The 144,179-nt window shown below is 38.6% G+C and overlaps 1 protein-coding gene across 4 annotated transcripts; it reads left to right on the top strand.

The window, feature by feature from the left end:
- Positions 1-23,342: 23,342 nt before the first annotated feature.
- On the top strand, positions 23,343-134,692 carry LYPD6 (LY6/PLAUR domain containing 6). Of its 4 annotated transcripts, none has more exons than XM_016151129.2 (5): positions 23,343-23,487; positions 106,456-106,644; positions 113,896-113,994; positions 129,713-129,868; positions 131,750-131,860. In XM_016151129.2, the coding sequence occupies exons 2-5, from the start codon at positions 106,527-106,529 to the stop codon at positions 131,767-131,769; spliced, it is 393 nt and encodes a 130-aa protein (XP_016006615.2). In that variant the 5' UTR covers positions 23,343-23,487; positions 106,456-106,526; the 3' UTR covers positions 131,770-131,860. The 4 variants fall into 4 exon arrangements, with proteins under 4 accessions (XP_016006615.2, XP_016006614.2, XP_016006610.2 ...); XM_016151124.2 differs by having other exon boundaries at positions 23,347-23,487; positions 129,713-129,843; positions 131,750-134,687; XM_016151125.2 differs by lacking the exon at positions 23,343-23,487 and adding an exon at positions 94,072-94,389 and having other exon boundaries at positions 129,713-129,843; positions 131,750-134,687.
- The last annotated feature ends 9,487 nt before the right edge of the window (positions 134,693-144,179 follow it).

Here is a 144,179-nt window from a genome sequence, read left to right as displayed (position 1 = left end):
TTATTATTATTATTATTACTACTACTACTACCCTTATTTATACCTTTTAATGACTAGACAATGCCTTTGACATGAAAGACACTCAATAAACATCTGTTGAAACGTCTTTTGCAGGAAAGCAGATGAAGCAGTTAGATGGTAAGTGACAAGTCTTGTGGTATCTGTTAAAAATGACATTACTTTTTAGTCCAGGAAACCAGAGTGAATAATAAACTGTGTGTGACTATGTTAGGAAGAATGTCTTCTTGTTCTCTAACTTAGATGATAGCTTTCTGTGTTCAGAGCAGCTAAATTCTTGTGTTGCCACTTGCTGGGTCACTAAAACCCTCCGGAGTGCCGACTTTCACGCCTGGCCCCCTAGACCTGCTTGGAGGCTGTAATGGCTGCTATCATGCAGAGAGGAAGCCCTGCCGATGAGGTTCTAACTCAGCCAGTGCAGCTCCGCTGTTAGTTACTTTATGTATTGTGGTTTCATGGCTTTAAATGGCCTTTTAAAAAAAAGTCAGTATACTAGATGAATCAAGAAAAGAGACTATGCAGCTCCTTTTTAGAATTTCTAGTTCAGCTGACCTAGACCCCATGCCATTTCCTGGTAGTTCTGATGAAAGTGAGGTGTCAATTGCTCTCTGAGTTGAAAACCAAGCAAACAACACATTTTTCTAAAGACCTTTCTTACTGCCCTGTCCGCACTTTTTATTTCTTACCTTCCTTTTGTGCACGAGTTATGCTGTGTATTTTCTTTTTGTGTTTGTATGGCTGCTGGGGTTGCTTTCAGGGGGATACCATAAGACAGCAGAGAAATTAATGCATCAAAGGACCTCAAGCAGAAAAACCCATCTGACCTGGTGACGGTCGGTAAGCAGTAGAGAAAATCTCATTTACTTGAAAACCGTAAGTTTGGCAATTTCATTTCGGCTTAACTTCCTTGCCCCTCCCAAAGCTCTGGGTTCAATCAAAAAGAGGAGAAAAAAAGCAACTTCACCGAATTTGGTCAGGCAGAAAACTTTGAGGCCCTCAGCAAGGTTGTTCAGAGAAAAGGAACTGTAAGAAAAATATCCCTTTGTTGGTTCAAATCCGACTTCCTGAAGCCCTGTTGCATTCTAATGAAAACTTTAAGCCATGCCCCAGATTTTCCTTTTCAGCTGATGGATGGGGAGTATTGCTCCATAAGAAGGCACACATTTTCATTGCCTTTGCCTACTTCCAGCTGCTTTATCTCAACCACTTACAATTGTTTTATGATGAAGGCTACATTCCAGCTCATCTTGAAGTGAAATGTGCTCTTCACATGGGCAGGGCCCAGGAAGAATATCTTTCTCAAGAGAGAAAAAGTGAAATTTGTCAGTGATGCAAACCATACAGGAAGAGAAGGAAGGGAACTGGTTATTCGCAAAAAGATACTAAGACAAAGAGACGTGAGCCTGACAGATTCAGTCAGCAACTCAGGTCATCTGCCTGCAGTTCAGTGATCTTGTCTCTAATCACAGGGCAGATAGGGCCAGGGTCCTGTGCTGGTCTTTGAAGGTAGTGACAGACAGTAAGGGTTTCATCAGGCAGAGTGGTGACACCTCTTTCCTGGGAAGACCTTTGACCTGGGTCGTGTTCTTTGTACCTTTAGTCTCCCGCCCGTCCTCAAATTTAACTCTTTTGAACAGTCCTGAGAAATGATTCTATTCTTCTTAATCCAATAAATTCAACTTAAGAACTTAAATTAAAATTAAAATAATTCCATTTCTGTGAGAAAGTCCATTTTAGCTTTGCTTTCCTATGATGTCACTGTCTCTTGGGGGTATTGTGCTTCCCTGAGCAGTGTTTTCTAAAAGGATTTTTGAAAGAAGACAAAAGTAGATGTCTAACAAATGATCTAATATTTAACAATACCTCTGAGGCTATATCTAATTTGGAGGGGAGGAAAAAAAACTAAGAAATAACCCAGTTTCTTTTATTTTTGATGCGTGGTTTAAGCCTGAAAGTCAATTAATTATCGATTATATAATTGTGTAGCTATTAGGTTCTTAAGCCTATTTTAGTTATTATGATATGCCAAAGAGTTTTAATAATCTTTGTTCACAAGAAGTTTAAAATTTAGCTGAAGAAACAAAATAATCTCAAGTGACAATTAATGAGAAGACAACGTGATAATTAAGTATATTTTATACTGACAAAATAAAGTACTAAAGAGTCAAGTACTATAGAGGACAGAGTTGGGGTAAAATGAGGTGTTAATTGCATAGTATAGATTAAAAAGTAAAAGCAATTACAGAGAGACCACTATAGTGCAGCTTTGTTGGGGAACTACCAAGGAAGCAGCTCTTAGGCAGCATTTAAAAAAAATCTTTTTCTTGGTTGTATTGTATTGCTCCAAGAGTAATTTACGATTCTTGATATTAGATCCTATTGGTAATCCTAATGTCTGGAAGAAAAATATATACTCATACTTCATCGATGTGTTAGGCTGAATTTGAGTGTTACCAGGAAGGTTTTCTGCGGGCAAAGGAATGCTAATTTAAGCTTTTACCAGATAGCTTTTATCCCACTAACTACATTAATTCTTCTCTCTTAAAAATGTTTCCTAGCATTTACTGTCTAACGATGTTCAAGAGGACTAGTGACAGGGATCTTTTAAAAAAAGTAGATTATTGCATGATTTCCTCTATCATCAACCATGTTTCTAATTTAAGCTGCACAATGCTAGGCTCTTCATCTCACATATTCAAAGCCCGAGATGTGTTAACATTTCATTTTGAATAATAAGGATTCTTCGTCAGCTGTTTTGCACTCTATTTCTTGGGGGAAGTTGAAGAAAACAAAGATAACAATCTGAGTGACAGCGCTTCAGGAGATCTTCCAGACCTTTAGAAGGTTCTCATTAGTCAATGCTCCATGCTACCAACAAGATCACCAAGAACTGATCACTTATACTAGTCTTTTCTTAAGACTATGTCATTCCCTTTGTCACCTCTTTGATCAGGGGCTTCTTGGTAAGCTTGGGTTTGTTACAAAGCATCAAATGGGATTTCTGTAAAAGTCGTAATTAATCTTACTCTTCCAATTTGAGAGCTGGATAGGAACAAAGTTGCTTGGATGCTTTTTTTCATCTGAAATTGTTAAAGCATGTGCAGATTATTTGATTGGCTACCAGGGACTGCCAGCGTTCTTTGGATCACACTATGTGAAACACTGCTCCAGGTTCATCAAAGAAATGGGCTGCCTTGTCTGAAAGAACAAGATGGGAAACTGGCATTCGTGGATAGAAGCAAATGAAACCTGCCCACTGATATGTAGATTTCTCTGATCTTGTTTGATCAGGCAAAGCAAATTGAACAAACAAAAATGCAAGCCAGTTAGGAATTACCTAGGCCATAGCCCCATTTAGTAACATGGAAAAATTAAAACCTTAACTCAACATGTATTTAGTGGAATTCATCAATATTTCTAAGCAAAGGTGACCAGCAGCACTACTTCTCTGGAATTTCTATAACAGAATATGGGCATTTTAAAGACCTTTAATGGATCTGAGCACTCACCTCATATCAAGCATATTAAAATAAACTGACAAGCCGCATTTAATTAAGTGCATATAGAAATAAGAGAGTTGTATTACAGTCACAGTTTCTCAGGTTGCATTTTTAAAAACAGTAGTTTTAATTTTGTGATTTTTCTTTTCTATATTTGGAACCAATTTCTTTTCCACATCTCAGATATTTCCACAGGCTCTTGGAAGCCTTGATGAGTCTAAGTGATTATACCTGTGACACCTAATGGATTTAAGGACCTGCCCAGATGAAGAACTAGTGATCTGAGATATGCTTTCTGTGGCAACTGACTTGTCCTCCTGCTCCTCATAAATGCAGCAGAGTTCATAAGGGGAGGTGACCTTAAGCCAGTGTCAGATTCTATTACTTAACATGACACAGCCCTTTCCTTTCCAGATGAACTATAAACATATTTTATTTCAGTGAAAAGAATGTGAGCAATTTTGTTCCTAAAGTATCTATAAGAGATTGAAAAAAAAATTATAATGGAACAAATAAATCAAGACAGTGATTATTTTTTATGGCTTTCAAATGCAAAGGCATTATTATACGATCAGGTATATTTTATAAGAATATAAAATTTTTTCTTTTTAATTGACAGATCTAGGGTAGCTTGAAACAGTAAAATATTGGCATAAGTACTGGACATTGTGACAGGGAAATTAAATTTTGTTTTACTTCTCACACTAAGAAATTGGTAAGCTTCACTGCATTGCTTGCTCCATGTAGGCCTCAGTTACTTCTGTTTTGGAGTAAACAGATGTTTTCTAAACTTCGGTCATTTCCAAAGCGTTTTCAAGACATTGAACATCAGTCAATGAAGGGCAGTGATACCTGAGTAAGAAAGCAAATGAGGTGAACCCAACAATTGCCCTAGCTTATTGCCTAGAGAAGTGTTTTCAGATTTGGCACAGGGACGGAGAACACTGGAAGACCTTGGCAGTCTTCCTGAGTTGAGTCAGGAGAGGCCAGGGTACTGGAGCGGAAACGGCTGTACAGAGAGTAAACCAGAGATCTGAAATTTTCTGTCCAGTATTCAGCTCAGTAATAATCAATGGGTGCATGTGAGAAAACTACTTGAGGCAAGGGAAAGAATCATCTGAAAGTATTAGAGGGAATGAATAATCAGTAAGAATCATACAAGGCTGGGAATAGTGCCTATTCCCACCAGTCAGGCCTCATAATTCACAGAGAATAAGGTATTTAGAAGGGTGTTGCCTTGTGGGAAAAGTTAGCCCTAGACCAAACCCCACTTTGGTCTCACCTAACAAAGCTCAAAAGTAAAACCTTATATGATCAGACTGTTCCCAGGTAACTTAATTGCATCCCAGAGCAAAGTTCAAGAATATTTGTTTAAAAAACAAAATATCTGGCACAAACAAAATGAAATTCCAATTTCTTGTACCAAATAAAAAATGACCAGAATGCAAATAAGCACAATAGGGAAGGAAAAAAATCTATCAAAACAATCCAGAACTGACATGGATTTTAGAATTTGCAGATAAAGACATTAAATCAGTTATTATAACTATAATCCACATGTTCAAAATGCTAGAGAAAAAACTATGGATTGTTAAAGAAGTGAAAGATATGAAGAAGATGCAAATGGAACGTCTAGAGATAAAAACAATGTCTGAAGTGAAAAATACACTGGGTAGAACTAATGTCAGCTCAGATATTACAGAAGAAAAGACTAATGAGTCTGAGGACATAGGAATAGAAACTATCCTAAATGAAACATAGAGAAGCAAAAGAAAGAATTAAAGTAATGAACAGAGTTTCAGTGTGTTATGAAAAAACTTTAGTCAAATATGTGTGTAATCGTAGTCCCTGTAGGGGCAGAAGAAGGAGACAGCAAAAATATATGAAGGATATTAACTGAAATTTTTTTCAAATTTCATGAAAATTATAAAGCCACAAGTGCAAGGAGTTCAGAGAATTGAAAGCATGAGAAACAGAAACAGAAATAGAAACACTAAGGCACATAATAATCAAAATGCTCAAGACTGGTGAAAAAGATAAAATCCTAGAAATAGCCAAGGAATAATGACACATTATATACAGAGGAACACGAAGGATAACAACAGATTTCTCATGGGAAACATGCGAATGAAAAAAAAACAGCGGAGAAATATCCTAAAAGTACTAAAAGAAAAATTATCCACCTAAAATTCTATACATGATAAAAAATATCTTTCAAAAATAAAGAATTTCCCCTCACATATAAAAAGGTAGAAAGAAGTTAGTTGTAGACTACGAGTAGACTTGCAGTATAAAAAAGTCCATTTTATAACAATAAAAGTGTCAATTCAACAAGAGAATATATCAATCCTAAGCATTTATACACCTAATAATAGAGCTTCAAAATATATGAAGCCAAAACTGATAAAACTACAAGAAGAAATAGACAAATCCACAAAATAGTTGCAGATTTCACCACGCTTCTCTCAATAATTGATAGATCAAGTAAACTTTACTACCACTCCAAATCCACTCAACCTGATTGGTACTTATAGAATATTTCATCCATCTATAGCAGAATACACATTCTTTTCAAGGGCACACAGGGCATTTGCCAAGAAGAGACCATATTTAGGGCTATAAAACAAGTCTCAGTAAATTAAAAAGGATTCAAATCATACACAGTGTGTTATTTGACCACAGAGGAATTATAATAAAAATCAATACGATCATAATCTGGACCATCTCCAAATATTTGGAAAATAAGTAACATGCTTCTACATTACTCATAGGCCAAAGAAGAATTCCAAAGGGAAATTAGAAAGTATTTGGACCTGAATGAAAATAAAAACAGAAAATATTAGAATTTGTGGAATTCTACTAAAGCAGTATTTGGGAGGAAATTTATAGCACCAAACCCCTGTATTAGAATTAAAAAAAAAATCTAAGATCTTGAATTAATGACTTCAGCTTCTACTTAAGAAACTAGAAAAGGAAGAGGGAATTAAACCCAAAATAAGCAGAAGAAAAGATTAGATTTTATTCTGGCAACAGTTAGCTGTGTGACCTTGAGAAGCATTGTCCTCTCTGGTCCTTCCTGGTTTCATCACCTGAAAAATGAGGACTGTAAACAATATCAGCGTTTACAAAATGCTGGGTCTGCAGCACAGGAATCACAAGGGAGCTTGTTAGAAACACTAATTTCTAAGCCCTGACCCAGACCTAGGGAATCAAAATTTCTGGATAGAGCCTGAGAACCTGTGAATTTCAACTTGGGGTGACAGGACTGTTCTGAGAGTGATGTAGGACCAGTGCCCTCCTCCTTGGTGTCCTGCTGTTCAGTAACAAGACTTCTGAGGGGATGGAAGTTAGGAAGGCTCAGCCTTTAGACAGGAGGGCTCTCAGCTTCAGCATGATCCCTGACCCCTGTAAGTCAAGTAACCAAGTCATCATGGGAACTGCAGGACCTGGACAATGAGCATATTAGCTATGACTAGGACGTATTGATGATAGAGATCTTCCATTCGTCTTATAACGTTACAGAAGCCTCAGGGATTTTTGGTTGCTTTTTTTGTAGGTGAAGGAGTCTGATCGTTACCAATGTTGGATTCCCAGCCCTTCCAGGAAAGTGGGAACTCAGAAACTGATTTAATTTGTTTCATTTTCATTTTATTTCTGCCTATTTCTGTTGTATAATTTACTTCTTTAATCATAAATGTCTTTATGTAGCTCTTTGAACAACCTCAAAAGCTTTATGCTCATATCTTTTCATTTGGAGTATTCTTCCAAGTTTTTTGTTTCTTGGCTGTCCTTCCAGAAATTAGTCCTTCTTCCTATGTTTTGAAATCTTGGTTTGCAGGCTAATTTGACTACCCCTTCCAAACATTTCCATCCCTCACAGTTTGGTGTTCTCTCTACCCAGGCCAGTCCATCCACTACTCTTAAACCAGAACCAGGTTTTACAATTGAACTTGGGATGTACTGCCCCTAGAGGCCATTAAGGAGTATGCCAGTTCCATTTACAGAGTGTAGGCAGTTGGCTCAGTTCCTGGTAATAACACTTTTGTCTTTGCCCTTTGTCTCCCCAGGCTCACAGCTTCATCTGAGCCATAGTCCCAGTAGAGTGAAGAGCCCTTTCTGCCTCTGGCATCAAGCAGGAAGCCTGGCTCTGCTCCAAGTCTCATTCACATTTAGAACTCCTTGTCCCACAGCGACCAAGCTCCCAGTCACCAGTGGCTACCCCAGAGCCCAGACAACTGACGGTTTATGTCTTCCTTTTGTGTCTGGTCTATAGAGATTTTATCTTGTACCAGAGCCTGGTTGGGTATTCCTAGTTTTCTTTCCTAACTTTCTTCTTCATTCCCTCCCTCTCTTCTTGCCTTTTAAGTATTTAATCTCTCATTGCCAAGTGTTCAGAGCAGAAAGGTGACCTCGCTGCTTTTGATCATTATAAAAGTTTGAATTAATTCATTTGGAATGGTAAATAAATCACATTTCTTGCAACCACAAGTCTCAGATGTAAGACCCACATCCTCTACCATGATTGACTTCTATTATTCCTCTATTTGACAGAGCCTGAGCGTTTAGTCTTCTATTAACATTTGTGGTATGTTATACAAGTACTTATTGATTTGTTGGAAATGTTATGTGTGTGCATGTCCTGTTCTCCACGATAATTTGCTAACTGCTCAAAAGCCGGGACCATGATGTATCATTAAATTATTCCCCAAACGACACATTCTCTGCTAGCCAAACTCGGAAAGCCTTAATAAATATCAATTACCAGATTGATTAACTCCAACCACCTCAAATTTCCTTAATTCCTCCATTAAGTGCACTATGACACTTAATAAAAATACTTATATATATTCAAATGTAATGTTGAAATATAAAAATGGACAGCTATACACAATTTACAAAAATGTGCATACTTGACAATTTCAGGTTTTTTCTTTTCCTATTACATGTTTTGAGCGTTAGTGTCTACTGACTTTTCAACCTGAAAGGCATTGTACAATTGTCTACTATCCATTTCCCAGTGATATAGGAAGAGAGACATTCTCCCTGCAAAGGGTCTGCAACCTTGCTTATCTGAGAGTCAGCTGCTACCTGTGACCAGAGAGCTGGTACATTCTTTCTGCAGCAGGTGTTAACCCAGCCCAGCTAGTTAAGAGCCTGCAGGGCCTCTACTTTCGGGAGATAAAGAGGCAGCCTGTGTGGGGTCCCTTCTCCTCTCCACGGAGCCATTTGTTACTGGGGATACACACCCTCCAGGAATCTTTCAATGCTCTTAAAAGCCTTGGGCACGCACAATACACTTGACCTTGTTCAAAGAAAGGGGCTGCACTGCCCCAGGCAGAGAGTGAAGGAATATAGAAAATTATATCTTTCTCCAGGCTTTTTTACTCCATTTAATAGAAAAGCTCCTGTATCTGTCGACCAAAACATATTATTTCTCTCTTTTTTTCTTTTCACTCCAGTAGATTAACTAACGAACACCATCAGTTAATGATTCAGCAGTAAGAATCTTTGCTTTGATAAGAGGCAGCCAGTAGGGGGGAAAAATGCAAAACTTTGTATTCTCTGCACTTTAGCTCATTTATTTACCTCTGAGAAGAATGTTCTTCATGTGTCCCCTCATTGAAACAGGAATGAACTTTGTGAGAAACATGTTTTATCCTGTAGAAAGGCTCTTTGGAGAGTGGCATTTACTCAAAGGGAACAAGTGCCTGCAGAGTTTTCTCACCAAGATGGGGGTGGGAGGTGGGGGCTGGTGACAAGGTGTGACATCTGCAGAAGAAATATAGTCAAGCACTTCAGCCACCCAGTACTTCCCAATAGACACAGGCTCTCACTCATGACACGATAGTAGAAATTTGGCTCATATTTGAAAGGCTATTTACTCATACCTCTACCTACCCAATGGTACCTGAATTTTAATTAAAAAATGGAGAGAAGGATGTGAAATCTGTGTGAGGTTACTACTGCCACCATACACATGCAATTCTTGGCCTAGAGTGGCAAAGACTATCATTAAAGAAATTCATGACAGGATGTGTGCCCATATATCTGTGTGAGAAAAAGAGGGATAGTTAACAAAAATATAATTTGCTAAGTGATTGAAGTGTTATCTTATACTCTAGGTTTCCTTTCACGTTTCAGCTCCGGCTTATAAAGACAAATTAGAAAGTTACTACATTCCTTAATCCCTATAAAATAGACTTAAAACTAATTGGCAGATTTTAAAAACTTGTGTGAGTTGGGGGTGGAGCACTAGGAAATGCTCTAATATTTTTTTCCAAGTGAATACTCAAAGGTGAAATATATTAATGTGTGTGAGTAGAGTCACAGGAAACAGTACTGTTGAACAACTTTACTGGAAGATTTAGATTCTAAAAAGGGAAAACTTGAAAGATAGGGGGCCAATGTGACTTGGGAGAAAAAAAGGCCTTGGAGGAGTTCAGTGAAGCCCACTGCCCAGTCTCCTACAACAGGCAGTGTTAGGGGTTGAATTGTGTCCTGAAAAAAAAAAATACGTTGAAGTTCTGACCATCGTGGTCCCAGTATGTGACCTTATTTGGAAACAAAGTCTTTGTAGTTAGTTACGATGAAGCAATACTAGATTAGGGTGAATCCAAATCCAGTGTCCTGTCTTTCTAAAAGAGAAAACAGAGGAAATAGAAGACACACAGGCACAACGCCATGTGACCATGGAGGCGGAGATTGGACTGACAAATCTACGTGCCAAGGAATGGCAAGGATTGCTGGCAACCACCGGAAGTTAGAAGAGAAGCAGGGAACAATCACTTCCTCAGAGCCCTCCAGAAGGATGTCTTGATTTTGGACTTCAACTCTCTGTGAGAGAGAATAAGTTTCTGTTGTTTTAAGCCAACTAATTTGGGAAACTTTGTTATGGAAGCCCTAGGAAACCCATATAGAGTAACCTGTCTACTAGGCTTCTGATTTCTGAACAGGAAAAAAGGGCTGATATCTCAGCTTAAGAACATAGATTTTCAGCATGACAGTTTTTGCTTTTGCTTACCTTTTAGTGCTTTGGAGAAGGGAGGCGATGAGTACATGGGGGAGGGGGCGACCGTCATATTATTCTAAGTGTATATAATGAATTTTTTAATAACACACTTGAACATGATCAAGGGACATTTCACTGCCATAAAACAATAAGGCAGGAAAGGGATTCTAAAATACAGCAGGATAAACTCCTACACCCTACAAGTTAAATTAATAGATATCCTTAGAGAAATGAAAAATATTGTTTTTGTGTAACAAAAACAGGCTACCATAAAATCAGAACAGAGGATTAAAAAGAGCTCTTAGAAATGAAAAATAGATTAGCAGAAATTTTAAAATATGAGAAAAGAATTGGAAAATAAAGCTGAAGAAATTTCTCTGAACCTAGAACAAAGATAGAAATTGAAAATTGGAGAAAGAGATATGAAAATCAGAGGATAGATTTAGAAGGTCCAAAATCTAGTAGGCATAACATAAAAAATAACAGAAAATAGATGATGGGAAAATTCCAAATCAATTATATTTTCTCAAACTGAAAAATATGAGTTTCAGATTGAGTTCTTAGCACTACCACTATTTGTTAGAAAATAGTATAGTAAATGAAAAAGATTAAGAATAAGACATCATTGTCATGGTTTTAAAACACGTTGTCAAATTCTTTGACACTTTTTTCATCAAATAGTGGAATTTAGTGATAGCACTTGAACCAGTAAATTTTGGCAAAAGTGATGCTGCGTGACTCCCGAAGCTAAGACACAAAAGGCGGTGTGCCACAAAAGGCTTCCCTCTGGCTCTTTTGGGGCACTCGCCTCTGGTAACCAGCCACCAGCCTATGAGGAAGCCAAGCAGCCCCTCAGGGGCAGGTGCTATAGACCCAGCTGAGGTCACAGAGGGTAGTCATCGAGTGGACATGTGAGTGAGCGGGCCTTCAGATGATTCCACCTGCCAGCCCTCCCCTTAGCTGTCCCTGCTGATGCCAAGAGGAGCAGAGACAAGCTGTCACTGCTTTGCCCAGCTCTGTTTTCAATTTACTTTTGCATATATTGTCATTTTTTAAATTTATTTATTTTTTTATTTTTATTGTATATCATCACTCCTTTATTATACTGATCTGGAAAAAAGGTTTAGTAGTTATGCTCAAAATGTATACTTGGCCCAAGTAACAGGGCCAAGCAATTGGGACATGATTCAGAAATCAGACAGTGAGAAACACACTTGAACATGATCAAGGGACATTTCACTGCCATAAAACAATAAGGCAGGAAAGGGATTCTAAAATACAGCAGGATAAACTCCTACACCCTACAAGTCAAGGAGCTTATCCCACACTGATGTGAGGAATGGCTTATTCTGTGATGACCACATGTGGAAATCTGCCACTTTAATAGTTTTTAGTATCTCCTTAGAATGTGAATTATTTTCTTCATTTTAAGGCCATTAGAGTTTTCATTTAGGTTTGTAAAAATAATTTGTTTAATTCTTTGAGTGACTTAGGCAAATTGATGAAATAAGCATCGATTTTCTCTATATTCCCCCCAACTTATAATTTTTAAAACACATTCAACCACAAGTTTCTTGGCTTCCACCTGTCCCTTGGATTTAGGCAAAACTTGGTCTAAACTCTGCTTCTAAGAATATACTATTTCTGAGAAAAGCTAACTTCACCTTGGTGAGTTGTATTGACTGAGGAAGCCAGCCACAACCCTTTCTGGTAGGAGAACTGGACTGCATCAAAATATCCATTTTCCCACTGCTTACAGGACTGCTGTACATCTCCTCCTAAGACATATCACAAAAATTATCTAAAACTTGGAAATAAGGGGAAAAGATGGGCGGCATATCCTTTTAGTGCCACACGGGGGTAAAGCCACCCAAAGATTTTCTAGGGAAATGTACTTAGTTGCATTTAGTGTTTATTATTGGTTAAAATCTCATGTTATCTTATAGATTTTTGTTTGGTAGAAACATGAAAATTTGCTGTCCAGTGGAATAGAGAACCCTTAAGTTTATGTTTTACAGTTCATGAACCAGTATTTTACTGAGCAACCTTATCCTAACATTTCTTTATTAAATTGTGCACGCACACACACATGCCCACTGCTCAAATGATGTTTGGGTTACTTTTCATACCTATTTCTTCCTTATGAACTAATGAGTTGAATAAGATATTAGACACATATTCACTTTATATTTCCATTGGAGTCATTTTTTTTTTTTTTTTAACCTTTTGAGAATTGTACTTTAACAGGAACCTGCAATAAGTGAACCAAAGGGAGCTTCAATTAACTACCTTCAGAAGGCCAAGGTGACTAAGTTTTCTGGATACAATGAGGATTTTATAAACTGAATATTTTTTTCCTAAGGGGCTTCAGAGAAAGAATGATATTAAAGAGAAAGATAAAGAAGCCATCCATCGGGTTGCTGTCATTTGAAAGGCTAAATCTTAAAGTACTCCATGTGTGAGATTAGGAACTGATTAAGCGAAATTTCCAACTTCCCATACTAACTCACTTGTGAGCTACCTAATCCTTGAGTAGGGAATTTAAATATAACTATCAAAACCTTACGATTGTTTTCTGGGAGTTACTGGTTTTATAGTGGCCGTATCCATACCCTCACCCTGACAAACATACAGATTTTGGGAGCTCTAGAAGAGACAAGGCTAGAGGCACAACTCTACCCTCATATTGATAGCTGGAGATATGCCTGACTATTATTAAACAGTGTGGAACCCATGAACCGGCAATAGCAGAGAAGATGCACCCCATCCCAAGTACCCCGAGACCGTTAAGTTAAGTTCCCTGGTCATCATCAAAGTGAGCAAGGATGGGATGACTTGTTTCACCTGGTGGAGATTTGGAAGTGGCACAGGAGAGCTCACATCGCACACAGCCCAGTCTTCTATCATCTCATAGGCCCTGCTCTTCGATCTCTCCCACTTGCCAAGCCTCACGCATAACCCTTCCTGGTACATATTTTCTGGAAAAAGGGGCCTAGCTCCTCACCTCTACAGACTCTTCCACAGAGTAGCAATAGCTCCTGGCATGTCCCTCTAAAAATGTGGCAGATAACTTTTTCTTAATTTCACCAAACCTTATGACGCTCCATGGAGTTGAGATAGAAGGTTTCTATCGAAGACAGAGAAAGGCATTTGAGATGAAAGGGCAAGAAACAAATGGTAGGGCAAGAAGCCAGTGAGACAGAGAAAAGGATTGCAGAGATGTAAGAATCAGAGGAGGGAGAAGGCACCCTGCTTGTCCCTTGAGTGTTGGGCATTTGACGAGCATTTCCCAGTCCTGGGAGTGGGGTGGGGGTGGTCGGGTGGGGGGCACCTGTACCTCTGAGGCCTGAAGTGGGATCCAGCCCTTCCTATGCACTGCCTAAGGATCTCTTATTGTTATCTCCTCCAAGGAACAGAAACATCTATAATATTTTCCATTTGGGGAATGTTTATGTGAACACTTTATGTAGTTTCTCCTCCTCTATTTTCCTAATAAATTTTAAAGTAAATGTTAGTATAGGGGTTGTAAATATAAAGGAGCTTGATTGTACACTTTCTTTGTGTTTCTTAATATCAAAAAAAAAATGATGTTAGCTGCAGGATAGAGGTCATCCTTTTGAACTGATTAGGAGAGAAATGTGACAAATGTTATTTTGAAGACGACACTTCACATCTATTTACCTTGTTTGGTCTCTGCAGGAAAAGGCTTCATAGCTGCCATCTCTTTAGGATAATTTAGCTCATTCTCCTAAAGTACCATTATGTAGGTTGGATATGAAGTTTATAGGTTGGAATGTGGTTTACAAAATTAACCACAGTTAACAACGCTTGCATGTTAATTACTGAATGAGCATGTTCTTAATTTGCTCTTAACTTTCAGCTTTCAGAGCCACTGCCTGAAAAGCCCTGGGCAGAGTCTCAGGGCTTTCCATTATGCTTGTTGCTTTAGGAGCGTGGCAATTTCCGATGCCCTGTCCACCTGCACACAGGCACACTGTCCCACCCCTCTTTCTAGGGCTGTGGTGAAGTATTCCAGCAGCAGCCCGCTTGCAGAATTGTCTTCTTAGCACACTATTATAAACAAGGACATTGCATACAAATGCTAGGAATAACATGTAAATATGTATTTAGGTGCTTTGGTTCCAAAGTACTTCTCACATTTATTATCTCATTTAATTCTTACAACCATTCTAATGGTATAGGTACTATTTTAAGCACTGGTTTATAGGAGAAGAAATTAAAGTTCAGAGCAGTTAAATGACTTGCCTAATTGGAGGTGAGAGAGATGGAGGTTTGAACAAAGACTTTCTTACTTATTTTTATTTATTATTTTATTATTTATACAAACATATCTATTATTACTTATTATTTATTCTTATTTTAATCAACAGGTTATATCATCTTTTGCTGTTGTTATTTATATTCATGTTCAAATTGTCCCAGGTTTGACCAGTGGCAGCCTCTGTAAGCTGGCTCTTGTGTCCTTTTGACATGTCTTGCTTATTCTTTGAGACTTTTTGTACCTTCTGTCACAATAGGCTCATCTAGTACTTTCCATGTCCCAGCCCAGAAATCAGCCATTTTTTTTCAAGGAGCCCTGGCCACTTTGTGCAGAATGGAATTTAGAAACCGAGATCTGGGACTAGGGGTGCTCATTGTACTGGGATGTGATTGCTTCCAGGCCCTCTCAGTGAACAGAATTGGGGGGAAAGTCTATATCTATGTTGATATTTATATCTGTATCTATGTCTATATGTAAAATAACCATGTATATGTACCTTTTCTATATCTAAATTTAAAAACGAGTTCATATTAATATTTCGGAGTCTATTCTGTGGTTCCTTTCTTCCACATTTGTAACTCCCATTCCCAACAGTAGGGAACCTGGCAAATAAATATGTTGTGGTTAATGTTTTCTGTCCCTCAAGAATCACTCTTTTGTTGTCTGTTTTTCAGTATTTTGCAAATTATTATTTCATACAGTTATTGTATATTTTTTGGTTGTTTCTAGTGGGAGGAGAAATTCAGTCCCTGTTGTTCTAGTTTAGCTGGAAACAGAGACCTACTAATGCTTTTTTGCTGAGTTTTTAAATGTCTTGTTATAAATATATTCTGCATGGACAAATTATATGATAAAGTAAGTTTAGTGTTTAATCCCTCAGGCATACCTTCTGAGACCTCCCAGATTCCCCTGTTAACACTCTCATATTTCATATTTGTGTGTTCAATTATTTGATCAATGACTTGGTCCCTTGCTAGACTGAAAGCTCAATGAGACATGGCATCAGCTATGTTTTTGTTTTGCACATCATTGTCTTTCTAGCTTCTAGTGTATACCTTTTGTTCAACAGATATTTAGTAAATGGATAAATCTGCTCTGTCAGCTATTTCTTTAACACAGAATTCCAGGGAACTTTAACACTTCCAGATCTGATTATTCTATGTACTTTCACAGTGTCAGTCCTATGACACATCTACATTTACCTAATCTGTCAGACATGCAGAATGTTGGCAAAGGGGCCCTTTATGTTAGACTTGCAAGACTGTACCTTATGCCTTCCCAAAGAGGAAGGACTTGCTCCTGGGATCCTGGCAGCTGGGCCCCAAGAGCCTGTGACATTCAAGGATCTCCCAAGGTGGAACAGTCAGACCCTGCACAGAGGGCACTGAGCAAACATATGTTGCTAGAGAATTATAAGATCTTCTTAGAAAATCTTGTTTTTTTTCTTGGAAGTAATCTCTCATTGGGAAAAATAGATAGATGGGTAGTGATGACATCATCCAGAATGTAGTACTAGGTATGAACTGTTCACTGTTGACTCTTCAAAAGACCATCAGCAAACCTGTAGGTCAAGCAAATCTAAATTTATTTGCTCTACTGCAATACAGACAACGCCTCCTGGACAGAGTCTCAGTAGAGACTCAAAATTGGAAAGTTAGGAAAGGAATGAGAGACTGAACTTGCAAATGAACAATGGACAGACCATATGTAACAATAGAAGCTGACTCACAGCCTCTGCAGCACCCAGCCCAGGAAGCCAAACCACAACCTCTGTGCCAACTGGCCCCAAACGGTCAGGACTGGTCCATGACTGACAGCTCCCCTAATTTTTACCCTTTCTCCCAACTTTGAGCCAAACAGAGTAAGCCAAATACGCCCCTAAAACTGATCACATTGGATGCCTTGCTTCTGGCAGCCCTCCAGCTTCTGCATGACAACAGCTTCCAATCAGAGCATTCCTGAAGCCCTCCTTTAAAAGTTTTTATTTATTTTTAACTGTAAGCTTTATTACTCTTCTACCTATGCTTACTCTGCCAAATGTAGCTGACGACTCACTCCCTTGTTATGTAGCAAGCTCTAAATAAATAGCCTCTGTTCTCATCTGGGTTCCCCTCATTTATTTCTACAGGTGTGTATGAATTTTTTAAAGCCCGGGCTGGGATTTCAAGGCAAGTCTTTAAAATCAGGTACTAGTCTGAATGAGCAGAGTTTATAACATAAACTTTTGGAAGGCACGGTGAGAGTCTTAAAGTTAGAGTGGATGAAAAGTTAGACTCAAAATGCAAAAGCAGTTTAATAGGCTCATCGTCTTGTTTTCCAGGAGCAAGTATTCCCTGGAGCAAAGAGCTAGGCTATTTTTGTTTGGCCTTGGTAATATTTAACATAGGAAGAGAAAAGTATGCCTGGTACCAGAATTGGTGAACACAAGGGCAGGGAATTATGTTGGTCTCAATTCTTGGGATTGATGAGGAAAAAACTATTTTAAAATCCATCCTTGATTTTTTCTTTCTACCCAACCTAGATCACAAGGTTTATTAGTTGAATAGATAAAAACTTCTTTAGCTACTGTTCTGTTGTATTATCCCACAGAGTGCTAAACCAGGATTAATCCTACAATTTCTAATGAAATTGTTTTTCATCTTTTCTTCCAATGACTATCTGTTGGTTGGTAGCTCTGAGGAGAAGTGAACTCATAAGGGTGTTGAGGCCAAGTTAGGGCTCAGAAGGAACAAGCACATGACTGGTTCACAATGTCAGCTATGCGCACAAGTGGAGGGTGATGGAAGTTTAACCTGTATACTTAAACCTTAAAAATATATCTCTCTATTGAGCTTTGGACCCGTATATACAACCACCCATTGTATAATTTATCTGAATGTTATAACCACCTCGTCTGCACATTTCTGAAACTGAAATTTTTGCCTCCTTCACTGATGTTTGCTAACTGATCCACCAGATCAGCCTCATGATCCTCGTCAGCAGTGTTCTAGGCAGCATGACCGTGGTTCAGATTAGCACTGGGTTCCAGATTAAACCTCATTGCCATCTGTCTGAAGAAATTTGTTGATTGTATTATAGGTATCAGCAATGGGAATGAGGGATGTTGATAGGATTATGGAAATACAACCTCTTGGAATCGTATCTATTTCACCTTTCTTGAATGAATACAGAACTGAATTCAGAGGCAAAAATTTAACCGATATGTGATTATCTCAGGTAGAGTGATAGAAACTGAGGGAAAAAGATAATGAAACTTTTAGAACTTTCAGATTGATTTTTTTACAGTATCTTATTTATCTTACATATATCTGCCCATGTTCCTCGACGTTCTCTCCTTAACCTCATTTTCACTGTCAGATGGTTATTAAGAGATAGCCTTATTTATATGAAGAATTACAGTGTCAATTCCAAGTAAGATGGTATTTGTGTTTATGCAAAAAGTGCTCCCTGGTCAAAACAACGTATAAAGCTGAATGATGTCTTAACACAGCTGAGGGGGTGCTCTCTGCTGGCATGCAGGATTACTGTTTCCTAGTACACAAACTGGTAGAGAAAATTGAGTTCTTATAATAAATTCCATAAGAACAGCTTAGCTGTAAATGATTTTTTAAAAGTTACTTGACTGTGCAAACTGGTTAGAGCAGAAATATTTTAATGATATTTCAAGAGCTTAATGTCAACCATCAGTGTCCAATAAATGAAAATTACTTTTAGTGATACATCTGGAAATGTGATGGTTTTTGAGCCAAAATCTCTAAAGCTTTGCATGCAATCTGAATTTTTATTTTTACCACATGCCCCTTATATAAATTTCTGGTATTTTGATAGAGGAAATGAAGATAAATTAAGTATTATGTGGGATATTGAAAAATGAGTAAAATGTTAAAACATGTTAAATTTATTTTTTCCTCATTGAGGGAAAATAAATAATTTATGCAAAGAAAACAATTTTACTTAAAGAAAGGGCAATATTTTAATAAGCAGAAAGGGGAAAGGGAATATATGTTGAAATAGGAGCAGCATCACTGGAATGAAAAATGTAATGTGCCAAAGTAGCTACTTTGAAGGGGAAAACACTCATCTAAATAGAAAATTTTGTTACATTCCTGTAAAATCTTCATTCTTATGTTTATTCATTTAACTGTTATTTATTGAGCACCCACTCTGTGTACTGCATTGTGTGAGGTACTGGCGATATTTCAGTAAATAAGACAGTCACAGCTGCTTCTTCTATGAAGACTACATTTAGTCGAATTTTCATTAATTGATTAAGTCACGCACTCATTATATTGGGTAAAATGAGGTTTAGCTATGCATTACAGGAAACTTGAAATAACAAGGGTTTAAACAATTGCATCATGTAAATATAGATCATCCAGATCTCAAATTGTGGCTCGCTTATCATAAAAAACCTTGAATTCTTTCATTGTACTGCTCTGCCATTCTTAACCACTATATGCATTTGGCTTTTTAAGTCTGTTTCCTTTCACTTAGCATAATACATTCATTGAGATACATAATGTTTTTATCAACAGTCCATTTCTTTTACGGATAGTATTTTATTCTATGGATATACTCAGTTTGTTTACTTTTTGTTCAGTTAAGAGATTTTTGGGCTGTTTCAAGATTTTAGCTATTAAATTGCTATAAATATTTGTTAATATTTTTATTATTAGTGAACATAGATCTTTAATTTCACTCGGGCAAATATCTAGAAGTGGGAATAATGGGTCACATGGTTAAGTGTTTTTTTGAACTTTATAAAAGCTGTGAAACTATTTTTATAGTGTCTATTCCATTTTGCATTCCCACCAACAATGTATGCGAGTTCCAGCTGCTCTGCATTCTCATCAGCATTTGGTATTATCATTTTCTTTTAGCCATTCTATTAAGTGTACAGTAGGATCTCATTGTGGTTTTATCAGCATTTCATTTTTTTTATGTGCTATTTGTCACCTGTATATCTTCTTTGGTAAAATGTTCAAATATTTTGTTCATTTAAAAATTTTTGTTGTTTATTTTCTTATTGAGTTTTGAGAGTTCTTTAAATATATTGGCTACAAGTCTTGTGTTAGATATATGATTTGAATATTTTCTCTCAGTCTTTTTATGTTTTCATTCTCTCAACAGTGTTGTTTGCAGAGCAAACATTTTGAATTTTGATAAAGTCCATTATATATATTCTTTTATGGATTATGCTTTGTATCTTTCAGCTTTGTATCTAAAAGTTGGATTTTTATATGTTAAAAGCCAAATTTATAAAAAACAAAGGAATAATTTCCCCTACCAACAACAAATTATTGACAAATTGTACATTAGCTATAGTTTCTAAATATGATATCAAACAAAAGAAATTAGGTAATTTATGCTGGAAAAACCTAATTAGAGTTTTGAAAGATGAGACAAGGATCTAATGATACTAATTTTCAAAACATAGAACTAAAGTGTTTTATATTTTGTACAATAGTAGCATGTAAATACATGAAATAAAATGCTTCATGAATGTTTCAAATACTCATTTATTTATTCATCTATTTATTTCTTTTAAAAGTTTTACTGAGCACCTGATATGAATCAGATACTGTATTCTAGACAGGGGCACACAGAAGAGTGTGATCAGAGACAGAACTTTGAACAAATAAATCAATGGATTATATGTAACATGGAAAGACTATGGTTGGCCTATATTCAAAGTAAATCATGCTTCTTTTTGCACGTGTAGTGGTTTCATCACACTTATCTGTTTACAATTATTTATTTGTATGACTCCATTTAATGTTTGTCTCTTTTGTGGTGTGCTCCAGGAATATAAATACTAAATGTTTTCTTTATTTTGGTTGGCACATAATAGAAGTTGGATTAATAGTTGTTGAATAAATAAAGTGCTTGTTATTGGAGTAGAGAGGAAGAGTTGCTAATTTTGCCTCTGTTGATTTTGAAGACTTCATAGAAAAAGGTAATATCTGGCTGAATCTTGAAGCAGAGGTAGAGACTTGCTGTTAAAGCTAGTGAAGAAGGTGGCATTCCAGTGCTGTGCAGTCTTAACCGTGGACATGTGAAGTCACACAACATGTGTAAGAAGAACAAAAAGCTGTAGTGGGGCACGATTGTCCTGCTGCAGGGCAGTGTAAAAGCAGGAAATGAGGCCAACATGAAGGCTGTGGTCAGGCTGGGAAGAAAAGGCCTTGCCAACTGGGCTAGGTTTGAATTTCATAGCAGTGAAGCTGAGGGGACTGAAAGATTTTAAGCTTTTAAGTGACATGTTCACCTTTGCCATTCATTTTTTAAAAAATTAAATTTATTAAATTTATTGGGGTGGCATCGGTTAATAAAATTATGTAAGTTTCAGGTGTACAATTCAGCAATACATCATATGTATATTGCATTGTGTGTTCACCACCCAAAGTTAAACATTTTAGTGGTTACAAGAGGAAAAGAGGTGAGGGGGAGATAGAAAAGGGTAAAAGGGGTCAAATAAATGGTAAAGGAATGAAATTTAATCTTTGTCAGTCTTAAAGAGATACGGCAGCATGGTGGTGACTGGGTAGTAGAATAGTTAAGGTGGTTGCTGAAGCCTGGGTAAGAAATGATAAATATGTGGCAGCAATTGTATAGATGCTGGGGAGGGACAGATCTGAAAGCTATTCTAGAAGACAGAATTCAAGGGATTTGGTGATTGATAAGATGTGAAAGGTAAAGTATAAGGAGGATTTAATATTTTAGCTCTTCCGATGCCTGAAGAGTATTGTACCTTTGGAGAGAACTTATTTAATAACTGTTTTTTCCTGATTAAGTGTTTCATATTCTTTAGAAAATACAGTAAAGAAGAAAATAACAAAAAAAAAATCTATTATCCCAAAACACAGAGATAACCATTGCTGACATTTCCAGTGCATTCTTTGTATCATCTTTAAAAAATTTGTTTTTGAAAACATATCCTAAGGATTCCGTCTACACTGGGAACTCAGAGTCTCATGAATTCCATTAATATATTGAACTTCGCTTTGAACCCAAATATTAAATTTTGACTAAACTATGAGCTGAGTCAATTAAAAAAAAAATGAAGTGAGCTAGGTACATGGATAGGAATTTCAGAAGAAGGAATTTCTTCCCTGGAAACTAAATAAGTGACAACCAGGATATGCCTTCATTAGTACCATATTCTAATTCGTAGTCACTGAGGGCTAGTTCCAGGTTCAGTTTGATTAATTCATGTTCAAGTTATTCAACGTGCCAAACCCTGCAGGGAGACAGCACGGCAGTGATCACCTCGCATGTCCTAAGGTTCTAAAGGAGTGCTGATTATTTTTGCCCACTTGAGCCCTTAGCTTGTGTAAACTTGTGCACATAAACTAAGAGAAAACTTTCTGAGGCCAGAAGCTGTTAATCAAAAATACGTTATCCGAAGCCCTTCTAAACAGAATGGAAGTTATAAAAAGAAAACAAAGATATCTTTATGTTGAGAGGAAGTCGATTATGGGGAAGAGCAGAAGCAGGAAGATTTAGAGGAGGCCTGCCTGAAAAGAAGTTCGAAGAAAGAAAGTCTAAGAAGGATCTCACAGGAACACCACTGGGGCGTTCTCGAGCTCCCGAATCCCGGGCGGACCCGCGAAATTCTTCCTCCAGACCTTCGCTGGTCCTCCCATTTCCTGCCAGCCCCTGGTGGAGCTCAGGATGGAGGAGAGTAGGGTCATGCTCCGCTTCTGATACTCTGTATTGAAAAGTCCAGGAGAGTCCAACATAATTGACAACGGGAAGAGAAAAATCAATACCTCCTGAGAGGCAGCCGGGGGTGGGGGCTTTTACTTGGGGAAAATGTTGGCAGAGGTAGTAGAATGATGCCCACCAAAACCCTCAACCGGATTCTTAATTCCTCACAAAGACCTTCCTCGCAGACTCTCTCCCCCCTCCCTCGTCCGGCCCGCAGTGTGGATCCTCTATTGCAAAGGTCTAGGTCTGCCTTGCGTTCGGAGCTCGACTCGCTTTTCAGTCCCGTTTCTTAAGTGCAACGGGTCTCGCGCGGCCCTCGGGGTGGCGGGGAGTAAGATTTGGCTGGAGCCATTTCCCACTGCCAGGCTTTCCATCACTCGGCTGCTAGCTAGAGTGAGACGAGAGGCGCAAAGGGTCGCTCACAGGAAGGAATCGCTGCAGCCTGAGCAAACATTGCTCTTTTTGAACGCTTACTGGGAACGGGCTTCACCTGCAAGGTCTCAAATTCCGCCCGCGGGACTCGACTCACTCACTCAGTGAGCCAGGGCAGGAGAGCCGGGCTGTGGGCTCCCGAGGCCGGGAGTTTGCAGACTTGGCACTCAGGCCGCCCCTCTCGGAGTTCGGTCTGCGCGCCCGGCCAATGAGCGCATCCCGCGGAGGGCTCGGCCCCCCCGCGCGCGCTGATTGGTCCCGCGGCCGGCGAGGTCGGGCTGGCCGCGGCAGGCAGCAGGCGGCAGCGAGCGCCCGGCGCGAGTGGGAGTGGCGCGTGCGCCCCCCGCCGCCCCCTCCCTTCTCCGCTGCCTTCTCTCGCTCCCTCTTTTCCTCCCCCCTCCCTCGCTCCCTCCCCGCGTCCCCGGCTCCGGCCGCGCGCTGGCGGGGCTCCGCATTGCACACTCTGGGGGCGCCGCAGTGTTCGTGGGATGGGGCAGCGGGCTGCCGCTGGCGGCCGGAATCCGCGCGCAGCCGGGGTGAGTAGAGGCGGGCTTCCCGGGAGAGCACAAAAGGAGACTGAATTGGTGCCAGCGGCCCGAACTAAAGCGCGGCCAGGGCCAACCCAGTCGTGGGCTTAGTCCTTGGAGCTACCCCAGTGCTAGGATAGCACTACCTCCATCCCCAGGGGCCAGCGGAGGTGGGATCCTAGCCTCTTCATCCAGCTCCGGTGTTTTGTCCCGGAGTGGGCAATCAGCGCTGCGCGCAGCCTGGGCAGGTCCAGAGGGGCGTGCGTGTGTGTAGTGCTGGCGCTCAGAGGGTGGGATTTCGGAAATGTCAGGAGCTGCCAAGTTCAACGCGGGAGGAATCTTTCCCAAGAGTAATTCAGCATCTTTCCTGGGCCAAGCGTGTGTCCACCAGGAACTCCAGCCAGAGGGAGTTCCCGGGCGACGGAGTGGCAGCGCCCCACATGTTGCTGCGGGGCGGACGGGGGCGAGGGCTGGGCGGCGGCCGTGGCCTGGCTGAGCCCACCCGGAGCCGCTGCCCAAGGTGCAGTGAGCTGGGGCGCCTCCAGTCTTTGCGAGAACGCGCCAGGCCCTCCGACCACCCACCCCCGCGACTGACTGAGGCGCCGTACACCCACGGAGCTAGGGCTTCGCCTGGGCTTGACTTGGATACTTGCTTTTCTCTCCGGTAACAGCAGTTCGGTTGATTTACATTTGGCTAAACAGTTTTAGCTTAAAGCTCTGTCTTGTCTTTCTGACTCGCTTTGACCCCCACCACAGGTTCACCAGCTCTCCTCTCCTCCCCATTGCCTGCCCTCAGTATCGACCCTGTTCCTCAATGCGATTCAAAACTTGATGTTTGAACGTGATTGTATCCGGCGTGGTCCATGACATCCTAAGTGTCACAATCATTTTCCATTTCCTAGGGGACTACAAGCATTTGTTATAATTTTTGGGTGGAGGGGGGAGCAGATCTTTGGTAGCGATTTGTTGGTAGGATAGCATTGACCTCCCTGAGCTTATGACAAGAATGTTAAGCTTCTCCCTCTGGTAACCTACCCAAGGTGTGACCTCCAAAATTCAATTTTCTTTGTGGGAGGCTAGGGAGTTTAGATTCTCCAGGGGGAAGCTTATTTCTTGTTAAATTGACTTATGGTGACATATACTCAGTTCTGCTCTGCTCTGGCCAGCCATTGCAGATGCCATGATATTATTAGAGCAATTCCCTTAAAGCCATTACATTTTATTTCCAGTGAGAGGACTCGAGGTAGCTGCTTAAAATTTTGGTCTGCACCTTATTTCTCTGGAAGACATTAATGGTTACTGTATATGTGCTCACGTGTACCAAGTTTGCAAAGAATATTTGTGCAATCGTCCATGAAATGGTTTAATACACATTTATGTTAAACCCTTTAAATGTAACACATCTATCTGTTTTCACTTTTAGTTTCTACCTTGACTAAAGGCACTAGACTGAAACAGGACTTAAAAGAGGCTTCCTTATTTAAACAGAGGTTTTACAGAATTCTAGTCCATAGAGCACACAGTAAGCTTTCTGAGCTTGCAGGCACACAAAGGCTTTTAAAAATTGTGAATTGGTTCCTTGGGTTGAAATATCAGAATGCTTCCAGATGAAAAAGGTAGCTATGATTCATGGATCTATATTTTGAAGCTGCTGACAGTCTTTGTAAATGAATGTTTATATCATAGAATACACAAATGGGCTGATTACAGGCAAATAATGCCAAGTAAAACATCATGCCATATATTGCATCATGCTGTACAGTTTACATGGCATATTGAGATCTATTAAAGTGTCTGTGAGGAAGTCATTTTTATCACCCCCATTTTAGAGGTGGAACAACTGAGGTTCTCGGAGATTAAGAACCTTTTCTGAGGTGAATAGCAGAGTGCTAGTCAAGTTTTTCTTTTTTTTTTCTTTTTCTTTTTCTTTCTTTCTTTCTTTCTTTCTTTCTTTCTTTCTTTCTTTCTTTTCTTTTTCTTTCTTTCTTTCTTTTCTTTTTCTTTCTTTCTTTTCTTTCTTTCTTTCCCTCCATGTGGGGCTACACCTTTGGTGTTTCTGTTTCTAATTTCTTCATCTTCTTTGTATACCATTCAAACATGGTTTTGGAACCATTGTGTACCAGTCCCAAAAGGCTTTGCTCTTTTCTAAATATCACTTAGCTCCCACTAGGGTGTAGGCTGATAAAGATTTAAGGAGACAGCTAATATTGGTTTTAAGGAACTGTCCTTTTCAAAGGGGTATATTATTTTTATTAATGAGGTGTTAAATATACAAGTAATCAAAACCCTAAAGAATGACATACTAATGGTAATGTTTCAAGAAAACGAAGTGGCAGAGATATTTGAGAAACATGTAAGTCTCCTTCTTTATAAGCAGAATCTTTATAAACTCTATGGACAATTATAATTAAGCCCTAATAAATGATTATTAGTGCCATTCTTATTTTAAAAAGAATCGACAAAACAGACTACTTAAACCCAGAAGCACTCTGGAAAATAAAAAGCACCCACTTATCAAAAGTACTGAAATCTACATTAACTATTTTGTACAAATACAATAGAAGACATTGATTAAAGGGAAATCATGTTTTTACTTACATAGGCAGTGAGGAACTTAAATGATTACAGTAGTCCCCCCTTATCCACAGGGTATACGTTCCAAGGCCCCCAGTGGATTCCCGAAACCATGGATAGTACTGAACCTTATATGTGAATGGCTTTGGGGCCACTATTAAGTAAAATAAGAGTTACTGAGTACAAGTACTGCAATATGGAGACAGTCCATCTGATAATTGAGCCGACTACTAAGTGACTAATGGGCAGGGAGTATATACAGCATGGGTAGACTGGACAAAGGGATGATTCTTGTCCTGGGCGGAAACAGGGCAGGACTGTGAGAGATTTCATCATGCTACTCAAAATGGTGCACAATTTAAAACTTATGAATTGTTTATTTATGGAATTTTCCATTTAACATTTTTAAATTGCGGTTGACTGTGGATAACTGAAACTAAGGAAAGTGGAACTGTGGATAAGGAGCAGGAGCACTACTATATTTATTAAAAACCCATCATTTCACATCTTTTCTTGGAAAATTATTGCTCACAATATTTATTTGTGACATTGCATACTATTTATTAAGATATATAGAATTAATTTTGTTTGCATTAATGTAGGTAGGTATTGAGTTTATTAGTGATGAATCCTGGTTACATATGTTCAAGTCCTGGCTTCACATATACTAACTGTGGGACTTCAGAAAGTGATTGAACCTTTCTGTGCTTCAGTTTCCTTATGAGTAAAGCATGAGTAATAACAATGGGACCTACCTGATGAAGTTTTTCACTTTATCTATGCGACAGTATTTGGTGAGCACCTACTGTGTGCTATTACTACTCTAGGTGCTAGGGATGCATAGATAAACTCCTTGCCAATGAAATTGACAGTCTAGTGCCTAAGAGTTAATAATATGACGCAAATAAAGTGCTTAGTGTAGAACATAACACCTAGTAAATGCTAACTGTTGGTATCATACGTTTATTCAGGAAATCTTCACTGAGTGCCTAGCAGATGCAATGTAGATTGGAACATATAATGACAAATGATATATATTTCAATTCAGTTCAATTCAGTTTAATTCAGTTCAATATCTAATTCAATTCAATATCTAACAGGAGAGGGGACTCTGAAGAAAGACCTACCTAATGAGATACCTAATCTGTTCTCAAAAAGAGAATTCAATGAAGACATATAAGGGGAGAAAAAAGAAAGAATTACTTAAATCAAATTGCCCATAAGAAAGTGGGAACTATATGAAATTCTGCATGGGAACTTTTGATAAGAAAAATAAAGTTCTTATATTCAAACTCTTTGAAAAACGCTTAATACAGAGGAGAAAAGAAAGGAAATAGAAAGAATGCTTAGATATATGCAATGAATAAGGAATATTTGAAGGGTCAGTTTATTAAATTGAGCCCATGAAGGGTGACAGATCCCAGACACACAAAAAATGAGATAGCCAAAAATGAATTTGAAAAAATCCTTGCAATGGTTTTCTAAAACAATAATGAAAGACTCTTAAATATTGTGAAATGAGAATTGTAGAAGCACTTGGCTTATGTCATACCAAACATACTCGGAGATAAGAATATACAATGTAAATGAATTCTGTGCTTCTACTTTTGCTGAGTAATATTTCTACACTCAGACTTTCTCAAGCAATAAACACATTGGAGATAATCAGGAAATGGGAAGTGCTCAGGATATTCCAGACCTAATCAACAGACTAGATGCAGATAAATCACGAAGACTAGACAGCCATTGTGAAGTGTGTTGAAGAAACTTGGTGTGTAAGTGACAGCTCTGGGGCATTAGCTGGCATCTTTGGAGGGCTCCTGTCAAGAGAAGGGTTTCAGGCAGGACCCTGGAGCCATCGAACAAGATCCCGTCTCAGTGGACAATTGAGAGATAAGTATTCAAAGCAAACACAGATTATAGCAAATGCATCTTATTTTGTAGAAAGGAGGAATAATGTATGAGAGTTAAAGGAGGAAATGTTTGCGGCTGCAGAAAATGTGACATATTTAAACTTTCAAAAATGCTGATCAGGTTTTAAATCCAAGTTCTTTCTTTATTCGTGACCTTTCGTTGGACCAAGAAAGAAGAAACAGAGAGTAGAGGTAAATAGATACTTCTTTGAGCAGACAAATAGGCTCTTCCATGAAGTAGTTTAGGGGCAGTTTAATTTTATAAATGTTTACACATGGTGCACAGTTCTTTTGCATAAGTGAAAACCAAGATGGTAAAGTTGAACCATAGGAATAACTTAAAAGACAGCCTAAGTGGGAAGACACATAATAGAAGATTAAAGTCAAAATGGAATATTGAAGATAAATGTACTTGGGAAAAGCAATGCCAACCACATTTATAAGAGATGGTTTTAAATTCTATTGCCATCAGCAGTTAACAAAACTGGATAATATTCTCTCAGCTCTTTAAAAAAAGTGTGCCCACCAAGTTGAAGTCAATATTCAGAAGAGTAAGATATAAAATTAAATATTAATTAGTATGATACTATTTTTAAAAATGCATAGAATAATAAGTTTATATAAATCTTCTCTACTTATCTGTTAATCTACATAGAAATGTATCAACATATTAACAATGACTATCTAGGTATTATGGAGTTGCAAATGTTTTTGTCGTCTTCTTTTACTACAATATTTTTCAGATTTTCTACAATAAACATGTATTGCTCTAATAAGAAAAAGGATGAAAATAAGATGTAGTGTCATAACCTCAAATTTCATATGGTCTAATTATAAGAAACGCTCATTCGATGATTACTTCTATGTCTTCTGCAAATCTGTAGTTGGAGATTTTGCCTGTGTTTCCCCCCAAATAACCTGTATATAAAAGGCAGCATGTTTAAATATCATATATACATAAGTATATATGTGTATATGTATATATATATATATTTTGGTATTAGGAAAAAGTGTACTTTCCTTAGATAGTGAGAACTGAGAAATTGAAGGAGGTTCCATTTTTGCCATTACTATGAGGAAATGAAGAACCAAGTGAATGAAAGCCTTGTTGAGTCACTTTTAGTATGTAAGTCCCATGAGATCAAGGACCAAGTTTATTTCTTTCCTTTTTAACTCCATAATGCTTGCCTTGGTGCTTGGCATGTAGCAGTCTCCCAGTACATACTGTTAAATGTTTTGAATTGAATGAAAGAGCTGAAAGCTCCCATAGACACACAGAGATGTGAAATAAGAAGAGATCTTAGGGTCCATTTTATCCTCCGAAGTCCTACGACTCAAGTCTTCATTTAAATGTGATCTGTAAGTCATCCTGACATTCCTTGTACTTCTGGGCCATGAAACTGCCTTACCTTGGCCATCTAGGATCCTCTAGCTTATTCTTGAGTTTTGATTCGGATCCTGCCACTTGCTTCCATCTCTTACATCACTTTGTTTTGTGTTTGTTGTACTGGGGTTTTGTTTCTTTCCTTGGCTCTGGATTTTACTTTTCTCTCAGGCCTGGGCTTGTGTGCACTACCTTCCTTCCCCGCTTTGGACCCCAGTGCATATGATCCTGTGAGCTCTGGCCCCTTCAGGTAAGTAGGATCTTTGCAGGCTAGAAATATGAACCACAAATTATTAAATATTAACAATTGAATATTAACACCAGATCCCTAGGAGAAACCTGGGAGTCACTGCATATTGTTCTCCAATATCAGCTTAATAAGGTGCTGTGGTTAAAATATTCAATAACATACTTGGTATTGTTAGAAAGAACCTTAGCAGAAGGACAGATGATTTTATCTTGTTATTATATAAAATCTGGTATGTATGTTACTGCATGCAACTCTTACTGTCATTCCTCAAATAAGACAGACATGAAGGAACCAGATAAGAGCACTCGAATGATTAAGTCAGTGCCCAAGATTTTGAATGAGGACTTCAGAGAGGTAGCTGTTATCTGATGACAATACAAAAGAAAGAACTCTGGCTCGGAAAAATAAAGGTTCATGGGATAGGACCCTTATCTATACATTATGAAAGGTACTGCAAACTTCTTATATTCAACTAATTTGACTCCAAGGCATACATTGGTCACTCATGGCACCAGTGTAACCAGAGGCTATAAGACAGGAACCACTGCTTGCCATCAGGCATTCTTTTGTAGGAGTACTTAGCAGTCCTAGCAGTCCATCATGTGTCACAGCTCAGGTGTGAAGAGACGAGATCTATTTTGGACAGGTGTGTGAACCATCCTGGCTTAGACGCCTCATGCCCTGAGGCTTCATAGACAAAAGCTTCCAAAATCTCATTAGCTATGTGTCCCATTTCCAGAATCATGGCCCTCAGAAATGGCTCAAGTATGATGTCCTTATCAGGTAATTTTAGTTTTCTCTCAGTTTACCAATTAGGGGTCATAGTTATAACTAGCGATTACTTACCATACTAGTAACCTAGTTGACATTTATACCTATGGAGAGCCGGATATATACAAGAAGTCAAATTCTCATCTACATGGTGGCAAATAGAGAAAACTTGGATTATTTTTCATGAAAATAAAAAACTGAATACTTCTGTTAATATTTGAAAGCAAGTGATTTTAGACAGAAAGCAATATGCCCAAAGATTATGTAATAATACCCTTTTTTCTATCCTGCATTCCTACCTATTCATCCTTACTCTCTCTTTTGACAAGAGGGGATGCAGGCTAAAATTAAAAATAGGTTCAAAAAGCATCTTGGTATATGCATGAATGATTACCATATTAATGGGTTTTTAAGTGAAATGAAAGTATTGGGTGTGAAATCTTCATCTTTGATAGACCTTTTAGAAACCATAGCTGTAAGAGTTTATAAACCCCAGATTATCTACTATCTATGCCATTTTTTAAAAAAATTATGATCATTACTTGGATTATCAAAACAAATATCTTTAAGCATTCTAAATGATTAATAACAATACTGTTATGTGTCTGAGTGGGAAAATTTTGGGTGAACACTTTCAAAATATATTTCTTAATATTTTTATGTCCTAAAAAGCAGGAGAAATAAAGATTGTATTATTCTCTTCTCATTTTTTCTTTTTTCAGTACCAAACAGTATAACAAATTAGCAAATATATACATTATTTAAGTTTCCATCAAGACACCTAGAAATACTAGTTTCTTTACACCATTAAAGCAGTTTAAGTAATTCATACACTTACTTGCACTTATAATAGTAGCATTTATTACCCTCTACTTTTTTATTTGTATGGCTCTTTATCTATGGTACTCTACCAGCTTGTGAGGGAATGTGTTAATTTTTCATTGGCAGAGAGGCAGTATAGAGTAAAACCTGTTATCTCCTGTGTTACAGTTCTTGTCCCATCAGTTGCCAGCCCTGTGACCTTGGGCAACTTATTTAGTTTTCTCCAGTTTAACTGGTTACCATTAACTAGCTGGCTGACCGTTAGCAAATTAGTCACCCATCATCTGGGCTTCGTTTACTTGAACTATAAAATCAAGAGTCTGCACTAATTAAATTTTAGAATCCTGTCATTAATGCTGATCTAATAAAATAGTTTTGAGTAACTGAAAGTGTGTCATAATATTGGTATTTAGACAAAACTAAGTTAGGTGGACAGAGTTCTTGGCTTCTAAGAGCACAAGATCAATAATAATTTAAAATATCTAACACCTCTCCCTTGAATTTGTTTTCTTGCTATACTTTTCTTTGACTTGACTCTCCATGCAGAATGTTTAACTTAGAAGATTTTCATCTTGAAGTTACAAAACTTACTTTCAAGTGTTATAAAAATATTACAGCTTAAAAATACCTACTTTAATACAAAGTAATATTCTCTATTTATGTAGTGTCTTTCCATACAAGATCAAAGGAATAGTATTAGAAGTGCACAGTTTTTCTTTTAAGTATAACTTCATAGAAGAATTTTCTTTTATGGAATTCTTTTAATTCATATTTCAAGTTACCCGACCAAATGAATTCACAGAAACATTTGCAGCAATTCTGACTTGTTCTTTGTCAGACTGTCTGTCTTTGGCAAGAAGTATCCTTCCATTCATTATTTCTCAATTGACCATCTTTTTATTCTTCAAGGCCTAGTTCAAATGTCGTTTTTCCAAAGAAGAAGCCTTTTATCCTGATTCCCTCATTAGTATAAATTTTACTCTTTTATTTATATCTGTATTTTATACTGACATACTATTTTTAAAATATTTTAGATTATTATGTATATGGCATCTTATTTCTCTTGAATGCCAGCATGAACATATTGTCTTGCACAGAGTAACCCTTCAATAAATGTATTGAATGGAGTTATGAATCTCAGAGAGAAAAAGCTGTAAAGTTCAGAGAATATGGTGGGTGAGTGGGAATCACAAAAGACGGGTTTTGGTGGAAGGAATAGGTTTTGTATTTTACGACGACTGTCACTTGATTTGAGTCTCTGGATATCCACTAAGAACAAATACCACAAGCTGTAACCTTCTCAGAGACACTTCCCTGCTTTCATTTCCTAGGAGTACCGTCTAGGTAAGCCATTAATCACCATGACCCAGGACTTGGGAAAGTTAGCAATGCCATCTTCACAGGTGCAAATAAAAAGCTGGCTGCTTTATACTTTCATACTAAGCTGTACTGTGCTTTTAAAAGTGTATAGATAATTTCTATTAAAAAACAAACAGAAAAAGTTTCAGGAAAAAAAATTATTTCTTGTCCCGTCATCCAGGTTTAGGTATTCATATGTCATTTCTTAGTACTTTAACTGTATTAAGTTTCTCTAGGTTACATAGTGGCTACCTAGCTAGGTATATAGCATATGTTCCATGTGTTTGATCTTTATTCTATTGGAATAAAATGGAGGATGATGTATCAAAGTTGGTATGTATAGGTGCTATGCTATTGAAAAACTTTCTGAACTATCTCATAGAAGAGTCTACCACATGTAGTTAGGGCTGGCACTTTTTAAACAGAACCACACAAAGCTGGACCTGTTTAATCTCTAATATCCAGTGTTCTTCTTCCTGTTCCATTGTCATAGATTGGAATCACAGCCAGCTGCCTTCAAATGTTGTTTTAAGGAGCACCAGGTGAGATGTGGTTGGCTCAGCACCAACTCCACCCAATTCTGAGAAACAACTCAGGGTTCGTCTTCTACTGCTGCCAACGTTGTTATTCTTTGGTGTAGGCAAGCCAGACACATGGAAATTAACAGGATACAAAAGGTATTTTTCCCCCCAGAGTTATTCAGAGGCTCTAAGTTCTAAATGAAGGGCAGTACATAGTGCATAATGGAATAGCACTTTAAAGAAAAGTACTCTTTGTAATGGTATTTTCTTCTTGGCTTGGGAACTATATAGGAGAGACCTTTGCTACATAGGTAATTTTCAGGTATACCATTCAAACCGAAGAAATATGGAGTGCTGTAGCACCCAGAAGACATTGCACAGAAGCAGGTAAACTCATTTTCTATAGCTTCTGGGCAGTTCTGACAGTGCGTGAGGATTTCAGATCTCTCCAGGAGAAGCAGTGTACTGAGTGAGGTTAAACATGGAAAATGGACAGGAAAAGGGTGCAGAAAAACAGCTAAAGGACTTAAAATAAGAAAATGATCACCACTTTATAATTGGTTTAAGAAAACTTTCTGATCCTGTTCAATTCTGATCTTGTCTGGAGACCCCCTAAAATAAGCAGACATAAATTTGAGGAGAACCATAAGGCTCTACCTGCCCCGAATTATCAGCTTTGTGCCTTCCATGCCTCCATTAAAGCCACTTCCTTGGTAAGCCTTTGTCTCATTCTAGAGTCTGAAAGATTCTGTTAAAAGGCCTCACTGATGGGGAGGGCTTGCTTGCTAGTGAATGAATCCAAACTGATTAACAGTAGATTATTGGTCAAGCAGGCAAGTGAAAGTTGAGGCGATATAAGAATCCAAGGGGATTGAGACAGACACAGAGAGGCAACTGCATTGTGGTGAGGTGTGGATGGAATGGAAACATGGTGGGATCTTTGCTGTTTTTATTTCCCACTTTTAACCTAAACTCTCATCATTGCTATTTGCTGACTTATCATCTACTAATTAATCATCAGATTTTGGCCAACCTGGTTAACTTCTTTGAATGTCGGTTTCCTCATTCATTAAATGATTGTACAAGATCAGCATTTCTAGAGCAGGATCTGCAAGAAGAGACACTGTTCTTCGAGCTTAGGAAGGAAATAAAAAAGTCAAATATATTTGGGCAACAGTGGGTTAAATAGTATTTTTTAATTGCAAGACTTTTCAGGACTTGTAGTGCCTGAATGCTCAATCTAAATATCTGGGAGGAGGTGTACTATTCAGCAAATCCCAAATCTGTTTGACAATGGAACCCATTTTGAAGGCTTATTCTGAGGTCAAGAGTCCAGTGTGAAATATTGGACTTGCTGATGTCCGAGGTCCTTCTGGGTTTTAAGTTCTGTGACTCTGCAATTAGACAGTTCACCTCTCTTCTTGAATATTTTCTAGCTAGCTTTTTACCTCTTATAGAGTTTTTTTGTGTGTGTGTTGTACATAAACCTTTTGATCAAAATGTGCTCTGTTAGAAAATTTCTGCATCTACTTGAAGAGCACCTTGAAGCAGTGCAAACCTGCAAGCTCTGCATTTCTCCCTTTACTTTTATATTTAGACTACCAAAAGTCACAGACAGTCGAACCACAAATAATGAAGCCCCCAAATACACACACACCCTAACAAAAATATTGAAACGTTTATATTAAAAGAGGGGATAATTTCAGAAAAGAACAATTTATAAAGTACCCAGATTTTATTCTGACAGGTATTTCTGAGCAAAGCAGTAAAATTAATCACAGAGCTGTAACATAAAGATGAAAAGATGAATGCTAAATATATATAAAATGTGCTCTATTCTTCCCTTCATTCCTAGGATTACAGAAGATGTTTATTACACCTCGCCCCACCAATACCAATTTTGAATTTTCTATTTGGCTCCTGCCAGATTCACCCTTTGCTTAATCAGGAGGTGGTAAAATCTGGGGAGTTCTGAGGAGGGAGTGGAGGCAATTATAGAGAGGTCCAGGGCACAACATGGCTAGGGCTCGATTTCATCTCTTACTAAACTAAACTTCCAGAAGTCATACGGGATGGTCATCTGTCATCTCCTGAGTTTGAAAGAAAGAGTAAGGATTCACACTGGCTGTTTTTCATATGTAATCATTACACTTTGTGAATTCTCTAAAATCAGAGTACTCCCAATCTCTATAGGTAACCTACAGGTAATCTAAAATAGATAATTTATAGTGGGATATGAATTTGGCTTCCTTCATATGTTCTAAAAAATAATCTATTAGGTAATATTAGAATTCAAAAGCCAACATCAGATACTAATTTCCCTTTACAATTAAATTTACATGTTGCTCCATTTCTAAGGTTTGGTTGTCTATCCTTCACCCTTATTTAAAATTTTTAAGAATCTTTATCAAAAGTTCTGTTATTTGAATTCAAGCTTATCTCTGATGAGACATCAGTATTCCTATTTAGTTTTTTTTTGTCTTGTTAAAGAAATCAGAATTAGCTGTATATATTTAATTATATTTTTAAACTCTAAATTGAATTTTGAAATTTGGTGAACAAGTAAGTGATAACTTTTTAATATAATATAATATAATTTTGGCTTGATCAGAGATCTTGTGGTTCCTCACTTCATTGAATTGTCTTGGCAATTTTTCCAAACCATGATGTGCTCCAGTTTTTGAATTCATCTCTCCCATTTTTAGAGGCTCCCTTTTCTATTCCCTTAAACATATGAAGAGTGCATTAATTCATAAACCCTGTCACAGAATAGATGCCCAGTAGATATTTGATGAGCAAGGACTCTCCCTAGTCAATCAGTGTTTGCTGAATAAATGAACAGATTAGTTAAGGAGTGGTGCTTCCTGTAATTGTTACCACTGCGTTGCCAGCAATGTAGCCGTTACCTGGCATACAACACTATTGTTAACAATTAAAAGTAAATTTTTTATAAGTTATAAACATGATGTTAATTAGCATTTAATGTTTCTTTTACTGTTTTTATAAAGATACCCAGACAAAAGAATTCTACGTAGAAATTTTTGTACAGATTTCACAAAGCAGAGCAGATGTAGCCATAGTTGGTTTTGTACTGCAGCAGCTCAGGGAACTTTGAAAGCGGCCTGAGTCCTCTCACGGAGGAATGAGCTGCTGTCTGTGGGAATGAACTATGGGAATCATGGGACTACGTGCCGCAAAACCACTAGGTAGGGTTTGTTTTGGTGTATTACAGCCTTCCTTCTTTGGACTGCTCAGTAATTTATGGACGCAGGATTTCCATAAAGCTTTCTGTGTAACCTTTTCCTGTGAAAAAAGAGTCTAGTTTGCATTTGGTCTTTACTTCATTGTTTATGTTTTATAGGGAATGCTCTGGGTGTGTAGAAAGACTGAGACTTCTCAGCTACTTCTCAGACTTATTGACTGGTAGTTCTTCCTTGTCGAAGACTAGTTATTTGGGAGATGACAGTGTACACAGCCTTGTCCTTTCAGAGAGGGGAGGGGAAGGCTCCTTCCTCCTCTGTTGCAGTTCCCTGATTTCCGTAATTCCCTAACGAGTTGTCTCGGTCATCACCAACATTACCACTTGGCAAAGTGGAGCTGATTTATTAAAAACACTTGTCCATTTTAATAATCACCCTATTGGCGCAAGAACCCAAATGACTTGTTTTGTGACTTGGCATTGACATTGATTTTATTTGCTGTCATTTACCCAATACATGACAGTACTTAAGTTTCCTTTCCCATCTCTTTTGGGTATATATTTGTGTCATTTTTTTGGCAGCACTTAAGAAACTGTCTCTGGAGATTTTGAGAATTGTTCATACTTGAATAGAGATTATGAGCTTAAGTTTGAATAGCTTTGAAACGTTTTAAAAATAGTTATATCCTTTAATATCGTATCAACACTATCTACATTTAATATGTCCAGCCATTTGAATGACCCAATATTTTACATTTGTCAATGCAAATATGACAATAATCAGGCACCAAGTACTTTTTTCTGAGCCCTACCCAGGGATATAAAAAGGAAGGGTAAGACATGGCAACTGTCTTTATGAAACTTGGAATTGGCTTCTCTGTCTCTCTCTTTAAATATTTGAGGGCCAACTTGTGCCAATTTCAGTTCAAGGAGGAAACACAATAGTGAATGAAATAGGCAAAAGCCTCTGGAGATAAAGCAGTGAATAAGGCTCACGATAAGCCCTGCTCTCACAGAGTTTACGTTCTACAGGGATGGGGGCAGAAACTAAGGGAGCAAATAAAGAAATATGCAGTATGTTAGACGGTGATATATGCTATGGAGAAACTGAAGTGGGGAAGAGGGAGACGGAATGTCAGAGCTGGGTGGGAGGCAGTTGGTAACTTTAAATGTGGTGGTCTTGGAAGACTCCACTGAGAAGGTGTCATGTGAGCACCTGGACCAGGTAAGGGAGAGTGCCATGGGGACGGACCTCTGCAGTTAAAGCCTTCTAGGCAGAAATACAAAGGTACTGCAATGGCTCTCAAAAGAGCAAGGAGACCAGTGGCAGGAGCAGAATAAGCCAGGAGAGAGTAGTAAAAGGTCAACGTCATAAGGAGACAGGCTATTCATCACACTGGGCCTTAGAGGCTATTGCAAAGCTATTGGTTTCTTTCATTTCTTCCTTCCTTCCTTCCTTCCTTCCTTCCTTCCTTCCTTCCTTCCTTCCTTCCCTTCCCTTCCCTTCCCTTCCCTTCCCTTCCCTTCCCTTTCCTCTTCCTTCCTTTCCCTCCTCCCCACTTCCTTCCTTTCTTTCTTCCTCTTGAGTGAGCTTGGGAGCCATTGAAAGAATTTGTACTGAGGAATGATCTGTTAAAACATATGATTAAAAAGATCACTGGATACTGTGAGAATAAATAATAGGAAGGAGGGGGCAAAGTTGGAAGAGGCTGTTGCAATAATCCAGATGATGTTGGTTTAGATCCAGGTGGTTGCAGTGGAAGTGGTGGAAAGGGGCACTTCTTGTCTATTTGGAAAAGAGTGGAGGAGATAGGATTTACCAGAGGGCAAGAGGTGGGGCATGAATGAGAAGGTGGAATCAAAGATGGTTCCCATTGTTGGGGTCTGATAAGTGGATGAGTGAGGTTATCATTCACTGAGATGGGAATGCTGAGTAGGGACATATTTGGAAGAGGATCTGATCAGCTTCAGACACCTAACATTTGAGATGCCTATTAGGCTTCCAAGTGGAGATATGGAGTCGGTGATTGGGAACATGAATATGAGTTCAGGGGAGAGGTCTGGACTAAAGATATAATTTGGGGAGCTTTATTATCTCTGTAAAAGCCAGGAAGCAGGAGCAGATCCACAGCCTGGCAGAGCAGGCTGAAGACAAGTTGCAGTTGTGTGGTCCTTTATTATTTGCTGTAGGCACAGAGAGAAATCGGGATTTGTAGGCTAGAAGAGACGAAGCAACTTTCACGGCAAGTGTGAGAATTGAACTGGTCCTTGCAGATGGGAACTGTTTGGAGTGGTACCAATAATGAGGGGAGGACATTTTGGTCAAAAGGTACCAGAATTAAACATAGCACAGCCCCTTACTAGGAAGGTAGTAAGGGAAAACACATCGAAATCACAGTAGAATTTTTTGACGCATGGAAGAGGATGGATTTCCAGTCTCTGTTCAGTCTATTTCCTAGGATCATTATGCGCAAATGGTAGTGAGACTTGGGTCCCATTAAAATCTTGAACATTTTCTGACACTTTGCTAACAGCTTTTTCTCCAAATTCCTGTAGCTGGTGGCGTCTTATATTTTGTAGTAACTTGAAACTGACATGAGGAATTTTAAGTACATATGTTATCAAAACAGATGTTTTACAGACTTTATAGACTAACAGGAGGTCATCTCATGTTTCAGAAGACAGCCTGGAATTTGAATTTGGTTCTCATTATTTTATGTTCTCCAAATAACTATGTTGGAAATTTAAAAATTTATTAGCAACTTTCCCTTGTTTTTGGATTTTAGAGAAATGGCAATTTCAGTAAACCTGAGAAAAAAATGATATGCAGTGTTACCTAGAAGCAGATTGTTGAATAACTTTACTTGCCTGATGATAAATTTAAAGCACATAAGTATGCTTGCCCTGGAACTTTGGGGTCATATTTTATATAGGAATAAAACAAACAAACCAACCCTGTATCCTTTTTTTAATTTTTTGAGGCAAAGTGATATTAAGAGAAAAATGAACTTCACAGAATAATGCAAGGGATGCCAACTTCTGAATAAATGATTAAAGAAATTTGCCTCTTGTTCCCTCTCCCCCTACTTTTTACTAGAATCTAGAGGAGAATCCAGTTTTGTTCTTTTTCTGTGTAAAAGTTGTTCTTGGAGTTGCAAAAGCTGTGAACTTTGGCAGAACTCCCTGAGTTAAGAGCAAATTATGTTTTTATTTGTTCATTTTACTTTAAGAACACCTTTAAAACAATATGATGTTAATTGTTTGGCATAACCAGGTGTGACACTTCCATATCTGCATTTTTCTTCTGGTTTCAAGAGGGTACAGAGTACAGATCCAGCAGGCCTCATTGGTTTATGGGTCAAGCCCACTGGGTGTTGGCTGGAGAGCAGCAATCAGTGAGTAGAATGGCGAGGCCTCAAGCACTGTCCAGTAGAACATTCTAGCCTCTTCTATGGTGACAGAAATATTCTATATCTGCATGGCCAATATAGTAGGCACTAGCCACATGTGGCTACTGAGTTCTTGAAATGTGGCTCATAAAGTCGAGGAACTGGATTTTTGTTTTATTTACTTAAATTTAAATAGCCACACGGAACTAGTGTCTACTGTATTAGATAGCATAGCTTGAGCTGACAGCTCATCTTGGTTTTCTGAAGCACTTGGGCCAGTATCAAGGGGATTAAATCAGTGTTTCTTGGATGCAGTATACAGACTCATTCTAACATTCATTCATTCATTCATTCATTCATTATTTATGCCTTCAACATATTGTTGACCAATGTATACAGTAATCTAAAACACTTCTCTGCCTGCTCTTGGTAAAGCACAGACTCTGGCATGAGCCTTTGGCATTTTGATAATAACTTTGCTAGGATGGAAATGCTCATTAAGTTCAATGTTTATAATTGAGTTTTATGGAGTTATTTTAAGTATAATGGTCTCACCTAGACACAACTTAGAATTTATTCACATGTTTGGCTTCATTGTAGTATGTAAGAAATGATTGTTCCAAAATGAAAACCTCACTGCTTGCCGGAGATGCAGCATGCAATGTTAAGGATGGGACGCACATTACTATTCATGCCTTTTTAATTGATTAGCCTTTAAGGCTTCTGAAAGCCTTTAAAAGTTGTTTTGTCAACATTAGACCAGCTGCTGTGTAATTATGGTAGCTCTTCTTGCAGTTAAATTCTTTTAATAACGTGTTCAATCTGCCGATGCCAAAGTGCTTTGAACCTGTGATATATACTATCGAGAGCTTTTGTTTTTACTTACAGATGGTTGGTGCCATTTTCTGGGCAACTCTGTAGAATTTTCACAGAAATTTTAAAGATGAATTACTTCAAAATGGGAGGCAAATGAATTTGAACATCAGGTTACTCCTCCCCCTATAAAAATTGTTTATATGTGACTTGAATTTTGAACTTGACTTGTAACAACCTAAATATGCTCATTAAAAAAAGAAATCCCCACCTTGAAACCTCTTTAAGGCTCTTTTCTTTGACTATCCAGCTTGTAAATCAAACATTTCGGTACCTGTCGGATGATAGTGAGAGCCATGGGGCTTGTGATAGACACTGCTGCTTAGTGAGGAGCCAGGCTTGGTGGTGCTGCCTCCCGTGCAGGGGCAAAAGCTGCCCTTAGCAGTGTACTTTGCTATTTTTTAAAAATGATTTATCCTGAAGTCTGGCGTGAGAAGCTGTAACTAAGGATTGGGGCTGGTGTCAGAAAGAGGCACACACAAGACCCTGAGCTTCTTTCCTCCTGGTCCTCACCATCCCCTTCGTCCTCCACACTCAGTGCAGCATTTCTGTGGACAGGTTACACTGGTGCTTAAGGCAGTTACGAAGCGGGCAGTGATGATGGTGACTATGGAGGCTGCTTATGGTAGCTCAGGCCATTTAGGTAACTTCTTTCCTATAGCATTTTAAGAAAGAAAGACAAAGCCATTGAAACTAGAGGCACCTGGTGGAACAAGAGACTAGACGGAGCTACGGCTGGCTCTTTCTGGCTACTTTGTTCAGTTTAAGAGATGAATCTATGTTATTGGGAAACCATAAAGTGGGTTCTTCAACCACCTGTGCTCACCTTTTCTGTCCGCTTTGTGGTGTAAGGAGGCTGGGATAGAAATTGACCTTTAATTGTATGAAAAAAGCCAATCTGCTTCAAGTTTGAATAAAAGTTCAGGAATATTAATGATCTGCAGAATCTGGAGAAGAAGCCGTCCTTGACAGTATTGCCTTATATCATGGCAGGGCCAGCCAAAAATTGTGCCTCTGTGCTCACTCACTCGGGATGTACAGAGTTCTTTGCCTTGGAAGCTCTTGAGCCCTGCAGCATTTGGGAGGTTTGAGGAGCCATGGACATGTGGCAGGTATAGAGTACTTGTGGGTTATGAAGTAGTTGTTGAGATGCTGCTGTGAAGAGAACTAGAATTTATTTAATTAAAAGTTGCCTAAATTAATTATATTTTTTCCTCTGGGGCAAAAATCATTTATGGTAATTGGCTTAATCTTTTTGAAGTTATATTAAATGTTAATTCAGAATGTTTTTAAGATTTTAGGCTGGTAGCATAATCTATCTACATGTAACCAAGAAAACTAGCATGAATCTCAGTGTTCTATCTCTAAATATAAAAACTTGTTAATATCATTATACATTTTTTGGTGACATCACTTTTGCTAGAGACATAGTTTACATTGATATGATCAGAATTAAATATGCCTTAAAGTGTCAATTCTAGTTGCTTGCATGAGGCCTGGTCTCATCGATCATACCATGTAAACACTTTATATGCTTTTGTATATAATGTTTATCACATTAGCATTTTATGTGCTTTCTAAAAGACTCATATTTAGTTTTAGAAAATTATAAACTTTCAAAAGTATTCTGAGGGCTGAAAATTTGTTTTTGTTATTCTCCCATAACAATTTCACAATATCTTGAGATTGCACTGAACCAGGGAGGCGAGATGTTGACTTTAACCTCTGGTGGTAAGAAAAGTCCTGGCAGTCATAAACCTGCATACATATTTACATGCTTACATCCAAACATATGAGTTATCAGTTCCCAAAGAACTCTACTATAAGCAAGGGAATGGATTTGTGCACACTGAGATGGCGGAATGTCATGGAGACCTTTGCTTCTCTAACTAGTCTTCCCTTTAAGTCTTTTATAATTTTCAAAGATACTCAGGCATAATTTTTTCTTTATCAAGTATTTAGATTCTTGTTTCAAAGCAGCAAAAATCCAACTCAAATTCACTTAGAAAAATTTATTTTTAAAGGATTATCATGCATGGAGCAGAATGGATTTTTTTCATGTCCCTAAGTTATTTTCTCTGGACTCTGTAAGGTTTGGATTTTGCACTCTGGGTCTATGTGCTTAACTCATAGTAAATTTTTATGGTGATGGTCTGTGCCACCCCTCCCTTGCATGATTAAGTATGAAATAATTAAAGGAAGAGTCAGGCAATAAAACTGCTGGAAGACCAGGACCACAGCTGGGCCTCACTAGCAGAGACTTGGGTTAATCATATTCGCTCCTCATCTCTTGGTTTCTTTCAGCGTATTGTTTCATTCTTTCTCACTGCAGACCATGTACAGAGAAGGTGGGAAAGGTGACCTCAAATGATTCTGAGATGCAACACCTTTCATAGTTTATGCCACCATGTAGGACTGCCTAATGCTCTCTTTGGTCCCAGAGTCAACAGTCCTGGGAATGAGAGCCGATTGGCTCAGCCTTAGGCAGATGTCAACTTGGAGCTATCAGCTGTGGCTAGGGGTAGGACCACATTATACTTGTCATTGGCAGCCTCTTTCCTGTGTATAAAGAAAAGGAGAATCAATGTGGGCTGAAGAAGCCTGATTCATTTGGGACGTCCTCCTCCCGCATACGTGTATACATCACTTCTCTCTTTCCAACCATGCCTATGTGGCCTCTTCCAGATACTTTTTCCCCCTTCTCTTCTGCTTTGCACGCCAGTACTTTCCATGGTTTGCTAAAGAATGTGGGACAAGACATAGTGTAGATAGGAGGAGAGTTCCCGGGTCAGTGATTTAGAGCAGCTCTTTTCTGGTCTTTTCCCTTGAGCCTCAGTGATACTCATCTTCCTTTGCATAATGCAAGGAGAAGTGGCCACTCGGGAGAAGGCAAATGAAAAGGTCAAATGACGAAGCTCAAATCTGCCTTTGGCTCAGGAGATAATGCCCTTTTCTAAAGGCTAAATGTTTTCTCAGGATGAATGGATCAGTCATGAGTCTAAAATTTCATGACTACCTTAGGAGATATTAGATTCTTTATGGATGTATAGCATGGATAATAGTTGGAGAAAAGGTACTTTTGATTGTTCTTCATTTCCCAATTTGTTTTCATTATCCAAATTCATTTGCAGATACTGTTTAGTATAATAAACTTTTCCAAACCCATTTAAAATGTAACTTCAAAAATATACTCGTTTCTATGTGTGTTCGCTTCGATAGGAGTCATTCTTTTCCCCCCAAGTTAATGGTGCTAACTCACTTACGTTCTGCTTTTGACAGCCATTCAGCAGTGATGCATTCCCAAAGGAGTTGCAGTTGCTTTCTAAATCGTGTATTTTCAGCTGCTGCCTACTTATCCCACCTTGATTGGCATATAACCATTGAATTAGATTTCTCTCCTATTGAAGAGAGCTTTATGAGCTTTAACTTTAAGTGCCTTGATCACAGTCTGATGCTGGCATTATAATCGACACCGAGTAAGCACTTTTTGCTGGAAAAGGCATTGTCTCCTCGGATTGAGGGAGGATTTGGATACGCAGTTGCCAGACAGTCTTTCCCAGGGTTCATTTTAGTGTGCTTCTGGGTGGCTCCGTAGGTGAACACATTATTAATAATCTCACCTGGCACATGTTAATGTGTTTATTTTATTTCTGCTGTGAATGCTGATCATATTCTCTGAGAGCTGTTTCTCTGGGGTTCTTGACTCATATGGTCATAAATGTATCCCTGAAGGGTACGTAGCTATTTTAGACAGAACAAAAATAAATGCCCCACTGTTTTGATATTACCAATTATAATCCCAGTGCAGCATGAAATTTAAGGTGGTGATAGTTCAATTTCTACTCTTTTTGACATGATGGCAAACTAAATAGAATGTTAAGCATTTTAATCAAACAGGTTTTGCTGACCATGTTGTGTGCTTGGTTCATTCTCCCCTAAATCATAGAGTACATCACATTTCAAAAACAGCACTACCTTTAGAAGTTCTTACCTTTTAGTCATTGATAGTAGATAAACAAAAACTGTTTTCTGGATCTATACATGGATTTTGAAGAAAGGAATATATCTTTGCCTTGGAGAGACCAAACAATGCACTTGATATTTCTTCTTCTTCTGTTATCATATCCATTCATTCAATTAACGAACATCAATTATGGCTTGTTCTACCTCTGGAAAGTTGAAACTTAGTAGGGAGATATAGACATATAACAAATGTACAATAAATAATTACAGAAATCATGAGAGAAGACATAATAAAGAATTATAGAAATCACCTTAGAAGGTACAGGGGACACAAAGGAGGGAGTGGTCAATTCTGATCAGGGAAGGCTTTAACGAGAAGATGACAGCTGATGCGGGCCTTCTGAGCAAGATAAGTATACCTCAGGAGGACAAGAATAAAGGGGGAAGAAGGTGATCCAAGACATAGAGCATAAAGCAGCATGGGCAATTGCAGGAAGCCACATGTTTGAATAAGATTAAGGTGAAGGCTAGAAGGGTATGTGTAGCTAGAATGGGATACAAGAAGGTAGAAGCCTAACCATATATATGTGCCATATATATTTAAGTTAGACACACATGTATATGTATATATATGCTTATATATGCGTGCATACATGTACTGTATACACATATGCATATATATGTGTATATATGTATGTGTATGTATTGTGTACCCAACTAAGGAATATGGATTTTATTTTGGATATTAATATTTTTTAATCTTTTTGTTATCTGTTCCTTAATTTAAGAGGAAGGTGAATACTCCTGTGATTCAACCTGGGGAAGTATAAGAATCTTGAGGGGGTGAAGGAAAGGGGTACATTAATAATTTGAAAAACCCAAAAGATGATTGTGCTAAGTCCCTAAATCCACTGAGAATTACAAGTAAACCTAGTGGAAGTGACTGAACACTTTTAAGTGGGGGCTTATATTGTCTTTTAATATTGGGGACTTCATTAGAGTACTATCTCAATTTATTATTTTCTAAATAAAATATTTTAAAAATTACTTATGTGCCTCCTCCATCGCTAGGCTCTCATGATTCTCCATGTAATTTTTTGATACCCAACAAGAAAAGTCATTCATTGCCCTGTTGGCACAAATACATTTTAAAAGCTAATGAGAGAGTAGTATTTGGGGACAGAACACAAAACAGAAGTTGAAACAAAATGGAAGCTATTATTTGTGGCTTCATACTTTTGATTTTTATGATGCAGGTCACTTCTAGGACTGCATAGGGGTGTCCAGGCCAAGTGGGAGAACAATGGAAGGGAAGTATGGCTGGCATACTACCTGGTACATAGCAGGCGTGCAATGGTTATTAGTGCACTTGCCCTCTGGTTTCAAGCTCTAGCCTCCACTTTTTTCTTAAAAAAAAAAATATCAGTACCCATTGGATTTTCTGTCTGTAGCTAATGTCAGGAGTGGCTGGGAGAAGTGGTTGAAACTGGGGAGAAAATAATGATTCAGATATTTCACCCATATAATGTTAGACTGAGAAGGAAATTTATTGATTTTCTAATACCTACCACCTTTCTCTCACTTCACAGATGGGGAAACCAAGGCCCTGAGGGATTGAGCTACTTGTCTAAAAGTCATAAATCTAATAAATATCAGACAAGGACCAGAGTCCAGGTATTCTGACTCCAAAATTAGATCTTTCCAGATTACCAGACATGTTGATGTCATTTCTGCATGCTTTCCTTTTTGGCAAAACAATCAAAGTTAGCCCCATTAGAGGTCCTCATCAGTGCATGTGAAACATGTCCCTCCATGAACTACTTACCCCCTCTCTCTGTTTTTTGGATCACTTAGTGGCATCAGTGTTCACCAGTTGCCTGAGCTAGTCATTTCAGTATCACTTTTCTCTCCCTTTCGTATTCGCTTGGTCACTTGGTCCTTTTGATTTCACTTGGGAAATGAGTCTGAAATCCATCTTTGCTTTTGTTTCCTGCATTCCTTCCTTTGTTTACTCTTACTTCCTTTTTTTCCCCCTCTAGACTATTGAAGTAGTTTTTAAATTAGGTTCTGCCTTCTGCAATTCACTCTCCTCACTGCCCCAGGAGTTTTCCTTGTAAAACATAAATCCGAAAAACAGGTTCAACAGCCTTCAATGACTTCTTTCGGTAAAGTTCCCCTGCTCTGCTGTGGCCCTTCAAATATGACCTTAATGTCCCTCTTCAACATTTTCTTCTTTCCATTTTTTCCTCCTTTGTCCCCTAGACTCTAATCATACCAGCCCATTCAATATTCCTAACTTTTTCCATGTGCTTTTCTGGGAACCCTTCAACCACAAGTTTAAATACATATCATTGCCCAGTTCCATTTATGTGTCACCTTCGTCATGAGGCCTTTTCTTTTCTTGGTTGAGTTAAATGGATCCATCCTGCTACCTCAGAGCACTTCATTTATACTTCTCTAATAGCCCTGAGTCTGTAGACTAATGCACACTAGACTTTGTTTTCTTTTTTTATATGTGTTTTATTCAATAGTGTGTGAACTCCTTAAACTCAGCATTTGTATCGGATATGTTCTTGTGTTTTTGGCATCTGTGGCAGACTGAATAATGGTCCCTCCAAAGAGGTCCATGCCCTAATCCCTAGAGCCTGTGAATGTTACTTTATATGGCAAAAGAGATTTTGTAGCTGTGGTTAGTTGAGGATCCTGAGATGGGTGATTATCCTGATTATCCTGGTGAGCCCAGTGCAATCACAGGGTCCTTTTAGGGGGAGACAGAAGGGTCAGGGTAGAGAACACGATATGATGAGGGAAATGGGGAGAGAGGAGATAATCAACAGAAGCAGAGGTTGGAATGATGCTCTTTGCAGATGGAGAAAGGGGCCACAAGCCAAGGAATGCAGGTGGCCACTAGGAGCTAGAAAAGACAAGGAAATGGATTCTTTCTTAAAGCCTCCAGAAGGAACACAGCTCTGCTGACACTTGATTTTAGCCCAGTAAGACCCATTTCAGACTTCTGACTTCCATAACTGTGTCATTTTAAGCCACTCAGTTTGTGGTAATTTGTTGTAGTAGCAATAGGAAACTAATACAGCACCTAAAACACACCCGACAGGGCGGACTTAGTATATTTGCATCATATCTTGATTGAGCGGAGAGTTGTTCCTGACTCTCAGTCAGCAATCCTCATTATTATGGTAGCTAACATTTATTGAACCTTTTGCTATGTACCCGTCACTGGGCTCAGCACTTTATACATGATCCTCATAATCACTCTATGGGTAAATGCTATTATTATCCTCACTTGGCAGGTGAGGAAACTGATACACAGACGGTTTTAATAATTTGCCCCAAATTACACTACCTATAGGTGATGGCACTGAGACTTGAGGTAAGCAGTGTGGCTTCTAGGTCTTGGTTCTACCACTCTATCTTGTCTGTTCATTTACTCATATCACATATGTAGAATTTACATCTCCTCTCCTATTGTGATATGGTAAGAAGAGAACTGGAAGACCTAGATTTGAAACTTGATGTCTTCAATAATCAATTGGCTCTAAGTGTGGGCCAGTCAACTAACCTAGATCTGTGTGCCAGTCAAATCTTTCCTTTTCTGCTTACCTTATGGAGTCAATGTGTGGATCAAATGATAAATCATGTGTGAAAAGTGCTTTGAGAAGTATCAGGCACTGCATATATGCTATTTACCCTTTAAATTTGGTTGCTTGTATGTCGTCTACAGATTCCCCTGTACCAGGGTTATCTGGCTGATTAGCTATGATGTCTGACTCATTTGGTAAGCAGATGCCTAATAGTACTTGAGGAAAGCATTTGATTAAAAAAAAAAGCTCTTTTACTCTCTTGGTTATCATTCTCATATTTTGGATCATTGCTACTAAAAACCTGAGAGCTCACCATTTAGTCTCCTGTGTAGAACTTTATTTTTTTTTTCTTTTTAAAGCGAATCCTTCGTGTTGCACTCCTGGGACAATATTTGTATTTTGTAGCCCATAGGAAGGTAGGACTTAAAGTGATCTGTGCAGCTTTTCAGTGGGGTTTTTCTGGATAAGCAAACAATTAATCCCTAGAAAATGCTCGTCGTTTGTGGTGGAGAATCTTCAGCTGGTGATGAGTTGCAAATCCTGGGCAGTCCTGACTCAAGAAAATTGGGGGTTTAAAAAGAAAGCCAGTGAAGTGAATTTTATTCTCTTTTTCCCTGTGCTGCCTTAGCTAGCAACATTACTTGTTCCTTTAAGATGCTTCAGTTGCTAATTGTCTTCCATTTTTTTTTTGAGATTAGTGGAGATCACCAGGATGGTGGAAGGCTAAGGCTTGACCCTATGAGACCTGAACTGATTGGCAGGTTCTCAACTTTTTGAAATATTAATGAGCTGCAGGGTGGCTGATTTTGTTTGAGATGATACCTAATTTTTTTTGCAGCAACTCGTTTTGGTTTATTGTTCCTTTTGTTTATCTGTAAATATTCCCACCCATAACATCGGGTCTACAGAGCATCAGTGTTTTATTCAGGTTCAAAGTAAGTCTAGCTATCCTCAGTGGTATAACATACAAACATGAAATCATCCTTATGTTTACATTTTCATTCTGTTTGATAATTTCCTTGGGATGAGTTCTTAGACATAGAATCATTCGACTAAGGGTATGAACTTAAAACAAAAACAAAACCGAACTAAACAAACAAACAAAAATTTGATACTTATTTAACACATTGCTTTCTCTAAAGATCAGACTAATTTACTCTCCCACCGGTAATGTATGAGGGTGCTTAGCTCACTGAAACTTTAGCAGTGCTCACTTATTCAGTAAATATTTATGGAGTTTTCACAATATTCCAGGTCCACACATTTCCAGACATTTTCAAAAGTGCCCCAGGTGATTCAAGAACCACTGGTTTAATTGATGGGAGAAAGATGGAGGGGTTTTTCCTCATCACTTCTCTGTGGTTGGAATATCTCCCACTATCTCCTTAAAATAGGATCGATCAGTCTCATTAAGTCAGTCTTGTTCTGTTTTGTTGTGTTTTTTGCATAGGATGTGCTGCTCCTAATGAGAAGCCCCTTCACACTCCAGCCTACCACCACCTTGAAACAATTATTCACAGTAGTGTCAGCTATAGGCTCATTAATACAACCCTCTGTCCATGCAGCGCCTTCCAGCGTTCAAGTAATTCTGCATGGTGTTGCCTTTCAGCTGAACAGCAAAGTACTTTACTAATACTATCTCATTTAACTATTGCAAACCTCGCAACTCTGACATTTTCATTCTTTTTACATAAAAGGAAAAAGAATGCAAACAGTAAGTAGCATTTCTCCAAGGTAGCACAACCAGTAATGAGGTGTTAGGAACTGACTCAGCAAAGGACTTCTGACTTCGAGGTCAGGGTTTCTAATGCTGTGTTATAACATGCCTTTGAGATTTTTCTAGTTCCGCTCCTGTTTTAAAACAAATAGATGCAATTATTAGATCGTTCTTTGGGTTATTTCATTGAGCGACTACAGGTTTTACCCTGCCCTTCTTATGCTCATTTTCTTCCCTATATGCTCATCTAGAATTCTAAGCATCTACAGTAGTGTTTCTCAACTTTTTTTATTGTCTCCCACTCACCTAGGAAAAAAATAATTAGACTTAATTTACATTCTTTCTAATTTAGAGAAACTAAACACTAAAGAATAATACCTTGCTGAGTAGGATTGAGTTTTGGAGGGCCACAAACTATTGTTATGTGTAAGATTTTTTTTTCTTGCCTCCTACCAACCAACTTTTGTCTTCTCGAGGGGCTCAAAAATGCCATTAATGGACAAACCAACTTAGATGACCTTAATTCTGGTTATCAGGGCAGAGAGAAGGGTTGTAGGACTTACAGATGTAACTGGCATATATGTACAGCTAGTGGGACACATATAAAACTGACATTAGTTTTTAGCTGAAGGCTGTTTAGACAGCTACAAACCAACTAATTACTTGCAAAGACTCAGTGTTTTAGTGTGAATTACTAATTATTTAAACACATTCTACAGGATCGAACTGCCTGAAATTTCAAACTTGCCTTTGTTTTTCATATATGTATAGGTGGTCATATGGATTATGTTTCCCCCTTCACCCACTGGTTGCTTTAAAAAAAAATTTTTTTTTTTTTTTACATGAGTTTTGTATGGGCTCTTGTCTGCTTGTTGTCACAGCTCTGGGCTGAACTTTTAGGTTTATTGGTTTCAGATTTGTGGCTGTTACATGTGTTGCCATTTATAATTTTAGAGAAAGTAATGCTGGCATGTTCAGAGGCAGAAAAACACTGCATTGGTAGATAAGGGCTGCCTAATGCTGAGCTTGACTGGCTGCCACCGGCTCTGACATCCTCTGACCCTTGGCATGGAAAGAATGTAAATGAGTGGGAATCAAAGGCCCCAGGTAGCTTCTGTTTGTTTTTGCAAGAGAACCAGATCTAAGTGATTTGAGCAGAAGCCAGATTTATAAAGCTGAGCCAAAGGAAAGAACAGGGATGGGGGATGGGGTGCAGGAATTGGGGGAGGTGTGCTTGCAGGGAGCAGAGGATGGTGGCAAATGAGGCTTTCATTCATTGCTAAGGGTAGAATTTTTAAGATTAACATGCTAATTTCTTTATAGAAGTCAAGCAAGATTTTAAGTCATTTATCAGGGCTCATAGAGTGCCTATTTATAGAAGTCAGAATAAAAGTAAATGAACCGTGAATGCTAACATGCATCTAGCAAATTTAATAAGATTTAAAAGTTAAATAAACCAATAGAGCCTTCACTTTCTCCAGGGCCCCTTTACAAACTTTAACCTTGTCTCCTTTTTTGTTTTATCCTTCATGTTACACAGTGTCTTGTGGTGTGGATTCTTTTAGACTTAGATTTTAGAATACTAAAATGATTTGAAGACTCGTTTTTAAAAGGCATGTCATCTTTAGTTAAACATTTAGTTGATGGCTTTCTTCTTCAACCTGCTGAAAAATAGATGTTGTTTTGTTTTGTTTCTGGGTAGCTAGCCTTCCAATAGGAATGGAGGAGATTGTATTATCTTTTGTTGTAACATATTGCTCCAAGGAGGCAGCTTAAAACAACAAATATCTCACATTGTCTCTGGTGTATGGCTTGAATGGGTTTTTGTTTCAGGGTATCTTACAAGGCTGCAATCAATTGTTAGCCAGGGCTGGGATCTTATGTGATGGTTCAGCTGGGGAAGGATCCACTTCTAAGCTCAGGTGGTGGTTGCATAATTCAGTTTTTTGAGGACTTTTGGACTGAGGGCCTCGGTTCCTAGCTGCTTTGAAGGCTGTCCTCAGTTCTATTACGTGGGCCTCCCCAACTTTGCAATTTGCTTCGTTAAAGTCAGCAAGAGATACAGGTCTGCTATAAAGACATCTTATCACCTTTGCCATATTCTGTTGGTTAGAAATAAGTTTTGTGGCCAGCTCGCACTAAAGAAGACGAGATTGCTCAGGGCATTGATCCAGAAGGGGACACCTTAGACTTCTATACGAAAGAGATATAGGGCTCCATTCCAAGGGACCGTGTTTATTCTGAGTTTAACTATTTACAGAGCCTTCGCTAGGTGATAGCCAGTACTTTCTACTGAACCAGGTTCTGCAACCCTGAGCCAGCACTGTGCAGGGCATGACAAGGCCACTCTTTAAGTAAATATAGTTTGAGAACCACCTCCTCCAGGTATCTTAAGCAAGAGAAAGCAAAAGCCTCAGAGCTCTATCAAAACAATGGCAGAAAACACACCCTCATCTTTTCCTTTTCCTTTTCCACACTCTAACAAGAACGAGAATGTGTTCTGGAGTGTTGCTCTTTTTTTCTAGGTGCTCTAGGACAAGATATCCAGAAAGCTTGTTTTGAATGGCAGGCCCTGTGAATACAAATATAAGAAAGACACCATTTCTTCCCTTAAGGAACTAAGAGTCATGGAAGAAACACAGATGGAAGTGAACGATTATGAAATGGCATCAAAGGCCTGTGAAAAAGTTATGTAGAAGGGACTGTGGGAGCACAGAGACTGCAAACCTAGCTTAAGGTGCAGGTGGCTGGATATTAGGTGACATTCAAGGAAGGCTTCCTGGAAGAGGTGATGCTGAGCCAAATGAGTTAACCTTTGAAGAAATGTGGGAGGGTTTTGCAGAGAAGGTAGGGCATCAGATGTGAAGGTTCACATGCAGGGGAGAGTTTGGGACCTAGGAAACTACAAGTTGTTCAGTGTGGACGGAGTTTAGGGGTCCACTGGGAGAGGGCAAAAGATGTGGCTGGCAAGGTAGTCAGGAGTCTACTCATCATCACAGGTTTTGGATGTTCCCAAGGAGTTTGGACTTTACTATGAAAGAATCAGAGGGTAATTCAACCAGATTTATATTTTAGAAATAGAGGAGGGTTGGAGGGGGGCTAGGAGATAAGGCCAAATAGAATGAAAGGATGGCAGTCTAAAATACAATGAAGTCAGAATGGAGAGGAGAGGATGTATTCAAGAAATCCTAAGGGTGCAGAATTATGAAGACACAGAGACAGAACTGACGGGGAAAGGTGAGGCATAGGGAGAAAGGAAGCTTGCCTTAGATTTTGACTTAGGTGGCTGTGTGTATGGTAGGGTGATTCATCAATCTAGAAAGTGTTGTAAAAGCAGTAGGTTTGATTTCAGTTTTATCGTTATTTATTTTAAGGGGCTCGTGGGTCATCCATGTGGAAATGAGCAGTGTTCCAGGGTATACAGGTCAGTAGCTTCGAAAAGAGTTCTGGCCCCGTGATTTAAACTTTAGAGTTATCAGCCCAGAGGTGGTAGTTAAAGCTGAGTGGAGGAGAAGGATGGGGTGTGGCAAACAAACTTCCTGTGGTTGTAGGTCACAGATACCCACACGAGTTAGCTCAAACAGGAAAATAAGTTTTTAGAATCTATTTGAAGGCTAAGGAGGTATCAGAGGCACTCAGGGTTCTGAACCGGGGACCACAGAGTCACTAGGAGCACAGCAGGACTCTGTCTCTCTTAGTGTCTCACGTCCCAGCAAGACTGTTTCTTTTTTTTTTTTTTGTATCTAAACACCATCTTTCTCTGCTGCTCTGTGCAAGTGACAAATACACAGCTCCCAAGTTTAAACCTTTCTCAGTAGAGAGATCACCAGTCTGATTGGCTGCCTCTCAACCCAAGGTAGTTTCCTGGGAGAGCTAATTTAGTTTTTCTGTCTTTGGAAGGTGCCTGTGAGGCCATGCAGTACAGATATGGCTAACAAGGACCCTCTCCTGCTGGGGTTAGCCTTTAGAGAAAGTGGGGTGCGGTAAGAATCATATATACTGTCATCTGCCCCAAAGATGGAAAGACGACTAGTAGAGGGAGGGCCAGACAAGGAGGGAGTTTCAGGGAGGAGGAAGGGGTCTATGCTGTTAGGTGCCAGTGACCCCAGAGAGCTGAGGAAGAGGACAGTGAGATGATGATTGAGTAGCTAAATCTGCAGAAGTATGACGGCAATCTTTTGCTGGTTGGTTGGTTTATATTTAGGTGGGAAAGGCATAAATATTTTTCTAAGTGAGGGAAGAGGAAGAAAGCCATTAAATTGGAATTGAGAAGATACAGCTCAAAGAGGGTATTTAGGGATGAGGTTCTTGAGGAAGAGGGAGGGGTGATGGTGGAGGGATGGGCCCAGACGGGAAGGGGTCCATCGCTCCTGCCAAGGTAGGAGGGAAAGAGGGGTTGATGTAGATAATTTAGATAGTGGCGGGGGGGGGGGGGTGGAGGTGGGGGGAGAGAATGATCTGCCAAGAAATTAAGTGTAGGTCCTTGTACCAGGAATTATTTATATTCTACAAACCCCCAGCTTCTTCTCGCACTCCTTAAATGTGGTGAATATCTTCATTGATAAAAGAATTTGGAATTCCATACATCATGGACTAACTTGGGGAGCCGCAGCCAGGACTCAAGAACACCAGTTGAACCCAGTGTCCCTGTTCAGTGCTAACGTCCCTACATTCCTAAGTAAGCCCAAGGGCGTTCCGTGAGGAGCAAACTTAAAAATGTGAGTGCAACTAACAGAAATATGGGTCAAGGTCTGGTTACAACTGTACAAGTTAAAAAACCTAGTTTGTCTTTCTCCTGTCTCTTCGCTACTGGTTTCCTCTTCAGCAGGCTGCCTCTTGGCCGTAGGAGGACAGGGCAGGGCTGGGATCCTGTCTTCAGTGGGCTTATGGGCTTATGCAGGTTCCACAACAGTCACCGCTGAAGAACATAGCAGGTGAGACTGTCTGACCCTCCTTGGGACTTGCTCCCCAAGTCATTGATTTATTTACCAGAAGATCTGGAATGTTTTTCCATGCATCTTAAGCCAGGGTAAGTGAAATTTGCTACCATAGAGGTTCGAGGGAAATTTTAATACAGAAAGGAAGAGAAAGTAGATTTATGTTATATCACTCCATAGTCTAAAGAAACATGTATTTTTTTTTCCTCTAGGAAGTGTTCTGGTTTAGCTCATCAAAAAGAGGATGAGTGATGGTGATTTTACCCAAATTACTTTCTTACCCTCTACTTTCCTCCACTCTCACACCTCTTTGAACGGAAGGAAGGACAATCCTTTTCCTCCTTCATGTTTAGGAAGCGAAACTGTGGTTTGTGGGAATTCCTTCACTTTGGTGAACACTCGCCAATGTTTTATGAGCACCTTCCATGTGCCAGGAATCATGCCATCAAAGCCCATGCCTGCCACTTCGCTGGCATCAGCAGGTCTCATCATGTGATACGCTCAGCAGATGTATTTCTATGGTGCCAAAGGCGCAGAGTGCGAGGTCCTCTAGTAGCAGGAATGCTTGGCAAGACTTATTTTGTCAATTCTTCCAAACTTTGGTCAAGTCTCTAAAATACTCCCTCAGTATATATGAGTCTCTGAGCCTCTGTTTCTGCTCCCCACCTGCCAAAGGCTTCAGAAATGTCAAACCCTGGGGAGAGGTTTCTTTGGATTTTAGGTGGCAGAATAAGCTCTCAGAAGAGGTTGCTGCATTCCAGGGGCTTGTTGTTCCCGGTGTTGTTCATTGGAATTGGCCCTTATTCTGGACAGAGGGACAAAATTAGGGACTGTGCCTTGAAAATGGAGATTTGATAGCCTTCCTCCGGGGTAAAGTGATGATGGTGAATGGGGGCAGGTGAGATTTTGTCTGGCTTTAAGCTGCCTGACCCCAACTAGTCCTCATTAATTCCTAACACTGTATCACAACTCCCCATAGTAAGACCGCAAGCCTGATAAAGTCCTTGTCCTCTATTAAGACTGTAACTGTACACTTTGCTCATGCTGTCACATTTTTGTCACTTGTAGTCTTTGAATCAAAAGACTACTCTGACTGAATTTGCTAGGAGGTTTGTTATCCAGACTGGCTCAAAGGCCATGAGTAGGCATAGCAATCCCTGTGTCATCTTAAATACTGAGGGACGATTCATGGGGACAACTTAATCTGGAGGGCTAGTGTTGATTTCATTCTCACTTGTTAATTAACGAACTCTTTGGGGGAATTGAGACTCTAAAGCTGAACTCTTGGCTTCAGGTAACTTCAGGATGTTATTGTCTTAAAACTGGTCTGATCATTAATTTTCAGAAACATTTGATGTTCAAGGACAGGCAAAATGAATCCATTGTAATAAAGGCCAGAATCATGGTTACCTCTGGAGGGGGCGGGGCAGGACAGGGGCATGAGTTTTCTGGCGTGCTGGAAATGTTCTATATCTTGCTCTGAGTGGGAGTTACACAGGGTCATACAAGATTTAAAAATTCATCAGTGAAAAAGAAATATATTCACTTCTAAAAGTTTATACCATCATTCTCCAAGGTTATGGACTTTGTCTTAGATCCTCAGTGTAAACCTTTGGAAGGTTTTAATGTGTAGGGAGTTACACAATCAGATTTGTTCTTTGAAGAGCTCGCTCTTGTTGTTTCTGGAGAAAGAAAGAAAGGAACAAAAGTGAAAGCAGTAACAATGGCTTGGGAAGCTAATGCAGAGCAGCAAGGGGCGGTGAGGCCTTCGATAGATGGTGGTAGGGGAGAGAAGAAGATTGAGGGATGAGTGAGCTGTGGGAGAAGGAGATGTTGAGGATGACTCCCAAGATTCGAGAGCAGTAGTGTGGATGGAGGGCCACTGCCTGGAGATCAAGAATTCAGCTGGAGACATGTTAAGTTTCAGATGCCTGTGAGCCAGCCCTTATAGAGATGACAAGTAGGTAATTAAATGAGTCTGTATTGAATGTCAGCTATAATTGAAAAATTTTAAAAAGGAAGGTGGTGAAGGTGAAGGGGAATAAGAGGTTCAGATTTTCAGGTATAAAACAAATACGTCATAGGAATGTAATGTACAGCACAGGGAATACAGGTAGCATTATATGGTGTCACATGGTTGCTAGACTTATGGTGATCACTTCTTTAGGTATATAAATGTTGAAAAGCTATGGTATACACCTGAAACTAATATAATATTGTTGTTAGGTGTGCTTTAATAAAAATCTTTGAAAAAATTAAATAAATGAGTCTGGAGTCAGAAAATAGGTCTGGGCTGAACTTACAAATTTGAGAGTTCTTGGTGTGGTAGAGCAATGGGAATGGATGAGATCACTGCAGACAGCATAGAATTGGAAGACCAGAGATTCCGGGACTCTGCCCTGGGGAATTGTGTAGAAGTCAAGCAGGGGAGGAGTCAGACCCAGAGGCTGAAAAAGCGTGTAGGAGAGGTGGACGGATAGTAAGGAAACTGCGCATGCTGTGGCATCCAGGAGAAGAGTGTCTAGAAGCAGAGAGAGGTCAACAGAATGGTGCTGAAAGTCAAGTAAGCTGAGGACTGAAACCCTCAATTGGATTTAGTCACATGGAAGCCACTGGTGACCTCAGCAAGAATGATTTGTGTGGAGGTGTGGTGGTAGAAGCCACACCAGAATGAGGCAAAGATGGATTTTTTTTCCTTGCAGTGTATTTGTTGCTTTATCTGTATGTTCAAAACATCAATCCTTTATGTAACATTTAATTGTGCAATAACATTTCAATTGAAGTTTAATTCTACAGCACAGTGTAATAGGGATTAATTGGGGTCCCAATTTCTTTGCTGCTTTAGTCAGAGAAATTGAATTTAGAAAATACTGTGGGAAATTATTTTCAAGTCCACATATTTTACTCAGTAGGATTTAAAGAGAGCATTTTCACATTCCGTTCTTATTCCCATGCAGAAATGAACTGCGTGATACTTGATTAATGTTGCTTTAGTGGGCAACGTACTGAATGAACTTTCTTGAAAAATTTAGAATTTCTCTAACTGATATTGAGGCTAAGTATCCGCCTGACCTAAATGACTAGTATCTTTTCTTACACCTTTTCCAGAAATCCCGATAATGGAAAGAAACCAGAGCAGTCACTGTTCATATCACATTATTTTAGAAGTCAAATATACCATTTTGTTGACCTAAATGCACAAGTTGAACAAAAAAGAAGAAAAAGGAAAAAAAAATTGTAATGTTCAAGTCTTCAGTGTAGAAAGTGTTTTGTGAATGTGAGGTGTTATATTGCTTTGGTCAATACCATTGAAAAGTATGGAGTAGACGTGTGACTCTGACATTCTGGAGCATTATGGTGACACCTGGCCTTAGACTTGCGTGCTCCAAAGCCTTGGAAATGAAGATAACAATTTGAATATTACTGAGAGCCAGCAAGTAGTGGATGCCCAAGGGATATTAAACATTGAATAATATTATACTGAATGGAAAATCTGTCCCTGATAATCTCCTTTCTCTTGCCTTCTTTCTGAGTCTCAGGCTCTTAAGAGAAGTGATCTGTATTAAATTTCATATTTTCATTCCACTTAGGAGGTTCTGCTGAGAATTGCAAGGATAAATCTATAGTGAGGTTCTTGATATACTGGTGTCAAGAGGGAAAGAATTAACACCCTGCTAAATGGAAAGGTGGCACTTATTTGGCTTTTACTATAGGTAGCTAATATTTTTAAGATGAAATTTGATTTCACAGAAGTCATATCAGAAATCATATACATATGTATGTATATATGCATATATACATACATATATATGTGTGTGTATATATGTATACATATATACATATATACATATATATGTGTGTGTATATATATGTATATATGTGTATATATGCATATATATATATATATAGTTTGCTTGTTTCTTTTCCGTACATAAGAGAAATGTGCTGGGATGACCTAGGAGAGAAAGTTGTGAAGGAAACCATCTCACTCACACTATTTACAGAGCTTAATTGGTTCTGGCACTGCGCCAAAGTTATCTTGGTCCAGGTGAACTTGTGTCTTCAAAGATCTAGAGAGACTTAGGGGCGTGTCCATGATCCATCAGAAAGGCTGTTCCACAGACCTCTGGGTTTACTTTAAATTAGAATCACAGGACCTTTGCACGTCCTTCTTAGGTGGGGTGTAGATTTATTTTGAGGGGGCTAAAAAAAGACTTGCCTTGATTTCTTGAGGATTTTTCATCAGCACATAAGAACCTTGTAAGTAAGTACCATGTGTATGGCACTATGAATTTTGACATACAGGTGGCATGAAACTAAATTGTTCTAGGAATTGGTGAGACTGAGTCATGGAGCTGTTTGAAGTACATATGGGTGTGAGTGTGGAGAAACTTGAGCAAGAGGTTTTTACACCTCTGAAGGTGAGTTGATAGTGAGAAAGAAGCCTACTACTTTTTGATCACCTGCTGAAGATGTGGTTCTGCTTTCTATCTTGTCATGATGAAAGTAAAAATAAAGTCCAGAAAATTCACATGTATTCTTTGACACAGAGGTTCCAATGACCTAAAATAAAATTTAGAAAGTATCTTTCTCTAAACAATATCAGGAAAATGGAATTCTCCTGCTATTTACTCTTTATATACTCTTGTGTTTCCCTGCCTCTTCTACCACGCTTTCTTGTAGGCCCATTGCTAATAACTGCTACCAAGACATCTGAAATTGCCATGAAGGGACCATATTATTATTATTATTATTATTATTATTATTATTATTATTGCTGTTGTTGTTATTTATTATTGCAGAGAGGCAAAGAATTGGGTTTGGCTGGTGGAAGAGGGGACTCCAACAAGAGAATGTGGCTGTGTTGAAGGGAAACCCTAGGACTGAGATACAAAAGAGTTATACAGGATATTACTAATGCGAACAATGTCAAAATATGCAAAACATACAGAATTGGGCATCTAGTTCCAAAAAAAAAATAAACCCCAAAAATGCTACCACTGCAAAATTTTATTGCAGCATTTTTCTCAGTACATAAGCCAAATGCTATTCTAGCCCGAGAGGAGGCAGCTGAACTGGAGATAGTGAACACACCTAAACAAACGAGGATCAGGATGGAGCTGCCAAAACACAAAAGGGCTGCATGCTGGCGTGGAAACTGCCTTAGGGCTGAAACAACAAGCTGAAATTGAACAGTGTCTGCCTGGGATGTGTGGTTTGCCCTGAGTCTGCTTTGTATACCTTGGGAAAACAGCCCTGCCGATCTACTCTTCAAATTTGCAATCTCAAACTGGTACAAAAGAAACAGCTCTCTCTAATGTGGCAATATTGACGAGCCTTCTGGCTGTTAACTCACATTGTGCAATCTATTTGTATGCCCCGCAGTTCATCTGAATACTATTAAAATAAACAGAGATAGTCATCCCTCACCCAGCCCCACACTGACCCCAGTGCTTTTTTCTCCATTGCCTCTGAACTTTTCTGCTTAGTTAGGTGGGGCCCTTCTAATCAGTAAAACCCACTCGAGGAATGGTTAAGAACACAGACTCCAGTCAGATGAACCACTATCTGAAAAATGCTACTAATAATAACTACTTGGCAGGGTTGCTATGAGAATTAAATGCAATTAATTGTATTATTTAAATGTAATGCAAAAATGTATTCACATTAGATTTCATACATATGTAAACAGTCTAATTATAATACATTTCCAGGTATTCACCATGTCCTACCTACTGTCCTGCTGGCTTTCTATGTAATATCTCATTTGAGTAAACAACTTACTCTAAGATCACACAGCTCATAAGGAGCAGAATTGAGATTTGAAATCCTTAGTTAGGACTGACAGCAGAGCCTCCATGTAACCATTGCTACTGTCCCCTCTTTTGGACTCTGGCATGTGACAGATGCAGTGCTGACTACGTTCATTTAATTCAATACAGAGCAGTCCAAAGCTATGTGTTCTATCTTGGTTTCATACAGACTGTCGAGAGGACAGTCATATAGACTATCCAGTCCAGTTCCAAAAACGCTGGACCTTCCTGTCTCCTTTGTCACACTGGTATCAGGAGATCGCATTAAATCAGACTACTTCTGTACATGATTACGCATATATGAGCCATCCACTGCAAGATTCCACTGTCTTAACTGGGTTTCAGGGTCAGACCCTGAGGATCTAGTAAGACACAGTCCATGTCTACATTTGTCTCTTCTTTTTTCTATGCACCTTTTAAAGGTGATGATGCTTAGTTTTACATGTTCATGAGGATGACTCTCCTAGCTATATCTAATTCATAGTTAAGAGTCAAGAGAGCTTAATGTAATCAAATTTTTAATAATAGTACTTGTCCTGTCACTTTAATTTGGTTCTCTTGCTTTTAAGTGGTCAATTTAGCAGCAGTAGTTTAATTTATTATAATATTCATTGTTTAACAAATTTTTTTGAATGCCTGTTATCTGCAAGGTATGATGTGGTTCTTGGATTTTTTTAAATGTATAATTTCTAATTATATACTATATTTCATGTGAAATTATTTGGCCTTCTTTGAAAAAGAGAAATTCTACCTATATATTAGCAGTAATTATTTTGGAGTCTAGTTTTGTCTTCAGTTACCTAAAAGATATTTTTTCTCAAGATTTTTTCTTTGTATGTTCAGTGGCAATTATTGTCATTTCGTTTCCTTCTGATTATAAAACTAGTACTAGTATTGTGTACAAAAATTCAAATGAATCGGAAAACAAAAAATTGCATTTCTCTAACCAAGAGAAACCCATTATCAATATTTTGATGTTGGTTCCTGTTTTAGATGAGTGGGTATTTTGATTTGCACAGATCCTGCCCTATGTCACGAGCATGGACATTTCATCCTTGTAGCAGAAGGGAGGGAAGGTGTTTGGGTGCACATTCTAGCAGGTGGGTAGAAGTGGTAGTGAGAGCATATGGAAGTTGTTTTCTGATTTCTTCACATTTCTCAGAGAAGTGAGAAAACAGGTCATCAAGAGACAGTGACATTGGAGTAGAGAATAGTAGACATTTGAGGAGAAAAGCTAAGGAAGATATAACATTGTCATCCAAGAGAACAAGAGCATGAGTTGATTAATGTCTAATACTGTGGACTAATTTCTAATGCTGCTGGTGGGTTTTATTGTCAGTATTAATGTGTATTTGTCATTGCTGTTTCATTTACCAAATGCTTTCTCATATGTTGATTTTCCCAACAACACTATGGGGTGGCAGAGATTTAGCTTTTCTAAAATCACACAGCTTGAAGTCAAAGTGTGGGACTCAAATCCAGGTCTTCTGAGTGACAGTCTAGAATTCTTTTTCTCTATTAAATTTCTCTCTCTCTGTTCTTTTTTTTTTTTTTACAGCTTTATTGAAATATAGTAGAGAATTAGTTGCTATATTTACAGTGTACAATTCAGTGAGTTTTTTTCAATTATAATTGCCATACAATAATATATTAATTTCAGTCATACAACATTCTCTTTCTCTTTTTTTTTTAATGATTGTTAATTAATGATGATTTTCCGGTATGAAAGTATTTCATCAAATCTCTATTTATCCTTTTTGTGTTTTATTGCCCTGGATAGTCTTAGAGAAAAATCAGATTAACCATTCTTTGTCCATAACTAGTAAGTATTGAGCTTGTCATCTTCAGTCCTAGTCCATTGTACAGCAAGTTTAATGGTGAGAAAATCCTTGCAGAACTTAAAAAATGAAATTGACTTAAGAGGAGAAACATAGCCTTGTTAATGGAAATTCTGGCTGCTTTCCATATCATAAATATATCTTAAAAAATACTTTTTAAACATGGAGAAGTTATAATTTCCTTAAGTGCAGAGTATTGTAAATAGGAAATGAAGTACGAAATTATTCTTACTCTGCAGTTACATCTCAAATGATGTTAATTGTGCTATATTAGAGAAGAAATATTGGGGTAAATCTCTCTCATTTCCCCTTAGGTATGATTAGAATTTCTAAGGTAGAATTGATTATTTTCCTATTGTTAACTGTTATATTGTTATTTCCTACTGTTATACATAATTTCTAGAATTATGTTCCTATTCTACTTATCAAGAGTGGTTCGATCAATTTCAACTGTTACATCTTCTCCTCAGAATGCCATCTCTAAAAATGAACTCTTCAACAGACTCCATTTTTTGAATATTTGCTTCTTTTTATCCTCTTTTAGACCTGATTCTGTGGCTCTAAATCACATTTTGTAAAACTCACATTGACATCAGTTAGCATCTCCATTTGATGTTACTGACTATATCATAAATCACTGAAGTGTCTAAATCTTTCAACTGCTTGATTTATATCTTATGTAAGATTTAGTGTCAGACCAACTTAACTATGCACAAATTTTGGTCATACATAACAACTATAAAAACAATTTCTAAATGTTTATAGAATAGTGCAAATACTCAAATTGATATCCTGTTTTAATGCTGTTACTTTGTTAATTTAAGAGAAAGTTATGAAAATATTGGGAACTGACTAGGTTTTCTTATATTGTTAATACTTTACACCTTGTTTTTCTTGGCTAGAAAGTAATAACTAGTCTTTGATGATCTTTTAAAATATTCTCCAAAGAAAATGATAAGAATAAATAACTACATGTCATATCTGGTTTATAAAAACAATATTGCAGTGAGTCTGTCTTGGGTGTTTTTTATTGTGGTAAAATACACATAACACAAAATTGACCATTTTTACCATTTTATAGTGTACAATTCAGTGGTACTCATTCCATCTGTTCCATCTGCAATGTTACGTAGCCGTCACTACTATTCTACTTCTAAAATTCTGTTATCCCAAGCCCAATAAGTGCTTTTTAAATTATATGAAAATATTAAAGGTTTTCTGTGCCAGCTGACTCACCTTGACTAATGCCTCAGGTTTTAGTAAGCCAGTAAATGTGCTTTGGGTCAAAAATGATCTAATATGAGTATTCGTTTAGTACTATGCTCATTTCTTATTAGGCTGAACTCAACCACATCTTTGGCCTTGTTAATTATTATTAAAATTCAGTTTTTCAGTAAGGTGATTCCTTTCATGAGCCTTCCCTAAATCCTTTTATCAAAATGCCACAAATTTAAACTCGACATCTGTTAATTTAACATCAGAGAGATTTGATGATCGTATCTGTTGCTACACATACAGTCCAAAGATTAAAGTTAGTTCAACCTAAAGAGACCCCAAATAACCAATGAATAAAGGAAGTAATACATGGAAATTAGACTGAGAGAAACATTTATCTTAGTCAGTATAGGTCACAGCCTTTCATGAACTGTGTCGATACCATAGAGAGGAATCAGTTTGGTAAAATCCAATGAACTGACTATACTTTGAGCAAAGTTATAACATTTCCGTGTAAAGCATTGAGGCATTTGCCTTTAGATCACAGTGGTGATGACACTCCAGTAACTAATTATATAGACCAGAATAATACAACTTAGTTTTCCCATTTATGGTGTGCTTGCTATGACCTACATACACTTCTTTCTCCAACTATAAGCCATGTATTCATCCTTATGGATCTAAATTAGTGCCATTTCTTACAAAGGCCTTCTCCAACTCCAACAGAGAGCCATGGACTCTTCCTTTATGGTCCAATAGTGCTCTGCAAAAAATCCATATTGTAGCAAACATCACATTAAATTATCATTTTTTATCATTATCTTCACACTATAATATTCTCAGGGGTAGAGACTATGTCTTATTCCTACTTGTATTCCCACTGCATCGTCCCTAGCACACAGCAGAAATCCGTTAAATATTTGTTGACTGACCAATTGATCGAATGTGTGAACTAATCAATCTAAGCAACCATATTGGAGTTTTTATTTTTCGACAGCATCTCAATTTTAAGATGTTCATATTTTATTTATTAAGGAAATAGGCTATATATATAGCACAATTTTACATGTTGAGGGTGCAGACATTTCCCTTTGTAACATAAACAGAAGACAAAATATTCTGATCACAAACTCCTGGACATTTGCTGGTGACTAGAAAACTCAAAGTGGCATCCTCTATAGAAATTCTTGGATGACTGTATTTGTCATGAGAAGTGAGAAGGCAGTACTGAGGGATGTGTCCCCTCCAAGTGCTCTGTAACAGAGTGTGCAGTCTCCATCATCGGCTTTGTTCCTGTGTATAGGCCCAGCGTTGGTCCCCATCGCCGGCACTAGTCAGGGAAACATTCCCACTTGACATGGCACTTTCCACAGTTGGGTGTTGGCGTTGGCATTGCAACTGGCACCACAGAGAAAATAGCACAAACGGCTTGTCTTGAGGGGTCACCATGGATCTTTGTGACTAGGCAGTGGGACTTCTCACTCCTCACGAGTCTCTGTCCAGGTGCAAATACAGCGTCTCTCTACCTTCAAATGGTTTAATGGGACCCATCTTTTCATTTTCTCTCTCTTTCCTTTGCTTCACTTTTGATCCCTGCTTTATCTTGAAGGCTCCTGAAGTTTTAGGTGGAGTGGGAATAAATGAGGATGAGTCACAAGTGCCTCCTTTTATTCACTGTGCATACATGTAGCCGGCGGATCTCATGGGCTCTCTCTCCATGCAGCATTTGGAGCAGAAGGATCTGAAAGCCACATTTCTTCTACTGAGCCCCCAAGAGGATGAACCCAGCAAGAACATAATGGATTTATCTGAGTTTAGCAGTATTAGCCAGAGACAAGCCCTAGTTTGCAGAAGAAATCAGCACTTTGGATAACTAGCAATAGAGTCCTAATATCAGTCATGTCTGCCTAGGGCTATCTTGGTGACCTTTTTGTCAAGAATTCAGGGACTTAAACTGGTCTTCTCACCTAGGCAATTGGTGGCCAGTGAATTCAGTAAAAGCAATTAGACTGGTTCTGTACAGGCCCTGAAATTTTTCCTTTCCCGTGATTAGCAGAGAAGAATCAAGCCTTATTTGTTTGTGGTCTTTCCAGAACATAACAGCTCTGGGAAAGGGGGAGGGGGTGAGGGTTGACTTGTCTTTGGCACTGAAAAAAACAAAAGCACCTTTGTCTTGAGAGAGGGAGAGAAAGAAAGAGAGAGAGAGGTAGAGAAAGAGAGATGGGGAGAGAGAGAGAGGGAGCGAGGGAGAGATCATGAGAACTACTTGCTTTTGAGACTGGGGCAAGGTGGGTTCTCTCTTTCCAGGAGCTGTACATTTAAGGCAACACTTGGTTCTAGAACATCACCACTGCTCCCCACACCACTATTTGCCGGGCATAACAGGATTAGTACATCTTGGCAAAAGATCAAGAATTTCCCCCAAAACCTATAATTAACCATTATAATTGCCTGTGTTTTCCAAAATGAAAATGTCCTTAAAACCTAAGCCATATATTTTAACTTTTGAATCTTCTGTAAAAAGATAAATAGCATATGAGGGAAGTTACCCCTTCTTGAAGAATGAAGACTAACCTGAACTTAGTTATAATTATAAGGAAAGGAGAATCTTCAGAACAGTAATGGCAGGGTAACAGGTTTCGTTTCCGATTGCACTTAGATTTAGAATATTTTTGTTTCCCTTATAGTTGCCTAGGAATTTGCCCCTCTTTGTAAGATGGTTTTCAGATTTCTCATATATTGTTTATTTTAAATTTTAATAATTCTTATTGACATGGTAGGTCCTGATTTTCTGCTTCTCACTGATTTCATCCTCTTGCCTTCAGCTAGAAACCGTTTTCTCCCAGAGAAGCCTGATTGCAGCGTGTAGCCTTGTAAGGCAGAAACAGGTCCTTTATTATCACATTCAGAGTGGGCATCCGAATACCTCCTTTCCTGGTGGAAACTGCGGGCCTTGCTTACCACATTTTCTCACTGCCGAAAACAAGGAGGCAGTTAGCGCAGGATGACACTGGCAGTGAAGGACCATGCCTTCTCATTTAGCAAAGAGCAATGACTCAGAAAATAGGCATTTTAGAACAAATCTGAAGGCTAATGGAATTTCTGAAAAAGGAGACAATGGATGTAGGGTGCACTGTAGTCAGCACTGAATGGGAGGTTCTGGTAGACCAAACTCAATGCCCATACTCTGTATGGCTAATTGCAGCCATGCTGGCTACCCGTTGAGTATAAACAATGAAATAAATTGAGAACATTGGAAGATATGTTTATGAAGATATGTTTATGAAGAGTTTCTTTCAGTCACCTTTGAATGTAGTCACAACAAATGAATGCTGATCCACCAGCCCTCCTGCTCCCCAGTTATGGAAACATAGCACTCTGTCCCACCCCCATCATAACTGCAGGACTCTGTATTTCCTGGAAAGGCTAGGGACTGCAGTGGTAATTGACAAGACTAAATGGGAAAATCTCAGTGTACCCAGCATGACAGTGACACTGTCCCTCTAGCAACACTGAGGTGCTCTTTCCAGAAAGCCAACTCCTCTTTTAGTTTGAGGTTCTGTATTTTTGTATTAATTCTCAGCTTCCATTTAAGCATCTGAACAAAATGGGTTTTCGAAATGAGTAGAATCAGGACAGATATCGGGATAGAGTGTGGCTAGCAGGTGAGGGAAGAAAATGTTTTAATACTTCTGGTCCTGTGAATTGAATCCTCTTCATGCTCCTGTCTCAGTCCAAATCATGTGGAGTCATAGCAGTCATCTGTTTGGTTGCAGGTGGAAGGAAGTAAACTGGAATCTAATCCTATTCTCTTTCTCATCTTGCCCTTTATTCAAGTAGCACTGACCAGTATAGGTTACTTTCACTGATTCATTCTATCATTTATTTAATAAATATTCACATACGATTTACTATGGGAATGGGAGGTACTATGTTAGATGCTGGTGATGCAAAGATGGATAGGACAGGTCGCAGGATGGAGGACCTCCTGGTCAGGTGTGGACAGGGGCCTGTAGATGGTGGCAACAGCACTGTACGCCCTGAGAGCAGCATTAAGGAAGTCGGGAAGAAGTGAGCAGCTCAGTGGGGAAAGACTGGGGAAGAATTCTTAAGAGGGAACCTGAGTCAGCTGAGATAGAAGGATGAACATTCACTGGGCAGATAATGAGGATGAGACACTCCCTGGAAAGGGAACAGGGAATAGTGGGTAAATGAGAGACTATCGAGAGAGCCTTAAGTACTGTAAACAATGAAATAAATTGGGAAAATGGGAAGACATCTCTTTTTCAAGATTTGGAGCATCTTCTGAATTTTCTTTGCATGTAGTACACCAAACCAATGCTCATTCATTAGTCACCACTGACCCCTGGAAAGTAGGGTCTGGATTGCAGATGACCTTGATGCAACACTAAGGATTTTAGATTCCCTCTAAATATTTGATAGGGAGCGTTGAAGGAGAATCCCATATTCATATTTTTATTTTAGGAGGTATTCAGTTAAAATGACTGAACCTTAACTGAAAATACTTTATGCCAGAATAGGATTCTTTTCCTCTGATGTAAGTGGGAGGTCAGAGGGGTACTCTGGTTTCAGGTACAGTGGAATCTAGGGGTTAAAGGGGTGTCATCAGGATTATGTTCTAACTCTTCGTGTTCTACTCTCTCCCTTTACAAATGTCAGTCTCTCTGCCCTTCCACAAGTTTGTGTCATTCTTCCTCTAGATTTTCTTTCAGCACCTCTCTTGTATAAATTGGCTTAATTCTTAGGCCTTCTTCATGTGTTATAAGTTAGATGGCCACTTTTTCATATATATATTATATATAAACTGTATATAAAACTATATATAAACTACATATAAACAATATAAGGGAAAGAGCTTTGGGGCAAAAGTGCTGGCAAGTTCTCTGGCTTTTGTTTGAAAAGGTCGATATGCCCTTTAACCTGAACCAATCTTTCAAGCTAAGGAGATAGGAATTTCATCTAGGTCTGGGTCGGGTGGTCCCCCTTCGCAGGTGTTGGGGGTAATTAACCTCCCTAAACAATTTAGATGAGCTTCCTGCTTGGCCCCCCAAAAGGCAATAGAAAAGGAGCAAAATTTCTAGCTGCTGCATTCCACTACAGTTCAGACAGAGGATGGATTGGAAAAACAGAGAAAAGAGTAAGACTGAAATTCTCTCTCTCCTAAATGTTCCTAAATAATGACTTCAATTTTATTAAAATAATTACACATGTTGAACTACCTTTTTCTCGTGTTATTTTTTTCTCTAAAGCTGATCTACTAAAATGAAAGGGGTGAAAGGTTTAAGTGACTTTCTATGGAAATTGAAGATACTGTAAATTGGTGCTCACAGTGTGCCGCAATACACAGAGGATTAACCTGCGGCAGCTTCCTGAAGCTTTCATTCCGCATGAATTCAGAAAACATATTGCTTTATCCAAAAACAGATGAGTATATTATGGAGTAGAATGCAATTGACTTAAAAAAAAAAACATGAGGCATCAGGGAATTTTCTGTTTTCTGCTTTGGGCTGAATCTCAATCTCTTTTGCATAGGCATTTGCTCTACTCTGTAATTAGGGGTAGTTAAGAGAAAGTTGAGAAGTACTGGGCTCCATCTTTCTGAGTTAAGGAAAGCCACACATAAGAAAGTCCTCACACAAAATTGATGTGTCAGGAGAACATATCTGGTAATTGTTTAATGCCCATGGAATTTTCACAGCTCACCAGCGGGGGTGAGGGGGTGGGGAGGAATTAGGGGTGTGATGGGAGAGAGGAGGGAGGGATAGTCATGTAATTCTTGCCTGAATGCTTGGGTTTCTTTTAATGAGATGATTAGCTACATTTGAAATCTGTCCTTCACATATTCTCGGCTTCACTGAAGTCAAATACTTTTTCTCCTTCATGTTGTTGTTTTATGAGCTACTCAACTAAACCTGTTTTTAATAACATTCAAGTTAATGGTACTATGATTTACATTAAGAGGAAGATTAAAAATTTGCAACAGCCTGGTGCACTTAACCCTTCTTAATGCTAAGCACATTGTCTCTTATCTTTCCTGGAAGGACTGGGAAAGTTCTAGAAAGTTCCTTGTCCAACAGAATTGGTTAGTAGTGTACTGCACATTTTGTTAAAGCTGTACAGTGGGCATTGTCAGATCAAGTTACAGTAAAGGATTTAAAGGTCAATTATGGCATGATTTTAGGCAGAGGGGAGAGTGGCTGGGAGGTAAAAAAAAAAAAACAAAACAAAAAACCCTAAGCCTTAGCTTTTAAAGACTTATGAAATTGTATTGCTTTGTGACATTTGATCAATCACTTTTCTTAACTTCCATTCTGAAAACAATCTCCCTAACCTCCTAGGAAGCTCTTTCATGGCAGAAACAGTATTGTATAACTGAGAGAGACCAGGCTTGTTATACAGGGTGGGGGATGGGGTAGGTACTCTGTTTCTGTGAATTGATTTGCTGATGTTTTCCTGGGTTTACGGAAATCAAGATACCTGAGGAAGTTACAATCTTAAGACATAAAAATGTTGTAGTCTCAACTAGGCATGAAGCTAGCTTCAGGGAGAATGACCAAATTTGGCATTTAGAGGATGAGAACCATATCAAAGAAATATAAAAATTAGAACTAGAGAAGCCAAAATGACCCCATGCATTAATGAACAGCCTCAGGGAACATCTGTGCTTGTCTGCTTCTTGGCTTACAAACTGAATCCAAGCATATTTTCATCACAATGGCTGTGTTTGAATAGTAAGGAAGGTCACCTGGATTTAAGATTTTGACCTGTCACTGCAATGGGGCTTCAGTTTGGTATCTTTATTTTTGGTCTGTAAAATCCTTTGTTCAGTGCAAAGTTGATCTCTCCCTGAGCCAGGCCTTGAGTGGAGGCGGATCAGCTTCATGTTTCCAATTAGTCCCTCCCCCTGCTCCTGACTGCCTATGTCCCATTAGGACAGGAGCCCCAAGCCCTCTCTCTGATGCTAGGATGGAGGAGATGCGCTTCAGGACTGCATGGGTGCATTTGTGTGGCTAGCATGATGGCTTGCTCTCCTGGTATAATACTACTGGATCCCCATTTATCCCTGGCTCTTGACCACTTAGCATTTAATCTCCTAGCACTTTCTCAAATAGAATTATATATGTGTAAGCACTTTGAAAAGCATTGTATGTTGCTGGCTAATTAAATGAAATTGATTATAATTATTTTGCTTTGAATTCCTTGTCAGAAGATATTCTATAAAGATAGTTCACTCATATATTGGACGTCGAATAATTTTTAAAACATTCTATATTAAGGATCTGAAAGAAGCTATGGCCAATTTTGAACACCTTTAGTCTTACAGCTCTACTGCTTAGTCTGGCTTTCTGACCTCTTACTCTTAGCACCTTCTTACTTAATCTCTAGGTTGAATAATTGCTTGTCCATTCTTTGGAAAGAGAGGGGGATACCCTTGTCCCTTTAGAGACCCACACATATGTGTAGCTGTGAAGGAAATTTAGGGAGGCCTCTGTTCCTATCGTCTACTCATCCAGCACATCCTGTGGTTCCATTTTGCCGCGGATTTTCACATTGGCCCATTCTTACCTTGCTTAGTGGCCCTCTGCCCTACTTAGAGATAGCCTACTTTTTTGACCTTCAGAAGAATTTCTTGGGACGTTGCTACTTGGAATTGCTGTATCAGTGCCCATCTCCTCAGCCATGCAAGTCCTCTCTCTACTGCTGGGCCCAAGATATCAGGGTACATACCCTAGCTTATGTTTTAAATCTCAGGATTCAAGGTCTTATAATAGCCAATTCTACCTATCTTCTACGTACTATGGATTGTTGATGTCTAGCACAAGATACTACAATCCATTAAGTCACAGAACAGTGTAGATACTAATTGTATGGAAGTATTGCTAGATGTGATCTATAAAAGAGGATCAGGTTGTGACATGATGTAGTGGGTATAAGTCGATTTATACATAGACTCCTCTTTAGAGATATTCATCAATAATCACAACTTTTGTTTATCGAGCACATATGCTGTATTGGACAATGCTCTGAGTGCTTTATGTGTATTTCTTCTAACATTCACAACAAAACTGTATGGTGAGCATTAGTATCCCCATAGTACGAATGAAAAAATTGAGACACATGCCCAAGGTGAGTGGCAGAATCAGTGTCATTGTACAGGTACATCTGATTTCAAAGCCAAAGTTTTCCATTGTGTTATACTGCTATGTATTTACCAAGAAGAATCCTTGAGGTGGTCAATAGTAACCCATTGTCGGCAGTAACCCATTATCGGCAGGAAGAAACACTTTCCAGCATTCTCTTGAGTGCGGCACCATATTTGTTTATTGATTGATTGATTGATTCTTTCTTGCTATGTGCCAGACACTAAATTGGACTCTGGAGTTTTAAAGGTGAGTAAAACTTGGCCCCTGAGAATCTCACAGTTTAGCGGGGGGATCTCTTACTCAATATCATTGAATTAATATCCATTGTCTGGTATAGAAAGTTCTCAAAATTGTCTTTGAGCCTTCTCTTTTTTGGAATCGTTAATTTTTCCTAATTGTGGAAAAAACTTCTTGCCCTGAAGTAACTAGACTTAGGGGATGGCATGGACTACTATGGATCTTTGTATGGTTTTATTTTTTTAACTTACTTTAGTACTGGAGCTATTATTGGCTCTCCGCATTGAGGTCAGATTCTACACAATGAGGTAAGATAGCATGATTATATTTACATTTGTATGGCCCTTCACTACCTATAAAATGTTTCCAGGTATGTTATTTGATTTGATTCTTATAAGGGCAGATATTTGATCCTACTTTCACAGAAATAACTCTCAGAGGCTACTCAAGAGTGTATGATCAGCCACACGTGACCCTGTGTTCTCTCCCCGTGACACACTATGCCTTTCAGTGGGAGAAAGAGAGAGGTATATTGAATAGAAGGAAATGTGGTTATAAATACCTTGACTTGTTTGTGGGTAAGTAGGAACAAGGAATGTGCCTTCAACAGGACAAATGACTTTGCTGACTAGAGTCAAGGAACTGAGGAGGGGGAAGCCATAGAAGGAGGATATTTTAGTCGGCACAATCATGACAAAACACCATTGACTGGGTGACTTAAACACAGAAATTTCTCAAGGCTCTTGAAGCTGAGAAGTCTAAGATCAAGATGCCAGCTGATTTGATTCCCAGTGAGGGCTCTCTTCCTGGCTTGCAGGTGGCAACCTTCTTGCTGCGTCCTCACATGGGAGAGAGTAGAGATCAAGCTCTGTAATGTCTCTCCTTATAAGGATACTAATCCCATCAGAGAGCCCCATCCTCATGACCTTGACTAAATCCAATTCCCTCCCAAAGACCCCATCTCCAAATACCATCAAATTAGGGGTTAGGGCTTCAACATACGAATTTCTGAGGGCACAATTTAGTCCATAGCAGAGGGTGTGATGTTGGACAGGTTAGAACTTAGCTAGGAAGAGCTCACTATAGGACAGTCAGAGCACAGTGTGTGGGGTGTATAAGTGTGGGTGCATAATCTATGTGGTTGTAGAAAACGACAATTTCTAGAAGGTCATTTGGACTGAAAATGAGAGGAGGGCGGAATTTCTGACTGTTCAGCATGTCTCAGCTTTTTTCTCAACTCCTAGGTAATTGATGTGGTGATTTTCAATCCTCATGAGGAAAAGGGAAGCTGTGATTGCACAGTAGTATTACCCCCATTTATATAAGCAAGATGCTGCCATACAGAGTTGTTATGTCTTTTTTTCTTTTGCAGTTATACAAAAGTACTGAATACTTATTCTTTTGACATCCTTTAGGTCCAAATTTGATCCCCAAGGAAAATTCCCTGTCAAATGAAAGGATATTGCTTCATATAGGGCCCCACTAGAAAGAGTAATCCTTGCACAGTGGCTCAGTTGCATGATAAAAAGTGTATGGTCTGTGTTCTTTCAATATACTTACCTAATTCAGGTAAAGGACATAAGTCCTTTCTTACTTTCAAAGTTAGGGTGATTCAGTGATAACTATAAAAGCCCTTTTTCATGGTAATTATAATCAGAGTTCTGAATACATTTATGCATCTACAGCCTTTCAATGTTACTTGTAAAGAGATATTTTGAGGGCTGATTTAGCTTGAAGAGTTTCTATTTAAAACCCATTCTTGTGTTTCTAGCATTTTCAGCAACAAGGCTAATGAAGTCAGTCTGGACATAAATGATTATGGTGAGCAGATGAATTCAAACGTCTTTACTGTGTGAAGATAAGTGTCTTTCTTCCTCACAACTACAGAAACATACATTTTGAAAATAAATAGCCTCATCCTGGCTCTGTTAGGATATGAGAAGGTGCTAAATAACCATGTTATCATGAATTAAGGCCCACGGAGTTAGTGGGCCTAGAAGAGAGGGGGTCGGCAGGACAGCCTCACCAGGAAGGGGTTGAACCTTGCGAGCGTGGTCCTGTTCTCACTGTGCGGGCAGCTGGCAGGCTGCAGACGCAGAGATGCAGAGATGCGTTAGGGAGCTGCTTTTTTGGACACGGTGCTCCTTCAACTCAGAGGGTATTATGCACAAATCTGAGGAAGATTAAGGGATCTGGGTTGCACTGTACCGTGAGAGAAGATGAGATTAGCTTTCCCCAGCTAGAAAGACTGGATACATTTTAAAAAGTATTTTAACCACAGGGATTTCTAAATTCTCCTGGAATTTATTACCATCTATTAGCTCTTGGGGCTTTGAAGAATCTTTAGCTGGCCCCTAACGATTCAGCAGTAACAGGGTGATTTGCTTTTCTTTGTGGTAGGGTTTGAATACCAAGGCACCCAGTGAGACTGGAAAGGCTTCTCCAGACCTGATGCTGGCAGTAGGGAGATATCACACAAGGCCCACTTACAAATCGGGGGGCCTGACAGTCTACCTAAAAAAAAAACTATGGTAATTAGCTTACACTGTCAACATTTCTATCAAGGTGACAAGAGTACTAGAGACCTTCTCTTTGGAAAGTCAGAAGCAAATGTTTTTGCCTCAACTCAATTCAAAATGATGTCATCTCTTCTTACTGTTAACTGTATTGAGGAAATCAGCTGGTATTGTTTTTCCTCTGCGTCAAAGTGGCTTTAGAGCCCTTAGTGATTCTGTGAACTTCCCTTTGCACTAGGTCCCGAGGTTATCCTTTTAGACAAACAGTTGTCAACAGGTGACCTCTAAACTTCTAGAATAATAATAATAGTAGTGATCATTAGTCTCTGTGTCAGGCATGTGTATGAGTTTCATTCGCTACCTTATTTAAACTTCACAAAAAAGAATATGAAATCCCTCTGACTTGGCATTCATTTAACTTGGCATTCATGTATTTTAAAACTAAGTACATCTATACATTTGTACTTCATAATTTTGAATCCTTTTTAAATAATAAAACATCTTTATCCTGGTTATATAAAGTACAATAATTTGAAATTCATGCACCTGTGATAACCATAAATAACATTTTGATGGCCATCCTTTTGTCTCTCAGTCTCTCTGTCTCTCTGTTTCTCTCTGTCTCTTGCCACACACACACTGATGTGTGTATGTGCATATTTAAATAGCTCACTACAAATTAGATCATGGTATACAATCTGCATTTATTGTGGGTACTTTTTAAAATTCCTTCCTTTCCTTCACACCCATGACTGTCCACCAGTGTTCAATAACCTAGTTTATGTAGCTCTACATTTCTTATCACATTTGTGTTACCATCTACAAATGTATGTACTTTTGTTTCGTGCAAAAAAGCCTCCTCCAAAGCAGTGCTAGTCATGTGCTCAGGATCTACAATTTTAAATGATGCACAAGATATTCCAAAAATAGAGGAATCTTTGTAACATATACTCTGAATCTTACTTTCCTTGCTTAGTACACCATGCACTTCCCTACCTGAGATGGCATACTAGTGCTCGCTCACTCTCTATGATGACTTTGGAATAGGATGGGAGGATCAGAGGCCCACCTATTTTCTTTCTAAATGCATAGTAAGTTGTGAATATGACATTTATCAATAAGTTGTTCTCTCCACAACGGATCACAGTACTCACTTTGACATCTAGAAGCTTCTGGTCTATGAATACTGTCAATGATCAAGTGGGATTTCCTCCAGAAATGATACTGGGGTTTATTTTTCTAGGCTCCTGAGTCCGTTCTGTTATTTATTTCCGTGTCATATTTTTGTGTGTGTGTGATTAATAAAAACTTTCTTAATTTCTTGCTTTAGTAAATTAATAAATCTTAAAGTTTTCCGTATTACTCTCTCATTCTTTTTAAATGCTACATAGAAATGTGGTTTTTAAATGATTTTAAATTCATGGGTAAATATGAATTTTGTATATCATTAAAATATTTAAGGATGCGTTAGAAATGGTTAATACAAGTCTTCTGGGTAATGGACCTGGGATTTAGGGAACTTGGGCAAGATCCATATTTTCTATTTCATAGTCTGTGGTATTTGAATTTTTCTCTTAAAGCGTGTTTAACTTCCATCATTTTAGAAAGCTGGTCCAGGATTATAAATTAGTAGTAACAAGTATGGCATCACTTGTTTCCTAGTCTGTGACTCAGACTATTCAATATGGCTCAGCTACAAGGATGATGGACATTTCAGAGTTACATGGCCTACAAAATCACATCTACATTTCAAATACTGAAGATGTTACTCAAAGTGAAATTTCAGAATATTTCAAGTGAAAATTGAAGTAAATAAACTGTAGTAAAGCAAACGTTATATTAGCACATGTTTGTATTAAAATACTTTTAAGCTGGAAATCAGGAGACTTAGAGTTTTAAATTTCTCTTTTTATTCTAGACATTAAGATATTATCTTTTCTATGGCTCAGTTTGTCAATTGGCAAAATGAGAATGATTCTATTCACCTATATCAGTGGGAGAGTGATATTTTTTTGCCTACTCTTTCAAGTCTGTAAGAAACTTGGAAACTTGAAAAAAGAATTAAAAAAAAAAAACGTACTCCTAATTTTCTGTTTGCTACTGCTGACTTTTACCCAGAGTTTGTGTTCATAGAATAACATATTATTTAGTTTAGATGTATTTTTTTTTCTCTTGGTCTGGTGACATAGGAATTTAGCTTAAAAACAAAAGAGGTGTCAGTGGGAAGAATTGAATACTAGTCAATTTTCTTAAGCTAGAGAAATTTGAGCAGTTACTTTAGATGGTTCACCCTGGAGGTAAATGCCTTAAGCTCAGGGACTAACCTATTCAGTACCTGGTACAGCATTAGGCATACAGTAATTACTTAATAAATACCCATAAAAGATAATTTTTAAAACAAAGTAAAGTCATGACTCTCGTACATATAGAATGAACCCATGGCAGATTTTATTTAACTCATTAATGAGGAAATTGCTATGATGTCATGAGCGCTCTGAAGGAGAATGCACATGTACATCAGGAATACTGAGAGGAATGTGTAAATGGAAGCAAACTTAGCTTCCATAGTGGGGGAGGGAAATTGATAGAACCTCCCTCCCCCACAGGACAAGGTAGGATTTACATGTCTGTCTGTGGACAAAAATGATTTTGCATTGCTATCAATTATCCCCAATTTACAGAGTTGTAAAATAGCTCCCACAGAACCAGAATCAGGTAACCATGAGGGTGCGTTCTGGGAAATTCATAGCTTTCTGCTGAAGTACAATTTCACCACCCCCAGCTTGTTTTTGATTGATCTAGAAGTGTTTGTGAACATGTGCACATTCATGCCCTCTCCTAAAAAAACCACTGTATTTTTCTGGTTTCGAGGAAAGACCCAAGAAAATTAAGTGAGGGCTGTGGCCACTCTGGCCAGAGGCAGAGTGATGGAAAGAACCTACCTGTAGCCTCTGAGCCCAGTCTGCCTTCACTGCTGGGGTTCCTTTACTGGTGATTGAGGATCTGAGGGCAATTAATGTGACAACTACATATACTATTCTTCCAGTAAATGGAGGAGGCAAAAACCATTTCCTAAATGCCTGCTCTGTGTGAAGCACCTACTTGGCATTTTATAGTCCTAAACTCATTTAAAGCTCTCTGTGAACCTCGGCTGAGAAAGCAAAGACATATAACTGTCCATCTCTACCACAGGGGGGTGTAAAGCTCAGGAATCTGACAGTTTGACTGCCCCAAACCCCTGCTCTTTAACCTTATAGGAATAATGCTTCGGTCGTCATGCGTCTGAATGAATTTGGAGGAAGGAATGAAAATAGTTTTAATTTTTAATGGCTGAAAGGGGAGAATATTTTGGGAGCAAAAAATGAGGTAAAACTTGTCAAATTTTAGAGCATCACCAGTACTGCCTAAACTCAACTCACTGGAATTTATTGAGAACCTCCTTTGCGTCAGGTCTTGTCCGAGGAGCTTTTCATTAATTTACCTGAGTTAAATCCTCATCACAACCCTGTGATAGATATTATCCCCATTTCACTGGTGACAAACTGAGGTGCTGAAATGTTAAGGAACTTTTCATACCAATCCAGATTTGGGTGATTTCAGAGCCAGGTTGCTACCCTGCAGGAGTCTTTTTCCTAGCCCATCTCCAGGTACCATCCCACAACCTCCAGTGGCTAAGTGTTCTCCGTCAGTTTGTAATGTGGCAGTTCTGATTTTTCCCAACTTTATATTTCTGGGCTGGTTTTCCTCGTCTGGCCTTGACCTTGAGAGCCTTTTCAGTCTGTTCTGTTATTTAGTTCCATGCCATGTTTCGATCGTAATGGATTTAAGTGGGAATGGCCACTCCTCATTATTCTTTTTCAAAAATTTCTTGCCAGTTTTTGGACATTTAATCTTACCTAAAGATTTCGTGTATCCACTTTAAAAATTTGGGATTCTAATTCTTATCTATTAAATGTAGTAAAAAATTCAAATTTATATATTTTTTCTATTTCTTTCTGGTGCTATTATAATGCTATTATATTTTTAAAAATTTTCATTGCAAATGTAGAGAAAAGCTCTAAACTTTTCCAGCCACCTGATTTGATTTTAGTTTTAAACTGGAATTGGAATTTCTAGATATATAAACATAATATTAGCCTTGAAAAGGGAAAATTTTAGGTCTTCATTTTCTCTATTTTTATTAACTATTTTTTTTTTCTTAAATTCACTGTCGAATTATAATGATAATAGCAGGCATCCCATCTTATTCCTGGCATTTGATTGTTTGGAATGATGTCTGCAATTGATTTTCAAAAAATAGATATTTTCACATTCGAGAAGTTTCTTTCTGCTTTATTTTACTTGGAGTTTTATTTAAAATGGCAGTAGAATTTCACCAAATGCTTTTTTAGAGCCCACTGATGTAACCAGCCACTTTTCTTCCACGCATTTGTTGCCATCATGAAGGATGTTAATGGGTTTGCTGGTGTGGAGACTGCCTTTCTGGAGTAAGCTCCACTCCATCATTGGCAATATTCGTTTCATCTACTTTTGAATTTTACTTGCTGATATTTTATTTAGTTTTTTTTTGCAGATATTTGTAAGTGGGGTTGCTCTGTAGTTTTATTGTACTACTTTTATCAGTTTTTGTTTTAAAGCTAAACTATTTTTATTAAATAGATTTAGGGGCTTTCTCTATGTTTCTATAGTCTTGAATAATTTAAATAACATATTTTTATTCTTTACAAGTTTGATGGAATTCACTGTAAAATCATCTATTTCTACTCCTTTTTTTTAATGGTAGCAATTTAACCACTTTCCCACTCCTATAGTAATTGATTTATTCAATTTTCTATGTGTTGAGGCAGTATTCTTAATTTATATCTTGTAGAAATTCATGCCAAGAACTTGAGAATGCTTTTATTTCTTTTATCCCTCCTGCCTCCAGTCTTGCTTTTTTCCAGTTCCTAGGTTTTCTTTCATTCTTGAATATTATTATTCCCTTGCAGTTTGTCTCTTATTTCAGAAATCTTTAATGTTTAATTTACATATTCTCAGTCATGGCATTATTAGCCATTTAGATTTCACAATATATTTGCTAGATACACTTCTTATGACTTTTTTCCCCCCTCTTTTGCCTTTTTCTCTATCTTAAAGTCTACTCTGATTAACTTTTTTTGCATTAGAGTCTTTCTCAATATTTTTGCATAAGAAGCATGAGGTTTATTTCTTTTTGAATCATTCCATTTATCAAGGATTTTTTTTTCTAGCTGTATAACCTTGGGAAAGTTAACTTCTCTGATCCTCAGTCTCCTTATCCATAAATGGAGATACTAATCATAGCTACCTCATATGAATATTGTGATGATTAAATGAGTTAGTATAAGCATTCATTCTAGTCATCTACTACTGTATAATGAACTACCACAAAATACTAGTGTATAATCATTTATTATTACCACTCATGGTTCTGTGGGTTAGTTGGGCATAGCTGGACAATTCTTGTTGAGGGCGCTTGTGTGGCTGAAGTCAGAAAGCAGCAGGGGCTGAGGTCATCTGAAGGTCCAGCTGGGCTGGATGTCCACAATGGCTTTTTCACTCACACGTCTCAGTTCTCTTCTAGGTAGCTTCCCTCTCCATCATTGCAGCCTGGATTCCTTATGTGGGAACTTAGGGTTCTAAGAGGCAGAAAACTGACACTCTTCACGGTGTCTTGGCTTACAACAGGTACAGCGGCACTTTAGCAGATTCTATGAGGTGGGAGACTAGGCTCCACCTTAAGTTGGAGGAATGGTGTGAAGGGAAAGGGAGGGCGGCCACTTTTATAGACAAACTATCATAAGTAAAATACTTAGAATAAGACTTGGCACTGAATAAGATTGCTATGTAATTATTAATGATACTGTTGTCATTATCATTAGTATTAAATTACCTTCAATATTTCCTTTAACTCTGAGGGTGAATGTTATTTCATATGGGTACAGAACTCTGGGAATGCCATTCTTGACTTGCAGTAGTATACAGATGAAGTCTTACTCCAGTCTAATTCTTTTTCCTTTATAGGTAACTTGTTACTTTTGTCTAGAAGCTTTTAAGATTTTTCGCAAAAATCAGAAGTGACAGCGATTACTGCATTTTAACAGACTTTTGGAGGTTCTAGAAAATATAAGACAAGAAAAGAAAGGGGTAAATATTGAAAAATAAAAAATAAAATTTTATCTTTGGCTTGATGATAACTTTTAGAAAATCCAGATGACTGTATGTATTAAGAAAAAAAAAACGAGAATCGAGGAACTATATAGTAAGATGAGTAATTACCAGATAAGCACAAAAACAACAGCTTTTCTCTTTTTGAGCAAGTACCAGAGTTTGTGTTGACGTGAGTCTTCTATAATCATTCTCAACTTGGAACTGGACAGCCTGCCAAATAGGAAGGGAGATTTCCCTCTATTATCTCATTAGTTTGACTTTCTTTTATCTGCTCCTTTTTCTCTGTATGTTCTTGTTATTTGTATGACTATGATACGCTGACTGCTTTTTCTTGGGAAGATTTGCCCCTTTTATTATGATGTTCTAATTTTCCTATTTTGGAATATTGCCATTTATGATATGATGGGATGGCAGAAGGTGGCCGTGAGAGAGAGAGAGAGAGAGAGAGAGCGCGCGAGCGAGCGAGCGTGCACGTGTGCCTGTGGTTTTATTTTGTCTTATGGCTGCCCTGAAAGTGCTCCCAGTGAGGTTTCTGAGGGAGGATGATTTCTTTTCATCAGAACACTTTATTTTTCTACTGAGGAGTCTGGGATGGTGCAGAGTAGTTTTCCTGGGGACCTCTGCAGGGGACAGACAGCTTGCCAGCTGGACCTGCCCCAGGTTCATGGAATTGTTGCTGTTGAGAGTGTCCCAATAGCTTGACCTGAACTCAGAGGGTAAATAAAGTAATGAGAAAGCCGTGGAAAACAAGATAAGGTGACCCAGCCACCAGAGAATAATAAGCAGAAGATAAGTGGTGCTGGTCAAATTGAATGAACAGTGGAGAAAAATAATAGTCCTTTTTGAAAAAGCTGTAAAGTAATTCCATTGCAAAAGAAAGTTTTCTGTAATTTTAACAAAATGTTTTTTTTAAATGAAAACATTCAGTAGGTTGTAAAGATACCCAAGAAATTGCTAACAGTGATTGCAATGGGATGACTGAGGGACCAGAGTGAGAAGATGACTTCCTTTTTATTGACATTTGTGCCTGTATCAGAATAACATATCAGATATGTATGCAGTTATGCAAAAGAGTAGAAAAAGGGAATGGGCTATAATAAAACCAAGTAGTTATGTTAGGATAGGATAGAAATTTTCTGTTTCTGAATTATAGGAGAATATAATGTTTAATTTGGAAGGAAAAGTACATTTTTATTTTCATTATCTTCTAATGAAACCACAGGATATTAGTAATAACTGGGACTTTGTCATTGACAGGAATAAAAAATATTTTTATATAACACAATTGTTGCAGATATCTGGAAATATCATCTATGCTCATTGCTGCTTGAAATTATAATCATTAGTATCACCACTAGAGCTTGATATTTAATGTTATAATAAAGAAGACTATATATTGTTATATCACGAGTTTGTGTATTTTAGTATTTTGATATTGGTTTTTAAATATAATTGGTTTTCTTTGTAGTCCTATGGATTTAATTTTATGCACTTCAAAGTATTATTTTGTGAAAGGGTCCATAGGTTTCAGTGGATGGCTGAAGGGATCCATGTCCTAAATAAACTCGAGAATCTACTGGATACAAAGACTATTGGGGTGAATCGCTGGCCCAAATGATCAAGTGGAAAAAATTTTCCAAACAAAGAGGGAAAATATGTAAATAAATAAATTATCAAATCATTAAGAGGAACATTGAAAGACTTGGAGGATTGTCCCACACTTCCAAAATAGGCAGAATTGAATCTTCTATCATAAAAGCACAAATAAGGGAAGGGTGGCTGGGAACATGATGTCTGCTCTGGGCTTTGGGCTTTTGTTGTTACTTTATTTGTATGCCCTTTGAAAGAAGAATGCAACTTTGGCAAAACTTTGTTGGACCACAGTTTTTTATTTTCAAGTTGAATTTTATTGGTCCACCAACCACCCTCGCCCCCACCCCCAGTCTCATAATCACTGATGCAAGTCAAAGCCCTTCTGGTACAAGTGGAGGAGCCAGTATGATTTGCTGAGGAGGACAGCTGGTTAGGGCAAGAGCCAAGATTGGAGCATGCCTATCCAATTCTCCAGGCTTTCCCCAACTCCCTCAGCTGAAGGGGGCCCTGGTAGAGCTGGTAGGGAAGTCTCAGCACAATTGCCTAATGCTTTTATACCTCAAAGAACACTCAGTGATCTGTCTCTGCGGCAGGCAGCCACAGTGGCATCGTCCTCTGCCTGAGCTTTTCTTGCTGTTTACCCTCTAGGGGTACCTGCCCGATACCTTATTACTGAGGTAACGAAGAAACAGATTTTCAAACTTTTGCATGATTTCTTGCTGACTGTAGTTCTTAGTCTGTTATGTAGCAAATGAAGAGAAATATCAATACTTGAGACTACTGATGGTGTGTAAAAAACAACAAAAGGCTGTGTGCGTGTGCATGAGTGTGCATGTGTGTGTGCACACATTGTGTGTGCACGGGTGTGTGTGTGTTGTGTGTGATACTTCATGGTTCTCTTTCTGGAGGATGAGAAAGCCTTGGGATTATGTATTTATGTGAATTTTTTGGGAAGAAACTACAAATGTTATTGGTCATTGTAGTCTTATTAGCTCTTGATTAAATATATTTAAACTTTCTGGTAACATGGTTGTTAATAGTGTTTGCTACTTAATTATAACAGCATTTTTAAAGCATGTCAGGGCAGTCTTAGTTTTATGTTTCGATAAAAGTGGAGGATTCAGAGTTTGCTTTTGGATGTTAGCATTTGCTCTAAGATTGGGGATCTTCCTCCGAAATGCAAACAAACAAAACAAATAAATAGTAATGCAGAAATAGTGCAGTCTACATGTGTGAGGGTGGGTTTCTGTTCCTATACATCTGGATGCATCCTTGCTCCAGGGCCTGAACTAAATGGGGATTTATTTTTCTAAACGACAAGGCTGGAAGAGGCAGTCCAGGGCAGATGTGACAGCTCCGAGACCAGTCTTGTTTCATCTTATCACTCTTCATGTTCACACAAATGACAGTTGTACCTCTGGGCTTCTCATCTATATTTCAGGCAGCAAGAAGGGTAAGGGGGGTGACCAAAGAAGGAAAAACAAAAACAAAATGTGAGCCTATGGTTTCCTAGAAGCCCTACTATTGCTCGGACTACGTCTTCTTAGCCAGAGATGGTTCACATGCTCACCAGGGCTTTAAAGAGTTCCGGGAAGTGTATTCTGAGTCAGGCCAGGTGCTGCCCGAATAAAATCGAACTTCAGTTTGTAACAAAGGAGTGATAGGATTTTGGATATTCAACTAGCAGCCTAGCACAGGATCCTTCACCATTTCTGTTTGTCTTCATTCGAGCTGATTCCTGTTCATCTGCGAGGTCTCTGTCTATGTCACCTCCACCAGGAAGGCCCCTAGGAGTGTCAGGAGTAAAGTGGTCATTCTTTGAGCATTGATGGCACCCTTTAGCTGTGCAGTTAACACCTAACTTTGACAACTGTGACCCAAGTAGGGGTTAGAGACAGTGGTTTCAGACATAGGATTCCAGTGCTATGATAAAGGTGTAGCTTACCACTCAGGGTTCTGGGAAGACAAATAAGGTTGTCTACCTGAAAAGTATTTTGAACTCTTATGTATTCAGGAGAAAGGTCTTATGTTAATTCTTGGTACAGTTAATGCTCTATTTCCCATGTCAGTAGAGAAAAACAAGAGTTCAGATTGTCTAAAGGTCATTGAGTCTTGATTTTGGAATTGAATTGTAATGCGTTTTGGATGTTGGCAGGAGACCAGCCTCCCGTGTGGGTAAAATGAAGCCACCATTAATGCGGGTCGGTGTTTCACGAATTTGCATTATCAGCTCCTGTCTCAGCCCTGTCAGGTGCAGTGGATGTGTGATGCATTTGTATTAAGAAGGGCTAAGGCATTTGCAGTACATTTATAGCTATGGCTGTTTTCAAATTCCAGCATTATTTTTTGATTAGATCATAGGAAAGATAAATTTGGGCCTTAGTAGCTTCATAAATACTTTTACTGGGTTACATTCCAGTGTATAACTGAAATGCTTATGTGAAGAGTATCTCCATATCTTCAGCAGAATAACCCATGAAGTCGTTGACCATTAAAGGTTAATGGATGAGTGGTTGATTTAAGAGCCTAATATCACAAAGCGTGGTCCCAAATCAGCAGCATCAGCATCACCTAGGAACCTACTAGAAAATGCACATTCTCAGGCAACACCAGACCTACTCAATCAAAAACTCTTAGAGTGGGCTCGGTACTCTGTTTTAACAAGTCTTCTGAGCGATTCTGATTTAGGGTCAAATCAAGGTGTTTTCAAAGAGTCTTGAATCACGTCTCTTAGACTTTGGCACCAGATTAGGAAGTCCTCTTTGATAAGAAGGCATGCAGTCTTTTCCTGGACGAGATGACATCACCCATCATGTTTCCATTTTTGCCTTTTCCTTTGGAAACTTGGGGCTGTGCTGACTGCTCCATCAGTCACTACATTTGCTTGGCCTTTAAAATTTTCTCTTCCTTTCCATGAATTTTATTTGCTTATTTTATTTAACAACCTTACTATGAGCCTTTTATTATAGGCCTTCTCAAACTCATTTTGCTAGTAAGTGGGTTGTCAGTGTGGGTAGGATATAATTCGAAATAAATTGACTCACTCAATAGTGATTGACAGTAGAAACATTTGAGGAAGAAATGCACTAGATAGTAACATTTTGCTTTCCCCCCCTTATAATATATATTATGTATCTTTTTTTAAAAAAAGCTGTACATTATTCCTTTGGTTGTACTTCAGTTTATAAATCTACCTCCTATTAGGTTGTTGTGAATATTCTTGCCTGTATTATCTTGGCACACTTTTGAAATATATCTGCTAGATGAATTGTTAGAAATATAATTTTTGAATTAAAGAGCACATATATTTTAAAAAATTGACTTGCTAGGTAACTGCTTAATTACCTTCCAAAATGATAAATTTACTTCTTCCAATGAGATTGTTTCTTTACCTACACACTCATTACCATAGGTATTATCAAATCAACACATTTTTGCCATTTAATAGGTGAACAAGTTATATCGTTTTGAATCATTGTTTTGATTTGCTTTTCTTTAACTCTGATAAGGGTGAGCATTTTAAAAAGATTTATTAACTAATTTTATTTATTTATATACTTATTTACTTATGGACTGTTGTTTAGAGATGATGTTTATTTATGTTTTTAATGACTTAATTCTAAGGTTTTCATACCTGGAAATCCTTGGAATCTCCAGAGAAGCTGGTTTCTGTTTTATTTTTAATACAAAATTTCTGGTTCTATCTATCTTAGACTTCTTGAGTCTGTTTCTCTAAGAGTCTACTTTTTAAAATAATGTTGATGATTAGCTGGCTTGGGACTGTGGTCTGTAAACACCATAAGCACAGTGTCCAGGGGAGGTCTCTCTGACATTTTTATCAAGTTAAAAGGAAATAAGTATTCAACATTGCATTGTGGGCACTAATGTAATTGGAAGCCCAAACTGTCCACTTTTCTCCTTTTTTAAGCTAAAAAGTTATATAAAAAAAAGTCATCTCATATTAGGATCCAAACTGTCTTTTGTGCTGGGAATGAAAATGGAATATAGAGAATAAACATTTCCAGGTGATTATATGTCAATTAAATTTATTACTTTCAGAATCATTAACTCCTCATGCTCCCCATATTCCTTTTGGAGCCAGGAAGCCCTGCGCTGAATTTTATGACCAATCGGTAAAAATATTTTGCTAAGTTTCTGGTATTTTTTATTTCTCCTGCACTTCTACTGTTTTTAACAATGTTACACTCAATCTATGGCTTACGTTTTCCCTTCTCCCTGACTTTACAAAGTATTAACATATCAATAGTATCATCCAACAGTTGGTTTATCCTCACACAAGGCAAATTGAGGATATTTAGAATTCTCCAGCTGCGTACTCCAACATCCCCCATTACTCAGGGATCCTGAACCCAACATCCTTGCCAGGCACCCTTCCTTTGCCCAGGAGAGACTTGGGTGGGGGAAAGAGGTAGTCAAGTTTGTAATTTTATCACAACATTATTTATTTATTGTTATTTTTCACAACGTTATACAGGAAAGTAGATGAAGAGAATAAAGCAACCCAAATTGTCTTTGTGTGAAGAAAAATGAAATATGATTAGAAAAAAAGGAATTAGAAAAAAAAGACTTTCGTCTTTCTACTATATTACAGGCTTACGAACTGTAGTTTCTATGGCCCAAATTCTTTCAGTTGTTCATCTCCCACTTATTTTATTCTCCTTTCCCACCTCATTTCTCTAAGATTTGCACTTTTCATTTGTTCTTGAAATCACTTAGCAGTTAATCTATTCTCTGGCATTAAGCCTTCCCCTGGGAATTTACCAATTGATTGGCCTTTTAATCCAGTAGTTAAGATTCTCCCAATACTCACTGACACAAGGCAGTTTCAATTTGTGTGTTTTAAAGTGTTGGTCAGGGACATTAGGAAAGTGAAGTTCACGTATCTGCCTGAACAGTACCAGGCAATTGATTTGCAGTTTGATTGTGGGCTCAGTGACGGAGTAGGGAGGGGAAGGGAAGAAGTATTTGGATTGAAACAATTGCCAAGTTCACTCCCATTCTGGCCTTCCGGTCTCTAGCCACATGCCATACCTTACAGCACAGAAACAGCACCCTGCAGACTGGGTTAGTGCAGATGTGCCTAAGTTAAGGACGGGGGCCCTGGGGTGGCCAGTTGTATCTTCACAATGTATAGGTGGGTCTTCAGTAATCCCAGAATTTATGGCCAAGTTTGCCTAGAACTGGCTGGTGTTATATTTGTGTATCTTTACAAATTTATGTCATCGGAAGCAGGACTTAATAATTAGTGGAATTTGATAGCATAGATGTTCAGTTAAGAAAATTATGTTTTTTGCTTTCTTAACCAAAATTGATTTGTGTTTTATACCACTATTCAGAAGAAGAAATCCGAATATGGTACAATTTTGAATTGAGTTTATTAAAGCATAACACTTAATAAACTAAGACATTTATTAAGTGTTTATTAATATATTTTTAAATGCTCACTATTCAAATATTCTAAATCCTTTTTTACTTTATACAGTTTTATAATGAAAAGCTTTATCCATTAAAATCTTTCAAATAGCCAGGTTATGGTTTAAGCTGTTTCTTAAAATTTTTGTTTGTTCAAAAGGTGTTATTCTTTGAGAAATCAAGGTGTTTGCCTTTATTGTATCAAAGAAATGTATCAATAAAACCTACTTCTCAAGTAATATAATGTTATACTTTTTAGATTTCTGTCTTCCCAAATAAATTATGATTTTCTTGAGGATAAGAGCTGATTCTTATTCAAATCTGTATCTCCCTGCTTAGCGCAGGGCTTGGCCCATGTTAAGTCCTCAGTAAATGCTTGTTGAACAAAATAGTTGTTCCTTTGTGAGGTTAATACAGTCTCAGTAGCATGGGGTTATGAAATACCCTATAAACTGAGAAGACAAAATTCAAAGTGTAATGATCTAGTTTCTTAAAAGAATAAGCAGCACAGCCTCTTAGAGGCATCGCCATGTGCAGAGCCTCCAGCATTCAGCCCCACAGGGTGCATTCCGTGGGGGTCATGGTTGAGGCCATTGAAGCGCTTTAGAATAGTGGGCACAGCTGGCAGGTGTGAACCACAGCAGTCAGTGGGTAAGCTTTGTATTCCCTCCTGTTGGATTATTTTAATTTCGAATCGATTTATAACATTTAAAATGCAGCGATCTCACAACAAAAATTTGGATTTCTGAGGTTTCTTAAAAATTCAGCAGATCTCTCCTTACTAGTACACAGTTCAGTAGGACCTTTGCAATGCCCTTTGGCAGGAATGTGCTCTCTTGGAGATCAAGACCTCCAATCTTACAGAGCTCAGAGTTGTGTGGGTGGGAAGCACAGACTACCCTGATGAGTTGTTGGGAGTGATGATAACTAGAGCCACTCTTGCTTCTTCTACCCCCCCCCCCCTTTTTTTAAATCCATGTGTTCTTCCAACATGGGACATAGCACCATATGGCGGATTCTGATCTCATGCATATGCTGCATATGCTGCATCCCGAAGGATGGCACCACATCCTTTTAGAGTAGTGCCTCTGAGCTGGTGTTTCAGCTGCACCTTTGGGAGGCCGTTCCAGCATTTGGTGAGGCTAGCTGCTTCTAAGCAGTGCTGCCATAACAATGGCTGCCATGGTCTTGGGCCCATTGCTGTACTTCCTTTCTGTAAAATGGGTGCTGGTCATATGCTGTGCAGGATCCCATCCCTGTAGATGAGGCATTCCATTAGCCCCCAGATAATAGTGCCGGTTGTGGCTCTGTGGGTGTGAATGCCTTTATGACTGAGCAGGTTCAATAGAACTAACTCATAATGGGTTCATAATGGGCAGTTCCAGATGCATGATCACTTGCTATCACATGAATAAACATTCTGTCTTTAGCAGGGCTCAGTAAAATGCCAGGGGCTGTTACTAAAAAAGTGTATGCTTCTCTACTACAGATGGCATGGCCTTGCTCCAGAATCCCAGGGGCCTGTGTTCTCATTCTCCCACTGGGGCTCGCTATATTGTCTTGTATGTACCAATAAAGATTTTAAGCTATATCCTATGAGCAATGGGAACCATTCACAGTTTCTAACTGTAGCGCTATATGGTTAGATCTCTGTTTTTTGAAAACTATAAGGCAGAAAGATTCGAAAGCAAGGAAACAGGAGGCAGGCATACCAGTTTAAAAGCTATGGCCATGGTCCGAGCAAAAATTAAGTACCTGAACTTAAGCTCTAACCATAGGCATGATGAAGATGGGGCTGATTTGAAAAATATTTAGAAAGTAGTATCAGTGAAACAAAGGGAATTGCATGTCAGGAGCAAAAAACTGTCCAGGACAATTCTAGGGTTTTGGGATTTGCTGAATAACCAAAACAGATTTTCATGTGTTAACATTTTTGTTGTTGCATTTTAGACTAAAGAGTCCCCAAGGACTATATCACTAAAAGAAACTTAAACTGCGCTGAGCCAAAAATGTTAATGAGCTACATTTAATCAGCTGGGTCTTGAACTGAACCCCAGTATTAATTTTTGTTGAATCAATTTTTCTTCCAAAAATACTGAGCTGGGATTTACCAGAAATATACGGAACCAGTATATCAAATATTGTTTTCATCTCTTTTGTTTACTCTATAACCTCAGAACCTAGAACAATACCCAGTACATTGTTAGACATGGTAAATGTTTATTAAATGAATGAATTCTCTCTATTAAACTAACAATTAATTTGGAGTTCATGATATTTTTTTTTTGGCGTATTTACAGTATGTGTTATTAGTGGGAGATGTTGAACTTAGAGTATAAATAAAGATTGAAAAAAATATGCCTTGTTCACAAGTCTCATGATAAGTGGGGACAGGGTGTATTAAGTCCTGGGAAACTCAGATGTTTCCTGATTTTACCTGGACTGGATATTTTTGACTTTATAAAATCCTAAGGGGAAAAGGACCAAGGGAGATGCTTTTCTTTCCCTCTTGATTGCAAACAGAAAAACAAAGAATTGTGGGCAATACTTACCTTATCACTTTGTGACACAATTCTAGGGAAGGGAAACCCTAAGTATTCTACCTGCTTTGCCCAGTGCGAGCCAGGGTCCATTCAGTCCCTCATATCTAGGACTTATTTTAAGAAATAATGGGGAATAGATCATCTTATGAAGTAGAAAGGATGGTACCCACAACATTATTTAGAACATAAAAATGTGGAACCATCTACAATGTGTAATTATAGGGATTGAAATAGGGGGACACAGCCCCTTAGAATTACCTACATTTTCACCTGTAAGGATAAGATTTTAACGTTAAAACAAACTGAGTTAGGCAGAGATGAAATCCCAACATATAATAGAAACGGTTCTTTCCTCTAATTCTCTAAAAACTTGGTTTTTACATCTCCATCTGAAACTTTGCCATTGATTTAAATGACTTGAAAAGAGACCAATCCATTCAGAGAAGGCCTGGGGAAAAGGCCTGGCTGCTCAACAAAGCGAGTTCCAGAGCACATAGTTTCCCTGTTTGTTTCTCTCCTCACTCTCCTCATTCAGCACCCAGTGTGCACATGCTCCTTTATACTTCTTAAAGCTGAAATGACCATTTTCTCCTAAAGTGGCACAGTCTTACTATGTCCAAAATACAGTGAGCAAGCCAAACTCTTCTCAAAAGCAGTTCTTTTATCCACCATAACTTCTCAATTACTGACAACTTTTTGAAGCATAATATCTGAAGCCAGACTTCCTAAATTCAAATGTCCACTCGAATGCTTTCCACCTAGGTAATCCTGGAGCAATTGATTTACTCCTTTTATTCCTTAGTTTACGCATCCATAAAATTAGTATTTTAAACATTCTTTCTTCGTAAGATAATTGATGGAATCAAATATAAAGCATATAGAACAATAATAAGCTAACATTTCAACCATCAACTAAAAACAAAATAATGGTGGGGGGTAGAGTGGTTCTTTGTGGTACCCCTGAAATTATGACACCTAGGTCTGTTTCATTTCCTTTTTATCTCCTTTTACCCCAGCATCAATAATCAGCCCGAGTGCCTTCCATAGAGGCAGTTGTGCAATATTTTCTGATTTGATTTAATTAACAGTGATGTGTTGGTATTTAGCTGCATAATAATCATTCTACTTCACCCTAGCTTTAATTAGTTCTGAAGTCACAACCTTAAGTGACTGTCTTTCATTTATTTATCATTAATTTAGAACAGCACTATTCAACACCGTAACCACTATCCACATGTAGCCATTTAGTCTAAATTACAATTAAATTCAATTCCTCAGTCACACATTTCAGTTGCTCAATAGCTACATGTGGCTGGTGGCTTCCAAAATGGACAGTGCCCATACAGAATACTTCCATCACTGCAGAAAGTCCTGTTGGCTGGTGCTGACTTAGACGCTTCATTTCACTGCTCTTGTGTACATAGAATTATTGTAGCATTTTTCACTGCTTACTAAACTCCTCTGCATGCACTGCACCGGCTGGCTGGAAACTTAAGATCCCTTTAAGCATGGAAACAGGAACCTGGAGCAACCAGTCATCCGTGTCAAATCCCAATCCTTTTAAGATCTTTGATCCAGTTCCTTTGCCTCCTGTTGGATAATTCTTGACAATATGTGTTCAGTTTTTTTCCCATACCCATATGAAAAAAACCTGACAGAGTGCAATCCAATTACAGAAACTATATGGTTTTAATATTGGAACTATGTTATTGGAACTTTACAGAGTGAAATTAAGATGAATGTATCCTACCTTTCCTGTTTTTTTCCTGACTATATTACGGATATTTGTTCCCCTTTGCCTTAATCTTGACCCTGTTTTCCTCCTATGGATAACATCAGAATGCTTGACTAGAAAGGGAGAGAAGATGGAAAATTTACTACCTTTAAAAAGATAGCGGTCACATAATCAAGCCTTAGCCTCACAATCATAGTCCCTTACAATGGAAATGTCCATGTGGGGGGTCCCAATAAATCGAAGTCACCTTCGTGTGTCAGTGCAGAGGAAGAGACTGAACCACAGGGGAGTTTTGTAATTCAAGTTCACATGGCTCTTTGCAGCAGAGCAAGAGCTTAAACTCAAATCTGCAAAAGCCCTTCTCTTCCTGTCCCTTCACGCCACCTCTGAAAGTGCTGGTGCACGTGTTTCCTTTTTTGAAAACCCATCCATCTCTCTGGCTACCTTCTGAGTATTGGTTGTGGGTGCATGTTTATCCCTAGAACGACCTAAAGACATTTTCTCTTTTGTTGTCATAAAAATAAGTGTGTTGGGTCAGAAAGGTAGAGTGCATCTCACCCTGGAGCATTTCAAAGGCAACATGGGACAGTCATGTCATCAAAACCACTTTGGGGAAGTTATTACCAAAGAAGCCTGGACAATCCTGCCAGGTTTAGAGCCAGAGCATTGTGCAAACCAGTGGGATGTTGTAGTCTTTGTATAGGTCGTTGTTTGCCCACTTTCTTTCTCCAAGTGACCTGAACAGCCCAGGAAGGATGCTGAGCAGGATAAATTTCACAGATCGTGCTGAACTGCATAACAGTACCTTAATTCAGCACTTTTGGGGGAACTTTTTGGTTAGTTTGCCAGTACCCATGGATGAACAGAACACATTTTGGGGCTGTTTCCTTCCACCAGGAACTTGCAGAAGCATGATAAAATTTCCCAAACTTTGTCGCAAATTAGAAATACCCTGAGAGATTTAAAAGTCCCAGTATCAAAGTCACATCCCATTCCAATGAAATCTTAATGAACGGGAGCCAGCATCAGTAGTTTGTAGGATCTCAGGTGATTCCAATATGCAATAAATGTGGAAACCTTCGTCTTTCTTGACAACTCCCTTCTCTTCCTCACTTCCTTGTGTCTACCCTCTCTCCTTTTCCCATCTTTCTCCCCTTCTCTTTCTCTCTCTGGGTTTTCACCCTAACTCTTGTTCCCCACTGCTAGCTAGTACCTGCCTTTTTGAGAAGTAGCAGGAAGCCTTCTTTGTACCATGCCAAAGTGGTCCTCAGTGGCTCCTTCCTCAAGCAGGAAACACTTGTTCAGGTCTCGGTGTCCTTCCAGTGCTCACTGAGGGCCTCAAACTCTTTGTTGGGCTGCCTCTTCCTCCATCACCCCATCCCCCAGGACACTGTATGCCTCCCAGATCAGAGCTTCCCAAAGGGGTGTCTTTTCACTCCTAAGCATCTACACATGTGTTCCCAGGCACCTGTCCATTCTGTAGAAGATTTAAAAATGTGTCTTCATTTTTTGGTGCCCCAGTTTTCTCAGCTGCAGAATGGTGCCTTTGGCGCCCTAGTTTTCTTATCCGCAAAATGGGGTAATACTATCGACTTCATAAGAATTTTGTGGGGATTAAAGAAACACAAAGAGTGTTAGTACCTGCTGGGCTGAACCATATGAAATCACCAAGGAGCTTAATCCTAATTTTCTGTGCATTTATAAGTCATATTATAATTATTATGATTATGGTTAATTAGCTGACAGTAGAGCTAGGAAAGGTTCTGTGAGACTTTTTTTTTTTTTTGCTTTAAAGAAGAAAGCATTTTTCAAATTTGAGAAATCCTGCCCTAGACCTTCCCCCATTGACCTCATTTAATTCGCCTGCCCTGCGTTTTTATCCTCAATGCAGGATGCTGATCTTCATTTGGGATCAGTTAGAAAATCTGAGAAGCAAGCTGGGCTTTCAATTCCTCCTAATAGAACAGAGCACTCTGTTTAAGTGCCTTTTTGAAGACCTTTCACACCTCCTGGAGAGCAGATAGTTCTGAACCAGTATCTTGACCCAGATGAGTAACTGGATGCTTTCCTAGGCCGCTTGAGTGGATGTTGAAAATTACTAGCAGGCGTGTTCTAGGCCTAGTTCAAAATGCTTGATGTGTGCGTTATTTCATAAGAGCCCTATGATGTAGGCATTACCCTTTTCTTCATTTTGCAGATGAGGAAACTAAGGCACAGAAAGGTTTAGAAACCCGCTCAAGGTTAATCACATGTCAGCAGTGGAGCAGATTCTGGCCTGGCTGGCTCCAGAGCCCATACTCTTAGCAACTGCACCATACTGCTCTCCAGGCATTATCTATCTGTCCTCAAAATAATCCTACGAGGTAGGTGAAGGGGTCGGGGTTCTGCCTGGGTCTGAAGCCTGCACTTATTGTCTGTCTTCTCTGGTCTGTCACTGGGAGAGGGGAGAGCAGAAGGGGAGGGGCTGGTCAGCCCTGCTTCTTGGGTGTGGTCCTGTTGCTGCCCTTACAGTGGCCTCCATTTCAGTCTTAGTACCTCCAGCTCTTCTTTGGCTGATAAGATAAAGTGGTTTCTCTGACCCTTCTTACAATATGAAAAACAACAATAGCAACAACAACAACATACGTTATCTAAAGCTAGGGTCTCTCTTGACTATAATTGCCCTAAGAGCTCCCTAGCATTCTTTGAGTGGTCCCGAGTTATTTGCCCATAGGCAGTGCTGGAGGAGGGTCCAGGGAGGTGGAGTTACTTGGTTGGTTTCTTGTTTTCTCCAGCTCTGATTCCACTTCCTTAATTTTGAGAAGGCTTGCCTTTGTGTGTGTGCTGGGCTTTCCTCTCCACCCCAACCCCCTCCCCATGAAAGTGGAATAGACAGTATGTATTTTTATTTATTAACCTAATCCCTCTCAGTGAAAAAGTGATATTATTACTAGTAATAAATATGGTTTTTGCATTACTATGACCAGGGGTGGCTGATCCAGGTTATTAGGGAGGAGCCCTCCTTAAGGAAAAGAATACATAAATTACAATCCTAAAATTAGGAACAGAGCTTTGGCATTGGCCCATGCAATCAGGACCCTGAAGTTTATCCTTCACTCACTTTATGATAAATCCACATCTGGCTATGACACTGTGATTTTAACATTTTTTGTTTTCTCTAATCTCATGTCCTATTACTAGTATACCTATTCGATTGTTCACATGAACCTAGACATTTATCTTGATCTTTATAAAATGTAGTATTGGGTCAACCCTGTCTCTATTTCTTCCTTTCTTCCTTTTACAGATGAGCTGCCCTGGTTGATAGGAAGAAATATGGACCTCTTGTTGGGTTTCATTGATAATGCCTTGTCATTTCCTCCCAGAGGGCCTTTGTAGAGAGGGTATAGCTATTGTGTCACCTGGCTCCACTACCAGGCATTTTCCAAATATGTGGCCTTGATTATAAGCACAGCAGGTCAACACTATACCATGATCACTCTTGACTAAATGACTCAAAGATGCATCATCTCTTCCTGTATGTTAGGCAAGTCAACATTTTCTTTCATTCTTTGTAGGGATTTTTAAGAATTAACATGAATGATTTTACTAAATAGAGTTCAACAATTTGGATATTAAGCTGGAACTATTGACAATAACATATACAACACATAACATTATCTATAGGTGCCTCATAGAGGATAATGAATGAGTGAACAGTGTAATAGAAAACAAGGAAAACTGAGGGACAGAAATAGGAAAACTCAGTAACAAGGAAGAAGGAAGAGGAATCTCATATAGCTCTTTCAGTATCCGTAGTCAGGAATCAGTTTTATACTTGTATTTCCTTATCCACAGAAGCTAACTTAATATTTTTTACCCCTGAGAAGGGAATTATTTAGATATAAACACAAAAGAACAGTCTTCTTTTATTAATTAACTCCTACATCTTTTTTTTTTTTTGCCTGAGTGAATACTATGTAAAATCTTATTACATTTTGTTTTGCTACAGTAAGATTTCTTTAATAACCATTATTTATAAAGACTTGAAATGAAGATGGTGCATTACAGAATTCCGACCTCAATAATGCAGAGTTAGGAGGTCATCTTATACATTCTTTTGCCTTTAAACTCAGGGTGAGGAAATTCTTCCTTCTCAAAATAATTGTGCTAATTTGAAAAGTCAAGTTATAGTTTAGACCATGAGTTTTAGCAGATCCAATTCCCTTTCACAGATGAAACTGAGATGGTCTTAGAGCTATCAGGAGACATAGTATATATAGCTCAAAAGTATTGGTTGATCAGAAGTTGGAAGGATGACTGCCTGGATAAATTTGTTTTTAAAAACATATTCTTCATTAAACAAGAAATGTTGGTTAAGTTTAGTAGTTAGCTACTAAAAGAACCCAGTGGTTTGAAAAAAAATGTAGCCATAAGCCATTGTTTTGATATTGGTTATTTGATTTATTTTTTATTTTAGCATTTTTCCCATAAGAAGAGAAAGTACAGGCTGGCTCTCCTGCCCCATAAGAAATTCTGAAAGAGCTCTCCACAGCTATGAAACTAGCCAATATATTTTTTTGAACTTGAGTTGTATCAAGGACTAAGTAGAAATGGTCTTAAGGCTTTTTGACAAAAACTTGGTCAGGATTCTGGGAAGCATAAATAAAACCTTACTCCATGCAAGACAGGAAATAAGATTTAATGTGGGCTGATTCTTCTCAATCCTGAGTGAGAATAAAGATTATGTTAAGTGATTGTTAATGGTTAAAGGTAGGCCATATTCTAGTCTCCACATCCTGACAGCCACACGAGCAGGTGGCTCATCCTCTGAGGTGAGGAGGAGAACTGTTTGAGAAGGAAGAGTAATGCTTTCTAAGCTGCAGTGGGAGAGAGAATAAATCTGGCCTCTTCCTGCCCCCGGAGTCCACTGAGCTTGGGAGAGGGAGCACCACCTTCCAGTGTAGAGAGGGAAGTGGTATTTTTACTGAGAGCCAGGCTTCAGTTAACACACCAAACGCTGAAAGGAATGTTTTATGACAGGGTTAGAGGCAGGGTTGTTTGTTTACATGTGGCTTTCAGAGAACAGGGTGAGAAGCAGCAAGAGGGCAGAGAGCACTTAAGAATGTGGGTGAGGATGACAGTGGCCAAAGTCAACTGAGAAAGATTTGGAAGAATTAATAGGCCTCAAGGCCTCAAATAAATCTTCATACTCGAGCTCTAAAACAAAAACAAAGTGGCCCAAAGCACTATACAGTGGTTTCTGCCAACAAAATTGGTTAAACAGTGTAGCATACCTCCGCTCATTCACAGCAGGCAGTGTCTGCATTATAATTATTACTAGCACTTTCTTGTTTCTGAAGTTTTGGAAACACTAAATCAGCAGAGGGAAGGTGAATGTACCAGTCCAAATACAGAGAAGATACCTTTATATGGTACCAAGATAACTCTTTTTTGATCAAATGATAGAAAGTATATGCCTAATAATCTAAATGTTGGATTTGGAACTCAGCTATTTTGAACACGAACAAATCTGTTTGTGATTTAATCCACTTACAACCATTGTTATGTTTCTGAGTATATTTTATACTTTCACATTTTTGGAAGGTTTCTGGGATGAAAATTTTAAGAAAAAAATAAAATGAAAACACAACATTCTTAATATATAGAAGCATTTAATAAAAGACACAAAAGCAAAACTTCCTCAAGACTGTCACTCTTTTCCAAGTCAGTAAGAAATGGCAGGCTGTAACTGAAATGTACCCAGTGTTCCATTCCTGCGTAGAGTTTTTTGACTCCATTCCCTTGCGGCTCTTTGTCCTTCAAAATGCCTTCTCGTCAGTTCTATAAAACCTTCAAATTCATAGAGGAAGCAATAAGCATCTATCCGACAAGTAGAAGAGAGTTAATACAACATCTTTTAGAAATGCGAATATATTACTAGCATACTCAGCCAAGCATCATTTATCCTTCAGGAGTTGCAGCATTTTTGATGCAATTGACCTTTAAATCAGTTTGGGACAAGGTAGAAAGGCAGCATTTCCTTCTAAGCCTAGCCTTGCCAAAAAGTTCCAGAAAAAGAAATACATTTTTTTAAAAGCATCGATTTTGATGTAAATAGATCCTTGATTCATACGGGGGATGTGTGAACATCTCTTTCCTTATAGGTTATGGAAACAAAACACCAGTGTCTACAAAGTCCAAAAGAGGTCATCTCTAACTAGTTCTCTATTAGTGACATTTAAAAACCAACTCTAACCTTTTTTTAAATTGATAAGCCTTTAAGAAGTATTAATGAAAGAAGTTTATTTGTTACAAAGGAAAATTAGGCTGGTAGCTGGACCCTTTTGGAACACTTTCTAATTGGTCTAGTTCCTGGTTCCAAGGGACAGAAAGCCACCTCAAACTATCTTGGGCAAAAAAAAAGAACATATATTAGACACTGAAGCTTCTAAGTAAAGAGTTAAAAATTGGCCAAAAAAGTCAAGGGGTGCACATAGATGGGGTCCTTCTCCATCTCTCCTCTCTGTCTCTCTTGGCTGGCAAACTTCATACTCTTCTTCCTTCTCCACATGGAAAGGAACATGTCATATCCATCTGCTTGAGTTTTACTTCATAGGGGCTTCTGTACCAGACAGGGCTGATTGTCTTATTCCAATTCTGGCTTGGAAAATACCCAGAAAGGACTCTGGCCTGGCTCGATCGGATATCCAACCCTGATCTAAACAACAGCAGCCTGTAGGATGGGTCACGTGAGAACATGGCGCTCCCCAAGAGCAACACATGATGAGTGTCAGTAAAAGAGCCATACCATGAGAAGGATAGTAGTATAGGGCAGAAGTGATTCTAAAGGCCCACTAGAACTATTGTTCCAACATTATTATATTTTGATATGTAGTGTTGTAATGGAGTGGATTCTATTTTTAGAGAAGAAAATAATGTCAGTAGGTAAATTCCCCACCTTCTGGCATTTGCAAAGATATTCATTTTAGCTACCATTAGCTTTATTTTGCACTTGCAGGCTAATGAGGTTATTTCAAATTGTTTATTGTAGTGGACATCTGTGTAATTTTGCTAGTCCAGCATCCAGTTCTTCTTCGAGTGACAATTCCTAGATTTTTATTTAGGAAACCAATACCTATTTTAGTACATGATTTCCATGAAGTTGATACTATTAATTTGTCCCCCGGTGACATGCTAGTGACCCCAGCTCTGGCCAATTGGAATGCCACATTCCTCTGGCTGGTTTTTGACCAGGGATGGACTGCCCTGCTGTTTAGAGCTTTTTCTGGAACAGTTGAAAAACAGTCTGGGATTGCTTCTGAAGCAGCTGGCCACAGACTGGGAAAACCTGAATGAGAATAAAGGCAAAAGAGAGGACAAAGCAGAGTTGAGGGATGGAAATTCCTGATAAGAGGGTGAAAAGTTCAGCCATGTCTAAACTAGGCAATCAGGTGAGACAGTAAAATTCTTCCCCCTCCCTTTCCCCCCTCAGTTTTGTTTACAGCCTATTCGATCTGAATTTCTGTACCTTGCAACAAACGTGACAAATGAAATTATCTTCATGAGCAGAACAATAATTCCTAGTTAGCTCTCCTGCTCCAGTTCTTTATGATCCAGATATCTACTGCTGTATAACAAATCACCACAAAACTTAGTGTCACGGGGCAGTAACAATCATTTTATTTATCTCTCTTGGTCTCTGTGAGTCACGAATATGAGAAGGGCTTGGCCAGGTGGTTCTCACTTGAAGTCTCTACACAGCTGCAATCAATGGCTGGAGCTGGAATAGAGGGGAGAGGAGCGGGCTGGAGCAACTGGGGACTGTCAGGGCACTGTCTCTTCATCAAGTCTCAGCAGCTCTGTGTGGACTACTTGGGCTTCTTCACAGCATGGCGCACAACACACTCAGACTGCTCACATGGCTTCATTGTGTGTATTCCAGGGCACTGAGTGTAAGTCGATCAACTTCTGTGACCTAGCTTTGAAAGTCACACAGTGTCTGTCTACCACCCTCTTGTCGATTGGGCAATAATCTTGGCCCAAAATCAAGGGTAGAGGATGTATACTCCACCTCTCAATGGAGATGTGTCAATGAAATTGCCAACACATTTTAACATTGCCACATGTTATGAGCAATTCCTAAATTGTAAGAAAGGTACTGTGGTCAGAATGATGTATTTAAATAGACTTAGTCCATGAAGAAATCCCTTTGGTTTATACTTTTGGGATTAACTTTTTCTGGTTATTAAGTCATAACCAAGCTTAGTCTATATATGTTGAAAATTAAAGCAAGATTTCTCATGATCTTTCAGGCTTCAGAATTCCATTTTGCTCTCGTATTAGGGATTTCAAATTTCAATGTGACTACTATTGAAATCTGTTTAAATTTGTATTAGTTTTCTACTTCATAATTGTTTATATATTGATTTAGTATTAAGGTATTGTCATTTAGTACTTGGTACCTTAGTGTAGCTTCCAGAAGTGCTTAATTATCTGCTAGTGACCAGTTTAAGGAGTTGGCAGTATCTTATTTTATGAACTCTATATGAAATAGCAAGTGGAGTGTGGTCCTATCACTTTGCCTCTCTGACTAGCATAGACATCCTCCTTTACACTATCTACTACCATGTAGTGAAAATCAGAATGCAACTCTTTTCAACTTTCTCCCAAGTGGAGGAAGTCTAATAACTCTCAAATTATTACTTTTTTTCTGTTTCGGAATGTAGCAAGTAATCCATTGGAATAAAACCAGCAGTTGAGTAACTCATGCAAAGGTAATTTAGAGCACAAATTAAATCTGTCAGAGTGGTATTAGATTTGCAAAAGCTCATAAATAACAAATGAAAGGTCACGGAGCTGTGAAAATGAGAGTGTACTTCTTCATAAAGAGAGCTGCAGTCAGAGACAGAATTCTCAGCATATATTCAAATAACAGCACATAAAATGGAAATGCAACATCTTTTCTAAATGTCTAGAACAGTCTAAAGGCACAGTAGACTCCAGGGAAAAGCATCAAAGTCCTAGAAAAGACCCTTTATATTATCCGAGTATGTCCAGCATCATATTTGTGAGGTTTAGAGATTAAGGCTCCATGAACTACTGAGAATCTGTACAGAAAAGATACAGCCCCCTTAGCAGAGCCCACGTTTCAGTAATAGTTAGATGAAATGTGAATGCATGTCACTCATTTTTCATTTTTTCAGTTCCTAGAAAGCACTAATAGAGTGAGTAGCACTTCATGATTTACTGCAGGAATGTAAGCAGTTGGCAATATTAATAAATAGTCCTGCCCATCTGGTTTTATTCATGGAAAAGAGAGGTGGGAAATCTAGCCCCGGCTACTACAAAATAGACAGGTTCTTTTACTGTGCATTGTATGTAGTCCTTTCTTTTTATGGGGCTTGACTTCTTTAAGGGAACAAAAACTTTATAAAACATAATGTGTGGGCTTCATCAAAATTAAACATCTTTATGTGTTGTATAGACACCATTAAGAAAGTGAAAATTAAACATAGAGAATGGGAGAAAACATTTGCAAATTATGTATCTGAAAAGGACCCAGAGTCCAGAATATAGAAAGAGCTCTTACTGCTAAATAATAAAAACAATAACCCAACTTAAAAAAAATGGGTAAAGAATTGAATAGAGATTACTCCAAAGAAAAAAATACAAATGGCCAGTAAGCACAGGAAAAGATGATCAACATCATCAGTCACTTGGGAAATGCAAATTAAAACCACAGTGAGATTCTACTTCACACTCACTGTGGTGGCTATAATTTTAAAACAAATTAATGAAAATAATTATTGATGAGGATATGGAGAAATTGGAAGACTGATATTTTGCTAATGAGAATATAAAATGGTGCAGCAGCAGTAGAAAACTGGCAGTTCCTTTAAAAAGATAAACATGGAGTTACCATAAGAATCAGCAATTCTACTCTTTGGTATGTAGCCAAAAAAATTGAAACATATGTCCACACAAAAATGTGTAGATGAGTGTTAGTAGCAGCATATTTTACAATAATCTAAAAGTAGAAACCACCCAAATGTCTATCAACCATCGAATGGACAAGCTAATGCGGTATATCCATATGAGGAAATAATTTAGCCATGTAGAAGAATGATATACTGATTCATGCTACAACATGGATGAACCTTGAAAACACTATGCCAGAAGCCAGGTACAAAAGGCTGTATTCGGTATGATTCCATTGAAATGTTCCCAACAGGCAAATCCTTGGAGACAGATGGTAGATTAGTGGTTGCCAGATAGTGGGAGAGGAATGGATTTGGGATGACTACTAATGATTGCAAGGTTTCCTTTTGGGGATGATGAAATGTTCTGGACTCGGTGATGGGTGCACAATATTATGAATATACCAAAAAAAGCTGAACCGTATTATTTTAAAGTGGTGAATTTTATGTTTTGTAAATTTTATCTCAATAAAATATTTATAAAATAAAAATAAATCCTAAAAAAAAAAAAATCAATGTGGTGTGTACAAGGATCAATAACACAGGCAAGGGTCAGACAGAGAAAGAGTTCTTTGCGGTGTGAACCTTGATCAGTGGGAAACAAGAGAAAGGAAGGAACAGGCAGGTAAATTCTTCCTTTTTCTTCCATGGACTATACTAAGGTACAGATCTTCCTTGAAGTCCTGTCTCTTTGTGGGTGTTGTGAAGTAGGGAGCATAATAGTAACCTAGGGTTACATTGCTTTATGTTGTCTAGATTCCTCTCTATCCCCCACCCCCACCTTTCTTCTCCCTCCCTCCCTTCAATCTCATTGTCCTGAGCTTACTCCTCCCAGCTAATGTCTTAGCACCTTTAGTCCTTGCCCCAGATTCTGCTACAAAGAGAACCTGGACTAAGATATTAAAGGAAGGGGATGGTAGAAGAGGGAACGAGAGGACATGCTGTCAAATGTTGATTCTATTATTGTAGAAGAGACTCGGGTATTTTTGAAGTTGTATTGACTGTAGGAGAAAAGCTGACTTTCATTTGTGCATAAAAAGCGAAATTATTCTGTCAAACTCATTCTTTGAGAAGCACTATTTTTAAAAAACTGTTTTCCTCTTTATAAAAATAATATATGCTCATCAAAAATTTCTAAACATGCAAATTGAACAAAAAAAGAACATTAAACAATGCAAATTGAGCAAAAAGAACATTATCCCAAATCCGACATCATTTTAGTGCATATCCTTTCAGCCTTTTTAAAAATAATACATAAACCTATAAATACTTTTTTTTTCCTAAGAAATAATGTCCTGAGTAGAATGTGTGCTGATGATAAAGTTTCGATTGCTTTAAGAATTTAGAAATTCTCCATTAAACACATAAAATTCATGGTTAAAAGTAGTTGAACCCCCTCAAATTTGAAAACTCATGCTACATGAACCAAGCCTAAAGAATTAAGCTTGCTTATAGTAAGTAAAGCTGATCTCTTTTAATGAATGAAATGATTGCTTTAACTTAGTCTGTGATCCTTCCCCACGAGTGGGGTATGTGAGCATGCACACACTGCACACGTGGAGACAGGAGCCTTGAAAGGGATGCAAGATGATGCTTGTGACCTGTGCTCTCTCAACATCTTTTATAAAGTAAAATCTAACACAAGACGTTACGTAAGGATCATGGGGCTGGAACGTAGCCTGGAGGGGGAGATACAGGGAGAGGGCAGAAGGGCAGCACCCACGTGTTGGCTTCAATGATGATGGATGGCAGGAAGTCACCGTGGTCTACATGAGCCTCAGCATATTAAAATGCTGGTGGCAGAAGAGACTCTCCTGCTCTCCTTCACTGGCCTTGTCCCTGCCTGGCTGGCCTTGGGGCAGATATTAGGGTGCAGGAGACGTATGGACCATGATTTGTCATACTTAGTAGTTTTTGGAATTGTTATGTTTTTCTGACTTCAGTGAGCTGTATATTTAACCACAGTTAATTGCAACATGTTTACTTTCACTTAGAAAATTATATTGACCGATTTTGAACAAAGAAGAAATAGTAAAAATATAGGGAAAAATTACACGGCATTTACTGTGTGACAGACACTGTTCTTAGTGCTTTACTTATGCTAACTAATTTAATTCTCATAATAAACTTTTGAGGTAGGTAGTATTATGATCCCTATTTTGCAGATGAAGAAACCGAGGAACAGAGTGGTTAAGTAACTGGCTCGGGGTTGCACAGTCATAAAGTGTTGGAGTAAGGTTTCGATGCCAGGCATCCAGCTTTTCACCTCTGTATGTTACTTGTGTTTAATCAAGCATGCTGTGAAATGAAGGCTTGTGGATGGGTAGCTATGCTGCGGAGGTTGCAGTAAGGTTCATTTCAGATGACATTAAGTAATGCATAACTCTTAGTGCAAGTACTGTGTAGAGGAAGATTTTTAAATCGATAACCAGAAAGAATGCTGTGGTTGAGAAATGCTTTAATAAAATGTGCCACTTGCATTGTTTGATATATGTGAAGCACTGGTGTAAACATTGAGTTTCACATTAAAAAGAACTTAAGTTGGCCGCTAGTTGATATTTAATGTTAGTTATATCAAAGTAAAACAAAATAGTTTTCCTCACTACCCCTCTCACACTGAGCCCTGCCACAGACTGTGAAGAAATGGGGGTGTTGATGTGCAGTGGGTTCTCCACGGGGCGCTGTGCAGATCTGTTCCTCAGGGGCGGCCTCACCTGACCAGAGAAACACTATTGCATTCATTTAATAGGAGATAATGTTTGTCCCTGTCACTCTGTGAGGGAAAGGTATCATTGATATTTGTTTTCTCATCTTATTGTTCAACCAAGTGGCTAGCATCGTGCCTGGCAGTCATGTTTATTAAGTGAATGGGCAGCCTATATCTTCTGATTGCAAATTTGCGTGGGGAGTCAAACTGTAAACAGAAGATGGGTAGCGAGCATGAAATTGGCAAGGCTGACATCTTCAAACTGCTACAGGGTGATAAGAGCTCTACTCGCTTTTTAAAAAATTTGTCTGCTTTAAAAAAAATAGTGAACATACTAATCCATCTGGAGTAAATTTTAGTGTGCCGTGCATTGTTTGGTTTCAGTTAATCTTTTTCACAATTTTTAATCCAGTTATAATTCTATTCAAATTTTTCTTCTGTAATTTTGAAAAATTGCTTGTATCATGGAAATGGTTGGGTCTATTTTTGAGCTCCTCAGAGTGTTGCATTTTCTGTATTCATTCTTATACTTTCATCATTTTCCTTTGATTAATATTACTCTATAGTATATTCTAATATCTAATTAGTCCATATTGATTGTCGCTATTGATTTTGTTTTGTAATATAATTACTCTTGGTCTATTTGTTTTGACAAAATAATTTTAGGATTATTTTGTTTTGCTACTTAAAAATCTCCTTAAATGTTGGTGTTAAAATTTATAAATGAAATGTCCAAATTATATTTTCTCAGTCAGTTCAAAGTAAAGTAAATACCTAACTTGACCCCTTGCCTGCGTAATAGAATGGTATGCTTGGAAAATAGTATAATGTGAGGGACAGACTCCACAGAAAAGCAATAAGACAACAAGCAAGTAGCACGTATAAATTAAGATACAGATCTACGTTATAAGTAAACTGGACAGGACAGTTTACTTATAATGTCAGATTTTACTGCCCTAAATTTTAATTGAAAAGGACAGAGTAGAGGATAGAATGATGATTGCTTAGTGTTATCATGATACCTTGATTTCATTTCATCAGTTTTCGTTAATGCAACACAAAACAATCTTCGGAAGAACATGGTATCACCTACTGTTTAAAAATGCGCATTCAATGGCCAGACTGCCTGGCTTTGAATCAACTTATTTGCTAGACTTCACTTTACACAAAATGGTATGATAATAGTGCCTTCTGCACAGAGTTGTTACCATGCCAATAATATTGCATATGTTAAAGAGATTTTGAGTTAGAGGTACTTTTCGGTTTGGGAGAGGACTGTTTACCTACGTTTCTTCTCCCACTCCCCCCCTCCCGCCCCCTCCAAATCTGAAAGTCTACTCTATATGGGTTTATATGACCAACATGACCCAGTAAGGCTGCACCCTCATACTTGGCCTTTGCCTTTATCAAGGGAATGTCTTCTGGGCTTTTGTATTCGACTAATTTATTGTTGCATTCTAGCTGCCATCCCCTGGCCTCCTGGCAAAAATAGCTGGATTTCATTAAAATTCAATCTCTCTTGATACCATCTCTGCTAGATATTAGAGGGGACTGCTACCAATGAAGCTTTAGTGATCTGATTCAGAATAGATTTGAACTTGAATTTTCCAAGTGCTTTAAAATTGCCGTTTATAAAGTTTCTCTCCATGTGTACCCTCTTCCTTGTGCCCTCTGCTTCCTATCCCCACAACAGGGGAGCCTGGCCAAGTTTCTTGTGGCTCTCTTGAGTTGAACACTGGGCTGAATTTTGTTTCATATTTCAGGTGCAAGTTCTCTCTCATCATCTCAAGTCCCTGCTGCCAGACGCCCTGTATGAGTGACGCCTCAGTCTGCCATGGAACCTGGCCCTGCCCTGGCCTGGCTCCTGCTCCTGAGCCTGCTGGCCGATTGTCTGAAAGCTGCACAGTCCCGAGACTTCACAGTGAAAGACATTATCTACCTCCACCCTTCAAGTAAGACTGTTCTCTTTGCTGTAGAAATGTCATTTTACTTCAAATAAGATGTGAGTTGAAAAATGGCTGGGAGAAGGCAGCCTTCGATGCTGAGGAAACCTTTGGTGATTTGATTGGGGGGTGCACCTGCTACCGAAGATGCTGTATGTTTTACTCTCACCTTTTCATAGTATGTTTGTTTTTTATTTTAAAGTAAACCTTAGGCTTGTTTTCTCTGTTCCCTGCACCATCACTCTGCTTCTAAACACTCTTCCCTTTGAGTGATACCAGCCTCAGTCGGCTATCAAAGAGAAACTCCATGTCCCAGGAGGAAAGTGTTTGTAAAAGATCAGCCCGTTATAGGCAAGATAATAGCTGGTCTTCCTGTCTGCACATCTCATTCTCGCTTGGTTTCAAGGTAATTATCTCCCACAACTTCCTGTTCCCTGTCCCTTTTGGTTTCCTGTGTTTAAGAATTATCTAGGGAGTGCATAATAATGCAGATGCCTAGATCCCTTCTTTAGAGTCTCTGATTGCATATCTGGGCCTGTACCCATGGATTTTTGCTTTCAATAAGAAATTCAGGTGCTTCTGCTGCCAATATTCTAAAGATCACACTTTGATCACATAGTACTTTCACTTCCACTTTTCGTCTCCAACTCTGGATTTATCTCTTCTCTTTTATTAGTTTCATTTGGATCCTCTTCTGGATTGCCCTTGTGGTTGTGAGAGCTAGATCTATTGTGTATATTTTGAGCTTTAGTATTTGCCCTGAGGCATATTACTCTTTTGAAGTGTTCCATTCGACAAAAATTTTTTGATGGTCTGTGTGTGGTATGTCAGCATTGTGATAGGTGTGAAAGATATAAGGGCAAGTAAAATATAAGCCTTGCCTTCGAGGATCTTAAAATCTACAAAGTGTAGGCAGCGACTTAGACTGCTCCAATGCCACAGTTAGACTATTTAATGTCTACGTGGTCTGGTTTGGATGTGAGGGAGTCTGAGGAATTCACAGGTGCTTTCAGTCCACTTGACTCTGGGACAGCAACTAACTCAGCTGCTTCATAGCCTTCTGACTTGAAATAAGTGCTCTAACTTTGTGAAGATTAAATGAAAGACTGTATACAAAGCACTCGGCACTGAATGTGAGCCATAGTAAATGCTCAATAAATGTTAGGGCACTCTTAAGCATTAATTTCCACATTTCTAAAGTGGATGAAATAATGCACACCCTGTCACATTATTTTTTGAACTGAAATAATATTCGTAAAATGCTGGGCACATATGTAATAGACTGTCATAGGCCTGCTGTTTACGATGTTGTAATTGGCTTAGACAATAAACTGAGGATGCTAAAAATACACCACTCTGATTTTTAAATTCCAAATATACTTTTAACAGGCAGCAAATCATTTCTTTAGACTTGTTGCTGCTATGCCCTCTCACCAGTATAGTCTGGTGACTACTAGTTGATTGTATGGGAAGCTTATCTGGCTGTTTTGCATGGCTGCTTATTTTAGTAACATTCATGAAAGGAAGGTGCTTTGATACATGCTCTGTTTCCTAGGATTGAATTTTGTTCTTTTATACAAACGGCCATGCTTTTTTATTAGACTTGGTGAACAAAAAACTAGGTTTCAGTCTCTTAGGTTTGATTGTTAGGATTTTCAGTTCCTGGGGGATTCTTTGTCCTCTTTGGTGATGGACTCAGAAGTCACTGGGCCACAAAACAGACCCATGCCTGTCTTTCTTTAAGGCTGTGTATACACAGGGTGGGACGGAAAATTGAGGGGATCGGATGTAAGTGAATAAGGATGAAACAAACACAAACACCACTCTGCCTCAGTGGTGTGGTGGGTCAGCGCCCAGGTTGAGTGGCCCCTTATTTGGAAAGCAGAATGGGATCTTGAAGATGAGCTCTGCCAGGCCAGGTGGGCAGTTGCTCTTGCTCTCTAGAAGTTGGTGGAAGAGTTCCGCTCATGTGACCTCTGTTAATTAAAGAGAGCCCTGGCTGGATTAGAAAGAACTTGCCATACAGAAAAAATCAGTGAGGCTTTCTGATATGGTTTTGAAATATGGAGAAGGATGAAAGAAGTCATTCCTAAGTTAGAGTATACACAGGCAATTCACCAGCAGGTCTGGCTGAATTCTCTTTCAGAGTCTCTGTACCTGGGGAGTCAAAGTTTTTATTAGTTTGAAGTCACCATCAATGGATCCTATCTGGCTGGAATTTTGTTTACTCCGCTCACTTTCAAGCAGAATTAATTTCACATTTCTGTACCCTATTTCAGAAGTTTTTGGTGTTAGTCTGCTTGTTTTTACACTTTGATTTTTTTCAACGGTCATGGGCCTCTGCCCTGCACAGCACTCACTAGTCCATGTTTAGATGGAACGGTCTCTACAAATAAGGAGGTTTCTGTAAAATAGTGACTCTGAAAAATATATGAGGGAAGTGTGGGATTAGTTTGATCTTGAATTATTTATATAATCACCTCGCTTTGTAGATGGAGGCAAAAAGAACTTTCTTGGGTTCAGTGAGTGAGCCAGATTTCATTAATGTTAGATAAAACTCGGAACCTGCCCAAGGAGAAACGCAGTAATGCTGGGGATGTGAGAAGATGCACAAAATTTTCACACCAGACAAACATAAACTCATTTCTTCTGGGCCCAAACAGCCCTCAGAGATAATAAGTGGTGTGAGATTGGAACCTGGGCTGGGAAAATTCAGCCTCCCGTGACTAATCTCCTTTGCTCTCTTGTTCCCTAATCTTTGAAGTTTCTAAGCCCCTAAAAGAAAAACTTTATAGCTTTCAAACTTTAGGCACTATCCTCAATAACATTCTTTTCTATAATTTGTATGTTTTTTCTTTTTCACGTGAAAAATGATGATTTTTTTCCCAGCTCATAATTGAAGTACCAAAACTTAATAAATCCTTTGAAACAAGAGTTAGTGTTAACAGAAATGGAGCTACTTTTTTGGTTGTTAGCCATGATCTGAGATAGCAGAATTTAACATACTGACATCAACCTGTTCTTGGCTTCCATTTCTTTCCTTATAATAGAAGTCTTTTCTGAGAGATCCAGTTTTCCTCTGGTGAGACTTCCCTTAATCATATGGACCAAAGCACTATATTCCCGCAGTGGGCTCGCTTATGCCCAGATAAAGAGCCAATGAAGTTTTTTCATAATTCTATACTATGCAAGTCTTAGGGAGTAAGGGGACTTTCTAGAAAGGTACCAGGAAATGCATTTCTACCAGAAATATGTTCATGGTATTAAAATTATATTGACGATATTTTGTTGCCAAGTGGACTGGCAAGGAAGATCAATTTATTAAATTTCTAGAAATTTTATATTTGCATCATTTCCAAAAACAATGGATATTAATTGGGCAAGAATTTAAAAATGTTTGGTTACATTACACATCAGCAGACATTTCACAACAATATTCTCTTCTCCCCATGGTTTTGGGAACTGAAGGCCTTTGTCCAGCCAGGCAAAAGTTCCAAGAGATGGAAACAAAGACGAAATCTTTTCTGATGCCTTTACAAATGAATATGGTCGGCTGAACTATGGCTGACCATGAAAGTTAATGGACAGATTATGTTACAGGAAGTAACTGGGCACTTTGGCGTTTCTTTTTTTCTTTGCAATCACCTTCTCTTGAGGGACCAAGGACTTATGCCCTGAAATACAGAGTACTAAGCTTATTAACTCTGTGATCAAGAGCCAAATTAGATTCATTCACAGCTGGGGCCACAACAATTTGAAACTTTACTTGCTTTGAAGTAACAAAGAAAAAAAATAGAGCATCTCTTAGGAACCTCTTTGCAGTCCTTTTAAAATAACTTATCAGATACAGTATCAGTTAGCAAGTTACTGGAGATAGTTGTTCAACTGTAGACTTTATTTTTGGCTAAATATTTTCAGAGGCAAGAATTTAACCATTACTTGGTATTGTGCTACAATTATCAACTTAAAGCTGAGACTGTCTGCAGAGATTTGTCACTGAAGAGGGTTTGGTTATCCACTGGTCAGTACTATCTGCCAAGATGTAAGTACAAATTCCTATGAGCAAATATTAGAATGCCATTTTTGAGAATGCACACAGATATGAAGTTGTAGATTTAAAAATAAAACACTGAAACTGAGATCAATTTGGTTAATTGTTGGTGATATATGCTGATAAAACATTCAGAGATAAAATAATTTGAAACAAAGCTTCATTTTGCTACCATAGTGTTTTAGCTCATATTCTTGTTTAAATTTTGATGTACTTTGAGTTAATTTCAGAGTCCAGTTCTACTTGTGTAAGAAATGACAGTATTTAATTTAATATGTCTCTAGTCTTGCACAAGATAATTCTGAAGAGTCTATTAAATAATCCAAATTCGGGAACACTGCAACTTACTAACATTAGGTTCTCTATAAATTTATTCTTGGAACAGCTGGATTATCAATCTTTATTCAAAGTTCTTAATTTCTGTGTTTGATGGAAAAGTTTCCAGGAATAACTAATCCAAAAAGACAGCTAAAAGTTTTACTAGCTACAGTGACAGACAGATAAAATTGGATACTTTAGTGAATCAATCATGCAAGCTGAAGTGGTATGGCTAGCTTGCAGTCATAAACCTTGGTGTATATGATCATTTTTTGAGAAATGCTGTTTTTAGACAAATAGTTAACATCTTTGTTTAAATCAAATTGTACTTCAAAATTTACAAACTATTTTAAACTTCTATCTTTTAAACATATATTAAATATTTTAAAGTTGATAGTGAAACTATTTTTTAACATATCAATTAGAATAATTTCCTAAAATATTTTGTATGGTTTTTCTCATAATGGCATTTATAAAAATAATTAAAATGTCCATGAAAATGTTTGAATGGCTTTGGAGTATGAGAACCTATTTTAAATTCTTCAGGCATGTGCTTACCTAAACTAGGCTCTTTCAACTTAAATGTAACCCACTTATCTATGTGGTGTGATGTAGCGATATAAGAATTATTTGTGTGTGGTTTGACAAAATAGTTTACTTCTGTTTTATTATAATTATACGTTAGAGAGAGCATGTTTCCCCACAGTGAAATTTCTTCATCGAGAATGAAATGGTTGGATGGCTATGTCTAAGCTGCTTTCCATCCTCTATTTCTACAACTATCCATGCATGCACTATCATTCTGTTTATGAATTTGAGTCACAATTACTTGGAGGAACACAGAACAGTTAAATGGACCCCAAAAAAAGGTCCAGTTACCTGCCTTTTTAAGACAGGTTATGACTTTTGATACTGCTAGTTTACTCAATATTGTCAGTCAGTTCTGTGAACTATTATTACAAGCAAGTGCAAGGATGAAAATCTAGGCAAGGTGAAAATCAAAGTTATATCTGGCCCATAATTCTGGCCTTAAGCTGATGCCTCCTCCTTCATTTATTTTTGATAACATACTTAATTGGTTCCATGTGGGTAAAGCAATTTACCCTGAGATGATTATTTCCTCCAGTGCGATATGCAGGCTCAGCCATCTGCGAGGGAGAACAGTTGGCTTCTGCAGATGAAGCTTTTGAGTGTTTGCAGCTTTCAAAGAGGCCAGGTAATTTTACAAATTAAACACACACACACACACACACATGCACACACACACACACACACACACACACACACACACACACGTTCTGTTTTTAAAAGGCAAAACTCTAAGCAGCGAAGCAAGCAAATGATTAGAACTAAGGAGCAAGTAAAGCACATCAGTGGGGTAAAAAAAAAAAAAAGAACATTAGCGAAAAGGTCAGAGACAGCCTGGCCTGACATTCATTGTGGATCCTTGTCCTTAAATGCCACTAAGGCCCTGGTGTGCTACACTCTCTAGAGCATGACTCTCATGGGACTCCTTTCTGCCTGAGCATAAATGTAAGGCAGAGAATACAAGTACCTGGAGGACAGTCTCTTTGGAAGACAGGAAGATGCAACTCAGGGGAAGGGACAGGCGAGCCTTCCTGGAATTATATATCCCTCAGCTGGTCCTAGAAGACTATAGTGCATCCCTGCCCCTAGGGGGTCTCAGCATGCTGCCCCACGGAAGTTGGATATGGGCCCGAGACCCCCTTAGGAGGGTTGCTTCTGCACAGGCAGCGTAGATTTTAGCAATGAAAAACTCTTTTCCTGGTTGATACTTAACGATTCCCAGGAATTCTTAACCATGTCAGGTCTGACTAGGTAAAAATATTAGATTAAACCAAATAAATTGCAACCTTCACAGGTAAAAAATGGTCAAACATCAGGAAACTTTTTATGATTGAACCTAATATTTATATTTACATGTTGACCTGTCTATGTAAGTTGATACATAAAAGCAAATAATTGGAAATCCGAAGTGCCTTTTTTAAATTGATAATTTTATTGAGATAACTATAGATTCATAAGCAGTTGTAAGAAATAATATAGAGAGAGTCCATGTATACTTTAACCCATTTTCCCCCAATGAGAACATTTTGAAAAACCGTAGACTAATATCACAGCCAGGTTATTCACATTGATACGTCAATCCACTGGCCTCATTCAGAAGGTCCCCAGTTTTACTTGTGTTCATTTGTGTGTGTGTGTGTGTGTGTGTGTGTGTGTGTACATATATTTCGTTTTGCATAATTTTATCATGTACAGGTTTGTGTGTTTATAACCAAGTCAAAACTCAAACAGCTTCAATAGCACATGGATTCCTCCTGTTGGCATCACACCCACCTCATTCTAAGCCTGCCCCCTACCATTGCAATCCACCCCCTGGCAACCACTAATCTTTTCTCCATTTCTAAAAATTTTCTCATTTAAAAAATGTTACATATAGTATATAACCTTTGGGGATAGGCTTTTTTTCACTCAGTATAATTCCCCAGAAATTCATCCAAGCCATTGAATGTATTAATAGTTCATTTTTATTGCTGACTGGTGTCCCATGGTATGGATATAGCACGGTTTGTTTAACCTTCACCCATTGAAGGACATTTGGGTTGTTTCCAGTTTGGGGCTATTACAAATAAAGTTGCTGTGAATATTTGTGTACAGATTTTTGTGTGAAAATAAGTTTTCATTTCTCAGGGATAAATGTCAAAGAATGCAATTCTGAGTCAAATTGTAGTTGCATGTTCAGTTTTTAAAGAAACCTCCAGGCTGTTTTGAGAATCCTTTTGAAAAAGTGAAAATGTCTAACTTCACAATGTAAGATTGTGTTCTAAGTCTAAAAAGTTAATCTTTTCTCTTGATGCTTTTTGTAGCCACACCATATCCTGGTGGATTTAAGTGTTTCACCTGTGAAAAGGCAGCAGACAATTATGAGTGCAACCGATGGGCTCCAGACATCTACTGTCCTCGAGGTAAATTCTCAGTTAACAACAGACTGGGGTCCTCAGAGCTGTCCATGAGTGAACATCCCTGTCAATCTTGATGCATGTATAGAAAGAAGCATGCTTATAATCTCAGTTGCTTCTCCCATCTATTAGCAGATTGCTTATACCATACCAATGACATCATCAAAGACTCTCAGAGTCATAAACCGATTCATAAGATTGCCCCCTTTCTTGTGATGCATTGTTGGAGCTCCAGAAAAGGTGAGTGATACTTCTCACCTTCAGGCCCAGCCACATGCAGGACATGAAGAGAATAACCAGCCCGTAACCCACTCTTTGAAGCATTAGTCATTGCATAGTAGCGCCCTTTATGTAAAGTATGAATCGATGTTCATATAAAGATTCCATTTATTACATATCTTGCCAGAGGCTTCAATCCTGAGACTGCATGAAAGCTAGAATTCTAAATGTCATCATTGCGCAAATAAAAACCCTGAGCCTTTTAAACTATTAAGTTCTCTTTGAAGGATGCGACGGATGTCCAATTGAAGCATGAAATTTTGACCCAAAGGCCCATTTCAAAATGAAGTAGATGCTTCATATTCATATTTCTTTTATCCTATTAAATTAAAAAAGATGGTTATATTTGGCTACAGAGTTACGATTAATTGGCTGCTTTATTTTTGGAAGAAAGTCAATTCATTTGATGAGGATGGGGCATTTTACTGACAAATGTTTGAGTGAGTAGTTAGATGGGCTTCACTGCTGTTGTTAAAATGACTGAACTCACCGACACCAAATTTATTGGTTTTCAACATAATGCAAGAGTTCTCATACTCAGCCCAGTGAAAGGCACTCTGTTTCTCACAGAGGATTAGACATTGGGAAAGCCTAGAAACTGCAATTAAGAAATAGATGTCAGCGACTTAAGCCAACACTATTTAATCCATGAGTCTCCACCTAGGCTGCCCAGTGGGGAGCCTACGGGTCTTTTCAAAATCAGTGGAAACTGTGCCCTTGCTAACCCAATGGTTCTCACACTTTGGTGTGATCATAATTCCCTGGAAGGCTTATTAAAACACAGATTTATGCCCCCACCCTGTCCTTCCCCTTTTCTAGTCTCTGATTCAGTAAGTCCAAGACTTTGCATTTCTAAAGAGTTCCCAGGTGATGCAGATAGATAGTGCTGGTCTGGAGACCCCGTGTCAAGAACCACAGCTCCGCACAAACCAAGCCATCATCTCTGAGATGAGGGCCCTGCCCAGTGTGTGTGTATAAATATCACAGGTAAATCTAACGAACAGTCAGGAGCAAGAACCACTGGGAGCTCTTCTCCGCACTAATAGAGAGTGAAATGAAGTGTTGTCATCTCCAGATTCCTCTTGGTTACTTTGCGGTGGAGATGCAAATGAAAAGGCCACAGAGAAGGGAAAATGTGTAGACACTAAAGATTGGCTTAATCACAAGCCATCCGGGTATTCAAGATGATTCCTGTCCGCATTGCCTTCTGCAGCCATATGATCATTTCGGACCCAGCTGGTGTTCTCTAACATCCCCCCCTTGAAGGATGACCATTTGGGTAGGTTGCTGATGGACCCGGTGAAACCACTGCTTCTCAAACTTGGCGGCACATTCAAAACACAGGGTAAATTTTAAAAACACTGATGCCTGAGTCATTTCCAGAGATTCATATATAAATGGTATGGGTGTGGTGGAGCATAAGGAGTTATAAACACTCCCTGGGTGGTGCTGATATGTAGTAACATTTGAGAACCACTGTCAGCAGTGACTGGATCACAACAGAATGATTTGCATGTATAGCCAATAACTTTTGGGCTGCTTCCTGCTGTGACAAAGCTGGCAGGTTAGCTTTTGGTACAGAGCTACTGATCAGAGCTACTGTATAGGAACTGTGACAGCGATTCTCTCAGCATCACCCTACCTATGATGATGAGAGGAAAAGGAGGGGCTGTGGACTGGGGCTCACTCAGGCTTTGGGCCTTGTTTCGTAGAGGCTCAGTCCATGTCTGATGGTGTACGAGTATATCCCTGTCACAAATCAAAAACAGACACTGGTAGCACTCTGCTCAAACTCATCTCAGGGAAGGAGGAAGCTCTATCTCAATACTATCTTTTGAGGTCAAAATATATCCTTCCAAAGCACAGGTGCTTAAAAGTGTCTTAAGTCTTTACGCAATTTCTCCTTTTCCTTTTTTCCACCTCCCACTTTTATCTTTTTGTCCTTATATTTATAGGGATAAATGAAAAGCGATGCCCTAAAGTTCATGACACAGAATCACCACTCACGGCCCTTTGGGAGATTATGCAGTGAAAGATAGCAATCAGGTTTCTTCTTTCAAGGAGCACACAGTTTAGCTGGGGAGATAAGATCTGAACATATCAAATGTCAAAAATAGCAGAGCAAAGGCAAGTGCCAAATGAAATGTGACATTAAATACTGTGGGAGTTTAAGGGAAGAATTGCTGCTTGGGGGCTGAGGTGGCCAGTGACAGCATCATGGGCTGGGTGGATGGCAGTAGCCCTCCAGGTGGGCAATGGAGGTAGAAGATTGAAGAGGGCGTGTCTTCTGGGATGTCACTCAGAGCGAATGCATGGAGACAGGGTTCCCCAAGTGTGCTTAGTGGACAGGGAGACACCTGAACTGAGTGTAGCAACTAGTAGGTCAGAGAACAGTAGGAACGAATAGTGGAGCCGGGTTATATCTGTGGGGTCCTGAATATCAGGTGTGGCATGAGGACTAAAGCCTCACTCAGCTACCTTCTTGACCAACTCTATTGCCCATGAGTTATTTATCCCTTTCTCTGGGCTTTCTCCAGATTTTTCTAATGATGAAAACAGTGTCATTATTATTAGATTAAAATATAAAATGTGTCTCACTACCAACTAACCCTTGACTTAATTTTTGTTTATCATTAGTTTGTTCGAAGCAGCTATAGATAGCATTACCAACAGGCTTAGTAAGTATAGCTATGGAAAAACATCCCAGCTTTCTGTAATATTCCTGGCTTTCTGTTTATTTTGTGACATGTTGAACTAGGTTTCAGTTATTACATAATGTGACAATAACTTGTTGAAAGTGAAAAAACCATTTTATGTTAGTATTTACTCTTATCTCTACCATATAAGCCCACATCCCAAGTTGCTTAGGGGAACTCCTGAATTTTAAGAATTTTCAGAAGCCGAAGTCAGTTACGTGGATGCGCATAGAGACACTGTATTTTAGCAGCTGAGGTAAGCTTGCTTGCAGATTCAATAGACTTGTGAATCATCATTTGGTCAAATAAACATCAAGAAAACCTTGCCTTAAGTAGAATCACTCTGACAGCCAATGGTGGCATCAGCCAGCCACCTCTAGCTAACTCGGGTTCCTGTCACTCTTACTTTTGAAATGTGTGTTAGTAAGTACTTTCTCCTCCATTACTTTTGCCTTTGCCTCTGGCAGTTACAGATTCCTGGTACCATACTCCCTCTCTTGACGTGAGAATTTAAGATGCCCTGTATAACTGATCATGTTGCTTCACTTGCTAGGCTTTCCTTTAGTCTTTGGTCTCTGAGTACTTCCTTTGCAATAACCTTAATTTCATCAACCCCTCATTATAAATCTGTGCAATTTTCTTGACTGTAAACCAGACTGGGAAAGGGTCTTGAAATCATATCATACGAGGGGCCATTTGAAAGAACTGGTAAAAGGAAAACAAGAGTTGAATGTTGCATGCTCAGAGCCATGTGTTTTTTGCCCATAACTTTTTTTCTGTGCTGCAATGTTAAAATCTCCTTGAGAGGAGGACCGTATAAGTGTTTATTAAGAGTCTCTGGAATTAAATGTCAAGTCAGAAACATCATAATTTTTAGAAAGGCTTGTTCTTCAGAGGCTACCTAAGCCTCAAGGATTTAATGTTCCTTCTTAATTATGAAATGCAGATGTCTCCCTCTAAGGCAAAATCTTCATTTGAAATTATTGCCGATATAAAATCAGACCAAGAGAAATCTTGAGAGGGAGGGACATGTATTCTTTTGGCTCCAATTTCTATGATGCTCACTCTTCTGTGAAAATGAGGGAAAACCTGGGCATGTCATTTGATGACTCTTTCCATATCTGATGTCTGGAATAAACAAGAAATATAAATGTGATCCCCAGCTCAGCTGACAACAAGCCCATGGTTACACATTTTCCGAAAGACTTCATTGTTAACTCTTTTTGTCCCGGACAGAGACCAGGCTGAGAGAGACAACCTTTGTGTTTTACTTTATCCAGGGGGGATTTTTGTCTCTTTTAGGCAACCTTAGACAAGACATAGCCCATCAAGGTTCCTACCATTCTACAGGATCTCTGTTCTACCTCTAAGAACCAGGCCTTGCATCTTCTTACAGTTAGCATTCTCCCATCCCAGGGTAGACAAATCGATACTTTACCCAGTGTTGGTCCCTGGGATTTCCCTGACTTTCTGAAGAGTTCATTTGTACATTTACAGAAGCTATTGGTTATATGTTATTCAGCACTCTGGCTGCTATGTAGTGTGATGGTGTTCAGATGATCTATCTTGTCATATTGCTAAATGGAAGTCTTAGAATATCTACTTCTTTAAAGTTAAATTTTTTTTTTTTTTTAGTAAAGTTTAACATGCATACTAGAAAGTAAATAGATCATAAGTGCAGAGCTCAGTGAATTTTCACAGAACAAACATGCTGTGTGTCTGTTACCCATGTTAAGCAATAGAACCCCAGAAGCCCACTGGAGTCCCTGGTCATTATACCCCACCTACCAAAGGTAACACAATTGTGACTGCTATCATTGAGCTTTATATAAATGGAATCATATAGAATGTACTCCTTTCCCACATTATATATGTGAAAACTCATCCATGTTTCTGTGAACAGCAAAATCTTTCTTCCTCACAAATGCATAGTAGATCATTATATGAATACACTAAACTTGATTCTACTGTTGATGGACACTGGAGTGTTTCCAGTCTTTTAATGCAATGAGCATTCTCGCACATGTCTTTTGGCACATATATATATGCATTACTGCTAGATCTATTCCCCATGCATGGGGCATGCCACGTGTATGCTTTGACTTACCCAGTGACTGCCTAATACTTTTCCAGAGTGGCTGTACCAATTTACACTCTCTCCAGCAGTGCCTCAGAGTGCCGAATGCTGTACAACTTTGCCAATAGTTAGTATTTTTTTTTATTATTAAGTTTTTTGAGGTAACATTTGTTAATACAATTATATAATTTGCAGATGTACATTATCATTTGACATCTGTATATTCTATTGTGTGATTACCACCCAAAGTCCAGTTTCCTTCAGCTACCTATATTTGATCCCCTTTACCCTTCTCACTTCACCCTTTCCCTATCCATCTATATTTGACACCCTTTACCCTGTCTACCTTTCCCCTCCTCCCCCATCCCACTAGTAACTACTAGTCTATAGTCCTTTGGTAACCACTAGTCCATTGTCCGTGTCCATGAGTCTCTGTTTGTTTGACCTTCTCATTTGTTGCTTTTAGGTTTATATCCCACATATAAGTGATATTACGTGATTTTCAACATTTTCTGTCTGGCTTATTTTCGCTTAGCATAATTATCTCGAGGTCCATCCATGTTGTTGGAAATGGCAGTATTTCATCTCTTCTCGTGGCTGAATAATATTCCACTGTATATAAGTACCACAGCTTCTTTAGCCAATCATCTGTCGTAGGACACTTAGGTTGATTCCATGTCCTAGCCACTGTGAATAATGCTGCTATGAACGTCGATGTGCAAATATCTTTTTGGATATGAGTTTTCAAGTCTCTGGGGCAAATACCCAGTAGAAGGATTGCTGGATCATATGGTAGATCAATTCTTAATTTTTTGAAGAAATTCCATATGATTTTCCATAGTGTCTGTACCAATTTTCAGTCCCACCAGCAGTGTATGATGGTTCCTTTTACTCTGCATCCTCTCCCACATTTGTTATTACTTGTCCTGTTATATAGAGTTATTCTAACAAGTGTGAGGTGGCGTTTCATTGTGGTTTTGATTTGCATTTCCCTAATAGCTGGCAATGTTGAGCATCTTTTCATATAGTTGTTGGCCATTTGTATGTCCTCTAGGGAGAAGTGTCTGTTCAGGTCCTCTGCCCATTTTTTGATTGGATCATTAGCTTTTTTTGTTGTTATTGAGTCATATGAGTTCTTTGTATGTTTTAAGTATTAGGCCCTTATCAGGGGTGTTGCTTGCAAATATATTTTCCCATTCGGATGGTTATATCTTTACCTTGTTGACAATTTATTTTGCTGAGCAGAAGCTTTTTAGTTTGATGTAGTCCCATTCTTTTATTTTAGCTTTTACTTCTCTTGCTTTTGAGGTCAAATTCATAAAATCCTCTTTAAGTTCAATGTCATTGAGTATAGCTCCTATGTTTTCTTCTATGCATTTTATCGTTTCAGGTCTTATATTTAAGTCCTTAATCCATTTTGAGTTAATTTTGGTGTGTGGTGATAGACAACACTCTAGTTTCATTCTTCGGCAGGTGGCTTTCTAGTTTTCCCAACACCATTTATTGAAGAGGCTTTCCTTTCTCCATTGTATGTTTTTGGCTTTTTTGTCGAAAATTATTTGCCCATATATATATGGGTTTACTTCTGGACTCTCGATTCTGTTCCACTGGTCCGTGTGCCTGTTTTGTTGCCCATACCATGTCGTTTTGATTACTGTCGCTTTGTAGTATAATTTGAAGTCGGGCAGAATGATGCCTCCAGCCTCGTTCTTTTTTCTCAGAAAGGCTTTGGCAATTCGGAGTCTTTTGTGGTTCCATACAAATATGATGATTTTTGTTCTCTTTCTTTAAAAAATGCCCATGAGGTTTTGATGGGGATTGCATTAAATCTGTATAATGCTTTAGGTAATAAGGTCATTTTAACTATGTTCATTCTTCCAATTCAAGAACATGGACTATCTTTCCTTTTCTTTGTATCTTCTTTGATTTCTTTTAATAGGGTCTTATAGTTGTCATTATATAGGTCCTTCACTTGTTTCATTAAATTTATTCCTAAGTATTTTATTCTTTTTGTTGCAATTGCAAAAGGAATTATTTTTTCTACTTCTTTTTCTGGCACTTCATTATTAGAGTATAGGAACACTATGGATTTTTGAACATTAATTTTGTATCCAGAAACTTTACTGTATTTGCTTATTGTTTCTAGTAGTGTTCTTGTGGAGTCTTTAGGGTTCTCTATATAGAGAATCATGTCATCTGCAAATATTGACAGTTTGACTTCTTCATTTCCTATTTGGATGCCTTTTATATCTTTCTCTTGTCTGATTGCACCTCTAGGACCTCCAATATTATATTGAATAACAGTGGTGATAGTGGACAGCCTTGCTTTGCTCCTAATCTTAGAGGGAAGGTTTTTAGTTTCTCACCATTAAGTATAATGTTGGCTGAGTATTTGTCATATATGGCCTATATTATGGTAAGGTACTTTCCTTCTATACATATTTTGTTAAGTGTTTTGATCATAAATGGATGCTATATCTTGTCGAATGCTTTTTCTGCACCTATTGATATGATCATATGATTCTTATTTGTTCATTTGTTTATGTGGTGTGTCACATTAATCGATTTGTGTATGTTGAGCCATCCCTGTGCCTCTGGGATGAAGTCCACTTGATCGTAGTGTATAATCTTTTTAATATGTTGCTGTATTCAGTTCATTAGTATCTTATTTAGGATTTTTGCATCTGCGTTCGTGAGAGATATTGGTCCGTAGTTTTCTTTTTTTGTGTTATCTTTACCAGGCTTTGGTATCAGAGTAATATTGTCCTCATAAAATGAGTTAAGAAGTATTGCCTCCTCTTCAATTATTTTGAAGAGTTTGAGGAGAATAGGTATTAAATCTTATTTGAATGTTTGGTAGAATTCACTGGCGAAGCCATCTGGTCCTGGACTTTTACTTTTTGGTAAGTTTTTAATGATTATTTCAATTTCCATTATACTGATTGGTCTATTTAGATTTTCCAGTTCTTCTTGATTTAGTCTAGGAAGGTTGTATTTTTCTAAGTACTGGTCCATTTCTTCTAGGTTATTAAATTTGCTATTATATACTTTTTCAAAGTATTCTTGTATGATCCTTTGTATTTCTGTGATGTCAGTCATAATTTCCCCCTCTTTCATCCCTGATTTTGTTTATTTGTGTCCTTTCTATTTTCTTTAGTGAGTCTAACCAGGGGTTTGTCAATTTTATTAACCTTCTCAAAGAACCAGCACTTTGTTGCATTTATTTTTTCTATTTTTTTTCAGGTTCATTAATTCTGCTCTAATTTTGAATATTTCTTTCCTTCTGCTGACTTTAGGCATCATTTGTTCTTCCTTTTTTAGGTTTTTAAGATGAAGCATTTGGTTGTTTATTTGGGCTCGTTCTTGTTGTCGGAGATATGCCCAACGGTTAGTATTGACAGAAACAGTAGAAGCTAGAAGTTAGTGGAGTGACATTTTAAAAGTGCTAAAAGTTATTAACACCAACCTAGATTTTTATACTGAGACTATCAGCTTCACTTCTCTGTACTTCCCATCTCTCCTTGTTGTCCTGCTATCTCTGGGGTCCTGTTTTTGCCTCCCAATTCCCTTGAGACTGCCAAGAGCTCTGCTCATGCTCAGCTTTTCTGCCCCTTAGCAGGGCTTTCTGCTTGGCTCCTAAGCCTCTCTACCTGTGCAAGTGCCTCAAAAGAAGAACAAGTATAGAATGTCAGGCTCAGCTCATCATGTTGTATTTCACTGCTCTTCAAATCCTATCTGCCTTGATAGCTCTCCTATGCTTTCGCACAGATTGTTGTTGTTTTAATTTTGTTTGACTTTTTAATTTTATTCTATTTTTTGTTAAGGAGGTGGTAGGTAGTTTATTTCAGCTGGCATTGTAAATCTCCAATTTATTCCTTATATTTGTTCCAGCAGTTTTTCAACCAAAAGTTTGACCATCCTCAATAAGATTGTTGCTTGTACTCTTAGAGCATCTAACCTATTCCAGTTCGCAGTATTTTTGTCCAAGTATTTCCTATTAACATGATTGCCTCAGATAGGAGCATCCATCCAATGCTTTTGCCTTATCACTTTTATTTTAACTACTGTCCACTGTAAAGTTCTGTTTACCCACTCTATTCTAATGTATTGCTGAAAGTTCTACCCTTTGCAATAAGACAGCAAAAGGACATAAAAGACGTACAGATTGGAAAGGAAAAAATAAGTATCCCTTATCGCAGATGACATGATTTTCTTTGTAGAAAATCCCAACAAATTTGTAAAAAAAATTCTCAGAACTAATAAGTAAGTTTAGCAAGGTCACAAATATTAAGATAAACTCACAAAACTCAATTATATTTATATGTATTATGAATTAATGTGGTCACTGAACTTAAAATTTAATACCATTTATAATTATTCAAAAAATTAAACTAAATTATTTAGAGGTAAATCTAACAAAACATGAACAGGACATGTATGCTGAAAACTATAAATGCTAATAAAAAAAATCAAAGAAAACTTAACAAATGGAGAGAATTACCATGTTCACATGAAGGGCTCAATGTAATAAAGATGTAAGTTCTCTCCAAATTGATATACAGGTTTAATAAAATTCCAGTCAAAATTTCAGCAAGATTGTTTGTCAGTATAGACAAGATTATTGTATAATTCATATGAAAAGGTGAGAAACTAGAATAGGTAAAACCATTTTGAAAAAGAGGAATAAAGTGGAAGGAAATTAATCTACCCTTTTTTAAGATTTATCACATGGCTTCAGTCATCAAGATGGTGGTATTAGCAGAGAGACAGAAACATAAATCAGTGGCACAGAATAGGGAACTCAGAAGTACACTCAATTTAGTTTTGGCAAAGGTGAAAATGCAATCCAGTGGAGGAAAGATAGCCTTTCAACAAATGATGCTGGAGCAATTGGACATCTATGGGCAAAACATGAACTTCAACCTAAGTCTTACATTTTTTACGAAAGTTAACTCAAAATGAATCATAGATTTAAATATAAAACCATATAACATTCAGAAAAGAAATCACAGGACAAAAATTTGGGGACCTGGGGATAGGCAAAGAGTTCTTGTACTTGGTATAAAAGGCACAGTCTATAAAAAGAAAGATTGGTAAATTGGACTTCATTAAATTTTAAAACAACTTTTGTGCTTTATAAGACCTTGTTAAGAGATGAAAAGTCAAACTAAAAACCAAGAGAAAATATTTACAAATCACATATCTGAAAAAGGACTAGTGTCTAAAATATATAAAGAATTCTCAAATGTCAAGAGTAAGAAAAATAAAAAAATTAGGAAAAGGGCAAAATATTGAACATATACTTCACCAAAGAAGATAAACAGATGACAAATAAACACGTGAAAAGATATTCAACATTATTAGCCCTTAGAAAAATGCAGATTAAAAACACAAGATCTCACTATACATCTATCAGAATGGCTAAAATAAAAAAATAACACCACTACCAAATGTTGGTAAGAATTAGCAGAAACTGGATCACTTGTACCTTGTTAGTGGGAATGTAAAACAGCATGGTAATTTCTTAAAGAGCTGAATGTGCAACTACCATACAACCCGGTAGTTCTACTAATGAACATTTATTTCAGATAAATGAAAATTTACGTTCACAAAAAAAGTCTCTACACACATTGATAGCAGCTTTATTAATGATATATCCAACCTAGATATACTTTCAGTGGGGAAATGGTTAACCAACTTTGGTACATTCATAGCATGGAATACTACTACTCAACAATAAAAATTAATAAACTTGTGATACACATAACATGGTTAACTTTTAAGTAAATTAGGCTGAATGAAAATGCCCAACACCAAAAGTTTACATACCGTAGGATTCCATTTATGTAACATCCTTGAAATGACGAAATTATAGAAATGGAGCGCAAATTAGTGACTGCCAAGGGTTAAAGAGAGGACTGGGACAGGAGGGGAGAGGATGTGAGTACAAAAAGTCAACATGAGAGATTCTTGTGGAGACAGAGCGTTTTGTATCTTGATTGCACCAATGTCGATATCCTGATTGTGACTTTATACTGTAGTTTTGTAATATATTACCATTCAGGAAAAACTGGGTAAAAGGTACATGGGATTTCTCTGTATTATTACTTACAGATACATGTGAATCTACAATTACCTCGAAATCAAAAGTTTAATTAAAAAACAAAAGCGGCCAGTAAAAAACAAAGCCAATTGTGCCAATGTTTAGAAACCTGATCTAGGAGGAAAGCCAGACATCAAATAAGGAAGCTAAGGGAGGCTGTGAGCCTGGTGTTGGGTGGAAAATCAAGGAAAGTTTCACAGAATTTATGTCATTTGGATTAAGCCTTGAAGAACATTAGATTTCTAGGAGCAGAAGACAGGAAAAAAGATTTGTTGTGAAAAATGGTCAAAAGTTGTGTCATAGTCTCAAGGTTCCTAGTAAGAAACGATGTAGTAGTGTGGTATCTAGATCAAGGAGAACCTCGAGTAATAAGTGCTGAGTTTGAGATGCCAAGCTTTGAGTTATAAATGTAATTGATGCTTTCAGCCGGGAAGAAGAGTTACTCTACATTCTTGACACACAGCTTCAAGAGCAGAAATAGAACAATGGGCCATGTACCGTCCACTCTGGAAGTCCAAATAAACCTACCAGTCAGGGCTCCTTGACAGTTAGGCATCATTCATGAGTTTAAGTGTTTTCATGCTTTCATAGGCAGCGAATGGCATGATCTGACCTTGGTCTCGGTGATCTGTCTGGTGGTTGTCTGACACCTGCATTAGAAAGGAGAGAGGTCAGGGACAAAGAAGACAGTAAATGATGGAGTCCTGCATTGGGGAAATGGAAAATGAAACAGAAGAGATCAGATGAAAAATGGGACATTTTGGAGGACTTGGAGAGACACCCAGGTTGGCAAGAGAAGTCTCAGGTGATTCTGAAGTTTCTGGTCAAAGATCGAGGTGCCACATCTTAGGATTTCTCTTCCCGAAATAGAAACACAGGCAAATAAACAGATGTAAGTGAGAGGGAAGTGGTGTGATTGGTTTGAGACATGTGAGGTGTAAGATGCTGCTGGTACTGCAGGAAATAGTTGGAAATTTGGTTCTATAGCCCAGGAAAGAGAATTAGACTGGAGATATGAGGGGTTGGATGAGGTTAATTGAGTGAGACGAGGTTTCAGAAGTATGCTTGGGAGAATAAAGACATTCAGGCCAGGGCAAGTGTTAGAAGATAAGAGACTAGAGATGTAGAAGAAAATCTAAAGGAAGACAAAGCTCTGAAGTCCAGGGCGAGGAATCCTGCAGAGCCTTGGCTGCAAAGAAATCCTATGGGATCAGACAGGAGAAGAGCATCAAGTTGGACACTTAGGTGAACAGCCACCTCAGAGGAGGACCTGGAAGGAGCAAGGCAGAATGTGGAGGGCTGAGTGCACAGTAAGGAATCAGGCAGGGAGTGTGCCACAGATGACACTGGCCTTTTATTTTTCAATATAATTGGTAATACTGTGATTAAAGTTATTTTCCTGCCATTAAATTTCTCGCACCTAGTGACTTGTTCTCTAGCATTACTATAATGATTACATGTATTTGTAAAGAAACCCAAACTAGAGGAGCCACAGAGAATAACTGTGTGGTGAGAGTTGGTCATTTTAAATGTCTAGTTTTAATTCAAATCATTTTACATATATTTTGTTTCAATATAGTTTCTGTTATTCAAAACTGAATGTTGATGAGTAAGTGGAAATTTACATTTTAGCTTTGGACCTTTTTTAAATTTCAGAAGTAGGTTATGGAATCTGTGTATGTATGTGTGAATTTCATGAAAATTATATTCTTTGTCTACCAATAGTTGATTAAGCTTTCTTTTTCAGTTCTGACTTTACTTGAATGCCTATGAGTCTCACAGTACAAGATTTTTGTTTCACAACCTCTGGGAGTACCATGCAGTGCTGAATATGAGAGTTTAGAGGCAGAAACTAACCTGGTAGAAATTCAAATCCATCTTTTATCTTGTAGATAAAAGCCTTTGAAATCCTTTTAGTGTGAAGTTATCAGCCAGCTTGATTCTCATATAACCTCGTTACTAAACCAAGGATTATTCAAAATGCATGGAGAGCAATGCTTTGTGGCTGAAACTCAGTTTTTATCAATTCTACAGTCCAGCGATAAGCCACATGTGGTCCGCCTAGTTCTACTTGGGAAATTTTGCCTGCGCTGTTCCTGCTCCCATTGGAGATCTCAATACAAATTCAAGGCTGTCGCAAGTGCACTAAAGAAACCTGTTCAACTATATTTGAGCATTTCCCAAACTTATTTAACCACAGGACCTTTTCCCACATTAACATTTCATAACTCACCTTGAGGTTTTTTAAGATGAGAAGGAGAAGGGATGCTTTTAAGGGACTGATGCTTCAGACCGAAGTCTCTGGTGCTAGAAGTAATGGGGTGTTCTCGATATGTCTTTGTTTTATGGACTGTACTTGGTGAAGTGTAAGAAAAAAATTATTTTCCACCTTCATCACTGATCGCCCTTCTCCCCACAGAATGGCAAGAATTGGCTTATGCAATACTGGGTTTTTGCATATTTTTCTGAAAAAAAATAAAAGGTTCAACAGTTGTTGTCTGTACGCTTTCATTCAATGGAATAAGCTTCCAATTAATAAATTAAATGAGAGTTTGTTGGACATAAAAGTATGAACTAAAGGTAGTTATATCAGGTTCACCAATTGTTTTTCTATGACTTAGCTAAAACAAGATAATTCACTACCTGTGGGACAAATATAATTTCTAAAACTGGAACCATTTAATGATTTACTTATTCCATAAACATATGATCTTATCTGCTCAGATTTATATTTGGAACAGTAAAATCTCTGGGAGCTGCTCCTGCTTGTCTGCATGAAGAGATAGAAAATAAGAACATTCCTCTTTGATTGCTTACCTGAACATCTGAAGTTGGGGTGGGGTGGGAAACGTGTCCCTATCATAACCATAAATGTCCAAGCTTGATACCAGAGAAGCAAATCAGTCCTCTTTGGAAGGTGTTTTAAATCTCTTAGGTCACTGGCCTCTGTATGTTAAAACCAGTCAAAAGCTTTAAAAAAAAAAAAAAATCAGGGGAGAACTGCCATCTCCTCTTCATCGGGAAAATAATCATAATCACTCCAATTTTAAAATATTTTAGGGCTTTGGGAGAAATATTGCCAGACACAACACTTTCAACATTTCTTGTGAGTGCATAGAATGACCTTACTGACCCCACTCCTCTGAGCAAGCTAGGAATGTCTTGACTTGATCTCAACCGACAGGTCTGGTCAGGGTGCAGTGTGGGGAGGGACAGCATTTGCGGGGAGAGCACTGGCAGGGACTCAGCCCGGGTACACCTACCAAGAGTGTAACCGCTGGGCAAGACGCTGCCCTTCGCAAGACACAGTTGGAGGCTACACAGGTTCCTGTCAAGTGTGGACATCTAGAAGATTATTAAAACCCCTGAATTTTCATAACTCCAAGGATATGTCCGTGTGGTCTGTATTAGTTCATTCTCAGAGGCTAAAATTGTTCAGCTTTCTTCTTTGGACATCATACATTGGTTAAAAGCTGCCAAAATTATGACAGATTCTGGTAGGGGGAATTTTTATTGTCTAATAAATAATATCATAGAAGGTCATAATTCCATATTAGCCAATAAATATCCAAAACGTGTAAAGTATGCAAAGTTGGGCCCAAGATATAGATGAAAAACAGCTCAGTGGCGTTTCTTAAGAATTAATCATTTTCTTTTTTAATTTGAAAGTGGAGCAGGGGTATTCAACTAAATTCAGGCTTAGAAAGCTGAATACTGCCTGAAGAACTTAAAGAATTATATTGACCATGCCTTTTTTTTTTTTTTTTTAGTCTTTAAAAAAAATTCTCCGTGGAAGTTTGGAAGAAATCTCAAGTTTTCAGCCTCTAAAGACTTTAGAAACTCACATTATGGTCTTTCTTCATCTGCCTTCCTAGAAAGACACCAAAGTCATGCTAGGGAGAAATGATGCTCCTCAATTTAGGAACACCTTCATTGTTAGGGTCTTCTGTAATGAATTCTACGATCCAGCTATGCACCTAGACAAGTTCTTTTTGGGGGGATAAAGTTATTTTCTCCAGATACAATGAATCTATTTTTAATCATTCTGCTCTTGCTTGGGAAGAGCTGATTTTCCAAACACACACATGCACATGCACATGCACATGCACGCACACACGCACACACACACCTCTGCTAGTCTTTTATCTCCTTGAAGATTTTTGTTACTGGCCTAACTTCTTGTCTTTTCATCCTGGGTTCTTTGAACCTTTTTACCATTTCATCTTCCTGAAAATTGCTATGACTCTCACACCTTAAATCATCTTTCCAAGCCTCTCCTATTCTAAAAATAAAAGTCAACACAGTGGCAAAATTTGTCGATAGGCAAAGAGTGAAGCCACCAGGTCTTGGTTTATGGGGATTGCAATGGGCAGAGATTAGTTGTCTTCGTAAGGCCCTCCTTCTTCTGTGGCGAAGTGGGAATCTCCAAGCACATCTCCAAACAGTGTACGTCCCATGTGCTGTTGTTAGATCTTTCCAGGATTTATAATGTTGACACCCCTTTTATCCTTCCAGGCAGGTTAGGCTAACATTTTCTAGGTTGATTAAAACATTTTTTTCTGTTGACAGAGACCAGATACTGCTACACTCAGCACACAATGGAAGTCACAGGAAACAGCATCTCTGTCACCAAACGCTGTGTTCCACTGGAAGAATGCTTGTCCACTGGCTGCAGAGACTCGGAACATGAAGGCCACAAGGTCTGGGCAACAAAGCAAGTGACCGGTACAGAATAGTCAGCCTTCTTCCCCTTCAGACTCATGCTCATGAGCAAATTCTTACTTCCCCATATAGGCCATCTTTATACCATTATGAGAAGAGGCTTCCTTTCCTGTTTGCTATAAAAAAAAATAAAAGTTTATACCAGGGTATAGGATAACCAGTATAAATTATGTAAATACAACATCAGGAAGGTACTGAAAATTATAATAAGCCCTTTCTTTACTCAGAAGAAAGAAGAGGAATGAGGGACCAATTATGTCCTCATGGTAAAACATTGCAGTTGCACCAACAATTCATTCAGCTGGTAATGGCCAGGGCAATTTAGCTTTGAGAACTGTCTATAAAGTGGGGCTTGTGTCTTTTGTGGGATTCTAATTTGAAGAAAGTATCTGTTGGCTTCTGAATCATTTCAGTAGGTGAGAGAGAACTCTCTCCTTGTGGGTTTGCTCCCCTGAAACTCCATCCAGTGCTTGTACAGAAGCACTCAGTGTAAAATGAACTGCAAGACCAGCCTTGAAGGTGAATATAAAGAATCAGAGGGAGGCAGCCAGATGGCCTGACTTGTGGTTGGAGTGTGGAATGCCCCTGACTCTCCTGCTGGTCATTCAGAGCTGGCTGTATGCATGAGCTTATATAATGGGCCTTGGCCTTAATTTGAAGTCTGCCCACTTCTCCCCATCAGGCTGCCTTTCCGGGGCTTAGGGGCAAGCCCACTCTGATACCTTGGAATGGTAGGGGCTTCTTTCTCCCAAGAACATAAACAGCTAATTTTCAAAAGACTTGTCAAATACACTAAGAAGTAAATTTTAAAGTATAATGTGCCTTCCTGCACATGGTTCAAAATATGAAGGATAAACGCAAGAATTTTACATGACCCTTTAGCAAACTAGGCTCTCAGACATTATTGTGGCTACTTCGCCACAGAAGAAGTTTAAAGACCAGAGAAGTAATATCATGTGCTCAGGTCACAAAGCTAGTAAAGTAATAGAGACAGAAGAGACAGAATTCAAACTCACTTCTGACCCCTTGTTTCTCTCTTCAACTTTATAATGTCTTCCTAGCCCATGTTAACGGTGATGCCCAGATTGAAGCCTCTGGAGGGTAATGACTGTTTATGATATTAATATCGTAGTCTTCAAACATTGCTGTGCATATAAATCACTTGGGGATCTTGCTAAAATGCAGACTCTAATTCACTGAGTTCAGGGCAAGGTCTGAGATTCTGCATTTCTAATAAGCTCCCAGCAGATGCTGAAACTGCTGGTCTGTACTTAGTGTAGCCATGGCCTAAAATAACTTCTGTCAATAATTCCTTGGGTTTATTTCTTTCCTATGATCTACAAGTAAAACTGTATAATGTAGAAATAAATGTGAAAACCCTTCAAATCTTAGCTTACCCATGAGAATGGAGAGAATTATGCAGACAACGCTAATGGAAGTAAATATTTAACTTTAAATTATCCAGGTTGTTGCCATTTCACTCTCACTGGGAAAATTTGTCAAGTGAAAGTTGCTTTCTTAAGTTTCCTCAAGTATTCCGAAAGAGCCTTTTTGAGAGGTAGGGTAAATACTATAAGTCCCACTTCACAGATGGAATAGCTGAGACCTAGGAAGGTTGTAAAACTGTAATAACCACATGGTGGGATGCCAAAAGCAGAACCCATGTCCCTTGAAGTTTAGTTGGGGGCTTTCATTTTGACCACATTTCTTCCAGATGAAATTTTGCCCACCCCCTTAAATGCAGGGTGGTGTTTCTTTTGCAGAACAGGTAACTTCATTTGAGTCTTGCCATGAGGGAGATAGTCAATCCTTCAAAGATCCCTGCCTCCTTCTAAGACCTGCCAACTTCTCATCGCCCTTCTTTTTTCTCTTCCTTTCTTTCAGGTCTGCACTTCCTGTTGTGAAGGAAATATTTGTAACTTGCCACTCCCCCGAAATGAAACCGATGCCACGTTTGCTACAACGTCACCCATAAATCAGACAAATGGTCGCCCGCACTGTGTGTCAGTGATAGTGTCCTGCTTGTGGGTGTGGTTGGGACTCACGTTATAGCAGCTCAAAGACATGATATGTAGTAGTGATCCATGGGGATTTTGATGGTCCATACTCATGCATGAGTCATTGGCCTGACAGTAGTTATACGTGTGAAACCACAACACTCAAGGATGTCTTCATGGCCAGGCATTTCCACTTACCATGAGGAACAAGCATTGCTTCAATGTAGTCATTTCAAGTCCAAGACTTCCTCAAAGCCAGCCTGCCCCTAAAACAGACTCTGAGTTATACCCCACAAATCTTTGTTTTCACTCCAAGAAATAATTCTGCATTTATCGAGATCTGGAGCTCTTAAATTGGAATACATGCATGAGCCACAAGAGGTCCTGGGACCCTCTGAGATGTTAGGCAGTATGCTAAAGGGACATGAATAGTTGTGTGTTTTTCAGGAGAAAGGTAAAGGTCCACTGGTTTAAATAGAATTATGAATTCACTTACAGCCTTATAATTTTAAAACTGCTTTTAAAAATGAATGGACTATTTCCTTGGAGATACTGATTCCCTAGAAAAGTAGTAAGCAATTTGCAATTTAATTTTTCCAACATTCTTCTCCCAATGGTGGGAATCATATTCCCTCTGCTCTGTGTGGAAGATAAAAAGGCAATTATATAAGTCTGTTGTATGGGGAGAGATGTGGCTGCAGAAGGATTTTTCCCAATTTAATGGAGCTAGCATCTGTAAAGTATCTGCTTACCCTTCATATAATTGATGAGGTTAGGCTTAATTTGGTGCCTGGTTGTGCTCCATAAAATCCTGGATTCTACCTGGACCAGTGGGTGTTCAGGGTGCCCTAAAGCAGTATGGGGGTTATTTTCTCCAGTCATAGGGTTTTATTCAGACATAGCTAATTTAGATAGGGAGAAGATTTCAAAATGAAGTCAAGGAGAATGTGTGGGAGTTGATCCTAGTTCACTGTGAGGGTCTAGTAAGTGGCTCAGCCAGCTCTTCATCTGCAATTCACGCCTCCCAAGAGCTTTGCCAGTTCTCTTCCAAATTCCTAGTGACTTTAGGAATAAAGTTCTGCATCAAGTTGTCTGGCAAATAACAGGGAAAGAAGACATGATATCCTAGGATGAGAAGTAGGTGGACCAGTGGGGCGATGGTGAGACTAGTAAGGAGAGCTAGTGGAAAGTTTCTATTTCTTTTAGATGATTGCTTTTGAAGTAGATGGTAAAAGTTTTACCATTCTTCCTATATTTTTGGCACCCTAAGTTACATTTTTTCTTCTTCCTTGTGAATCATTTATATAATATTTATTTTTGTATGGCATAACTAGAAACTAAAATATATTGTAAAAGATTTTTTATTCTGAACAAAATTATCAAATTAGAATACTTATTTTTCAACAGTGGTAGAGCTTGTAATATATGTATCTACAATACTTGCACCAGTGTTGAAAAAAGTTACTAATGTTACGAGCAAGAGTAACGTATTGGCTTCAAGGTTTTTGCTCATGGTTTCCTCAGTGATATGGTTCAAGAAGTATTCGGGTGGTGACAATCACTGGTAAGAGTTTCTCTGCAGGGCTAAGGACATATTGGCATCCAATTTGGTGGAGCTTTTGTGATAAAGAAGACAGTGTTGTCAGGGTCCATTTGCCCTGGACAGAAAAATGTCTCAGGCTCATGAAATGAGACCTCCTCAGGGACCAAATATGAACTGATAGTGGTAACTCTGATACACAATAGTCTAAATTGCATAAAATGGCCTTAAATCAGAGTTTGGCAGGCTTATCAAATATGTTGCTTATAACTGGGGTGAGAATGTAGAGGGAGCAAAAGCAAGATATTTATTAAACTCCTCTTATGTGCCAGGCACTATGCTAAGCACTTTACATAAGTTAGATAATATAATTTCTGCAAGAACCATGTAAGGAATATTACTAGTATTTTCACTTTATGGATGAAGGTGCTGAGGCTCTAAGAAGCTCGAGAACATGAAGCCTTTTCCTTCTGTTTTAGGTTATATGGGATGAGGTGGGAATGAAGAGGAAGGGAAGATGGAATTACCACCCTTAGGAAAACTTCCAGGCCTGACTTCATGGGAATTTGCCCATCTTACCATGTGGAGCTTGTCTAGTCCTGCCTTTGCAGGATGCCATTTGCATGTGTCCCCAGATGTTTTTTTTTTTCTTTGGAGGGGAAGGTATGGTTTCCTCATTCATTCCTCTTGCTAAAAGAGGAGACGGGTTGATCCTACATCTAAAGATGTTGTACATATCTACAAACACATTTTGGTGCATGGTCACTCTCCACTGACACCTCCCAAGTACTGCATGCAATTTGAATAAGAGACAAAGTCCAAATGTTGGTTCTTAATGAGAAAATAGGATCTCCAAAGCCTCCCTGGCTGGTGTGCAGGGACCAGGTCCACAGTGTTGTCATCTGCCACGCAGAGGGTCACTGCAAATTGCATACAGATGTGGCTGTTCACACCCTGTATGCCTGTCAGAATGGTTGGTGTTTTATAATTCTCTTTAAAGGAAGAGGTTTGCTCACCATCCCCAGGCTCAGAGCCATGGAAGGGCCATTCACGTGAAAGGGCCAGGACTAGTCATCCATCTGACTTTTCTACCACATTAAACCTTTCATTAAACCCCACCATTGGTGATGGCTTGAAGTGCAAAGGGCCACAATGTGTATATAAACTTATGTGCCACTTATTTATTTTTAGACTCCCCACAGTATTCATGTCAATATGGGATTAATGCCTAAATTTTGTAAATATTGTACATTTTGTAAATCAGTGAATAAAGGTTTTAAGTGTATCTCATCAGGCTCCTCCCTGAAAACGCACATGTCAATCAATGATTCGGGAACACAGGTTATGTTCAAGGCATTGGGCTTAGAGCCACAGGGAACTTCCAGGAGCTCACTTTTTAGTTGTACAGATGAGACAGCATGTACGAAAAGATACAAAATAATTCACTCATGCCAAATGATTCATGTAGACAGTAAGTGCTGCAGAAAATCAAAGAAAGAAAAATTACCAGCCTTTTCAATCTGGTCTACAGTTTCCCTAGAATATTTCTTTGTTAAATCAGGAAATATAAAAAGATTTGTGTGTGTGCGTGTGCATGTGTGTGTGCGTGTGTGTGTGCGTGCGTGTGTGTGTGTGTATCACTTCACTAACTTTATTTTAAAATTTCTTTCTGATTTAAAAATTGTTATTCTTGGGGTGAATTTTGTTAATGATGATATAATGGAAAGCATTTTCCCTTGATGGTTTCTTCTGCAACAGGAAACAAATACTTGAAAAGTATAATTGTCATTTTCATCTCTAAAATGAATTTATTATATTTTTCATAGTAAAATGACAGACATCGAAAGTGACCTTGAAAAACTCCAGCTTGTTTGTGATTTCTGCCTATTCTTTAACATCCTATATTTTGAAATTTCTAGGAAAATACAAGTACTTCCCAAAGTTAAAAGTTTTATATTAGGTCCTGGATCAGTGACATGGTTGGGGCTCTTAAAGTGTCATTCTTATGTATTTACATTGTGATAGCTCTTACCACTGACCTCTCTAAATAGCTGTGTGTGTTTAATGTACACGGTACCACAGGTAGAGTGTGCTTTTAGAAAATCTGATTTTGTAAACATAAACTTACAAGGTTACCCAATTTGGGGGTTTTAAGAAAGATCCTTCACTTTGTAAAGGCATTTTATACCTCTTTTTAACACGTTTATAAAATTTTATTTATAAACAACATCTAGGGCATACCAGATATGGAAAACCTTGGCTACACTGTGGAAACTTTTATCTGAAATACCTAAAATGCTTTCACAAGTGTTCTTAATAAATTACCTTTAAATTACCTATTAGGAGTGAAATATTGAAAACTGAGCATCTGTTATTAATCCCTAATTGGGAGAACTTGACCTTAGTGATTCAGCCATTTCTCTAAGCTTGCCTAGCAACCTGGGAGCAGGACTAAGGCCTGAATATAAAGCATCATGATTTTTAGCTTGGAGTATTTTCCACTAGAATCTACTAGAAAACAGGTTTTGATATTTAAATGTAAAAATGTCTAACTTTAATAAGTGCAGGTTTCCCAAATGTCTTTCATTTTTAGCAGTTACTCTCATTAGTTTTTAGATTTTTGGCCTTCCCATTAGCAAATTATTATTATCTTGCAGTTGCCGGAATTGTATGGAGGTGGGGGAGGTGGGTGGGGATTCTCTATGTAACTATATTTTAACCTGACTAGAGACTTAAAATCTGGAGACGGTGAAATGATTTCTGAGGAAGCCTCTTTGCTATTCTCCTAAAAGCACCCCTTGATTCTTTGTGTATGATTTTATTTTCAAAGCACTTTTATAGACATTGTTTCATTTGGTCAACTGACCCCATTTAGAGGTTTCGCAGCTAAAGCTTGAGAATGGTTAAGGGAAGTGCCACTGGTGGTTTACACAGGGATTTTGATTCCTCATCTAAAACTCTTTGTTTCAGTCACACTTGTTACCAGGAGGACATGCATGATAGCTCCACCTTCCCTGGCACTTTTACTAAAAAACCATTTCTTAGGTCCAAAGTCAGGTAAATGGGACCTTAGAAAACATCTAGTCCACCCCCTTTATTTTATACAGGAGGAAAAAGAACCCTAGAGAACCCAGATTGTTTATCTCTGAGAAAGCCACACTGCTTGTGTTAAAGAAAAGAGAAAACTCCTCAAAATATCCCTTTTTTGTTGCTCAAAGTAATTAAGACACAGACAATGTAAAACAGTTTAGGTCTCCTCTTTGCACTCACTGTGGGACTGGCTGTTCCGTGAGGACTGTCAGCATATGTCAGAGCAGAGGATACACTTGGAGAGGGCAAACAAGAAAGCAAGCTAGCCTGATGAAAGCACAGATTGTTCATTTTAACTTGAGAAGAAATATATTCAGTGGAAATAATCGTTTTCAGAATCATATCCCGAAAAAGAATGATTTGTCTAAGAGATTATTACTTATTCAGAAACGGTTTTGTCAAGTTTTATGGCATGTCCAGAGTCAGATATTGGACTTGAAAGCCATATCCAGGTTTAAGGTTCAGTCCTCCACTGACATCCTCCTATAAAGGTGACAGGGATCATTTTGTCAAAGTGAGGAAAGTGTATATGAAAAGCAACTTTATTCAGTTTAGACAAAACGAACCAAATGTCACCAGAATATAGCCATAATACAAAAGGAAGGGCTAAAAATAAGCCCACCCTCATGAGTCCATTCATCTTTGAGAAGAATTCATAATCAACATACCAACCCCTATTCTCTATACAGGGGAGTATGACTGCTGGGTCACAGGGACTCTGCACCCAGAGTCTGAGCATACCCCACACCCCCTCTGCCTTCTCTCTGGTTTTCACCGAGCCTTGGCTACTGGTCCATTTTCATGGCTGCCCACCAGCTTAGTTTCACCTGCACCCCAGCATCTCCCAGCTATAACACAGGACTGAATTAGCAGCTAGCGGCTGCATCCCACAGTGGCGTGTGAAGACGATTTATTCGAGGAGATGGATCATGCTTGAAGTGCTTTGCATTGAGGTGCGTTGAGTGAAAAGGTGCTGAGTAGACCTCAGGGGTCTGAGAGAACACATCTGGGCTCATCCATGACTCACTCAGCCTGGGTTGGCCTTGATACGTGTCAGAACTGGGCTTATCCTCACCTTTAAGTCTTTTAAATACTCAAAGGGTTGGGCCCATCCTTAACTTTAATAGCATATTTAATTAATTAATGACCCTGTGTATGTTTTGCCACTGACAGAAATACCAAGGGTGCTGTAGAGAGACACACCCTCCTTGATGCAAGACAGACCAAGACCAAAGCAAGACCTTTTCAAAACTTCCTTTCTTCAAAGTTAAATAATCTAAGAGCTGAAAGGTCGACTATCAGTATGAAAAATCTAGGAGAAAAGCTTAGCTGGTGCGTTTGGGCCAGGCTAGGGCTGAACATATTAAGAACAGCCAACATGAGTATTAGTCAAATTAGCTGGACCATTGCCTCCTTCGTATTATAGGAAGGGAACAGTGAGGGGCTTTATACACCTAGCTCAGGTGCTCTGAGCTACCCAGGTAACCTACTAGGAATCTGATTTGCACTAAGGTCTCCAGGTCTCCTGTTTAGTGGTCCTATCCACTGAACAAATAAGATAGACAGATACTGCCTCAAATTCTCAGAAGATAGGAACTCACTTTTTGGTACACAGAGGTGAACATTTGATTCAGCTTGGGAAATGTTTCAGTTGAGCATGACCTTGGATACTTTCACTTTGATAGTTTTGGCCGTGTATCAAGGGCACTTATTCCTGATGCGTGACACAAAGGGAATGATCCAGTTGAAAGAACAGGGCAAATCTGGGAAGGCCCAAGAGAGCAGACTGCATGAAAGATTGTGGGTCATCGTGGATAACAACACTCTTCCACCTTTGGGAGCCATGGAGAGAATATTAGTAAGAGAGAAGCTGAGGACGCGCCACCTACTGGCCCACCAGCTGGAGAATGACAGGAAAGGCCTCTGCAGGGAGGGTGAAGGTGGACAGGTGGTTGGAGTTCCTGTAAATGAACTAGGCAAGGATTCAAGGCCCCAATTACTGAGATTAACTAGGCAAGGATTCAAGGCCCCAATTACTGAATTTCACAAAAAGTACAGGAGCCTGTTCAAACTGAAACATAAACAACAACAACAAAAAAATTAAATCCGTGAGACCTAGTGGAAGCAGGAATGCCTAGTGGTATTTTCCCCAAGAGCATGGAGTTGAGCAAAGCAAACGCTCCTGCCCTAATCTGACACCTGGTTCTGAGACCTGAGATTTGCTATCCTGAGGCCAAACCCCAGGGCATCCACATCTCCCAGGGCCCCATAGCAGTGGGGCTCAATGCCAAGTACACATTAGAATCACCTGGGGGGCTTTCTAAAATAATAGTGACTGGGTGCCATGTCCAGAAATTCTAATTAGTTGGTCTGGGCACTTTAAAACACTAGACAGCTAGTAAAGCTCTTCCTGCCCCATGTGACTCAAATGGGCAGCCATTAGCTAACAGACAAGGAAGACTAATCATCCACCAGGGATGATCAGTAATAATCACAGGAGCAGCCTTAGTGAAGACAAACCTAGAAAAATAAATCACAGACTGGATAGACTGGTCTACTGACTGGTCTACCAGTCCACTCAACTTTCAAATCATAGTCATCTATAGCTGATTACCAACTTCTCCCAAGAATGGCCTCATAGCTTTCCTGAAGTGTAATGTCCATAACCCTTTGATGCCCATCCCCTCCCTACCAGCTAACTCTTTTCATTAGTCAAACACCTGCTAATTTTTCATGTCTTGAATTAAATGCATCTTCCCTGGGGAGTCTTCTCTCATCTTTAAAATAAAATGAGTCCTCCTTCTATTAACTGCTATAGAGGTCTAAACTTCTCCCTCATGACACTTTACTCACTTATAATTATTCAATTAGTTATTATTATGACTCCCTGCTACACTGTAAGCTCTACAAAGATGCGTAATATCTCCTTTTTATACTCTGCTCTACTCCAAGTATCTAGTACTCCGAGGACATGGAATATAAATTTATTAATTTACCAGATCAAACTAATATAACAGGATCTTGCCTATATAACATTCCCTGTGGATCTAATCCCTCCAAAAATTCCAATCTTGGCCAAGTTTGTGCATAAGAGGTGGGTCATCCTCCACTAGCCTCTTTTGTCCAGCAATGATACCAACATAGCTGAGAAGGAAGAAGTAATTTATTTAAATTGAGTTACTGAACAACAAATCTAAGAAGTAGGCTGGGTGGATTAGAAATATTTATTTCCCTCTAGTGCAACAATCTTGACCAAGAGATCCTTGCTTTACCAGAACCAGCCTATAGAGCCCACCTCAGCTCTCCGCTTCCATCAAAACTATGCTTTATCAGTGTCTTGAACTTGGAAGTTGCAGGTGCTTAGGGCTGGAGGACTTTACATAAAGTACTTAGTCCAACCCCTTCATTCTATTGTCTTCAGACCTCTAACTTTTCTCCACAGATGGTGCTCCTCCTACTTTACATGGGAAACACAAAGAAACAATAGAAGACACCTCAGCTGACTGCCAGCAAACCATGCACCTCTTTCCATCCACATCGATATTCTCTCTGTCCTTGCAGTGATGTGGATGAGGTTAATCCCTCCTGTTCACAGGATCACCTTCCCTCTACCCTCCAAAGAGACCTCACTCTATAGATTACTCCCCACCCCCACATCTTCATCCTCTTCAGCTGTACTGTCTCTCTCCAATCTGCATTCAAATATTAAAGAAAAGCAAAATCTGCTTGCACCCTCCTTTCTGCTCCTGCTGCTCCCTCTCTCTTTCCTCCGCTCCATAACCAAACTTTTGACAGATGAGTATGTTCATTACCTTCATTTCTTTACCACCCACTCACTCTTCACCTACTCAGTCTGTCTTCTGGCCCCACAGTGAATTCACTGAATTCACTAATGAAGGACAAGCTGCTCAGCCCACATCACTTCCCTGTCCTCTTCTCGCCCAAGTCCTCAGCATCATTTAACACTTCCACTACTCCCTCTCGTTGTTGAATCACTTCACTTGCCTTCCATGAACCACCCTCTCCCAGGAGCTTTTCTAGCACCCTTATTTTCTAAATCTCCTCTGATGGCTTATCTTCCTCTTCACAAATTTAAAAGTCAGAATTTCTCAAGATTTGGCCCTAAATTTCTTTCTCATTCTGTAATCTCTCCTAGGTGATTTCCCCATGCCTGTTATTGAAATTTCCAGCCATTTGCTAGTGGCTTCCAAATGCATATCTCCTCCTCAGACTCCTCCTGTGAATTCTAGAATGCTCTCTTCAAATTATCTTCCCAATATATCATTTGTATATTATCTCAAACTCAAGAGCAACGCAAACCAAATGTATCATCTACTCTGAAGCTAACCTCCCTCCAAGGTCCCCATCTCAGTGAATAACACTGACATCATCCAGCTGAGCAGACCAGAAACCTGGGGTGGTTTTTGACACTCCCTCTTCTTTGGGGCCCAAATCTAATCTGTTACAAGGCCCTATTTATTTTATTTCTTCCAGATCTATTTGTTTCTCTCCATGTCTGCTTTCACCATTCTGGCCTAAGCTATGATCAAATTTCCTAGCATCTTAATTGGTCTCCTTTCTTGCCTCATTTCAATCCATTTTTCACACCAGAAATAGTTTTAAAAATATAAATTGGATTATGTCACTCATCTTAATACCCTTCAAAGTTTTCGCAATATTTATGCGGATGGAAAAACAATCTCCTACCATGGCTTAGAAAGTGTCCCTGAGCTGGTCATAGTCTTCCCCTGGCCTCATTCCTGTCATACTCCTTTTGACTTTCAGCACATGAGTCACTGCTTTTCTTCTAATTTTTGAGCCCTCTGATCCCTCCAAGCTCAGCTCTTTTCACAGTGTTCTTTCCTCTCTGCCAGATGTACATTTCACTCTTACTCACTTTTGACCTGGTTACTTCAATTTCAGCCGCCATATCTCAGCTTATATATCACTTCCTCAAAGACATCTTCCTTGAAATCCCCAGATTAGATGAACTCCCCTTGTTATCTACTCGTGGAAACCTTAACTTTTCTTTCAGAGTTTTTTTTTGAGTGTGTGTGTGTGTGTGTGTGTGTGTGTGTGTTTGTGTGTGTGTAATATTAGTGTCTATCTCCGCTTCATGGAGCAGAGACAGTTGTCTGTTTGCTCACCACTTGTTGTGGTGTTCTGAGGCACCAACCAAATCTCCTTTCAGGAATAAAAGACTTATACCCTTGACCTCTGGGAGAACTGCCATCCATAGCCCTTAGCTAGCAGCCCTCCTCATGAATTGACGGGACTGAGTTGCCTCATCCAAGGTCATGTCCATTTCCTAGGGCAACTTGCACCTAGTCACTGAACTAAAGTGGCGACATAAAGGCCCAGTCTCTTTGCTCCAACTTGAGATACCTTTGAAGGCATATCTCCAGCTACCCATGGGGTTGGCTATGGTTTCACTGAGACTGCTGCAGTCCACTTCTCCTCTGCCCGGTCCTGCATTAGTCATCTCCCTTCCATTGGTGTAGATCCTCAAAGCACTCCCTAATCACTCTCTTGCACACTAATCTTCATTTATGTCTGCTTCCCAGGGATCCCAACTTCCAACACTACCATATTCCCAGTACTGAGTAAAATGCCTGGAACCCTGTAGGTGCTGAATAAGAATTTGTTTAATAAATACATGAAATGAGGAAAAAAGATTAAGGGATAATCTCAAAGCATTACAGCTGGCTAGTGACAGATTAAGAGTTAAAATAAAAGTTTCCTTTCTTCCAGTTCTGGTCTATTGATGATACATTTTCACTTGTTACATTTGCAACAAAAAATTTGTAAAGTCAAATGATACAAAACTAGCATCTCTTTCTGGTCACAGCATAAATTATTAAAGCTTTTTTGCAAAGCAATTTGGCAATATGGGTAGAGGGCCATGAGAATGTATATAATCTGACCCAATAATCCTACTTTTATAAATGGCTTGAAAAATTTGTTCCTGGCGGCATACTTGCAATTCTAAAAATAAAATAAAAATAAAAATTAAAGACAATCTAAATGTGCAAGAGTAGGGGAATAGTTAAGTCAAGAACAGCATATCTTATTGCCACAGTATCATCAAGAATGATGGCTCTGAAAACATTTTCTATGTTGAATGAAAATAGTAGCACCGAAGTCATATGTTCAATGTGTCATACCATCTAGGAAGTAAATACATACATTAAAAAATGCCTGGAGAAATAAATCAAAATATTCTCATTGCATATGCTGTGGTAATAACTTTTTCTTTTTTAAAGAAGTTCCAATTTTTTATGTAATGTAGTTATATTACTTTCATAATGAAAACCATAAATATAAACAATTAAGACTACATACATATGGTTAAAATAATGGTTTTTATTAATCGGAGGCTCCTCTTCAGTTGTTAACCTGGGCATCTGGAACCTGATTCTCAGTCCTGCTACCTGCTGCCATCCCTGAGGTGCCGTGGACCCTCCTAAGGCAGGGGCTCGCCTCTGGAGATATGGATTATACTGACCTTGGCGGAAAAGATCTGGAGAATGTGTTTTTTTTAAAAAAATTCTTTTATTATGATGTTTATTTCAAAATAATTCCAAACTTACAGAAAAGTTTCAAGAAGATTCATTAAGTTTTAAACGCTGTCATATTTGATTAATCATTCTCTCTCTCTCTAATAATGTAGTAATTATTTTTTATTTTCAAACAATTTTAAGAAAGGTTGCATACATCATGCCTCTTTACCCCTTAATACTTCAGCATTTCCTAAGACAAAGATTTCACAGAGTGGTTATCAGAGTCAAGAAAATTTAACGCTGATACAATACTTTAATTTATAATCCATATTCTTATTCTAAATGAGCATCTGACAGAGAAAGCAGTTATTATGGAGGAGGAATTGTCTGCTTTCTAATTGTAACAATGGCAACAAAAGCCAAGAGCTATAAAGCAGTAGAATACAGCTTCATACCTGGACCCAGCCTTGTTCTTTTTCTTGTTTTTTTTTTTTCAACCTTCTTTCAATTCTGTGCGCTCCTCTATTCTTTTGACCAACCTTCTTTTATTTCAATGGCATCCTTAAATTAACTGAAACAGTTTCTGTTGCTTGCCACCTAGGTACCCTGCTGGTTCAGAGTGGCTGAGCTGGGACCGTTTATAGAATACTTGGGTCTTTTATGACTGTCATTAGGCCTTTATGGGTTCTAAGACTTTCCCTTCCTGTTCTTTTTAGGACACAAAATACTCCATGCATGGAAAAAGAAAACAGTGGAAGACAAGTGTTATAGCGATCCACAGGAGAACACATCTCACCAGAGCCCCAGAGATTAAGTCATGACATAAAAAAATCCTGACCTGCGAGGGCTCTGAGTTGAGCAGAAAGCTTCTCACGATACCCAACAAAGCCACGGCCTGGGACCTCCAGATACAGGAAATTTGAAATGGAGTGTATCATTTCTTTGTGCCTGGAGAGCCAGCCAGATGGAAGCCCTCCAGAGACTTGTCAAGTCTTGGCATGTTACTGATGCCCCCTCAGGTCTGAGTTGGATAGAAAGTATGTCTGTGGGCCCAGGGGACCCACCCTGGCCTCCAGGCAGGATTTTGGAACCTGCCTTTGTCTGGCCTTATAGCATACAGGCATTTGGGTGCAGGTGATAAGGGAGGGAACTTGTCTCAGCATGCCTGCCCAGCTCCTGGAGTGGGG

This window comes from Rousettus aegyptiacus, unplaced genomic scaffold (genome assembly GCF_014176215.1).
Source record: "Rousettus aegyptiacus isolate mRouAeg1 unplaced genomic scaffold, mRouAeg1.p scaffold_m13_p_2, whole genome shotgun sequence".
Taxonomy (NCBI): Eukaryota; Metazoa; Chordata; class Mammalia; order Chiroptera; family Pteropodidae; genus Rousettus; species Rousettus aegyptiacus.
Note: the sequence above shows the minus strand (reverse complement) of the source record. Positions and strands in the feature narration are given on the sequence as shown.

Coding starts and splice junctions, on each gene's coding strand:
- LYPD6 (XM_016151124.2), top strand. CDS start 106,527: ATGGAACCTGGCCCTGCCCTGGCCTGGCTCCTGCTCCTGAGCCTGCTG. Junction 113,995..129,712: donor AGACATCTACTGTCCTCGAG/GTAAATTCTCAG, acceptor TTCTGTTGACAG/AGACCAGATACTGCTACACT. Junction 129,844..131,749: donor CGGAACATGAAGGCCACAAG/GTCTGGGCAACA, acceptor CCTTTCTTTCAG/GTCTGCACTTCCTGTTGTGA.